The 144,179-nt window shown below is 39.5% G+C and overlaps 6 protein-coding genes and 1 long non-coding RNA gene across 13 annotated transcripts in view; 5 read left to right on the top strand and 2 right to left on the bottom strand.

Annotated features, from left to right (window-relative positions):
* The window catches only part of LOC109429880 (ras-related protein Rab-5B), a 47,272-nt gene extending 2,043 nt beyond the window's left edge, over nt 1-45,229 (bottom strand). The window contains exons 1-7 of one of the 5 annotated variants that reach the window (XR_002134833.3): nt 45,053-45,229; nt 8,671-9,209; nt 8,243-8,363; nt 8,002-8,170; nt 793-906; nt 606-674; nt 1-534 (exon numbers count right to left, since the gene is read on the bottom strand). The exon at nt 1-534 is cut by the window's left edge and continues 2,043 nt beyond it. Coding sequence is in view for 4 of the 5 variants with exons in the window: in XM_019705865.3 (XP_019561410.1) it covers nt 806-906; nt 8,002-8,170; nt 8,243-8,363; nt 8,671-8,924 (645 nt within the window). In the remaining variant the exon portion in view is untranslated. Of the gene's footprint in view, nt 675-792; nt 907-8,001; nt 8,171-8,242; nt 8,364-8,670; nt 9,210-29,074; nt 29,427-39,579; nt 39,769-45,052 lie in introns of those variants that run through there. The other 4 variants (XM_019705865.3, XM_019705868.3, XM_019705866.3 and 1 more) reach the window with 4 other exon arrangements.
* Nucleotides 23,737-28,342, top strand: LOC134287398 (uncharacterized). Of its 2 annotated transcripts, XM_062849182.1 has the most exons (3): nt 23,737-23,861; nt 23,938-24,302; nt 24,356-28,342. In XM_062849182.1, coding segments are annotated over exons 2-3 (1,815 nt in total). In that variant the 5' UTR covers nt 23,737-23,861; nt 23,938-24,300; the 3' UTR covers nt 26,169-28,342. The 2 variants fall into 2 exon arrangements, with proteins under 2 accessions (XP_062705166.1, XP_062705165.1); XM_062849181.1 differs by having other exon boundaries at nt 23,938-28,342.
* A 10,266-nt stretch (nt 45,230-55,495) lies between the features above and the next one.
* LOC134288838 (uncharacterized) lies at nt 55,496-56,289 on the top strand. Its single transcript, XR_009998143.1, has 2 exons — nt 55,496-55,823; nt 55,881-56,289. It is a non-coding gene; the product is annotated as an uncharacterized LOC134288838 (long non-coding RNA).
* Nucleotides 56,290-63,854: 7,565 nt separating this feature from the next.
* LOC109429879 (MKRN2 opposite strand protein) lies at nt 63,855-99,350 on the bottom strand. Of its 2 annotated transcripts, none has more exons than XM_062849184.1 (4): nt 99,154-99,350; nt 65,820-65,954; nt 64,071-64,463; nt 63,855-64,005 (listed from the first exon to the last, which is right to left on the bottom strand). In XM_062849184.1, exons 2-4 carry the CDS (start codon nt 65,951-65,953, stop codon nt 63,882-63,884), a joined length of 651 nt encoding a protein of 216 aa, XP_062705168.1. In that variant the 5' UTR covers nt 65,954; nt 99,154-99,350; the 3' UTR covers nt 63,855-63,881. The 2 variants fall into 2 exon arrangements, with proteins under 2 accessions (XP_062705168.1, XP_062705167.1); XM_062849183.1 differs by having other exon boundaries at nt 65,820-65,957; nt 99,157-99,350.
* Nucleotides 68,676-91,782, top strand: LOC109415447 (protein eyes shut). The gene is made up of 7 exons (XM_019689324.3): nt 68,676-69,681; nt 82,537-82,685; nt 83,264-85,376; nt 85,539-85,817; nt 85,874-86,385; nt 89,173-91,218; nt 91,282-91,782. The coding sequence occupies exons 1-7, from the start codon at nt 69,464-69,466 to the stop codon at nt 91,434-91,436; spliced, it is 5,472 nt and encodes a 1,823-aa protein (XP_019544869.3). The 5' UTR covers nt 68,676-69,463; the 3' UTR covers nt 91,437-91,782.
* A 551-nt stretch (nt 99,351-99,901) lies between the features above and the next one.
* On the top strand, nt 99,902-108,576 carry LOC109429878 (protein wntless). The gene is made up of 4 exons (XM_019705863.3): nt 99,902-100,171; nt 105,433-106,475; nt 107,617-108,001; nt 108,070-108,576. Exons 1-4 carry the CDS (start codon nt 100,066-100,068, stop codon nt 108,174-108,176), a joined length of 1,641 nt encoding a protein of 546 aa, XP_019561408.1. The 5' UTR covers nt 99,902-100,065; the 3' UTR covers nt 108,177-108,576.
* Nucleotides 108,577-112,319: 3,743 nt separating this feature from the next.
* Nucleotides 112,320-138,285, top strand: LOC109415451 (serine/arginine repetitive matrix protein 2). Its single transcript, XM_019689327.3, has 4 exons — nt 112,320-113,253; nt 113,316-113,433; nt 124,546-126,686; nt 135,782-138,285. Exons 1-4 carry the CDS (start codon nt 112,715-112,717, stop codon nt 138,027-138,029), a joined length of 5,046 nt encoding a protein of 1,681 aa, XP_019544872.3. The 5' UTR covers nt 112,320-112,714; the 3' UTR covers nt 138,030-138,285.
* The last annotated feature ends 5,894 nt before the right edge of the window (nt 138,286-144,179 follow it).

Raw genomic sequence — 144,179 nt, 5'->3', positions numbered from 1 at the left:
GGGAAGGGCTAGGGAGGGATGGTTGAGGGGACAAAAATAACAAACCCACCTCACTGTATGGACTTGCGAGGCGGAAAATAAAGAAGGATTCGTAAGAAAAACTATGCGGAAAAAGGGAGGTGGTTATCTGTCATAGTTTGTGTTTTTTAGTGTGTTGCTTTCTTTTTGAATGAGTTGCACTATTTTTGGTTTTTGTGTGTTTAATTCTCTTCAATAAAGTTATATTCATAAACTTTTGCCGGTCCTTCTGTTTGTTCAGGTCAACTAACAAATGGAATTACACAATCTGTCCGGTTTCCTGCTTCATCTGCGTTTCAACTTCATCAAACATTTTATGAAGATGCTTTTTATCTAGCTGTGTTGGTTGTGTGAGTTTGTGTGGATTTTACTGGTCTGGTTCTGTGTTGTTGTGTCCTTCCCACGATTCACAGTCATTTTTCCATATGTGTTAAGATCTGTTTGAATTGTTTGCTGATTTTACTTTCACTATGTGTTTTTGTTTTGTGTATATGTGTGTTAAGGTTGTAGGGTTTGCTGAAATATTTTTTTGTTTCATTTTCACTATTGTTCTTAGTATAGCATAACTAGTTTGGAATCGGTCTTACTTCCTACCATCATAATGACAAATTTCCTTAAACCATCCTCGGTATTTGTTACAATTAACAAAAAGCTTGCTGTAACGATAGAAGAGAGAGCCTCATAAATAACACAGCATATTGATATTGATAGTTGATATATTGTGTACACATGCGTCTAATAGTTACTTATGTGTTCGTAATACAACCAACTTACCAGCTGAATAACATCACTTGCTGCAGCAACCGCTATTCTGTCGACTTTGTTCGTTCTGAGTGGGTCTTATGTTTTGCTGCTGTCCAGCACCCTCGTTTTTAGGCAATTTTTTACCTGTAAAAAAGGGAAAAGCCAAACATTATTTCTGTCTCGCGAATGCTTAACTAATTCTACAAAGGATGGTTAAAGACGGGGTTTCGTGGTTTGGAAGGTTGCACTTTGGCATCACGAGTGGATGACCATGAGATCAAATCTAAGCCATCAGCAACTTTTTAGCAAGAAGACGTAAACCATCGATTACCACACCGTCCACAATATGCACTTTTTAGAATTCGGGATTTTATCAAGTCACCAGAAACACCTCCAGAAGTTGCTTTACAGATCCCTCCAAGAATTTCTTGAACAATTTCTCCTTAAATATCGCCAGGAATCCTACAATAAATTCCTCTGGGTATTACTCCAGGAATTTTGATGGAATTCCCCTTTCCGAGTTTCCTATCTCCCCTTATCCGAAAATTCCTCCTGAAATATCTCCATCTTCCAAGATTCTCTCAGAGACTTCTCTAGGAATGTGTTGAGTTGGTGGGTATCCATTAAGCATTCAACAAGCGAATCTTCCTGAGTGATCTTCAGGGCTTCTTTTATGAAGTCATCGAGAGATTCCTCCAGGAGTTCCTCTAGAGATTGGTTTATCAATATCTCAAGGGTTTTGTGTATGAATTACAATAATTGCTACAGGGATTGCATTCAAATATTTTTCTAGAGATTCCTCCATAAATTTCACAAAAAAACGTCCAAACAGTTATTCAGGGATGCCTCTAGGGACTCGTACAGGAGTTTCTCCAGTGATTTGTACAGGACACGCTCTACGGGTATCTGCATGGTTATTCCCAAAGATCCTCCAGTAATTACTCCAAGAATTCCCCTAGTCCTCCAGGGATTTCTGTAGAAATTGCTGCAGATTCTTCTTGAAATTTCTTTCGAGATTTCTCTAGGAATTTCACAATAAGATTCTTCCAAAGAATTCTTTAGAAATTCATCTATGGATTTCTTCATGAATTTATCCAACGATTGCTCTATGGATTTGTCCACGATTTTCCTCGGAGATTGATTTAGAAATTCAGCAACGGTTTTCTGAATGCATTCCTCTGGGTTTTTCTTGTTCCCGAATTCCTCCAGAGATTGTTTCCGTATTTCTTCCAGAGTATCCCGAGGGATTTTCTCGGGAGATTCTCCATGAGTTACTTCAAGTACGGGCTTGGTGGTCTAGTGGCTACCGCTTCTGATTCGTACGCAGAAGGTCATGGGTTCAATCCCTGGCCCGTCCCTTTCATCCTACTTTGCATTTCCTATCCACTTTATCTCTCTCTTCTCTACATAAGGTGGGGCGGGGCAAGATGGGTCACCTAAGGATGGATCACCATAACTTTGTAAATACAAATCGTATAGGTTTGTATTCGTCCGCTACTCTTTAATACACTAGTTAGCTATGCTAAAAGTCGATAAAAAGTTCATTAAACACAAAATATGATGTTAAACAAGCAGTTTTAAAAAGTGATCGATTTTGCGCCGTGAAAAAAGTGCGGGGCAAGATGGGTCACCTTTTAAATAATTCACATTTTCTCAACGAAAAACGTCAAAATATAAGATTTGTTCCGCATTCATATATGCTCCATATCCATACTGAGTAAACAAGAGCTACTAGTAAACATTTTATAAATCTATTTGGAATATAAAAAACTTCACGATTTGAGTGGTCCTAAGGCGACTTGAAAATCAATGTTTTCACTAAAAAATTATCATAATTTTATGCTATAATTTTGAGCGTTCATTCCGTTTGATTGAAGTCATTTATGAGATAGTCTTGTAATAAAAAATAAATAACTTTTGAATGCTTCAAAAATACGTTCAAAATTGAAAGTGACTCATCTTGCCCCGCGGCCGTTTATATGGAGATTATATGGAATGTATCGCATAAGAAAAATGGCTAAAACCATTTTATTTTTTATTTCCAATGAGAGTGAATAATGTTTCAATCAATGCCCCAAACTTTTGTATATTCACGCTGGTCATCTAACAAAATTATTAACATAATCAAAACATGAGTAATGCGCCCGAAAATGGCACTGACCCATCTTGCCCCGCCCCACCCTATACAGCTCATGTGTTCATATGTTCATAGCCATCGTTTCCCTTCCTTCCAACTTCCACAGCACAGTATATATAATGCCTACAAGTTATGCAACCAAAGCGAACTGTGTCGCTTGACCTTCATAGTATTCATCACACAATCTATCACCTTACGAAAGCTATAAATATCCCCTATCCATGGATCGCATCACCGACCCAACGGTGACTCCCAGATCTCCCATCCTTTCCGTCTAACAAATTCCCCAGTCCGTGCTGGTTGTGGGGATGCAGAGGTGCTATAGTAGCAACAACCAGCACACTCTAACATTCCTTTTCCTTTCCAACTGGCTATAAAGACGTGGCCGGCGCCGTTATTGATCAAAAATGTATGAGCTGCTTAAATTGCACTTTGAGAATAAGTGGAGTGTCCCAGCCTTTATTAATTTGGATCTCAGTGCAATTGGTACCAGCTCAGATCAATCACGGAGGAGCAACCATTGACATGTATAGTCAATGGAAATGATATAATCCCCAGAATAACCTCTCCCTGAAAGAATCCAGATAAAATCCCCGAAGGAATCCCACAATTAGTTTTGGAAGGGATACCTGCTGAAAGAATGATGGAAGTAATTCTGGGAGAAATTGAAAAAGGAATCCCGGAAGGAATGTTCGAAAGTATTTGTGAAAGAATCGTGGGAGTAATTCTCAAAGCAAATTCGGGAAGAATCAAGGAATTCCGGAGGGAATCCATAAACGCACCCCGGGAACCATCCCTACGGGAATCCCACGAAAAAAAGCAAGGAATAATCCCAAGCAACACACATGATTACAAAACAGTCACGGCAGCGCGTGTAAGAAGTCAGACTTACTGCGTAATCCTTACATGCGCTGCCGTGACTGTTTTGTAACCATGTGTGTTGCTTGGGATTCTAAGAAATTTCCGGAGAAAAAATGAAGTTATCCTTGAAATAATCTCAAAAGGAATCCCTTTAAATATCTTGAAAGAATGAAAGAAAACTGTTCCGACAGAAATTTCTGATAGAATCCCTATAGGACCCCCGAATGAGCCCCTGAAGGAATCCCTGGTAAAACCTTGAGGAATGTCTCAAGGAATCCAGGAACCCCTTAAAAAATAGCGGAAGGTATCTTTGAAGAAATGCCTGAAGGAATCCATGAAGGACTGTCGGAATCGATCATTAAAAGAATCCGAGAAGGAATCTTAAAGAAATACCGGTGTTAATTCGTAAAAAAAAACAAACTGAAAAGAATCAATGAGAAGGCATCACGGGGGAAAATTTTGAAGAAACCCCTGGATGAATTCAGAAGGAATCCCTAAAGGAAATTTTCAATGCAAATATCTCAAAAGGATTCCCGAGAAAAATCCCTACTCGGGTAGAATCCTTTAAAGAATCCCTGAATGAATCTCGCGAGGAATATCTAATGGAAATCTGGAAAAATCAATAAAGAAATCCCCAGAGGAATCAATGAATGAATCCTGGGAGAAATCTTAAAGGAATCTCGGAAGGAAACCCTTGAGAAATTCCTAATGGTATCCCGAGAGAAAACCCATAAAGAATACTGGATAAATCTATGATACAATATAGGGAATAATACATGAAGCAATCCCGGGAATAATCATTGAAAGAATCCCAGGAGGAATCTTTGATGGAATACCAGAAAGTATCCCTGACCGTATGAATAAATCCCGGGAAAAATCCCAAACGGAATTCTAGAACTCCTGAAGAAATCCTTGACAGAATGCTGGAACGATTCTTGAAGAAATCCTCAAAGAATACCAGCTAATATTTTCTGCGCTTTAAGCTTCAGTCATTTGCTTTCAGTTGTGTAACAATCGAGTTGAAGTAGTCAACGCTGAATAAAAGGGAAGCTTGTCAAATATAAACCATAAGCTATTACACGGCTGCAAAACAAGCACCATGCAGCTACCAACAGAGTTTGGTCAGAAATCAACCACTTGTCACTGGGTTTGCATTTACTGCACTCTTTTCCAACTCCGGGAGATTTCTCGGAAGATGTATAAACTTGAACAAATCGAATAGGAGTCCTCAGTTACAAAACAGCTGCTTCTATACAGTACAATTCATAATACTGACAAATCCACAAACCAGCAGCGCTTTGAAGGCCGTTTTGCGATATCGTTACAGCTAGAAGCTGTAATAAAGAATTTGTTGGTATACCAACACGGCTTGTCGGATGTAAACATTATTGTCTAAACAAACTTTAAGTCGGATATATAGCTACTACACAAATACTTTATTTTGCTGTGAAATTATTTCGGTTGCTTTTATTGCACTTTAATCCAACTCCGGAAGATTTACCGGAGGATGTGCAGATTGAATAAGAGTCCCAACCAATAAACCAGCTGCTTTTATACAGTACGTTTTGTAATGTTGCCAGATACACAGAATAGCAGCGCTTCGTAGATGTTTAAAGAACATTCTTTCAGCTAGAAGCTGCGATGAAGAACCTGTTGGCGCAACCACCCAGCTTGTTCAATGTAAACATTACTGAGCTTGACGTTTCACAAGCTTTTGCAGCAAGATGAAGTTGGGTAAGGTTTCTTGTGGCACAATTATAAAGCATTGTCTGGAGTAACGCAAAACGGGCTATTTTTTATGCTATTTATATATAGCAGTGTGGCAGCGAGGACATCATCGGGACAAGTGGATACGGAGATTAGGAGTTCGATTCCAAGTAGCGGCAAGTACTTTAATGATTCAATTTCCGCCGAAATGATCCCAGACCTACCTCCCGGGATTTTCCCACCAAATTTCTCGCTACATTCCTCCCGGAGATCGTTCCAAAACTTATCAAAATCCTTCCGATGTTTTTCTGGAATATTCTCGCAGCATTTCTTTTGAAGGTTTTTAGGGTTCCTTCTTGAAATTCCCTCACATTTCCTGCTGGGGTAACTCCCAGATTTTTTTTCTCCGAGATGTCTTAGTTATCCTCAGGATTTTTCCCAATCTACCTTTCGTGTTTATTTCAAAAGATCTTTGAGCGATATTTCACTTTCCGATGATTCTCCGGGAATTTCGCTCAAGGAGTTTGGCAAGTTATCCCAGGAGACATTCCGAGAAAAACTCCTGGAAAAATTTTTGCAAGAACTCCTGAAGCAACTATCTAAGGAATCCCAGAATTCCAGAATTTTGGAACGATTTCCTGTAGGGATGATGAGAAAATATCTGGGAATAATTCATATAAAATCTGTAAAAAAAGATAATCTCATGTGGATCACCGCAAGAAATATGGTAGCGGTAAACAACTACGAGGAAAAGCATGGGAAAAGCTCTGAAAGCAATCACGGGAAGAATCCCATTAGAAATATTATCAGGTTTCTCCTGCCGAAATTCTAAAAGGCACTCCGTAAAAAAAACTCTAGAAATAGTGCAGTTTAAACGCAGAAAAACTCGCGAGAGATATCCGAAAACCAACGCTGGGAAGGAATCTTCAGAGAGTTTACCGAGAGAAATCTCAGCACGAACCTTTAGGAAGTATTCCAGCTAAAACTTCAGTAGAAACAAGGGCGAAACTTCGAAGGAAGCTCACGGAAATTTCAGGATAAACTTCAAAAGAAATCCCGGCAGAAGCTCCTGCAGAAAATTCACGAGGAGCTTCTTAAGAAATCCTTGCAGGATTTCTAGTAGAAAGCCCATAAAGAACTCCTGCAACAACTCTGGAATAAATCTCGGAAAGATCTACTGGATAAGTCTCATTAGAAACACGGGAAAGAATCGCGATAAATCTTCAAGAAGAATCTGGAGAGAAACTTTAGGCGAAATAATTCTGTGAAAACACCTGCGATATAACTTTTGTTGAGGTCGTGGAATTAATCATGGAAGAAATGCCGCGAAAACTTCATTGGGCAAAACGCAGGAGGAACTTCGGGAAAATCCCACGTCAAAAATTACCCTAATGCAAAAAAAGGGAGTTAATGAAATCCTGGCAGAAATCTCTAAAGGAATCATGTGAGAAATCGTGAAATCATTGAAAGAATCCCCTATTCGGTAAACACTTATTAAGTGAAACTGACTTCAGAAACCTGAATCTTCAGCACATTCTGTTGTTCTTAACCCGCTGTGGTAAAGAGCTATAGGCTCTCTTTCGCTTTATGCGTTATTACAGTGCCCTTTTCAGGGCGCTGTTTGAACCCATTGTGGTACGCTTGTGCGTTAGTACCCTCTTCCAGGGTATTTTTCCTATTTCCCTACCTGTCCCTATCCCCATCCAAATCCTTTTTCCCTCAGGTAGATGATGAAATAGGCTGTTATTTTGGCGATGGCACAAATGTCCCAAATGGAGGATAACGTGCCTCTGGAGCCGGCCTTCTGATACCTGATACAAGTAAATTTCAGAAACATTCTGTATAATGATATAAAAATAGCCTGGAAAGTGTTATTACGAAAAAGGAGAAATAAACGTAAACACGTGACAATCGTAAATCCAACAACCTATAATTTCCCGAGCAGAAGTTCGCTAACATGAATGTCCTGTGATAGTAGCACCGAAATTCACACTATACGGAAACTACTCGTAAACAGAAGACATAGGAGAGCAGATAGCAACTAGTGGGGAGCGAGCGTTAAGTTTAGGAATGAAGGAAAGATAAAAACAATAATATTCATGCGCACGTTCAGAAATGCATTCCACCCGACTACAGGGGGTGACGCCAGCTCCCTCACCAATGCACAAAGCAAAAGAACGGACGACGATATAGCATTCGTTCTGCCATAGTATATTGATATGAAAATCGATCCATGCTAAAACCTTTCACGGGGTCAGCATTTATATTTGTCTTGGCCGACACGGAGCACCGTAGCAGCTCCAATAAACCAATTACTAGCCTGTTCCGTTGTCAGCTTTTCTCGTCAGCCGTGCGGCAACATGCATGCCGACTGACTGTGTATTAACTTCGCGTTGAACAACGGCGATTCATAGACACCCCCTCCTCTTGGGAGTAAGCAGCGCAAACAACAAGTGGAAAGGCCACACGGAAAACAGCTGTTTCACAACAGCGGTCGTTTATAGCTTTTACCCATCGGCAGCTCAGGTACTTACCTATTGCAAGAAAGATGTCATTAACATTCACAGCGGTTTTGGCCGACGTCTCCATGAACAGCAGTCCGTTTTCGTCCGCGTATTGCTTAGCCTCCTCGTAGTCAACCATGCGTTTGTTGGCGAGATCGGCTTTGTTACCGGCCAGCGCAATCACAATGTTCGGCGATGCCTAGAATGACGAGTATGGGGGGAGTAGGTGCGTGAGCCGCGAACATTTAGGCACGATTTAAGATTGAGTTACCTGTCGCTGAAGCTCTTTAACCCACGTTTTAGCACGTGCAAAACTATCTTGATTCTGAATATCGTAGACAACAATAGCTGCCTGAGCACCTCGGTAGTACATTGGGGCGAGACTGTGGTACCTGTGGAAGGAGAGAGTTGCGAAGTTTAATGAAGTTGTTTCGAATAATATGGTTGGTCACAGTTTTGGTTTAAGAGTGTGATAAATAGGATTTGTTATGATTTTTTTTTAAATCAAGCATATTGAATCAAACAAAAGTTCCAATTGTTCGCCATGTCCAAAACACATAATTTCGACGAAATTTGTCAGAGGGGAAGGATGATATTTATGGCAGTTTAAATACAAACTTGAACTTGTATGGAACGAGCTCACCAATGTTTTCGACCCTACCTATATAGAAGAACGCACAAAGAAAGCAAGACACCTACCTTTCCTGTCCAGCAGTGTCCCAGATCTCGAATTTGACCGTCGTGTCGTCGATGCAGACTGTTTGCGTGAGGAAGGCCGCACCGATCGTACTCTCCTGGTACTCGTGGAACTGACCTTTGACGAACCGTAACACTAGCGAGGACTTTCCGACGGCCGACTCACCCAGCAGGACCAGCTTGAACTGGCAGATTTTGTTCTGTGTGGCGCCATTTGGTCGCTGTGCACCGCCACCGGCCCGCGGACTGTTTGCCATTGTTGCTGGATGGTGTGGTGTGTTTCGTGTCGGAGGGGTTTGAGAGGCTATTGCCGGGGTACAGGCCGCTACTCGTTATGCGGGGTGGCTGGAGTGTCGCGTTGCGTTACACTGGCAAAAAGGATCCCAACCAACCCGAATCCACCCGTTGTCGTCGTCGGTTAGGCGTCGGAGGCAACGCAAAATAAAATAAACTAATAAAACAAAACCAAGAGACTAAACGAAAAACGTGATCGGATTCCACCGCCTATGATCGCTCCGTTTTGATATTCAATACTGCAACGACTGGAAATAGAAAAGAGTATGATACTGCCATTAGCACTATGCTTACTAGGAAACATTGTGAAGACGTTATCGAACTATTGGATCAGCACTAAAATCGATTCCGTAAATCACCGCACAGCCCAACTATAGTAACACAGAGCGTTCTTTGATGTCCAGCTCGAATTTGCACGTCGCCATCGCTGCCTTGCCACCACCGGATCTTTTTGCCTACGTAGCTCATACAAAAAAGCCCCAGAAGTGATAACGTATTTCCATTGCATCGAGACGGTTGTTCTTAGAATGTATGGCTAGCTGCTCCCCTGGTGGACACGCGCCCTCGATTGCGAATTTGCTTCTGTGTTGGTAAATAATGTTGCACAATCTATCGGTTTTAGAACTGAAGTGCATCTCATCACACTGGAAAGCAATGCTCGAGATGCAATCCACCACATTCATGTTAATTTGATATTATAAGGTCACTGGGTCGCTGCTCTCGTCTTGAGCTTTTCTATCTCGGTATAATTGCGACCAATGTCGATGAGTGCATGTAGTGAACTAGAAAGAACCTACATATGATATTTATTCCTTTCTTTGCTAACGCAACGTTCTAATGCGGCTGACTCATTAAAATACAAATGAACTTCCGGAGGGAGGAATTCCAGGATAATCTGTAGGAAACAGTTCCTGGAGGCACCCCAGATGGAATCTTCTGGAAGAATCAAGGGAGAAATTTTTTGAGGAATCCCGGAAGGAGTTCCCAGTAGAATCCTGAAAAAAAAATCAGGAGGAGTTCAGGAAGGAGTTTCTGGAGAAATCCTGGATACAGTTCCTGATAGAATCCCAGAGGAAGATTCCGCAAAGTGTTCCGCAAAGGAGTTCCGAAGGAATCCCGAAAAAACTTCTTGAAGAAATCCTGAAAGGAGTTCCCGGTGGGATTTCCACAGGAATTCCAGAAGGAGGTCTTGAAGGAATCCCGGAAGTTATGCCTGAAACAATCCCGGAAGGAGTTTCTGGTGGAATCAAGTGGTACAAGTATTTGGAGGAACACCGGAAGAAGGTTTTAGAGGATTCCTGGAAAAGGTTCTTTGATGAGTCTCAGAAATAGTTCCCGAAGAAATCTCAGAAGGAACTCCTGGAGGAACATCGCAAGGTATTCCTGGAGGAGAATCCCTGAAGTAATTTTGGAAGAAGTTCCTGAAGGAATTCATGAAGTGATCACGGAAAGAACTTTTGGAGGAATCCCGAAAGAAATCTCCATGTGAAATTGCTGGAAGGATCCCAGAAGAAATATACAGAAAAAAACTATGGAAGGATTCCGTAAAAGAACAGTCGAAAGAATTCTAGAACTAACTTCTGGAGGAAGCTCGGAATGAATCTCTGGAGGACTCCCTGGTGGAATCCCATAAGGGACCTGTTTAGAAGTTCTTGAAAGGATCCCAGAGGGAACTTCTCAAGAAATCCTAGATAACTCTAAAGAATCTCATAAAGAACTCCCTGGAAATCATAAAAGAAACTCTTGAAGGAGTCCTGTAAGAAATTTGTGGAGAAATCGCGAAGCATTTTCTGGGGAATCCCACCACAAGCAAGTCATAAACCAGCACCAAATGTACATTTGGCATATTTGTTTACTGTAGTAAAGCTCTGTCTCAATTGGAGTCTAAAAAAATAAATAATTTTGACAGTTTTAAAACTATTTCTAAGTTCGAAATCAGTTACTGTCAAATTCAGTTTTTTTTTTCTGACCCAATTCACACACATTGATGTTGGCTATGTTGCCTTATCAAAAATATTTTCGGTCAGGAACGAAAACTCCAATACAATATATCATTGGCTTAAGCCTTGACTTAACCCTAACTTAAGCCGGAATTTTTCTAAGTGTTATTATAGAGTTGTTTCTACGTATTTCTATGGTTTTGGTGCTCAACAGCATATAAAGGGTAGGATATGGCGCAGAACATTTTTTTTGGATATCCTAGGTCATCGAAAATGTTCTTGAGTTTAGATCCCAAAGTCTACGGGTGTAACGATAACTTCTTTTTAATTATAAAAAGCTACGATTTGTAATCCATTATGTCCAGTCAGTCTTCTGAAAGTTCAATTGACAGTTTCAGGTTAGTCGGGATATCCTGTTCTTGAGTTTAGATCCTAAAGTCTACGGATGCAACGGTTACTTCATCCATTATACAAAGCTACGATTTGTAGTCTATCCTGTCCAGTTAGTCTTCTGAAAGATCAAGATAGAATTAGGACAGTCAGGATATCCTAGGTCATCCAAACCATTCTTGAGTTTAGATCCTAAAGTTTCCGGGTGTAACAGTAAGTTTTGTCATTATACAAAGCTACGATGTGGCTACAGTCCTTATCCTCGGTCGCGTCACACATATGGAGATTCATAAAAGTTTGAGTAACCTTAAATGTTCCAAGGGTACAAAACAATGCCTACTAGTCTTTGAAGAATAATAGTAAATATGGTTCATTATGTATCATTCAATATAGCAGGCTAGCATTGCAAGTCTAGAACATTTGAAAAGGGCCTATCTGCTTTTTGTAAACAAACATGTTTCTATCTCTGCAGGGCCCATCTGCATCCACACACGCACATCAACACCCTTATCAGAAAGAGTGTTCTTTAAGCTATCTGTAAAGGGCGTTGATGTGCGTGGGTGGATGCAGATGGGCCCTGCAGAGACAGAAACATGTTTAATTACAAAAAAGTAGATAGGCCCTTTTCAAATGTTCGTCTAGAAGTGTAGATATAAAGTTGTGAAGTCCATGCAAGATTGGATGACTTAATTTATCACAAAACTATCATGAAATGACCTTTAAGAGTTAAGAGATTCATGGATCCAATTTGCTTGTGCAACTACAGTGTATCAAACAATTGTCCATACAGCAAATTTTTTGTCAAAATAATTTTTCATTCAAATGTTGATAACTTATTTATGCGTCAATCAAAAACGCTGAAATTTTGACCAATCATGAATCATATATTAAAGCTTCATTAGTAAAATTTTCAGCGAGATCGAATAAGCTTTCTGAAAGTTATAGAACTTTTAGTAAAACTTATAAGATTTTTGAACACATTTTTAAAACATTATATCTCAATATGTACTCGATGATTTTTTTTCATTTTTGTTTGTGTTACATCTTATACCTAAGGCTTTTATATGCAGCCATGTTTGGGGTTTTATATTCACTACTAAAAATATGAAAAATGTGCGTATGTAGTTGACGATGTTTTAAAATTTACCATATTTTGCACATATAATCTGCCAAGCATTTTCCACCAATAAAAGTGCATTAACTGAACGAAAAATCTATTGGACCTACTCTTCATTTGTAGTTTAGTAGGTCCTGTATAAAAATATATCATTAAGAGAGTTTAAAAAAGTTGAAAACACTTGGCACTTTTATTGATCAAAATATGATAAATTTCCAAATGACACTCTGATCATTATACAGATTTTTCATATTTTTTGTAGTGAATATAAAACCTTAAACGAAGCTGCATATGAAAGCCTTAGGTATAAGCTGTAACACGAAAAATATTGAAAAAGTTTCATCCAGTACATATTGAGATATAATGATTTAAAAATGAATTCAAAAATTTTAAAAGTTTTACTAAAAGTTCTATAACTTTCAGAAAACTTATTCGATCTCGTTCAAAATTTTACCAATGGAGCTTGAATACATGGGTTATAATTGGTCAAAATTTCAGCGTTTTTGATTGACGTATAAAAAAGTTGTAATTATTTAAATGAAAAATTATTTTGACCAAGAAATTGCTGTACGGACAATTGTTTGATACACTGTATCTAAAACGAAATCACCTCATGTTACAGTGATTGTGTTTATCAACTAACTCTATAATAGTAAGGATGGCCCATAATAACCCAAAAATATACAGGGTGTTAGGTTCCTGAGTGCAAACTTTTTAAAGGGTGATAGAGGACCATAAATGGTGAAAAAAATTGTTCTACGCAAATGGTCAAATCTTAACCGCTACGTAGTTATTGAACTTTCCATGTTTTTTACTCTTATTGCCTTAACTGTCTATAACTTGAAAATGGCCAAACTCATCGCCGTTTTTGGCCCTTATTCAAAAGATTATTGAATTTTCTATCAAATGGCATCTTTGAATCGATTGGTTTAGTTAAATAACTAAGTTTTCTAGAGCAAATAGCTCAAAAGTAGTGTGTTTTAATTTGTTTTTGTCAATTATCTTTGAAAAATGCGTAGTAAATTAAAATTCTTTCTCTGACAAAGTTGTGGACCTTATTCCACACTACAATTCGTTCTTTGACACCAAACTTCTATCTCTTATCGTTTTCTGGCAATTTCGATTTAAACATCGCATTTCAGATCATAAATTAGCAACTGTCATGGTAAGCACTTTTTTGCGGACTGTGCCGCACATTTAAATCAAAATTGCAAGAAAACGAAAAGAGTTAGAAGTTTGGTGTCAAAGAACAAATTGTAGAGTGTAATAGGGGCCACAACTTTGCCAAAGAAAGAATTTTAATTTATTACGCATTTTTCAAAGATAATTGACAAAAACAAATTAAAACACACTACTTTTGAGCTATTTGCTTTAGAAAACTTAGTTATTTAACTAAACCAATCGATTCAAAGATGCTATTTGATAGAAAATTCAATAATCTTTCGAATAAGGGCCAAAAACGGCAATTGGATTTACCATTTTCAAGTTATAACCAGTTAGGGCAATAAGAGTCAAAAACATGGGAAGTTCAATAACTACGTAACGGTTGAGATTTGACCATATGCGTAGAACATTTTTTTCACCATTTATGGTCCTCTATCACCCTTTAAAAAGTTTGCACTCAGGAACCTAACTGTATAACAACGCTTATTGTTCCTCGAACTACTTCGGTAAATACAGTGGATTAGGTAACACTACTTAACGTAGTTGCAAAAGCTGTTATGACAAGTGTAGATCTGAAGCTATGGTCTCCGAAGTAGTTTGGTTGATCTGGAATATCTCAAAATTATCTTGGAATGATTAATGAAATGTCAGGGGGATTGCAGATTACAGTCGGATGTGTCGGTTGATTGTGAGAATAACTACTGTTACTGTCAAGAGCTGAACTTCAGGACAGTTTGGACGACTCTGAATGTCCCAAAGGTTCACAATAATATATAATAGACTTTAGGTTGGTCCAGTAACCGCGATTCGTTATTCAGTATAGCAGATATGGCTACTGTTATGATTGTAGACCTGTAGACCAAAATAGTTTGACTAACCTTAAATATCCCCATAGTGTCTCTAAATGACATTTGAGATTTCAAGAGCATCTCGGATCCCAGCAGATTATGCAATGCTATTTATGGCGGAAACACAAAGTTATTCTTGTAGATTTGAAGGACTTCATTATAGGACAGTTTGGACGACCCTGATTGTCCTAAAGGTTAATGATAATAGCAAGTAGACTTCAGACTGGTTCAACAATTGCGGGTGATTATGCAACGTTTCTCAGTATGTATAAAAGATATGTGACCCCTCCGGCTCCAAAGGGTTAAGCTAATTCTGCTATGAGATTTCGATGATTTCCTCATTAATTTCTCCAGGTTGCTTCCCACGAGAAATTCTCATCGGTATAGGTATGGTTCTTCAGTAGTGCGATTTTAACAGTATGAGTCTCTGAGGAAGAAGTCCGGAAGTGCTCATGAACCACAGCTGAAAAACAGGCTTTGATCCAGTTGGGACGTTACGCCAAGAAGAAGAAGCAGAAGAAAAAGAAGAAGAAGAAAAGCAAGGACTTTAGCAGCAAAAGTTGAAGACTGAATAAAATTATTAGAGAAACGGCAACAGGAAGTTTACTGAATAAGTAAACATCACATGGCGACCGTGACAAAAGTGAAAATTCAAACATTTTTATTAGCTAAAAGTGAGAATATAGAAAAACCGCGAATATGATGTTTCTAAAAGTCATAGAATAGATATACGCCGAACGTATGCATGGCATTTATATGATAAAACCACACGATGTAGACATTTTATTCGATAACGCATGCAATATGCATGAACGTCAACACAAAATAATGCTATGAACTAACTCCGGCGATCGATGTAAAATGCTAACTCTTGAAAAGCCTGATTTGAGACGTTAATGTCATAAAGTAGAGAGTATGAGTTACAAAGCACTGCGGAAGTCTATGGAAGTTTCTTGGGAAAACAATATTTCAATTTGGGGCGTTACACCAAGATAAAAGTCGATGCTCGAAGAGAATTAGTAGCGAAAAAATAATTTTATTAACAGTATTATTAGCCAGACGATTCCAATTTGAAATGTAAACAAATAATGAGGCCTTTACCAATGTACTGACCACACAGTGTCTCGCTGCCTCCAACCACACACAGAGAAAAAAAAAACACCACCTTGCATACGGAAGTTTGCGTTTCCATCCATATTTATATCATTGCAATCACTTGTGTTTCAACCTTCACCACCGCATCATTACATGCGCTTTGTTTATTGGTTATTTTTCGCATTCCGTACCGTCCGTTAGGTAGCTTCTTCATTGATGAGTAAGAACCAAAACGGTTGGCGCGACGATGACGCTGATTCTCACGAACAACGCAACGTGAATAAAATGTTAGGGTGGGTCATCATACGGTCATATATATTTGATTCGATTTCCATCAGATATTGAACTTATTTAATGAGTAGGTAGTCAGATTAAGCAGAAGTTCAAAATGAATAATTTACACATTCAAATTTAAGGCGAAGCTGGAAGCATTGCCTCACTTTTTGGTTTTGGATTTTTTATTAAATAACGAAGCAATATTTTCAAAATCGGTTTTCGTACACATGTAGAGTATGGATTAAGGTATTTTCTGATTTTTTTTGTAGTGGAAAATGTTTTTCGTTTTTGCAGACACCATTTTTGAACGAAATTTCACAAAAAAAAAAGTTTTTTGCAAAAATAGAAAACATTTTCCACCTCAAAAAAATTCAGAAGACACCTTGATCCATACTCTACATGTGCACGAAAACCGATTTTGAAAATATTGCTTCGTTATTTTACAAAAAATCAAAAACCAAAAAAAAAATAGAAAATGCTTCCAGTTCCGCCTTAACCCTTTCCTTCCCACGACTTTGAACGACTATGTCTATGCCAAAAAAGCGTTTCCGAAAAAAGTACTAGAACAAAAGTTATTGCAAATTGGCTAAATTTTTCGAAATCAATAAAAAAAATTTTGGTTGTAAATCAATAGGTTTTTGATTGTTTATCAATAGTTCAACTATTGAAACAAGTTGGGTCAACCTTATGAGGTTATAACCATATTCTAAAAATGATTGCATCATATTCATCTAATTCCGTTTGTCCGGAGTTCGTCGAAAATCGATGGTGCTCTAGAGCATGGGAAGTAGAGGGTTAAATGCTAAGTTTGGCCATTTTTTATGAAATTAGAATATCACTAATAGAAAAACTGTTTCATTTGGTAAAAAATGTCATTCCAGTCATCAAATTAATAAAATTCAATAGATTAGATTTCTTCATGAAGTAATTATAGGAGTTTTCGTTACAATAACTATTGAATTTAATTTTCAAAGGAAGAAAAATACCAAGAAATAAAAAAATACTTGTCATCAAGTTGACTGTACATACATGAATCGCCAAAAACTTTTGAATATGTTAACTTGATTTGGCTTCATGAAACTACTAAGCATCTAGATCTGAAGTAGTAATAAATAATTGACATAAACTCAATGTTTTCAAAGTTCTTGAATCAATTCCATTTTGTTTAAAAACTGTATTATTGTTCAATTTCTTTGTACTTTTCATTAGTGTATTTTATGACATGACTGTCTGTTCTGATAATTAGCTTTCAAGATCCTCAAATGAAATGAAATAGCCATGATGACGAACCACCCTAATGTTTATATAAATGATACAAACGCATAGTGTCCTTAAACTTCTTCGCCGGTCAACGCTTGCTGCTTGCGACTTGGTAGACTGCGTGCGAGTAGAAACTGCCGATCCGGAACAAAGCGGCCAATCGGCTGCATTCATCATGAGTCATACATATAGATATAGTTACGTTACAACGATCATATTCGGCGGAAGTTGTCTAAAGATTGTCTCATGCAGTTTTTTGGCTATGATTGTGCATTCATCCTATTGTCTGAAGTCTAGTCTAGTCCGACTGTCCTATTGTCTCGACGTACGAAATGGAACTTGGCCTGCCTCTCTTCAACTAAGTGTTCTTAGAGCACTTCCACAGTTATTAATTGAAGGGCTTTCTTTGCATACCATTGCATGAATTTGTACGTTGTGTGGCAAGTACAATGATAGAGAAAATTTTCCCGACCGAAACGGGAATCGAACCTGCCGTCTCCGGATTGGCGATCCATAGCCTTAACCACTAGGCTAACTGGAGACCCCATTATCTGAAGCTATAGACACAGACAAACAGACGTATCACTTGGAACAAAATGCAATAAAAATCATCGTCACGAAAACATAATCGCCCAATGCTAATTACGCTGTGGTTCGCAAACCCACTGAGTAGATGGCGATAGTAAGCAAACGTCAAACAGGAGTAAAATCGATGCGAGCGCCATGAATTGAATAATCCCTTTTTAAGGAAACGATGGGAAGTGAGTAGAGTGATTCATTCAGGAGCTCTTTTCAAAATTCCCACCGAAATTCATCCAGGCATTCATCCGAGTTTATTTTTTTCCAAAAATTCCATCCCGAATGTCTCTAGAAGTTTCTTCTGGGATTTCTCCAATATCTAGTTCGTTCGGGGATTCTTCCAGTAGCTCTTTCCAGGGTTCCTCCAGAAATTCCTTCCGGGACTCCTTCCATAGCTCCTACCGAGATCCATCCAGGAGTTGCTTCCACGAGTCATACAAAAGTTTTTTTTAAGGATTCCTCGAAGAGATCTTTCTGAGACTCCGACAGGAGGTTATACCACCGACGAACCGACGTGACAGCTAGAACAAATAAATTCAAATTTGTTGTCCGAGACACCATGATGAAAAATAGCCGAACACTATACCGCCACCTCTATAACGGCTCGCGATGATTTGATAGCTCGACACAAAACCCTCGTGTGTTCATATAGGAAACGGTTCGCGTCTGTGCTGATTTGACAGAAGCGATCGCTCGCTTCGCTGGTCGACTGTTAAATTAGGGGGGGACAGTTTTGGATCGCCACTGTCACGTCGGTTCGTCGGTGGTTATACCGTATTTCTTTCAGAATGGCTTCAGGAGTTGCTTCCGGGATTTTTATAGAGGTTTTGTTTTCGAGCGGTTCTCACCAAGTTTCTTCCGGGATTCATCCAGTATTTATCCAGGAAATCCTTTCGAGATTCCCTGGAGTTTCTTTCGAGATGCCTCCAGAATTTCTATATCAGGGGCTGGCTACGGGTAAACGGGGGTTTCTTCCGCAGTTGCAAAAGATTTCCTTCCTGATTTTCTTGAACATAATTTCGGAATTTCTCCAGACATTCTAGGGTAAGAAATCAAAATGTGAACTAGTCAAATTGTAATCTTAATTTGAACTATTTTGAAATTCATTGAAATGACGTATTTTTTGGGCAAATGTTGTCCCGAAAAAGATGTTTAACAGCTTTCCGTAATATAATCTGATAACATGAACTTTAAAAGCATTGAAAAAAGCGTTTTTGCCATCGAAAATAACCAATTGAAAAACCACTGTGATTTCACCTATTTCCCCCCAGAGAAAGCTCATTTTCGGTGCTTCCATACAGCTCATGCATTGCATTACACGCAATAAGTGAATACGTCAAATGAAAGCTTATTTATCGTAGAATCGACCAACCGAATAATATTCCGCATTATTTGTCATAAAATTATCAAATTTAAGTGATTCTTACTTGGAGAATGTTATCTTAATTTGAACTAGTAAACGGGGGTGAGCTTCTAGTGTTGACCTGTAGATTGCGCTAGTGGTTCCTTTGTTTACTCTTGGGGGATGAAAAATTCCAAATCTAGTTTCCAAATTCCTAAAGAATTTCGAACATTCTGAGTTGAGATTCCATTGCCTAATGAAAAATAGGTATGAGAATTAGCAGATTCATGTGATTTTTAATTGTTTAGCATGGAATTGGCTGTTTTGTGAGTTGCTCGAGCTGCTGCCGCCAGTAGTTCAAATTAAGATTAAAATTGGTTCAAATTATGATTACGATGGTTCAAATTAAGATTAAAATCATTGTTGATGAAAAATCGAATATTTCAATGAAATTCGGTGCAAATACAAACTTTTTACCATTTAACAGAAAGCTTATACACGTGGCTTTCATGTACATACGATTTTGCCGTAGTAAATCATTTCCATGTGGGAGTAAAAATCACTTAAAATTTGCACTGCTTCAGAAAGCCGCAATTTGGTTCAAAGTTTGATTACCTACCCTATAAGCGTTCCTTCAAAGATTCCTGTCAGGGTAAATGTTGCAAAGATTCTTCTACAAATTTCTCCCACTATTCCTGCAGCAGCTCCTACCGTGATCGTCCAGCAAATGTTTCCCAGACTCCTCATGAGTTTCTTCAGAGATTTTTCCAGGAATACCTCACAAGATTGCTCCAGGAGCACCTTCGGAGAGTCCTAAGCAAAGTTCTTGCTAAGATTTGTACAGGAATTTCTCCAGGAAGTTTAGATTCACATTCACATAGATATACAGAAAGGAATTTCTAGAAGAATCCCGGATCGAACTCTTGGAGGAATTCTGATAGCAATTGCTGCAGAAATCCTGGGAACAATTTCGGAGGAAATTCCGAAATGAACTCCTGGAGGAATCCAGAAAAAAATCCTTCAGGAATCCCGGAAAGAATATCTGGAAGCATCTCAGAAGGAACTACTGGATAAATTTCGGCAGAAACTCTTGAATTACATTTGGAGTAATTCTAGAAAGACCTCCTGTAGGAATCTCAGTAGGATCTCGCGGAGGAATCTCTAGGATACCTACAGAAGTTCCTATCGTGTTTTTTTTTTTTGTAGGATGGTTTCAATTGATTCTTTCGGGATTCTTTTCATGATTTCTTCCTCTGTTTTTCTAGCAGTTCCCACCAAAATCATCCAAGAGTTTCTTCCAGGGTTTCTCCGTCAATTCCTTCCAGGATTTATACAAACTGGAATTTCTCCGGGAGTTTTTTCCAGGATTCCTTCAGAGTTTTTATTCCAAAATTTCTCCAGTGGTTGCTTCGGGGACTCCATCAAGAATTCCTTTCGGGATGTCTCAGGGTATCTTGAATGAGTTCCTTTCGGGGTACCTTTAAGAGTTCCTCACGCAATTCCTCGAAATGTCCTTCCGAAATTCCATCAAACATTTCAAGCAAGATTCCTCCATACATTCTTGTCATCATTCTTCTAGGAATGTCTTTCGGAATACGTCCAGCAGTTTTTTTCCGACATTTCTCCGGGAGTTACCACCGGGATGCTTCAAGCCTATATCCGAAGCTTCTGCTAAAATTCTTCTGAAAAAGTTTCCCCTTTTTCCTTCAGCAGTTCCTACCAATATCCTTCAGGAGTTTCTTCCAAATTCTTGCAGGAGTTTCTAGCTCCAGATGTTCCTTTAAACAAAGATTTTTGAATAAAGTTTTTGTAAGAACTCTTTCAGTACTTTTCTCTGGATTTTTCCCAACGTAGTTCTCTTTGGTTTTACATAGAGGAGTTTCGGATGGAACTGCTGGAGGAGTTCTAAAAGTAATTCCTGGAGGAGTCACGGATCAGTTGTTGGAGGAATCTCCGAGATAAACTTCTGGAGGAATCCTAGAATAAAATTCTATAGGAATCGTGTAGAAGTGACTCCAGGAGGAATTCCGACAGGAACTTCTAAATGAATTCTGCAAGAATTCCAGAAGACTTTCTGGAGGAGTTCTGGTAGGATGTCGCGGAGGAATCTCAGATGGTACTCCTAATGATATTTTACAAGAAAGATCTGGAGGAAGCTCTAAAGAAAAGCTTATAGAAATTCCAGAAGGAACTCCTGGTGGAATCTCTGAAGAAATTCCTGGAGATATCTCAGGAGAAGAAATTACTGGAAAATACATGAATCCAGTTCTGGAATTACGGGAGGAATTTCGTAAAGTATTCCAGGTCAGATCCCTGAAGCAATTTGTTTACAACCCCCTTATTAAATGTGTGTAGCGTTTTAGAATGAACTCCTGGAGAAATCCTAGAATGAACATCTAGAGGTATTACGAGTGGAACATCCAAAGAATTCCCATAGGAACTTTTGAAGGAATTCCAGATGGAACACTCTGGAGGATTTGTTGGAGAAAACCCGAATCAATTAACGGGAGAATATCAAAGGAAACTACTGAATGCGTCACGTTCCTGATGTTTTGCCAATCACATTATGTTCAATGATGCCAAATCTACTTTTAATATTGATTACAGCGTTTGCCAATGATTGGAGCCATGTACCAGTTATGATCACATTTTTAACGCATACAATGCATATTTGATAGGGTAGGTAATCAAAATTTGAACCAAATTGCGGCTTTCTGAAGCAGTGCAAATTTTAAGTGATTTTTTCTCCCACATGGAAATATTTTACTACAGCAAAATCTTATGTACATGAAAGCCACGGGTATAAGCTTTCTGTTAAATGATAAAAAGTTTGTATTTGCACCGAATTTCATTGAAATAATCGATTTTTCATCGAAAATGATTTTAATCTTAATTTGAACCATCGTAATCATAATTTGAACCAATTATAATCTTAATTTGAACTACTGGCGGCAGCAGCTCGAGCATCTCCCACAACAGCCAATTTCGTGCTGAACAATAGAAAAACACATGAATCTGCTAATTCTCATAACTATTTTTCATTAGGCAGTGGAATTTCAACTAAGAATGCTCTAAACTCTTCAGAAACTTGGAAACTAAATTTGGAATTTTTCATCCACCAAGAGTAAACAAAACAACCACTAGCGCAGTCTGCAGGCCAACACGGGAAGCTCGTCCCCGTTTACTAGTTCAAATTTAGATTACAAATGGTTCAACTTAAGATAACATTATCCAAGTAAGAATTACTTAAATTTGATAATTTTATGACAAATAATGCGTAATATTATTCGGTTTGATTATTCTACGATAAATAAGCTTCATTTGACGTGTTCACATATTGCGTGTGATACAATGTATGAGCTGTACGAGTGCACCGAAAATGTGCTTTCTCTGGGGGGAAATGGGTGAAATCACAGTGATTTTTCATTTGCCTGTTTTCCATGACAAAAACGCTTTTTTTCAATGATTTTAAAGTCTATGTTATCAGGTTATATTACGGAAAGCTGTTTAACATCTTTTTCGGGACAATATTTGCCTAAAAAGTACGCCGTTTTAATGAATTTCGAAATGGTTCAAATTAAGATTACAATTTGACTAGTTCAAAGTTTGATTTCTTACCCTATGTGAAATCAAGTTGAAGAAGTGTGAGCTACAAAAAGTGTGGAAATCATCTCTGGACAGAATATGGCAGAAACAAGCACATTCCTTTCCATTTTTGTCACAAATTCACGTGACGTTTTTTTTTTATATGAAAAGAGGGATGGATATGGGTTTAAATAAAATGAATGCGAAATATTGTCGGACCGGATAATCCAGTTCAACAAGTTCACGATGACATATATCGTCTTGAAACAATAACCGAATATTTAATATCTTATCAACACTTTCAACGACCAAAGTCTTCGTAGAATGAGTCACCATATCGGACAAATAAAAAAAACACTTATCTTCGGCACAAAGACTATCTCTCTTCCCTGGGCCACAAACAAACGTGATGCGCTGCGTGTTCACACCGAATTTTATTTAATCAAATTTACACCAACAACGCCCACATTCGACGGGATTTATCCCATTCTTGCGAGAAATCACGTTCCTAATCGCTGAACAACATGCTAATCTATACACACAACCAACAACTGTGACAATACCCGCATAATGAACGCGCTGCGCCGCTGCATTCCCCTCTTGGGATGGAGAATGTGTTGTGTAGGCATAGTTTTTTTCTTATTTCATATCTCGTATCAACCGACATTGAACTAGCGCGCGGGTACAGCAATCAGCAATGGGGAATATTTACTTATCTATTAGTAAACGTCACACTTCTAGGGCGGTTCAGTTTACGGATGGATATGAGACCTACTACAATAGTACTGTTCGGTACATACGTCTTGACTTCCCAGACACTAATTTGGCCTGTGGCAATCACAATCCGTCCGGATGGATGGTGTATGGTGACGACGACTCTGTGCAAACTCGCAACTGTATGTTCACATTAGGGTGGGCCAAAAACTGGAAAAAGGTGGAATTTCAAAAGTTTTAAGACGTAAATGAATGGTATGATCATTTGGTACATGGCATAAGCTGCCTCACAGATGTGTTTATTTGTTTGAAGAAAATTAACTAAACATAAGAAAACGTGTAAAGTTGACGTTTTTGTCTCTAGATGTCGCAACAGTTAATCTTTTTCCTTCGTTATAATAAAATCTGTACGTAAATAAAAAATGTCCTATAAAGGAATAAAGGATGTTAAACAAAGTATTCAATTGTAAACAATGTGTTATCTATTCTTGTAAATAGGAATACCACAAATTGGCGTACGAGTTGGGATTTTCTTTCGGCAAAGTGTTGTAAATTGATCCAGTTTTGTTATACTGTCGATTTGTGCACCGGTAAGTAGGGAACATTGCGTCGAAGGTGAGAACGGTGAGACTAATTAATGTGTGTGATTGTGTTTCTTTTGCATAGTACCCGGCCTGTGTGGTGTGAATTGCTTATTGTGAAGGAGCGGACATACTGCTGCCTGATTGCTACGCGACAAGGAAGCGGCTAAACAGTTTTTTGGATACGCGACTGGTTAGCGGTGAATGATAGTTTCCACAAAGGTGGTTGGATCAGATACGCGGCCAGGTGCGGGAAAAATAATACGCAGTATTCGTGCGGGAACTGATACGCAGCAAGGTAGCGGAAGATTGTACTACGCAGCAAGTGAGCGGAGATAAGCTACGCGGCACGTTAGCGGTTTGAAGCGATTGGTATTGGAAGCTACCGCGACAAGACAGCGGCATCTCGGTGAAACGTACTGGTTTTGAAGGACTTCAGTTTCGTTTCATGTAAATATGTAAAATTTAAAAATGACGTTTATGCTAATGATATTGTGTTGCAGGATGGATTTGAACTCGAGTTTGAACAGAGCATTCTCAAATGTTCCGGCATTTTCGCTGGGAGAGGTGCCATTCAACGAACGCAGGACCAAGTGGCGCACATGGAAACGAGGATTTGAAATATACTTGCAAGCTGTAGATATAACGCTGGCTTCGAAGAAAAAGCAGTTATTACTGGCTTGTGGTGGTTTCGAGCTACAAGAAATATTCTTTAACATTCCTGGAGCGGATATTACTGAAGACTGCGAGGCTGAAATTGATCCATACGTTGTGGCTATGCAGAAGCTCGATGAGTATTTCGATCCACAGCGTCATGAAGCCCATGAGCGTTATTTATTCTGGGACATGAAACCGGAAATGGGAGAAACTCTCGGAAAGTTTCTAATGCGTGCCCAAGTTTGTGCGAGCAAATGCAACTTTGGGGGCACTTCACTGGAAAGTTCGAACATCGCAGTGGTTGATAAAATACTCCAGTTTGTTCCCGGATCTTTGCGTGAGAAATTGTTACAAATTGAGAATTTGACGTTGCAGGAAGCGATTCGGCAAGTGAACGCGTACGAGATGACAAAAGCGGCTAGTGATCAAATTAGTGGCCAAAATATAAACCAGAAACCAAATTTGAGCTCCGAATCTGTTAGACAAGTTCAAGCTGGTTGTAAGTTCTGTGGTCGTCCCCATCGTTCGGGTGAGATGTGCCCAGCCTGGAACAAGACGTGTTCGGCTTGTGGGAAGCGTGGACATTTTCGATCGGTTTGCTTTAGTAGGCTCAGTCTTCGGCCGGCAAATCCAAAGGTTGTTCCCTCGGTTGTTCCTCAATCATTTACCAAGAGAGCTGTTGATCAATATTCCGATTCTCGTGCCGGTCCATCGAGAAAGATAACCAAGTTTTCTCGTCCTCAACAACCGCGTCGACTGCACGCGATTGAAGATTCGGAAAATCACGAATCGGAGACTGAACTAGTTGAAATGGTATCATCTGCTAGTGATTCGTGTGATTTGATTTGGGCGGAGATTGGCGGCGTATTGGTTGAAATGCAAATTGATTCCGGTGTCCAGTCAAATATAATTGATGATAAGACATGGTTCAATATGAATAGACATGGTGTGGAAATAATTGGAGCGACTCAAAGTCCTGACCGCAAGTTCAAAGCATATGCACAACGGGATTGCTTGAATGTTAGTGTGATGTTCGATGCGGAAATTATGTTGAATGATTGTGGAAAACAGCTTCGGACAATCTCACGCTTCTATGTGGTGGAAAATGGTCCACAGCCATTGTTGGGCAAAGTTACTGCAATACAGCTGGGAGTCTTGATCGTAGGTCTGCCAAGTCAACGGGAGGCTATTCGTTCTGTCAACGTAAGCCGGACATTTCCAAGTATTCGAGGAGTGAAGATTAGTATTCCAATTGATAAATCGGTCACTCCAGTCATGCAAAGATTACGTAGATTGCCCTTCGCAACCTTAGAACGAGTTGAACAGAAACTGAACGAACTTTTGGAGAAAGACATAATAGAGAGAGTAGAAGAACCATCCAAGTGGGTATCGCCAACGGTAGTTGTCGTTAAAGACAACGGAGACATCCGCCTTTGTATTGATATGAGGCAGGTGAATAAGGCTATCATTCGAGAAACGCATCCCCTTCCGACAATTGAGGACATTCGTTGGGCTTTAAATGGAGCACAATATTTTACAAGGCTGGACATTAAGGACGCTTTCCATCAACTGGAGTTGGACGATGAAAGTAAACCGTTAACAACTTTTATCACTCACAAAGGTAAATTATATTGTGTATTAGATTTGATTTCGATGTGAATGAGATGTTTCATATTTGGTTAAAGGTTTGTTTCGCTACAAAAGGCTACTGTTTGGAATATCCTGCGCTCCGGAGAAGTTTCAAAAGGTTATCGAACAGATTTTATCCGATTGCGAGTTTTCGATTAATTTCATCGACGACATTATTGTCTTTGGGAGAAATGAGCAAGAGCATGATGAAGCTCTAAGCAAAGTCCTGGCCAAACTTCGGGAGTATGGAGTCTTATTGAATCAGTCAAAATGTGCATTCAAATTGCAAGAGATAGACTTTCTTGGGCACCATTTCGATGGAAATGGGATGACTCCGGCTCAAAGCAAAATAGATGCAATCAAATATTTTCGACCACCAACAACTTGCGAGGAGGTTAGAAGTTTTCTTGGGTTAGTCAATTACGTTGGATCGTTCATTCCAAATCTGGCCACTATATCATGCCCATTGCGCGAACTCATCAAGACCGGTGTGGTGTTCAGGTGGACTAACGTAGAGCAAAAAGCATTTGATCAGTTGATTCAATTAGTTGGAGATGTTCATACTCTATATCACTTTGATCCCAAACTTAAAACAAGAGTGGTAGCTGATGCTTCTCCAGTTGGCTTAGGAGCTGTCCTACTTCAGTTTTTTGAAGGGGAAGTCCGAGTTATTTCATATGCCAGTAAAAGTCTCACCGACACTGAACGCCGATATGCTCAAACAGAGAAAGAGGCGTTGGCTCTAGTATGGGCTGTTGAACGATTCAAAATCTATCTCATCGGAATACGTTTTGAATTAGAAACGGATCATAAACCATTGCAAGCGATATTTTCTCCAGATTCTTCCCCCTGTCTACGAATCGAGCGTTGGGTGTTACGTCTACAGGCTTTCAGCTACGATGTTGTATATCGGAAAGGGAAATCAAATATCGCTGATCCGCTCTCGCGGCTGTCAAAGCAACCGAGTTGCGAGCTTTTTGATCCGGATTCGGATGTCTATATAAGAAATGTTATTGAATTGACTGCGATTGATATTGATGAATTGGAATCAGCGTCCGTTGACGATGTAGAGCTTTCTGAGTTGCGAGAGTGTTTGGATAGAGGGGTATGGAACTATGCATCGAGCCAAATTAAACCGTACCATGCTTTTCGAAATGAACTTGGAAAGGTCGGAGATTTAGTAGTTCGTGGATCAAGGTTGATTATTCCTCAAAATCTTCGACAAAGAATGCTTCAACTGGGACATGAAGGCCATCCGGGTCGAACAAAGATGCAGCAAAGACTGAGGCAGTCATGCTGGTGGCCTGGAATGGATGATGCGATAGCTAAAGTAGTAGACTCTTGCGAGGGCTGTCGAGTAGTGAGCAATCCAGAACGCCCTGAACCCATGGAAAGGCGTAAACTACCAGAAAGACCATGGATTGATATAGCAATTGATTTTCTTGGCCCACTACCATCAGGCGATTACTTGCTTGTAATAGTAGATTACTTCAGCCGTTATAAGGAGGTAGAAATCATGAGGAAAATAACAGCCTCCGAGACTATAGCCAGACTGGATAAGATATTTATACGGCTTGGTTATCCCAGGACTATAACATTAGACAATGGTCGTCAATTTGTAAGCATGGAATTCGAGGAGTATTGCAAGTGTCGTGGCATAATATTGAATAAAACTACCCCATATTGGCCACAGGAGAATGGTCTCGTTGAACGCCAAAATCGTTCACTGATTAAAAGGTTGAAGATAAGTCAAACGTTGAATCAGGATTGGAAACGTGATCTGTTGGTATACCTATCGATGTATTACTCAACTCCACACAGCACAACCGGGAAAACGCCGAGTGAGCTTATGTATGGCAGAAATATACGGACCAAGCTACCTTCGATTGCTGATTTAAGTACAACAGTTGCATGTACGGACTATAGGGACCGAGATCAAGTTATGAAGGAAAAAGGAAAGGAATATGAAGACTCTAGACGCAGAGCTAAACACTCAAATCTGGAAGTTGGTGACAAGGTTCTTATGAAGAATGTTCTTCCCGGAAATAAGCTCACTCCTACATTTGGTCCAGATGTGATGACAGTGACTGCAAAAACTGGACCAAGAGTTACTGTTCAAAATGATACAACAGGGAGAAACTATGATAGGAATTCCAGTCATTTGAAATTACTCTCGGCTGATCGTCACATCGGGAATGGTATGTACTAATCTTTTATCATTATGTTTTCTGATTTTATTCAATTGTAAAAAAAAAAAACAGTGCGGTGCCCTATTGTATTGTTTGGGTGTGGAATAAAGGATGTTAAACAAAGTATTCAATTGTAAACAATGTGTTATCTATTCTTGTAAATAGGAATACCACAGGTGGAATTTCAAAAGTTTTAAGACGTAAATGAATGGTATGATCATTTGGTACATGGCATAAGCTGCCTCACAGATGTGTTTATTTGTTTGAAGAAAATTAACTAAACATAAGAAAACGTGTAAAGTTGACGTTTTTGTCTCTAGATGTCGCAACAGTTAATCTTTTTCCTTCGTTATAATAAAATCTGTACGTAAATAAAAAATGTCCTATAAAGTTAACTCTAACTTAATTCGTTTGAAGACGGCTAAGTTATGTATACACGATCAAAATAGGATTTACTTTATAGGGTTCTAAAAGAGCTTGCAGGCATAATTGGAACCTTACAAATGCTTATGCAATTATCGTGAGATTTGCTGAATAACTCAGAATCCTGTGCGTTTAAAAGATGCGCATCTACAGCCAACTTGTTCAACAGATCAAGATATTCCGGATAGTTTTCATGTTTGTCTTGGAGTTCCCAAATGATACTTAGCTGGTATTTCAACAGTTTTGTTTTCATAAGCCTATTCACAGTTATTCCACTTTTGCCATACAAACTTGCCCCACTCTAATGGTAGTTGCTCTCATTACCAAACTGCTGTTGTTGCTGCTGGAGCTGTGTGGTGGTGTATGTCTTCTTGTTCTTCTTCTTCTTGTTTTTTTTTGCTTTCTTCCACTTGCAACAACACGGGAGATTTCACTTGTAACTCACAGTGCCTCTGTTTTTATTGGCTTTGCTTCTTAGACGAACGTCGACGGCGACTAAGGCGTGTTCCAAGGGCAGATCCGGCACTACTGAACGCGAACTATTGAGGGCATTTGCTCCTCCGCTGGAAACAAAGAGGAATTCTTTTGCCCGTGTCCCGTTGCGATAATTTAATAATAATTTTGAAGTGCGCACTTCGTCGTCCGTCGTCCATTCATGAAAATGTCACTTTTCTTTCGTTTTATTTTGCTATATGCTTTACGTGTGCATGCACCACCACCATACAGTTAGACTGCGACGACGATACGATAATACGCGCTACTAAACTGCTGGACGATGGCTGTGTGTGTGTATGTGTTTTGGTACGGCTATCTCGTTTTGTTCAGCGGAATCACAAGCACTTCACTTTGCCGTATCAGAGAAAACGAGCTCTCGTTCAGCAGCCTGCTACACGCGGAACAGAGGCAGTCTACTAAAGACTCCGAGTATAGACAAGTGTGATCACACTACTGTACACTTGTATGCACTGCACGGTGGGTTGGTTAATGACATTGAAAACTTGATTTTACGAAACAACGGCGAACTCTTTGATTAGAATATCGAGAACCTGTTTAGAAATTCCATTTTATAATTCCGACAGTGGCTTGAATGTTTGCAAACTATCAATTTCTTTTTCTTGAACATTCTTCTTACCATGGACTGGAAAAAAAATCCCCAGAAGGAACGTGAGAAATCCCAGAAGGAATAACTTTAGCTATGTGTGGTGCTTCTCCAGTTGACGTCTCGACTAGTAATGATAATTCAAAGAGCTCGGCCTACTGATTGATCTGCTAAACTACCACATCTCCTTTTCTTTCGAAACTGGCCATTGTCCGTTAAACACAATCACTTCCCGGTTACATCGAGAAATGGGTTTTTAGACTACAACCGCTCAAATTTAGGGTTGTATAGTATAGCAAACAAAACGTTGCAAATCCACTAAGGCTTGGCTCTCAAATATTGTTACGTTAACTTTTTTCACGTTTAATTTAATCACTATTTGGAGATTCTGCTACAAATTTGACGTTCTTTGATGATCTTCCCAACGTAGTGTACCCTCCTATTGACTCCCGTGTGTTGACTTGCCAGATAAGAGTACGTCCTGTCCTACGCTTCCGTAAGTTCAACACTTTCGCACATCACATGCCTATCGTTACCCTAGGCTACATTATTACCGACTGCTCCCGTGTCTGTTGATTTATCCACGAGCTAAACGGAAAACTTCGTTCCTGGATCAGGCCACCTTTGAATGTCACTATACAATCATGTCGCCTAACTCAACAGATAGAAGCCGTTCCTGAGGCAGTCCACCTTTGGGTGAACTTCATCATTTTATCGCCTAACTCAACGGACACAAGCCGTTCCTGAGGCAGTTCACCTTTGGGGCTGAACTTGGTAATTTTGTCGCCTAACTCAACGGAATGGAATCCGCTCCTGAGGCAGTTCATCTTTGGGGTTGAACTTGGAAATTGTTTCGCCCAACTCAACGGATGGAATCCGTTTCTGGGGCAGTTCCTTGCAAAGGAACTTTTTTTTTTCCAATTCAGAGAACCGAAGTTCGTTGCCAAGGTAATCTTGTTTGTTTGGCTTGATTTTTTTTCACGTATGATGTCCCATGTTGTTGCTGCTTGACCTCGGCAAAGCAGGAGAGGGTTTCTTCTTGACGGTCAGCTTTATTTCCAGCACGTCCTTGCACGGACAACGGATCTTGATTTTTTTCATGGTCTTGATCTCCACAATTCCTGAGGCGTTTTTCCAAACGCTCTGACAATCGTTTCGAAGGCTTTGCTACTCATCCAAAGCAAACGGGGTTCGTTCGTCGCCAATGTGGTGCTTCTCCAGTTGACGTCTCGACTAGTAATGATAATTCAAAGAGCTCGGCCTACTGATTGATCTGCTAAACTACCACACTATGGAATTCCGACCCTGAAACAATCCCGAGATAATTCTCCAATGGAATTCCGAAAGGAATCCCTGGAAAGAGACCCGAAGAAATCCTTGGAGAACAACAGAATGTGTAGTAGGGGATCCATGAATCTCCTGCAAATTTCCTGGGAAAGAGGAGACACATCTCGGAAGATATCATCATGGAAGAATTCCTGGAAAGTGTTTCAAGAGCATTCTCGGTTGAAACTCCACGAAGCACCGCTGAAGAAATACAAGGATTAATAGTTCATCAAAATTTCAAGAGGAGTCCGGATACAATAACTGGGTATTCTAGAGGAATCTCGAGAAAGGGTTCTAGAGAAATCCTGTGTAGAATTTTTGGCGAATTCTTTTGGGAACCCTGAAGTCCTGAGAAATCTTCAAAATAATCTTGGGGAACCTCCGGATGGAATTCTTAAAACAGTCTCAATTCCTAGACGTATCCGAATTTAATTCCTCAAGAAATCCACGTAAGAATAGGAGGCAATCAGTGAAGTACTAGATTGAAAGTAGTGAGCTGGATTTTTGTATGGTGAGATGTTCAATTCTCCATTTTTGCAATGAATTGGTGCAAACAGCGTGGGTTATATGATTTCTTGGCTAATTTGATGCTGTTTGAGCAAAAGTTTGGGTAACTTTGTTATTGTATTATTTATTTCATGCAACTTCAACAACACAGTTACCAAACTTTTGCTCAAACAGCATCAAATTAGTCAAGAAATCATAATACCCACGCTGTTTGCACCAATTCATTGCAGAAATGGAGAATTGAACATCTCACCATACAAAAATCCAGCTCACTACTTTCAATCTAGTACTTCACTGATTGCCTCCTATTGGAGGAGAATCTTTGGAAAGATCGCTGGAAGAATTTCTTGGGAAATCCCGGTTAGAGTTCTTGGAAGAATCACAGAAGAGGATATTTCTGACTCTCTCTGAATTCCTGAAGGAAACATTGAGGGATTTCCTGGACATTGAGGGATTTCCTGCGAACTTAATGACCGGGCGCACCGTGCAGCAATTAATTTTCAACAAATACAAGTTGAAATGTTTGGAACCCCTTCCGTATAGGATCCCTGCAGCACTTCCTGAACGAATCTCGGGTGAAATCCCTGGGAAAGGAGGAGAGGAATCACGGAAGCAATCAGGAAATAGTTTCTGACGGAATTTCGAAGACATTTCTGGAGGCAACCGTAGACAAATCCAGTGTTGAATTCCTGGGCAAACCTCGAGCAATCCCGGCTAGAATTATTGGGGGAATGCCACAAAAGTTCAGCTTATTGGACGCAGTGGCTTAATTTCCCCAACAGGGGAGGGAAAAAAATGGGGGAATCCGTTAAGGTATCTTCGAAAATGTTTTTGAAGTAACCGCTGGTAGAATATCTGGCGGAATTCCATGGAAAACTTTTGAAGAATCCCTGCAGAAAATTATTGAAGGAGCCCCTTTTGGATTGCCCTAAATTGCCCGCAAATAAGGCCCGTTGAGAAATAGTTAACTTTGATGAAAGGGTTGTCCAAAACCTTTTGAAGGACATCAAGAAGAAAGTGTGAGAGGTGGCAAGATCCACGAAAAATTAAAAAAACAATGATGTTATGGTCAATAAACAATGTAATTGAATTTAATTTACAAAATAAATAAAACAATTTCAAATACAGCAATTTTCAAGTGTACTCAAAATTAATACAGTCCCTATTTTATCATTCGTATCTAAATGCTCAAACGTGAGAATAAAAAGGAGCATTTGTAGAGTTCCAATAAGCAGATCAACTACCAAGCGAGCTTCTAAAATACGGTAGAGAAGCACTGGTGAGACCACTACACTGGGTCATTACCAAGATTTGGGAGGAGGAAGTATTACCGGAGGAATGAAAGGAAGGTATCGTGTGTCCCATCTACAAAAATGGCGACAAGTTGGATTGCGGGAACTACCGCGCGATCACACTACTGAGCGCTGCCTACAAGATACTCTCTCAAATTTTATGCCGCCGTCTATCACCGATTGCAAGAGAGTTCGTGGGGCAATATCAGGCTGGATTTATGGGTGAACGCGCTACAACGGACCAGGTGTTCGCCATCCGCCAGGTGTTGCAGAAATGCCGCGAATACAACGTGCCCACACATCACTTGTTCATCGATTTCAAATCGGCGTATGATACAATCGATCGAGAACAGCTCTGGCAGATTATGCACGAATACGGATTCCCGGATAAACCGACACGGTTGATCAAGGCGACGATGGATCGAGTGATGTGCGTAGTTCGAGTATCAGGAACACTCTCGAGTTCCTTCGAATCTCGCAGAGGGTTACGGCAAGGTGATGGTCTTTCGTGTTTGCTGTTCAACATTGCTTTAGAGGGTGTAATTAGGAGAGCGGGGATAAACACGAGTGGAACGATTTTCACGAAATCCGTTCAGCTGCTTGGTTTCTCTGATGATATTGATATTATTGCTCGTAACTTTGAGACGATGGCGGAAACGTACATCCGACTAAAGAGTGAAGCCAGACGAATCGGATTAGTCATTAATGTGTCGAAGACAAAGTACATGATGGCAAAGGGCTCCAGGGAGGAATCACCGCGCCCGCCACCCCGAATTTATATCGACGGTGATGAAATCGAGGCGGTTGAAGAATTCGTGTACTTAGGCTCACTGGTGACCGCCGACAACGACACCAGCAGAGAAATTCAGAGGCGCATTGTGGCAGGAAATCGTGCTTACTTTGGACTCCGCAGAACTCTACGATCGAATAAAGTTCGCCGTAACACGAAGTTAACCATCTACAAAACGCTGATTAGACCTGTCGTCTTCTATGGACACAAAACATGGACCCTACGTGCAGAGGACCAACGCGCCCTTGGAGTTTTCGAACGGAAGGTGTTGCGTACCATCTACGGCGAAGTTCAGATGGAAGACGGGACTTGGAGAAGGCGAATGAACCACGAGCTGCATCAGCTGCTGAGAGAACCAACCATCGTCCATACCGCGAAAATCGGGAGGCTACGGTGGGCGGGTCACGTCATCAGGATGTCGGATAGCAACCCGACTAAAATGGTTCTCGAGAGTCATCCGACCGGTACAAGAAGACGTGGAGCGCAGCGAGCTAGATGGGTCGACCAAGTGGAGGACGATCTGCGGACCCTACGCAGAGTGCGGAACTGGAGACAAACAGCCATGGACCGAGTGGAATGGAGGCGGCTACTATGTACAGCAGAGGCCACCCCGGCCTTAGCCTGACCGGTAAGGTAAGTACTGTTTTATTAGAAAATCAAGAAAATGTGTCAGAATTGTGCCATTTAAGCTTGTTCATGTTGAATAGGACGCAATCAGTGAAGTACTAGATTGAAAGTAGTGAGCTGAATTTTTGTATGGTGAGATGATCAGTTCTCAATGTCTGCAATGAAATGGTGCAAACAGCGTGGGTTATATGTTTTATTGCCTAATTTAATGCTGCTTGAGCAAAAGTTTGGGTAACTGTGTTGTTGTATTATTTATTTCTTGCAACTTCAACAACACAGTTATCCAAACTTTTGCTCAAACAGCATCAAATTTGTCAAGAAATCATTTAACCCTCGCTGTTTGCACCATTTCTTTGCAGAAATGCAGATCTGATCATCTCACCATACAAAAATCCAGCTCACTACTTTCAATCTAGTACTTCACTGATTGCGTCCTATTCCTCTGAATAGGAGGCAATCAGTGAAGTACTAGATTGAAAGTAGTGAGCTGGATTTTTGTATGGTGAGATGATCAATTCTCCATTTTTGCAATGAAATGGTGCAAACAGCGTAGGTTATATGATTTATTGGCTAATTTGATGCTATTTGAGCAAAAGTTTGAATAACTGTGTTGTTGTATTATTTTTTCCTGCAACTTCAACAACACAGTTATCCAAACTTTTGCTCAAACAGCATCAAATAAGTCAATAAATCATATAACCCACGCTGTTTGCACCATTTCATTGCAGAAATGGAGAATTGATCATCTCGCCATACAAAAATCCAGCTCACTACTTTCAATCTAGTACTTCACTGATTGCCCCCTATTACCCCTAAATAGGAATTGAAATTGTGTCAGCCAAATTCGGTTGTTGTTTTCGCAATGGTATTGCTTTGTCAGTTACGCCCTATTCGCGAATTACTCCGGAAATGTGATATGAGCCTGTGTTATTGCTAACTGTACATCAAGTTAAGCCTCTATTTGGTGTGTTTCATGCATGGGTTTGATTCACTTTTATCCCTTTATAAGGCAGTGGCAACTATATTGCCACCTAATAACAATATTTTTTTGCTCACTTAGAAAATCTTCACAACTTCTGTTTTAACTATTGAACACATTTGACCTTTGTCATCACTCATTACTTTTTGTTAGCCATAACAAACAAGAATTGATTATTTTAGAACAAAAAGTCTTTGACAAAACTGCCATTTTTGAGCCAGTGAAGGTATATAAGCTCCAAATTTGGTTGTGGCAAACAAATCACAAATCTATTGATGACGAATGGAAGGTCTATGTTCCTTCTACTCGTGAACAAAATTTCAGGTGGTTTGCTTTACTACTTAACCTTCCAGAACGCGCGCCATCAAGCAACCAAAACTGCACCGCGCTTGCGCTGTATACGAAAGGCGAGGTTTATTGGTAGTGTTGTACTTTTTACAACAGCGCGCGCGCTGAAGTGTTAAAAAACTCAACTTTTTTATGTACTAAAATGATAATATCTTTCAAAATAATCATCCAATCGTGTCTCAATCCAAACATGTAACTCATGAATCTTAGAGCAACTAGCATGATTAATTAACGCATTCCGAAGTTACAGAATTTTAAACTTTCTTGTCGAAAAACTGAAATTTAGACCATTTTTTTCATACAAAATCGATCGTTTTATCACACTACATGTGCTTTATATTCCAATGTAGTTTGAGTTGATTCAGTGCCTGGTTTTCTCGGCCTTATAAAGGGTTATATGTGATCACATCAGGTGGGACACCTGGAATCGATTACTATTTTCTTGCTGACCGTTTATTGCCACTGAAAAACTCACACATGACAACATTTCGTAGCAACTGTTGTAATTGAGGGTAAACGAAGGTACATATTACCATATATACACATTACCAAACATAGGACAAATAGCGATACAAATATTTACCCCCTGAGGAAGACACAAACCCCGTGTCGAAACGTCGTGAATTGTTCAGAACTGTAGAGTAACAACATACCATATGGTTTTCCACCATAGCATGTATTGTAAATGGCACTTTTACAATAGAAAATGGGGGTTGTTGTGTATCTTTTCCATAACAAAAAATCCAAATTTTCTGGAGCAAACTCAAGTCATTATCAATTAATGATGTTTTTATTATTGAAATCTGTAGTGTCATTGATTCCATTGTATTGTATTGTATTGTAGTTCCAATACAGCATTTTCAGCAGGAAAAGTACACAATATAATTTGTTCTTGAACAGTCAAATTTATCATTAATCAATGGTAGTTAATGGTGCTTTTATTGGAATTTTTTATCAAGGGATGGACTAGAGGTAATCTAGTGTTCCATGTATTTGACTTGAAAACCCCATATACAAAATTCAACTCATTTGTGCTAGCTTAGTCTTTACAAATTGAGCTGATTTTTTTTAAAGATTGCTCCTCTAATCCAAAGGCACAATTATAGTTGGTGCCTCATAGAACTTTTCGTCATTTTTACGTTTGTGCCAGTCTAATGACCATTCTCAACGGGAAAGATCGGCACACTAGTGGTAGTCAAAAATGTGATATGAGCTTCTTGCAAACCGATCATCAGGTTATCGAAAAAGCCGCGATTTGATAATTTGATTGCATGTTTTACCACTTTACCAGTAGTTTCAAATATGGTCCGAACCTGATTTCTTGCTAACTGATCATCAGGTTACTGAAAAAGCCGTGATTTGATTTGTCACAAGCATAGTTTTGGCTCATTTTCATGCTTAGCCACTTCCGGCGGGACACCTGGAATCGGTTCCGGAATATAACCGGTATTTTCAAGTATGGTTCGAACCTAACTTCTGGCTAACCGATTATTAGGTTATCGAAAAGCCCGCGATTTGATGTGTCACAAGCATAAGTTTGGCTCATTTTCGTGCTTGGCCACTTTCGGTGGGACACCTGGAACCGGTTTCGGAATATAACCGGTATTTTCAAGTTCATGTGGATGTCGGAGTGTTTATACAAGAGAGTTTAGAGAAAGTAGTTAGAAAGATACAAAGTAGGAAGGAAGGGATCAGCCAGGGATTAAACCCAGAACATTCTGAATAAGAAGCGAAAGTCACAAGACCACAAAGCTCGTAATTTGGCGGAATTTCATGGCAAACCTTTATAAATTCCTGCAGAAAATGTTTGAATATTCAGGAAAATTGCCTCATACTTAATAGCAAATATCCATGTGTCAAACCACACCCAAAGTATATGCAATCAATACCCGCTAACGCAGGCAAATTCGCGCATGAACAGTAAGTGCATGCTCTAAATTGTACGAGCCGCAGCTGTATGACGCGTCCTCAAAAATACATGTCCCAGTCACATAGAGGGAATGAAGGTTTTTTTCCCAGGGAAAGTATTTTGTGTAATTCCAGGAGAAATCTTTAAGATAATCCAGGGCAATCTATAGAAAATCCACGTTAGAATTCTTGAAGAAATCCTGAGTAACACGCGATGGAGTTCGGTGGGGAGTCGCAAGAGAAAATCCTATAACGAGGGTTTCAGTCCATGCACCGCGATGCAGTTTGTGATAGGCATCAACAGAAATTGAAAACGACACCTCATGCAAATCAACGGGGTTCATTTTTTATTTGAACTTCTAGTAACCCTGTGGGCATCGAAAAACACAAAAATTTGAAACAAAACAAACATCCTAAAAAACTCTGCGAGACTAGGTAGGAATATTTCTCTACGAATCTCCGAGAGAAATCACAAAAGGAATCCCGCGAGAACCTTCGGAAAATATACCACCAGCTGAAACTTCTGTAGAAATCCAAAGAGAAACTCTATAAGAAAGCTATCGGAAATTTCTTGAAGAAAAAGTAGAAGAAAAATCGTAGGATATGCTTCGGAAGAAATCCCGGAAGGAATTCCTGCAGAAAATTAGTTCTTAAAATCGTTGGAGGAGCTTTGATAGAAATTCCTTGAATAACTCATTTAAAAGAGGAATCCCGAGCAAAATCCGCGACAACATCTGCGGTATTTCCTGAGATTTTTTGTGGAGATCTCGAGATAAATCCTGGTAGAAACCCACGGGAACTCTGGGAGCAATACTGGAAAAATCTCTAGAGAAATTATATATCATCCCCGTGAAAATTAAAAAAAATCAATCGGAATTTCGGAATCTTGGAAGATTCTCAAGGAAGAATCCCGGGAAAAAAATGTTCTAATCTTGGAAAAGTGTTGGTAGGTATCCGGAAGAATCTCCGGAACGAATTCTAAAAGAAAAACCAAGACAACTGGCGTGAAAAAAACACGGAAGGATTCTTGTAAATAAACCGTGCGAGGAATTTCAATAGGTATTTCTAAAGAAATTCCACAGAGAAACCCCTAACAGATTTTTGGAAAAATTGTTGCAGCCGATTCTCTAGATGGATAGACCTCTCAAGTGATAAAATTCGTTACTTTTTATTAACACAACCCAAAGTTTTATTGTTTTTTCATCGGGGCAAAATTTTCCTGAGTATTCTAGGTCTTTCCCTGTTAAATAAAATTCCCTGAGGATTCCCGGGTTTCCTGGTTTTTTTTTTTCAGGTAGTAGGCACCCTGTAATTAAGTGTAACTTTTTGAAGGTGAGATGTTTTGGAGTTACGGTGAGAGCCAACGCATTTCGTCCCAAGGGTACCGACGACCTTGGCCTTCAAGAACGTTTTAATTTTAAACACATTGTGGACTTACCAATCCTATGTCTTATTTTAGTTAATTGCCTATCGCAATGCTCTGAGTTACACCAGTATTAAACTACATTATTCTTCACCATGTAGCACTTGCGATAGTTAATTATCAATTATCAGCTTATTCTCCTGCACTTTAAACAAATTATATAAAATCTAAGCCAATTCAACCCACCGTGCACTGCACTGTGATCTTTTTGTACAAGAGCCCGGTCTTCTCTTTCACTCGCACGTTCCGTCAATACTACGTTCCACACTCCTTCACAATCGTTCCAGAAGGTCTTCTTCTTTGTCTGCCCAGCTTTCGAGCTTATTTGTTCCTCCCGAATCAATTATCTCACCACTATTCCAGACCTTAATTTTGTTCCAGATTTTGCGTCCAAAACCCGATCCCTCTCGTCTAACGATCGATGACTAATTCCCAATGTTCAGGGATTGCCCCACACCGAGAAAGCACTAGTTTCGGACGACACTCTCTTCATTTTTGCCAAATCACTGCACAACACACTTCAGCTATACCTCTTCCTGTTTCTCGCCTTTGCTGAATCTCTTATCTGAAAAAAAAATTCCTCCTCCACGAACGGTTGGATATCACTATCTGCACAATCCGGATGGGTGTATATTATATTCTGTAGGAACTTCTGCGGAGTAGTAGAAGATCACGAGCTTCTTGTGCACGGTTTAGGACGACTGGAAAAATGTAAATCACTCGCGAAGCACTCTGTTGTGGCAGCACCTCATAATATATTATTCGCACTCACATACCTACCAACAATGCATCAACCTGAACCTGAACCAGCCAGAGAAATATATGGCGACGGACGGGATGACGGATTGACGGGAAATCCACATACACACACATCCGAGCGTAACATGTCAAAAGGGGTTACATTCTTACGACTAATCTTTGTTGAGTCTGTAAAAGGTTACTAAGCCGGACGCTGAATAGCTTCGAAATCTTAAAACTAGGCCCACGGTGTACATTTATGATATTTATGCCGTGACTAGGCCTTGGATAGAACAGTGCTTTAGTTTTGATAAATTTGGCCTATTCGGAATAATGTTTGGAATTACTTTATTTTAATATAAGTATGTAGTCGTTTAATATCGTGGAAATGAAAGGGAACAGTCATCTGGGAATTGCTTCAGAAGTTCCATCTGACAACTGCTCCAAAAAGACATTCTGAAGATTCCTACAAGAATCATATTTAGTAATAATTCCAGGAATTCTTTTTGGGTATAGGTATACAAAATACTTCTGCAAATTCATCATAAATTCCTTCTAGAGATTGCTCCTCAAATTACTTCTGAGGATTTCTCCAGGAACTCCAACTTTCGATTACTACAGGAATGCTAACTGAGGATTCCTTTAGGAATTCCTGCTGGTGATTCCTCCAGAAAGCCTTCTGTCTATTTTTCCAAGAAGTTCTTCTGTGGATTTTTCCACGAATGTCTTCTGTATATTCCTCCATACTCCTTCATGGCTTCCTTCTGGATGTTTGTCCAAGAAATGATTCAGAAGTACCTTTGGAGATAGCTACAAGATTAAAGAAAAGGAAATTGGTTCAAGGATTTAACAAAGAACCCCTGAAGGATTCCCACAAAGAATTCATGAAAGAAGCCTAAAAATTCCAAAAAATGAACTTGCGAAAGATTCCCATAAGGTGCTAGTGGAGAATTTTCAGAAGGAATTTCTGTAGGATTCTCAGAAAGAACTCCTGGGAGATTTCCAGAATGAAGGTACTTCTGGAAGTTTTTCAGAAAGAACTGATTGAGGATCTTCGAAAGGTTCTCAGAAGGAAGAACAAAAGGAGTTCCACAAGGACTCTTGAAAGAATACCAGAGAAGAATGATCTTAGGAGAATTTCAGAAGGGTCCTGGTGTAATCCCAGAAAAAACTCTTTGAGGAGTCCCAGGGGAATCAAAATGGTTTCAACTGAATCGGGTACGATTTAACTGTGGTTTGACTCCAACAGTTAACAAACTTGCGTCGATTACTTTTAAAACTTTGTTGATATATACTCAAAACCTTGTCATACTAAGAACTTCGAGTAGAAAACAGTGTCAAGAACAATAAAAAAATAATTACGGACTCTCTGAATGGTGCACTCTTGGACAAAAATGTCGGCAAAAATTTTACAGTACTCTATACAAGTTTGTTGTATAAGTCGAATGACACTTTATTGGAGGAATCTCAGGATTTTTTGGAGAATTTTAAGCAAAAACTAATTTAAGAAAAAATACGAACTTCTGAACTCGGAGCAATTTTAGAAGTAATATCTGGCAGAGTTGCGCAATATCAGTCTTATCAAGTGACTATTGATATTGCGCCATCGTCACTATCACTCCAGGCCGTTCAATATCAAAACGACAATGACAGGTAACGACCTGATATTGACCCGCATTGATAATCATTGTAACTGTTGTGATATTTAAGTGGATTTCGCCAAAACTCAAACTTTTTTGTAATCAACATGCAAAACTTGTTATTTTGTACCTTAGTATGTGGTCATCTTGGTAAATCTTTATTTGGATTTTTAAACGAATTTTAAAGATGGCCTATCTTTAATCATCATCACAGTCAGTCCAATTCTGATGGAACAAGGAAAGTGACGGTGACTCAAAAGAGCGCGCGCTGACTTGGATCGCAGTCGGCCTATCAAAATCAGTGATTTACTTACCATTGACAGTGACAGGGTGCAACTCTGATATCTGGGTGAATCTCAGTAGAAAACTGCTAAAGGAATTTCAAGGGAATGTCTTAGATACAACTCAGAAAGAATTTATTGAGTATTTCCTGGTTCCTGGCGGAACTCCTAAAAGAATGTCCGTAAAAACTCTATCAAGGGTTTGGAATGAAGAAATCTCAAGGTTCGGCAACACTTTCAGGTATCTACACAAAAACTGAACTCCAAGAGATAACCAAACGGATTCGTACGAAATCAGGGAACAGCCTTGGAGAAATCTCAGCTTAAGAAACCTGGGGAAACCTTAAGGTAATCGCGAAGAAACTCCTTAAAAATCCAGAAGAAAGTCATTATCTGTCATTACAAGTCCTGATGGAACTGCCAAGGGTCGTTTCAAAGGGACTCCCGGAGAATCCCCAAAGAATTTCTTGTCAATTATTCGTAGGAACTCCAGGAAGAATTTAAAGAGGAGTTTCTGCGACAAAGCCGGCACAAATGTTTCACTAGTAATTCCAGCACGGATTTATACGTATTTTAAAATATTTCCCTCTAAGGGGATTCACTTAACAGCGTAAACTGATTGAAACTGATTAAAAATCGTGATCACCTAGGCAATCTTTGATTATTCCATTCGCAAAATCATGAAATATTTCAAATAAGCAGAAAATCATGCAGCAATTTAATCTGTTTAGGGAGTACCCCTTCTGAATTTCTCTGAATAGATAACTCCGGGAATATAATTTTCTAATTCGCATACTGCCCATGATCGCATATCAGTCCCATCTTTGCTGGGTTTCCTATTCATATGGGACAATTATGCGATCATAGGCAGCATATCTCTAAAAATATTTTGTGAATCACTCAAAGAATTCCCGTGCCCTATTATTCACAACTTCTCGAATAATTTCTGTTTTACTTTAGGAATGCTTAAGAAAAATGTAGCGATTCTCAACAGAAATATTTGGAAGTTTCAACCAATTTATCGAGAACTTTTCTCGAGCGATTGACACAGCAATTTATCAAACTTTTAACAGAATTTTGACAGAAACTCTTTCGAGGATATTGCTGATTGTAACTTATTCTGATTGTCAGTTCATTTTGAATTACACTGCGGCTTGTACAGCTGCTCTTGAACTTTGTAGCGCTCAGGCCGTTTCGGGCATCGATCCAGTACCGTAAACCGGGGTCAAATTGATCAGCGGGGTGAAATTGATCATTCGGGTACTACATTGTAATTCCATACCAGGAACTCTTAGGCGTCGTAATGATCTTAATTTTTTCACGTCATCTGGTTCGTAGATGTCTAGAGATGAATGTATACTTTAAATATTTTAGAAAAAAGTTAGTTTTGCCTTATTTTTTAAGATATTTGCAATGTATTTCTCATTTAGCTGAAATCATTGCTATTAAACAATTGATCGCTAATAGGACTTCCCGTAAATTCTCTGTTTTGACATTTTTGTGGAGCCTTGGTTGGGAAGTTATGTAGCTAATCAGAACATGACATAGTTAAAAAAAAGTTCATTTTATGATGAAATAGTCACTTATTGTGATAGAAATCACTTATTTGAAATGAAATTGCCTACCTTTTGGCGTTTGAGGGGGAATTTTAAAATTTAATTTTGCATTTAAAGTATTAAATTCACTAGCTGTTAAATTTTAAACGCATTATTCGGTTTTAGAAGTGCAAAATTAAGCGGAGAAGGAAATTTTCCTTTGCAACCAATGCTTAATTGTATACTGATCAATTTCGTCCCAAAGTGGCATTTCTAATTTTTTGATATTTGGAGTTATTTAGCTTTAAGTTTAAATTTGTTGAACCAACTTCTGTCACATGGTTCCATGGAGATTCACAGGGTACTGGTTTTACAGAAATTCTTTTGGCAATACATATTTGAATTGGCACTGATGTTATCCGAAAAAGATGTTTTAAAATGATCAATTTGACCCCGGATTACGGTACAAAACACGCAAGCCTTCCCCTAACACCACGGACAACAAACGGCAGAGGGTCTTGTGAATAGGGTTACCATCCGTCCTGATTTAGCAGGACATGCCCTGATTTTGGCCTAAATTTGGCAAACATTTCTTAACAAATCCTGGGAGTTTTACTCATTTTCAAGAAAATACATGAAAAGTCCTGATTTTCTAGGCTGAATAGGTGGGCGCCCTACTTGTGAAACTCATAGATCAAACTCAAGCTATGAAAGCAACTAACGTTTGCGAACAACGTGGGCAATCTTCCAGAAAAATACGATTACAAGATTGACTGATGGACCAAGAACAATAATATAATGAAACCTCGTCATCCTGGGATTGGACTTCGTTATCCATTCAGATAACTAGGCACAAATTATGTTACAGTTGCATGTTGTGTTCAGTGCATTTGTAATGTTCCATTTTATTTTTCGTATCCAAATCTATCCAAATGCCCATACGTGTGACCTGATACGGAAACTAAAAATGAGTATTTGTAGGGGTCTGCTAACAGTTGTTCGTACTGTGTCGCCCAACGTGGGGTACGATTCATTTGTAGTGTTCGCAAAACCTTATTCATTATATTGGCACCTAACGTGGGGCACCTCATGTATTTGTAGTGTTCAGCATAATTTTAATCGTTATAATATTCTTTACCAATTTCTTACAATTTTTCTACGGAAATTGTTTACAAAATAATATGGAATTTTGAAACGGATTTCTTGAGAATATAGAGATTTTTGGGGAAATTTTGTTTAGGTTTATTTCATGAAAGCCTTGTAAGTGAAAATATTAAGTCCAAAAGGAACGTTTAGTTACGAAGAACCTAGGGTAGCAAACCACTTTGGCAGCGGCCTGTATTTTGGGCACTCTTCGCTTTTACTCAGGCAATTCCAAACCAAATGACTTGAAATTTTGTTCACGGCTAGTTACTATACGTATCTCATCGCGTTCTAAAAATTGTTTCAATAGGTTCAGAATAGGCTAAGTTATAACAGAAGTGCCCAAAATAGGACCCCTGCCGAGATGGTTCCACTTCCCTTTTTCGATACCCAGAAGTTATAAAAAAAAATCTCAGGAATTCAATGTTTAGGGAAAAGTTCAATAAAAATTTACCTTAAACACCATCATACAGACCCCTTTCGAAATGTTACGCTAGAGACAAGGGAGGAGAAAAATGTTTCAGGTAGCCCCCAATCACACATACACATGACCACACGCTTTTCAAGAAACTATTTTTCTGCCATCTTTCCTATAATTGCGTGCTCAGATTCGTGCTGATCCAATCAATTTCACCTGCACAACACTCTCCCGAAGCTGGTAATCACCTTTTCGATAATCCGGGGCGTAATACTTCACCGAAAACTGGAAATTTTCACGCGATAATATTCTTCGTTGCAAACGCGAACTTTTTCCTCGATACTATGATGATGACTCTTCTCTCTACAACACACCTCGTCCACCACTCCAGAGAGGCTTTTTGTGTTTCACACGATGACGACTGACTGACTAAACGAAAACGAGTGACGACGACGACGACGATGGCGACGGACACGGACCGACGACGACCAGTCAAAATGAGGGGAAACGAACAATCGACGCTTGCTGTACTGCTCACTCCAACAGCGAGTGCCGTTGCTAGCTGTCATTCTACGATTGCATCAAAATTGAAAAATGTTCGTGCTCTTTTTCTCCTTTGCGCAAAACCAACACAACATCACCAAACCGAAACTGACGGGCGTGAACGAAGAGTAATGAATAAATTTGGACGTGACGGCAGACAGACGTCTAGCCGAACTTTTGAAAACATCACCATCGATGCACCTCAAACCTTGCCTCAAACCAGGCCCCTGACACGGCCTATATCAATGCATTGGAATCATGGTAGACAGGATGTCCTGGGCGCTAATAAATAGCGCCCACTGTCAAATGCGAAAACATCAACATTTTTTTGTTTAACGTTTATTTTGGTTTGTTGATCAGTTTTTGGAATCATTTTTTCCACCTGTTATGATCACAAAACACTTCAAACTCACTTTAATATTATTGTACGGTAAGAGGAGCATGCGATTAGTTGAATAAAGCAACCCAACAAACACGCATTGTGAATGTGATTTCGTGTGTGGCTCACAACATCAAACAAAAACTGCGTTTGTTGATTACACGCTCGTTTCAATTTGCACGAATATGAGTATAAGGCAGTTAGATGTTGGCTACGATATATTTCATTGATGCCAGGGGCCTGCCTCAAACGAATCACTCAAAACTTTATTATTCATTAATTTATAATATTATCGTCGCACCACCAAATCGAAGTCGTCGCTTGAAGCACATGCGAAGTTGCAGCTGCGAAGTAAATTTGAATCTAGTTTTTCTGTTGCGCATCATTAAGCTAATTAAGAGCTACAATATGCACTAATCCAAATTTAGTTGCGACATTTCTATTATGCTTTTGGTCGAAATCCGAAGTGACCGAACGTGCGAAAATTGATTTTTAACATACTTAGAAATGTCGCAACTAAATTTGGATTAGTGCATATTGTAGCTCTTAATTAGCTTAATGATGCGCAACAGAAAAACTAGATTCAAATTTACTTCGCAGCTGCAACTTCGCATGTGCTTCAAGCGACGACTTCGATTTGGTGGTGCGACGATAATATGATTATTTATATCCATTTATCCGCGAGCGGTAATGGCGGCGGTGGGTACAACTAACCGATTCGGATTATGACGTTTCTTGGGGATCGCAATCGGTTGGCGCCAACGAACGGTGGGCGAAGGGGTGGAAAGGGGAATGAAATTGTTTTGACTTTCCCCCAAGAAACGTCAAAATCTGAACCGGTTAGTTGTACCCACCGCCGCCATTACCGCTCGTGGATAAGTGGATAGGGAATCGCGCCACTTGGGCGGTGGCTTCTATATTCGTCTGTTTTCCACTATAACTTACGTTGAGCACATAGTGGCTGAGGTGCGACGCAAAGAGAAAAGAGATCGGATAAGCGTCGAAGCACACTCTGCACGGAGAAATCAAACTATCCACTTATCCGCGAGCGGTAATGCGGCGGTGGGTACAACTAACCGATTCGGATTATGACGTTTCTTGGGGATCGCAATCGGTTGGCGCCAACGAACGGTGGGCGAAGGGGTGGAAAGGGGAATGAAATTGTTTTGACTTTCCCCCAAGAAACGTCAAAATCTGAACCGGTTAGTTGTACCCACCGCCGCCATTACCGCTCGTGGATAAGTGGATATGGAAACTACAGTCTGTTTATAACATATGTACAGTCTCTAAGGGAACGTCCATAAATTACGTCACGCAAAAATCGACCATTTTCAACCCCCCCCTCCCCCCAATGTCACACTTTTTGTATGGGACCTTTAAAATTTTTGTATGGGTTGTCACACTTTTCTGAACCCCCCCTCCCCCCTCAAAGCGTGACGTAATTTATGGACGTTCCCTAATGGAAACTATCCACTTATCCACGAGCGGTAATGGCGGCGGTGGGTACAACTAACCGGTTCAGATTTTGACGTTTCTTGGGGGAAAGTCAAAACAATTTCATTCCCCTTTCCACCCCTTCGCCCACCGTTCGTTGGCGCCAACCGATTGCGATCCCCAAGAAACGTCATAATCCGAATCGGTTAGTTGTACCCACCGCCGCCATTACCGCTCGCGGATAAATGGATATGCAGAACGCATGATGAGTAGATGAGTTGCGATGAGTGCGGAGATGCGATGGAGCTGCTTCGACGCATGTGATCGCAAGAGAACGCAAGAGAATGCTTGTCGGGTATGGATTTTATGATTGCGCTCGTTGTGTTTGTAAAGAAATGCGGATTTAATGTGTTGGGAATGCTAGTAGGTAATATAAAATGCGTTAATCCAGCTTTCCACGCTTGCCATAATGGCGGATGCTATAAAAACTTTGACAATACTTGTGCCCCACGCACTGAACTGAAATACTAGGAAACAATCTCAGCAAACTTTGATATCCAGAAAATAATTATTAGCTGTCAAAAGATCAAAATTGCTCCAAAAAAGTGGTTTCAAAGTTTGTTTTACGTTTTCCATTCAATAATTTCTTTCATATTTTAGGATCAGAATCGAAAAATAATCAATACGGAACATTCTTTGCATAGAAGCTTTTCGAAGTATTGGGCAAAATGTCCAACGCTACTCATGGAAACTCCACCACAGCAGCACAATTTTAAACCAATACACGCACTGCTCATGCAGAATAATCATTCCGGCTAGTAACTAACTGGTCACCGGACTTCTGCATCGTTCCATCGGCATGACGTGAATCTGGCTTACCACCTTTCCGCGGTACGATGTGACGTGTTGAGAAAAGAAGCACGTCATAATAAATATTGCGGCGCTTATAATAAATCCACATTAAGCGGCGGCGATATGGCCGCTAGGAGATTCCCGCGATACTGACGCAATGTCATAATCGAACAGAAACTGTCACCCACCTAGTAGCATTGCAGCAGCCTTCAGACCGTTCATATCAAAACAAAAGTTAGCACAATGGCATCTCAAGTGGCCAGAAATCGTAATAATATTTATCACGACATTGCTTCACTATACGCATACGCATCACCTCGTCGGCTTTGTATTTCGCCCCCTTAATGCTAGAACTAGGTAACTCGTTTTGGAAAATGCGGATAAAAATGGCTGGTAAAACTTATCCTGGTATAAAACATACTCTTTGTTGGTTTTAAAAGTTTCATTAATATGTGTTTTCGAGTTTTCAATTGACAAACTTGTGTTTATTGTGGTGTACGTTAAGATATAAACAAATTTCTAGCGATTTCGCAAAACTAGTTACCTAGTTCTAGCATTAAGGGGACGATTTAATAATCGGGATGTTGTTAAGTGATGCTGCAGGAGGATGCGGCTTCAATTTTTCCATTTCCACATTGCGTCTGTATCGCGTGCATCTCCTCGCGGCCATATCGCCGCAACCTCATGTGGATTTGATATGAGCGCCGCATGCAGAATTTCTGACCATCAGGTCGCTCATAGTGGTGCGGGCATATTTTGGCAACTTGATGGAAAAGAAGAAGACAAACGCGTTTCGCGGATTTATCTTGCAAGGCACAATATCTTGGAAAATACATAGATGTCCGGGATCCGGTCCGGTGGAACTTTGCTTGACGATGACCACGTGGCCAACGCAGGTGCTCTGGAGTGGGAGTAGATGCTATCTTTCATGCTGAACAGAATGATTTCAGTGTCATCTTTTACCAAGACTAGGGACTTGAACAGACATACACATACGTACTTGACGAGACTTGACCTTTCACCAATTGACGGATTGATCTTTGTACATTATCAAGTTGATGACCCGGAGTCCGAGGCAAATGGCATAGAACAGACCTTAGTGATGCTTGTGTCGAAGCTACCATCCTTGGTACGTACCGCGACAACATGAATATGCCCATCAGTATGAGGAAAGGCCCTTTTTCCCTGAGCTCCTGTAAAACAATTGATTCTTCGGGTTTTCAACTCTTATTTTGACATGATTCCTAGCATGTATCTGTGATGGCGTAATCATAGTGAGAAGCCTTAGCTTACTGTAGGATAAGAGATAGGATATTGAATAATATAAAAATAACGGTATTGAAATGTATAAGAATTGTAGGATTTAAATATTGGCACGGAAGAGAAAAATATACATCGATAAAAAATACATTAACACCCCTATTACGTACTAGCGAGATCGCCCATTGCTTCATAGTCTGAGCGACTGTCAGAATCGAGAAAAACGTGGCAACGTGTGTGCGTTCCTCACCCAAACTGTGCGCCGAGCTGTGCGCGAGTCAGTTGATAGACTAACGCAGTAGACGACGGACGAAATCAGGAGCAGCAGGATAAATTGGTTTGGTTGGTTCGGCGCTCTGCCAGTCGCAGCGTCGAAAGTAAGTAAAAGGAGCAGCTGATCGGTAATGAGGGAATTTGTAGAATCCTCACTGCCGGAACCTCAAGCTGCAGGCAAGTGACAGAGTTGGTAGCTCTGGTCACGACATTGGCGCAGTGTATTCTCCCAAGTGAGTAAAAAAAATGATGAAAGAAAAAAAAAAGCAAACAGGCGTGAAGAAGGACAGCTTGCTGATTTTGAATACAGTAGTCTGGCGTGAAAAAAGGACTGACTGACTGTAATTGCAAAATTAATTATCATTGACAAAGCTGGCGTTTGGAGGACTGCTTTGCGGAAGTGATAAAACAGCAATCTGGCGGAAAAAAAGGACAGATTAGCTTATAAGGGAATGGAAATCTGGCGAGATAAAGGACAGATTTTCTGTTGGATTGAAAAAAAAGCAAGCTGGCGTGTGAAAGGACTGCTTCGCTAAGAATAAACAAATTGGTTGAGGCTGAGAAACGCGCAGAATCGATTCGATTCTGTAGTGGTTAGAAATGCGGTCTGGCGTGAAAAAGGACAGACTTGCTGATAAATGAAAGCGAACTGGCGTGAGAAAGGACAGCTTCGCGGAAGTGAAGACGAGCTGGCGAGATAAAAGACAGCATCGTCAGTGCGAATGCATTCTGGCGTGTAAGACAGATTTTCAAATGTTGAAATAATAGAAAACTGGCGAGTGCAAGTGAATATGACATTGAAACTGTGAGCAAGTTTGACGGTATTAGCCTAGCGTGAAAAAGGACAGGCTTATTGGCCAGAATGAGGTACATAAAACTGGCGAGTATCAAGGACAGTTTTATGAGGCAAAAAAAGAATGGAAAATGCAAAAAAAAAAAAGAATTCGACAAAAGTTTAGTTATTAGTAAATTATTGATGCAAAGTAAAAAAAAATATGCAATATCTGGAGTTTTAAGAGATGTCAGTCATGATTTTTGTCTACAAGTCTTCTGAAAAAGGACAGATTTCGTTTTTTTTTTGTGCAGTCTGGCAAGAAAAGGACAGATCTGCCTTAAAACAAAAGCGAACTGGTGCGAGGACAAAAAAGGGGCAGTTGTTGAAGGAAAGACGAGCTGGCGTGAAAAAGAACATCTTCGTAAATGTGATTGAGATGTATTGTGGAGAAAGGGCAGATTGGCAGAAAAAAGGCAAACTGGTCAAGTTCTGCATACGGATATTGGATTTTGAGTAATCTATTCGAGGAACCGTATTATTTACACAGTTTTGAAGAAATGAAATGACACTCATTGTAGAAAGTTTCTGTCAAGAATCAGTTCGAGTGATTCTTTCTGAACAGGATACTATGCTTAAGGCTAGCTAGTGAAATGAATGGAAGGAAGCTTTGAAAAGGCAAATGTATCAAAGAAAAAAGTACAATAAAACAGAGTTGCAAGTGCATATTAACTGAAAATGAGCATGTGTGGCACGAGCAACTAGCGTAAAGGACGGACTAGTTGGTATAAACAACTAAGTATTTCAAATTTATCGGCTTCTGAAGAAAGCCAGGAGAAACGCAGATTATTGTTTTGTCTCTTGACCTAAAAAAAGGTCTAAATCCTATTAAATTACAAGAGTGTTGGTGATTGTCGCGCTTTTCTTTTCTCAGAGTCCGGCGGCGGTCGTACGCTCGCAAGGCATATCGTTGCAGTGACACTTGCATGGAAAAACGCAAAGTGACAGAAGTTTTGATTGTATTTGTGATTAACAGCAAAAGTAGCTCAGTAAGATGAGTGTGCTTGCTGTCAAATCCCATATAATGGGATCGAATTCCATTGAAATCTGGTGACGCTGTTATGGAAAGTAACTGTCGCGCTTATATCAGAAGTCGAAGGCAGATAATCGCCATATTCTGATTTTTCTTGAGAGGCATAATATTTAAAAAATATGTCACGTAGAGAGGTGGATACACAATTTGATTTTTGGAATGCGTATTCTTTGAAAGTAAATTTCAGAAAAGAGAGCAAAGAAAATGGCTTAGCAAAAGGAGTTCCAGTAGGCCCACCGGACGGCGGGTGGGCTGAGAATAGTTCGAGACTGAATAAAAAAAAACCGCAATAAAAGAAAATATTAGTTCTAGGAAGCTTACCAGGCAGTAAGCAGGCTTGGATTTTGATTTGGTTTGGAATAGATTTGGATTGGATAGAATTTGGATTAGGTTTGGATTTTTATTTGAATTGAATTTGGATTTAATTTTGATTGGATTTGGATAAGACTTGTACTGGATTTGGATTGCATTTGGATTGGATTTGGATTTCGATTGGATTTGGATTGGATTTGGGTTGAATTTGGATTGGATTTGGATTGGATTTGGATTGGATTTGGATTGGATTTGGATTGGATTTGGATTGAATTTGGATTGGATTTGGATTGGATTTGGTTTGGATTTGGATTGGATTTTGATTGGATTTGGATTGGATTTGGATTGGATTTGGATTGCATTTGGATTGGATTTGGATTGGATTTGGATTCGGGTTGGATTTGGATTGGATTTGGATTGAATTTGGATTGGAATTGGATTGGATTTGGATTGAATTTGGATTGGATTTGGATTGGATTTGGATTGGATTTGGATTGGATTTGGATTGGATTTGGATTGGATTTGGATTGGATTTGGTTTGGATTTGGATTGGATTTTGATTGGATTTGGATTGGATTTGGATTGCATTTGGATTGGATTTGGATTGGATTTGGATTGGATTTGGATTGCATTTGGATTGGATTTGGATTGGATTTGGATTGGATTCGGGTTGGATTTGGATTGGATTTGGATTGGATTTGGATTGGATTTGGATTGGATTTGGATTGGATTTGGATTGGATTTGGATTGGATTTGGATTGGATTTGGATTGGATTTGGTTTGGATTTGGATTGGATTTTGATTGGATTTGGATTGGATTCGGATTGGATTTGAATTTGATTTGGATTTGGATTTAATTTTGATTGGATATGGATAGAAATAAGATTTGATTTGGATTGGTTTTTGATTTGATTTGAATTGGATTTTGATTGGATTTGGATTAAATTTGGATTGGATTTGAATTGGATTGGATTCGGAATGGATTTGATTTGGATTTAATTTTGATTGAATATAGATTGAAATTGGAGTTGTTTTGGATTGAATTTGGATTTGCCGATCTATTGGTGAAGATTTTGTTTGGCAATTGCAGTGTTTACGATGCTCAATAACACCATTTAGAAAATGTAGCGATTGTCTTCGAGTAAAACAAAACAAATATTAAGGTACTTTCAAATCTTTTTTTATTATTATTTTTGACTTAGACTTCATGATTATGGAAGGCTCAGATTGAAGGGCTTCCGGTGAATGTTAGTTATTTACAACAATTTTTTGTCAAGTGTAATAAAGTCATCAAGTCATCAAAACAATTTGGCGGTGCGCAGACACTGTGATTTTGCTAGTTTATAACGTAGTAAGCTCATTTTCTAGGACAAAATCGTAGTTCCTATAACTAAGATATAGATTAGGTGTTGACATGGAATACGATATTTTTAAACATTTAAGAAATACAGTTCATCAAATGACCTGCTGATGTGATGACTGCATGCCTACATGTCTTGAAATAAAGTTGCCATAATTGTGTTTTTCATACAAACATAATTTTAATTTCATAAAATGGTGTTCAAGCTTAATAGTTTTTTGGAACCTGTCAGACTGTATCCTAGAAAAGCATGATTGGTAGACGTTGTTTTTAAGAAGAACGTGTAGATTGTGAAATGTACTGAAAGTTGAAAAACATTAAGCGAGGAATGTTTTGTTATGTTGTATTTTTTCTACTTTCGAATGAATTTGTATTGCAGCAAAACGTAAAACTTTTAATACAAGAGAGTAGGGGAGAGGGGGATTGTAGGATAAGAGATAGGATATTGAATAATATAAAAATAACGGTATTGAAATGTATAAGAATTGTAGGATTTAAATATTGGCACGGAAGAGAAAAATATACATCGATAAAAAATACATTAACACCCCTATTACGTACTAGCGAGATCGCCCATTGCTTCATAGTCTGAGCGACTGTCAGAATCGAGAAAAACGTGGCAACGTGTGTGCGTTCCTCACCCAAACTGTGCGCCGAGCTGTGCGCGAGTCAGTTGATAGACTAACGCAGTAGACGACGGACGAAATCAGGAGCAGCAGGATAAATTGGTTTGGTTGGTTCGGCGCTCTGCCAGTCGCAGCGTCGAAAGTAAGTAAAAGGAGCAGCTGATCGGTAATGAGGGAATTTGTAGAATCCTCACTGCCGGAACCTCAAGCTGCAGGCAAGTGACAGAGTTGGTAGCTCTGGTCACGACACTTACGACTGTGGTTTTGGAGTCATTGACTCTGGAGATTTTTTGCTGTCTGCAACTGAATAGCCAGAAATTGAAAATTACGTCAGTCTAAGCTAGATATTTAACATTTTATTCACAACGAGGAATGGAAGTCTTCCGCACCGCATTTGGTAATTTAGCAACTGCGACCCTGACCATAGAAATTTAAAAACCTTTACGAAGTGACCGATAAATGGGTACAGGATTTAAATAGGCTTTGCGTGGCAGGTCTGAAGTATTCCATTAGTTTAAAGAAACTTGGAACTTCTCCCTCTGGAACTCGGAACATGGAAAGAGAATTCAGTTCCACTCATAATGGTACTGCCTGCAAAATCAACTGCCAGTGCCGAACAAAACAGGGGAAATCAGGGGACTCCAAAGGTGCGCTCCAAAATATTAGTTCGATTTTCCGATGAGAATTTCATGTATTTCTTAACCTAAAATAGAAAACAAATTATCAGAAAAAAAATCAACATACCTACAATATATAGTTTTGGCAAGACTGATTGAAAAAAATTGTACGAGAGAGGCAAAAAGTGGATGACAGCCAAATCAACAAAGCTAATTTCAGATGCCCAAGGCTTGCTGAGAATTTTTTCTTAAATTTCAGTTCAGTGTGGGCACAGATCTTGTCAAAATTTTTATAGCTGCCGCCATTATGGCGAGCGTGGAAAGCTGGATATGTTGTTGTTCTCAAACATAACTCAATGCTTTTTCGCATGACATGCATTTTGATGGACCAGACGTAATAAAAATTTATCATACTGTCTATCGATCACCATGCAAAATAACATATTTCATTCCATCAAATCGTTAAAGTTTTTTATAGCATAATTTTGTTATTATATGTCATAGAAAACATTTTATTTTCTCTGTTCGGGATTTGAATCAAGTGATCAATGTTTGATATGGTCGTTTGTTCAGTGCATGTTATTCATGTGCAAGTTAGAAAGTTTAAGGTTTTATCGAAGACGGCTAATAACAAGACAGACAGCTCCCACCCTGTCGCAGGCGACATGGTTGAAGCGCCCTCAACGATTCACAGGAACATTAGGACATGATTGTGTGCGTGTACAAGCTAATACGTACACGGAACTTGTAGCATCGCACGCACACTTATTCATGATGTTGTTCCCTGAAGTCGTTCGCGGCGCTAGTGTGCTTGTAGCTCCCAAAGTATATGGAGCAAGAGGATAGATGTCTGTCTTGTTATTAGCCGTCTTCGGTTTTATGGTATTAAACTTAATTGCTAAAAGGATTCTGATTGAAAAGTTCTGCTTTTTTCTATGTCAGGCAAAACTAGATCCCTTAACGAAAAGAGTGTTACATCAATTTCGATTGATACTCTTTTAACTAATATAAGGACTGTATCGTTAATTATGAGTACACCTGAAAATTGCTATATCTGAAAATGTTTTATTTGTTTTGTAAATTAAATTTAATTACATTGTTTATTGACCATCAGAAAAGCCGGTATCATTTTATATTCAATTTTTCGTGGATCTTGCCAGCTCTCGCACACTGACAAAATTTCAAAGTTAAAGTTTATAAAGGTTTAGATTATACTTCTTATAAGACATTGCAATCGTTATTTCTATTTGTACTAACATACACATTATAGCACCCCATTTCGGTTTTATAAAGTGCCCTATTAAACATATGTACGCACCTCATTTCATTTATGTGAGAGCAAACATCAAAATTAAAGATGGGATGTTATAGTTAAAAATTATATATTCTCACACATAATTTTAAAGTTTGGGAGACTCAGTCAGCAGACTTACAACGGCCATCTTGTGCATTGAACTTCGTCGAGTTTTACGGTGAAATTTGTATTCGTTTATTGGAGGTAATTATTAGTTTTATCATCTATTTTATGTACAATAATTAATTTTTATCGTTTTAGATATACTTCGCAGTTGCACGAAAGGAGATGGAGCGTTTTTCCGATGATTGAACGGGAGAAGCTTCATCCAGAAGGAAATAGCCACCGGGCGAAAATGGTACCTTCCCCGGGAACCAGAAGGAGGAAACTTCGGATAAGCTCGTGCTGGCAGGTGGAGGAGCACCGATTGCAGTGGCCGCAGCCCTCGCGAAGGCAACAGATGGTACATTAAATGAGAATCCGTCGCAATCCGATGAGGAACCAGGAACCGGAGGAGCCGTACCAGTTGGTGAAGGAGCGTTACTGCAGCTATTTCGTGTGAGGGCCAGAGCATCATGCTTTTTTATGCATAAATAGACGAGAATGTTTAAAAATGTATAATTTGATGACATTTCAATAAAACCAAACGAAATAAAAACACGTGAATGAACTTATTGTTATTATAATGATTTTTATAAATCTCCGACATATAATTATCAAAAATCGCCAAACATAAACGTTATAAACCTCACACATAAATTTTATTTATAGAGATACATAAAATGTATGTAAGTCTGTATATAGATGTTATTTGTAGAGATTCTTCTACTTTTTATGTTCACCTTATATATTTTGTAAAGGTGACGACAAATTGCAAAAATCTATGTAGTCTCACACATAATAGGTATACGGAAAATCGTCTCAGTGCACCTTCTTCTTGGTGTTCTTCATAAGGTTTTGGACAACCGTTCTGTCGATGGTTTTGCTTGGATTGGCCCAGTTTTTCTTGGATTTGATGACGTCCTCTGCTCCTCTATCCTTTTGCCGTAGTTTCCCTTTCATCAAAGCCAAATACTTCTTAATGTGCCTAATTTGCGGGCAATTTGAAGGGTTCATTGCCTTCTCCACAAATTGGACATTGTTTTCTTCATACCAGTCAAAGGTGTCACACGCATAGTGGCAGGATGCCAAATCCGATCAAAATAATGTAGGACCTTTGTGCTTTCAGATGAGTGGCAGATTTGGTTTCTGGAGACATTCCTTCCGGTATATTTCGACGTTCATACTTGGGACGGTGAAGAAAGGCGACGATTTCATACCACTTTGACAAATTGCTTGCCAAACTAATAAATTTTCCCAAATTTTGCAAAAAAATCCATGTCTCCGAATTCGGAACATCAGTGCCACGCTTCACAGTGAAAAATTGTGCCCCTGGAAGTGCCTTGTTGTCCAATATGACCTACGTTTCATCATCCATGATTATGCACATGTAATTTTTGCTCAAACATCGTCGTACAGCTTCCGAGCCCGAGTTTTCACATAATCCGCCAGAATTTGACTGTTTTCTGGACATTTCCGTTTTGGGTTAGTCTTCAGGGAATTACGCTCCTTGGCGCGCTGAACCATACCAATAATCGTTCCACACTTTTTTGCGCAATCTACGATGAATACCTCCTTTTTTCTTTTGAAAATTTTGCAAATTTTGCTGTCCAAATTTGACTTGGACGCACCTGGTTTTCTGTTGCGTTCGGGTGAGTCTATCAGTGTGTTATGCATACCGAATCGTTTGACAACAGTTTGGACAGAAAAAAACGCTAACACCTCCAACTTTTGCTAATTTTCTTAGCGATAATCATTTTTAATAGCAGTACCTGGTCACAATCGATTTTCGCTTCTCATCCGTAAACACTCGCGTTGCTCCACTTGAGGAAAAATCTAAAATTTTAATAAGATTATCTTTTGTTTACAACGCTAGCAACATATAAACACACAGCAATTGTCAAAATAAGACTTAGTCTTTTTAATACAGGGACTCAAAGGTGTACGCATAATTAACGATACAGTCCTTATGACGAATATTGTGTACTTATTAGAGACATCTTTTCTCGTAGATATCGCAAACAATTTTGTAATAAAAAAAACCTATACACTTAATAATATATACTTGCCGAATTTTTGTTTCTTTTTACCGAGGTCAGCACAATCAAGTAATGTGTTAATGCCGAAAATCAGTATAACAGTCTCATATTGATTTAAATTGAAATCAACACTCAGATAGCCCAGTTCGGAAAATAAAAATATGTGTATACATAAAAACATCGCTCACGCGGATATAATTACATGTTATACATTCTTTTCTCAAATAATTAATTCAATAACCTCAATCTTGTACAGTTACACCAGATTTTTTTTGAACTGGTCGGTTTTTGCTATTACAACAGGATCAAAACTGACTAAGTTATAGCAAAAAAACGGCCCGCACAAAACAAAAAGTCGTTGATGCTCACGAAATAGGCGAAAAAGGATGTGAAAACAACATGCGCACCCTCATTGAAAACCTCATGCACTATGGCCTATCAAACATCCCTCTTCTCATCTCATAACTTATCGCATCCGATCGCATCTCACCTTACCCACTATGGTCACAGCCTCAGTCAAATTTGAACCAATTGACGCAACTGTAGGAATTAGGAAGAAAACATTAAACATTAACATTTCTTCCTAGTTCCTACAGTTAGCTGGATTTTTGTATGGTGAGATAATCAATAGGAGGCAATCAGTGAAGTACTAGATTGTAGTGATCTGTATTTTTGTATGGTGAGATGTTCAATTCTCCATTTCTGCAATGAAATGGTTCAAACAGCGTGGGTATTATGATTTCTTGACTAATTTGATGCTGTTTGAGCAAAAGTTTGGGTAACTGTGTTGTTGAAGTTGCATGAAATAAATAATACAACAACAAAGTTACCCAAACTTTTGCTCAAACAGCATCAAATTAGCCAAGAAATCATATAACCCACGCTGTTTGCACCAATTCATTGCAAAAATGGAGAATTGAACATCTCACCATACAAAAATCCAGCTCACTACTTTCAATCTAGTACTTCACTGATTGCCTCCTATTTTCCATTTCTGCAACAAAATGGTGCAAACAGCGTGGGTTAAATGATTTCTTGTCTAATTTGATGCTGTTTGAGCAAAAGTTTGGGTAACTGTGTTGTTGTATTATTTATTTCTTGCAACTTGAACAACACAGTTAGGGTAAGAAATCAAGCTTTGAACTAGTCAAATTGTAATCTTAATTTGAACCATTTCAAAATTCATTAAAACGACGTACTATTCAGGCAAATATTGTCCCGAAAAAGATGTTAAACAGCTTTCCGTAATATAACCTGATAACATGGGCTTTAAATGCATTGAAAAAGCGTTTTTGTCATGGAAAACAGGCAATTGAAAAATCACTGTGATTTCACCCATTTCCCCCAAGAGAAAGCACATTTTCGGTGCACTCGTACAGCTCATGCATTGTATCACACGCAATATGTGAACACGTCAAATGAAAGCTTATTTATCGTAGAATCGACCAACCGAATAATATTCCGCATTATTTGTCATAAAATTATCAAATTTAAGTGATTCTTACTAGGAGAATGTTATCTTAAATTGAACCATTTGTAATCTAAATTTGAACTAGTAAACGGGGGTGAGCTTCTAGTGTTGGCCTGTAGACTGCGCTAGTGGTTGCTTTGTTTACTCTTTGGGGATGAAAAAATCCAAATTTTGTTTCCAAATTCCTAAAGAATTTCGAACATTCTGAGTTGAGATTCTACTGCCTAATGAAAAATAGGTATGAGAATTAGCAGATTCATGTGATTTTTCATTGTTTAGCATGGAATTGGCTGTTTTGTGAGTTGCTCGAGCTGCTGCCGCCAGTAGTTCAAATTAAGATTAAAATTGGTTCAAATTATGATTACGATGGTTCAAATTAAGATTAAAATCATTGTTGATGAAAACTCAAATATTTGAATGAAATTCGTTGCAAATACAAACTTTTTACCATTTAACAGAAAGCTTATACCCGTGGCTTTCATGTACATACGACTTTGCCATAGTAAATTATTTCCATGTGGGAGAAAAAATCACTTAAAAATTGCACTGCTTCAGAAAGCCGCAATTTGGTTCAAATTTTGATTACCTACCCTACTCAAACTTTTGCTCAAACTCAAACATCATCAAATTAGGCAATAAATCGTATAACCCACGCTGTTTGCACCAGTTTATTACAGAAATGAAGAATTGATCATCTCACCATACAAAAATCTCACCATACAAAAAATCCAGCTCACTACTTTCAATCTAGTACTTCATTGATTGCTTCCTATTAGGAAAAGTGACCGGAAAGGCAAGAAAAACGGGAAAATCAGAAATTCCATTTTGAGGGGCATTTCTTCATGGAACCGGATGTCAAAAAACAGAGTAGGCAGGCAGTACGACGTTTGCCGGGACTGCTAGTTATCAATATTTCTGTTCAGAGTATTCTTTTAAATACCTTGGCCGGAAGGGTGAAAAAAATGCACAGGAAAATGCTACACTCTTGTTCTTGTCCATTCTTGAGCGATTCTTTGCCTGATTTTCCCAAGCATCGAGATAGACCAAGAAATTTATTGCCTTCTGCGTACTGGTACTACCCAGCCCATAAGGACACGTTCGGTGTAGTACTAGAAGATGACGCAATCAGTGAAGTATTAGATTGAATGTTTTGAGCTGGATTTTTGTATGGTGAGATGAACAATTCTCCATTTTTTCAATGAAATGGTGCAAACAGCGTGGGTAGGATGATTTCTTTCCTAATTTGATGCTTGTTTGAGCAAAAGTTTGGGTAACTGGATTGTTGGAGTTGCAAGAAATAAATTATACAACAACCCAAACTTTTGCTCAAACAGCATCAAATTAGGCAAGAAATCATCCTACCCACGCTGTTTGTACCATTTCATTGCAAAAATGGAAAATGGGGCACGTTCGGTGTAGTACTAGATTTGTAATGAGCTGAATTTCAGTATGGTGAGAAGGTCAATGTTCCGTTTCTGCAATGAAATGGTGCAAAAAGCGTGGGTATTATGATTCCTTGCCTAATTTGATGCTGTTTGTGCAAAACTTTGGATGACTATCTTGTATATGTTGCAAGAAATGGAGAAAACAATAACACCCCAAGTAACCAAAAGCTCAGATAAAAGGGTACTTTATAAGCTAAGCAGCTTGTTCGAGGTTGCTCATTAGCCTTCTAAGCAGCTTCATTTTTAAGTAATTTTGGAACTTGAAAGTTCACATAAGCACGCTGGATAGCCTTCTAAGCAGCTTCTGAAAGAACTTTGACAAAATTCATGCAAAAACAAAAATGTGTTTTCAGAATTACAACTCTGTTGGTGGGTTTGTGATTCATGTCTGGAAATTGCTTCTGATAATTTATATTTTCACACGTGTCGCTGCTATGTAGATTTCAACTGGATTCTCCTGCGTGATAGCCTGCCGTCTTACCGCTGCGCTGCTGAAGACACTTGATAAAGTCAAGCTAACTTCACTACTGTACAAATGTGCAAAACTAGCTGCCGACAGAAAATCGATTCAAGTCAGACTTTACCTACTGTTCATTCAATCGCAACTGTAGTACAGTGGTAGAGCGTAGGGTTCTCACGCAGCGACTATCGGTTCGAATCCGATAAGCGGCATTTTTTTTTGCTCAAGCCTAATATTCATTGATTTGATACATTCATATTTGTCTTTTATTCGTGTATGCTTAAATAGTTGTTTTCTGTAAAAGAAATAAATTTTATCTTCATTAAAACACAATGCTACTGAACTGAACTTCTATGAACTTGAAAGTTCCGACAAAGTTCCGAGTAGCATCTTAAGCAGCTTTAAAGTTTCACGAAGTTCAGATGAAGTTCCGAATGGAACTTTCTGGCTGCTTAAGAGGCTAACAATGAGCCTTGCCGGAACTTGCGACCGAAGTTCCCACAAGGCTCATCATTAGCCTCTTAAGCAGCCAGAAAGTTCCATTTGGAACTTTATCTGAACTTCGCGGAACTTGAAAGTGCATTTTGTCATGGGAAGCGGAACTTTTGGTTACTTGGGACTGTTGCCCAATGTTTTGCTCAATGAAGCATCAAATTAGGCAAGGAATCATAACACCCACGCTTTTTGCACCATTTCATTGCAGAAACGGAGAATTGACCTTCTCACCATACTAAAATTCAGCTCATTGCTACAAATCTAGTACTTCACCGATATGTTATATAGGACACAATCGGTGAAGTACTAGAATTGAAGTAATGAGCTGATTTTTTGTATGGTGAGAAGCTCAATTATCTGTTTCTGCAATTAAATGGTGCAAAACGCAAAGAAGAACCAGCCAAGGGCTGAAAGTCTCTGAAATAAAGACAAATCAATCAATCAATGGTGCAAAAAGCGTGGGCATTATAATTCCTTGCCTAGTTTGATGCTGCTTGAGTAAAACTTTGGATAACTATGTTGTTTATGTTGCAAAGAATGGAAAAAAAACAAGAACACTGTTGCCCAAAGTTTTACTCAAGCTGCATCATATAAGGTAGGGAATCATAATACCCGCGCTTTTTGCACCATTTCATTGCAGAAACGGAGAATAGTCTATTTTACGAAAAGACAACAGTGCTGATATTGATATTAACACTCACGGGCTTGGGCGCAACCTCCTGTCAAATTTTCATTCATGAAATGAGCGATCAGCTGATCCGAAACGTCTCGTTAAATGGCTCATAGGATGCAATCAGTGAAGTACTAGATTGAACGTAGTGAGCTGGATTTATGTATGGTGAGATGATCAGTTTTCCATTTCTGTAATGAAATGGTGAAAACAGCGTGGCTATTATGATTTATTGCCTAATGTAATGCTGTTTGAGCAAAACTTTGGGTAGCTATGTTGTTAAAGTGGCAAGAAATAAATAATACAACAAAACGGTTAACTAAACTTTTGCTCAAACAGCATCAAATTAGGCAATAAATCATAATACTTGCATAATACCCACGCTGTTCGTACCATTTCATTGCAGAAATAGAGAGCTGATCATCTCACCATACTAAAATCCAGCTTACTAGTTTCAATAGAGTACTTCACTGATTGTGTTCTATTCACCTTCTCACCACAGACAAACATTACTACAATTCTACTACTACACCGAGCGTGTCCTATTTCATCCATATTCGCATATTCATCTCGTAGAGGAACGTTCATAAAACACGTCACGTTTTATGGGAGAGCGGGGTTGAGCAAAGTATGACGATCCATCGACACACACAACTGTTCCAAAGCTCTCATACAAAATAGTGTGACGTGGTCAATTTTGCGTGACGTAATTTATAGACGTGATATATTAGTGAATCCTTTCATTAGGCTGCATATTCCTCAACAGGACACGACCAATGAAGTACTAGATTTGAAATAATGAACTAAATAGTACGCAATCAGTGAAGTACTAGATTGCAATTAGTGAGCTGGATTTGATCAATTCTCCATTTCTGCAAAGAAATGGTGCAAACAGCTTGGGTATTATGATTTCTTGACTAACACCATCAAAGTGTTTGAGGAAAACTTTGGATAACTGTGCTGTTTGTGTTGCAAGAAATGGAGAAAACAACATATCTAGTACTTCACTGATCGTGTCCAATAGGACAGATCGGTGAAGTACTAGATTTGTAGTAATGAGCTGAGAAGGTCAATTCTCCCCGTTTTTGCAGTGAAATGGTACAAAAAGCGTGGGTATTATGATTCCTTGCCAAATTTGATGCTGTTTGAGCAAAACTTTGGGCAACAGTGTTGTTGTTTTCTCCATTTCTTTCAACATAAACAACATAGTTATCCAAAGTTTTGCTCAAACAGCATCAAATTAGGCAAGGAATCATAATAACCACGCTATTTGTATCATTTCATTGCAAAAACAGAGAACTGACCTTCTCACCATATTAAAATTCAGCTCATTACTACCAATCTAGTACTACACCGAACGTGCCCCATTAGCACTAGTAGGACTACGAAGCAACTCAAATTAATCAAGAACTTAAGGAATATTCTAAATTACTGATTGAAATGTAGTTCCATAATTTTCATTCACAGACAATGTCTGAGGTAACATAAATTGAACCTTATCCTTTAATATACTAATCTGTAAATGACAAAAATTAAAAAGCTCACATTAGCAGCAATGCGTTTATCTTCAATCCATGTTTTATTCAACTACATTCACTATTCATTTCATCTGCCCAACAGCCACTTTCTTTTACTCTCCTAAAAATTGTTATATACTTGGCTGCGTATGTAGATTTTGGCACAATAAATTTTGTAGAAAATTTTTGTCTGAAAAGTACAAAAGAAAATCATTAATTTCCAATTAAATTATACAAGAAATATATATTGCCTACCTATCATTAACAAACAGTGAAAAATCTTCATATTTCAAATATCGAAGAAAATCCAAAACGAAACTATAGCAATTCAGGAGCTCCTCGTCGTACTGCCGTCGTTTCCAACCTTCTTCGTCTATCACCATGCGCAGCATTCGATCCCATTCGGAAAACCACGCTTCCGGTACTTGCATCACCAACAAGCACTGCCCCCATTGGGCTTTGTCTACTTCTCTAGCCGGAGTCCAGAGCAGGCCCGGACTGTCGAACTCCACTATCGAACCAATGGAGTCCGTGAGGGCAATGTGAAGGTTCACGCTGTTTCGAAAGTTGCTCAGAAAATCTCCACGGGACGAGCAAAGAATTACAGAACAAGGGGATTGGGTTGCGTTTATGAACGGGTAGGGTAACCTGGTGGAAAATATTTATACAACAAACTAAACTTTATTCTTTCATCTAATGCTGATTTATTTTAGCTTTTATCATCTTTATTGGCATTTTATCTTTCATTCGTGCTTCATATGAATGTGTTTGTGATAATCTAATGTTTTATAAATTCTGTATTATTTGGTATGTACAGACGAAATGATCAGGAAAGGCTGTAACTTTTTGAAAAGTGCATTAAAAATCTTAAATTTTTGTAAGTTGATCAATAGGAAGCAACCAGAGAAGTACTAGATTGAAAGTAGTGAGCTGGATTTTTCTATGGTGAGATGATCAATTCTCCATTTCTGCAATGAAATAGTGCAAACAGCGTAAGTTATATGATTTCTTGACTAATTTGATGATGTTTGAGCAAAAGTTTGGATAACTGCGTTGTTGTATTGTTTATTTCTGGCAACATAAACAACACAGTTACCCAAACTTTTGCCCAAGCAGCATCAAATTAGGCAACAAACTATATAACCCACGCTGTTGGCAGATTTGTAGTAATGAGCTGAATTTTTGTATGATGAGAAGGTCAATTCTCCGTTTCTGCAATGAAATGGTGCAAAAAGCGTGGGTATTATGATTCCTTGCCTAATTTGATGCTGTTTGAGCAAAACTTTGGATAACTATGTTGTTTATGTTGCAAGAAATGAAAAAAAAAACAATCAAATTAGGCAAGGAATCATAATACCCTATAATACCCACGCATTTCATTACAGAAACAGAGAATTGACCTTCTCACCATACTAAAATTCAGCTCATTACTACAATTTAGTACTTCACCGATCTGTCCTATTACAAAGCTAACTATATATAAGTAATAAAAGCTCAAAATTTCATTGCATTTGGAGATACCATTTCTTGTGTATCAAGTTGATAAACTTACAGTAAAAATTTGATTTTTTTTTATTCACTAACGCATTTTGCAAAAAATATAAACTACATAATAGTTTGGAAGCTATAACCACAGACAAACAGACGCGTCACTTGGAAGAAAATGCGATAAAAATCATCGTTACGCAAACATAATCGCCCAATGCTAATTATGCTGTGGTACGCAAATCTACTGAGTAGATGGCGGTAGTGAGCAAACGTCAAGCAGGAGCAAAAACGATGCGAGCGCCATGGGCGAGCGATTTGCGAACTACGAAATATTTGAATAATCCGTTAAAAAGTGAAACGATGGGAAGTGAGTAGAGTGAGATGTCTGTTTGTCTGTGCTATAACCTTAATGCACGAATCCCTAAATAGTTATTTTTCATTAAAATTGATGAATGACATTAGAGGGAAAATGAAACTATGAAAAGTAAATTTACTGAAAATGCATTAGGGACTTACGTGAAGGGAAGCACTTCATTGGATTGTGTCAAAGGCAAACCGCAAACCGGACAATAAGATGGAACAGCGAACACAAAAATTTTCCTGCCGCAATGTTTGAAACATACGACATCCGGATCCCTGTTGTGTGTCATTTCTGAAAAAAAAAATAATGCATTATTTTAAATAGTTTTAATTAAATAGTATTGTAATATTGGACCATTTGGCCAAAGCTGGGGCCATAGGGATATTTTTGAATAAGATTTTTTAACAAACATTCAAATTGAGTATCCAGTATTATTATTGGTAATATTTCATTTTTAATTATTGAATGGGAAACTTCTCGCGAATTTTATATAGACATTACTCCACAAAATTCTATACTTAGCAAAGTTACTTCCATAATAACTTTTTGCGGAATTCTAAGAAAAAAAAGTCTCTAAAAAAGCCTCTAAAAAATTTCCTTTGTTAAGTTTATGAAAGTTTTTTTAAAATTATTCTAAGAGCATCAAAGCTCCCAAGAAAATGACTTGAAGGAATTCCATCTTCAATTCGTTGGTTATTCTTTCAGTTGCACAGCGTGTCTACTACCTGGAAAAACCTGGCAACCCAGCAATCCTCAGTGAATTTTATTCAACTGGGAAAAACCGGGAATACTCAGGGAAGTTTTGCACCGATAAAAAATAAAAACATTGGGTCGTATATGTAAATAAAAAGTAGCGAATTTTATTACTTGTAGATCCACTCAAAAATAGGGTCCACAGAGTTTACCTCATCGTGGGTATGAATATGCGGATTTTTCCAAGATTCGAACATTTTTTTTCCGGGATTCTTTATTGAGAATCTTCCAGGATTCCAAATATCGATCGATTTCTTCTAGCATTTTTATGGAAATCATAAGAATTTCTCTAGAGGTTTTCCCAGCATTGCTCCCAGAGTTCCCGTGGGTTTCTACCAGGATTCTCCCGAGTTCTCCACAAGAGCTTCTCGCAGGATATACCGCAGATATTGTCGCGAAATTTCTGTTAGAGTTTCTCACGGGATTCCTCTTGAAGGACTTATTTCTGTGATTTCTACTGAAGGTCCTCCAACGATTTTAAGGAGTTTTTCACTAATTTTTTACAGGAATTGCTCCCGGGACTTCTCCTGTAATTTCTTCAAGAAATTTCCGTTAGCTTTCTTCTAGAGTTTCTACTTCTTGGATTTCTACAGAAGTTTCAGTTGGTATATTTTTTCCAGAGGTTCTCGCGGGGTATCTTTTGAGATTTCTCGCGGAGTTTCTTCCGGGATTTCTCTCAGAAGATTCCTTCCGATGTTGATCCTGAAATGTTTAGAATGTTAAGAATTTATGTTGGACTTTCTTAGATTTTTTGGATTTTTTGGAGAGTTTTCTGGGATTTCTACAGGAACTACTGTTGGTATTTCTCATGGAGTTCATCCCTTGATTTTTTCGGATATTTTTCAAGGCTTTTCCTTGTAGCAGTAGTTGATTATCTAATTTCTTGCAGTGAGAAATTAGAATTGAGAATATTTTCTTACAGAGCTCTTTCCATAATCTCTACCAGAAATTATCCCGAGATTCTGGATGCTTCTTTTTGGAATTTCTTGAAAAATTTCTCCAGAAGTTCTTGCATGATTTTCCAAAGAGTTTTTTCTCGGAATATCTCCTGGGATAGCTTACCAGAATTCTTATAGGAAATTTCTGGAAAAATATCTGAAGGAATACTGGTAACATTTTAACGAAAATCTCCACAAAGACTCATCGAAGAAATCTCGATAGGAAATTCGAATGAAGAAATTCTGCTAAAGAAAACCAACAGTTTGAAAACTATCCCAAAACCACTAAGAGAAATTCCTGGAAGAACTACTGAAAAATTTAGGAAAGGTTGGAAATTTGGAAAAAGGTCCGTGGGTATATATTCTAACAGAGCCTCGTTGGATAAATGTACGCCTCGTGCTGCAAAAATCATCATTTTGCAACTTGTTTTTGAGTTATATTTTTCAAAACACTCTCCTTTTTTAACTACATTAAAGCTATGTACAAGATTGTTTTAAACGTTAGGCTTCGTTTTCCTCTTTCCAATTTTTTGGTCTAAATGAAAAACAAACCATTAAAAAAAACAGCAGAAGTTTAAGCTGAACATTGATTACATCCATGTACCTAGCAGACCCAAAATACTAAAAAACATAACAGGAATACTAATGAATAGAAGACTAAATAAACATTCCACCGTGATTTAATAGGTGATATTTATGTTGAAATATACAAATGTCAAAAATCAAACATTTACTACTTCTACAAATGAAATACTTTGTTAAGCATGAGCACACCTACAAACACATTTGATAAAAATATGATGGCACTAACGTTGCATGTCAGGTCATTTCATCTACCCAACCCATGCATACGAGAACTGAACAACGTGAAACCACCAATGCCACACGCACTTGGTGCACGCTCGTGCACACGACTTTGTGTATCACCTCAAAATAGAGGAGAGGATTTATTACTTATCCATCCAAAGCACCCGAAAGTTCCGCTACACTTTAAAGTTACACAAAGTTCTGATATGGTTCCGAACAAAAGTTTCTAGCTGCTTAAGAGGCTAAAGTTGGCTTACGATGAACTTCAGGCTGTATAACATTCTGATAGTCGTCTTGCGTAGCTTCTAAGCTTCTTAAGCGTCTCACACCGCACTTGGTTAGAACTTTACATAAAAAACCTAGCACCACTCATAGTTAGCCTCGTACGCAGATTAAAAGCTACTTATTGAGATATTAGACGAGTGCAAAAACCCTTTCTCCAGTGAGACCTCCAATAGAGCGTAGATTAGATACCCATCTTAAAATCTTCACCTTCTCTCTCTCGCATACAATGAGTCAGGTTTTATTGTGGGTTATGGCAGTGGCTCATAACGGCTCCAACTGTACGTTTCAACATCGCCTTCACCCTATTTTACTTAAAGGACTGGACGTAACACGTGCTTAACACAATCCACATCGCGGTACATGCTTCACTTTCGTTCGGTAAAGGTACAGGATGATGAGCGACCGGCAAAATTCATTGCCGGTCACCGACGGATTTGTTGCATGCTCTACATCTATTAGGTATCCGTTTACTATTCCCCAATATCAACATCAACAAACCATAGGACGAATTCAATCCAATACAGGACTACTGCGATCAGCTGAAATTGGTTGTTATTTTGGTTACCAAGGGCAACCCGAATAGCCAGCCTACTACACCTACGAGCGTGAGTATGAGTCAGCAACATCAGAAAAGTCGATCACCCTTCGCCACCATCGCAGTATAGTGATTTCTACCGTATCACCCCAAGCCCCAAAACAGGACATGCATTGCTGGGGAACATGAACGACATGAACTAGGAATGTACGCATTCGTAGTCCGAAGGCGAAACCTAGCACACCGTTGTTGGCCACGAGTGTTTACGGGCGGTACATAGTTTCCTTCACCTAGTCCGTCAGGAAGGAAGATTTTGTTGGAAGTCGTCGATTTGAATGGGAGAATTTTGAATAAAAATGAAGTGAATCGTCGCGTATTTTACACCAAAAATGGATACATTAAGTACAATTATCGTGCAATACAGTTAAGGTGGGATCTGCACAAGTAACGAAAGAATACACAACCAAAATTGCGTAAAAATATGGGTCACGCGGAACTGAATCATAGCTCAACGAAGCAACCTAGCAATAGTTATTCCACATGGACCTGGAATCGCATTTCGATGGTCCGAATACGGACCAACCTGTTCCTGCTGCTGATCGGGATAGCCTCCTTTTCGGTTCTAAATCACACCGAAGCCGGATTTGCCTGTCTCAGCAACCCGTGCATCTACGGAGTGTGCACCGATGATTTGAATAGGTAGGAGGCCATGCAAAAACGGCACCAATTGGGCGGCCATTGTGGTTTTATATGTTTTTTTTCGGTTATGAAAGTACAATTTGGGTTATTCCACCAGGCTGGTGCCATTAAAACCCCATCAGTGAAAATGCTCGAACGGACGCCCACATCACTTCACCGCAACAATTTCGTTAACAAGAGTGTTATGTATAGTTTTGAGTGTGGTGCCTAAAAATGACTGTATAATCGATACTGGTAGTTTGTGGAAGTATCTAGCTAATAGCATAATTTACATCCGAGTTAAGGGGATATTCTGCATCATTGTGTATTTTTGAAACTGAATACAGTCAGGTTTTTTTTACGCGAGGGATACGTACCGCGTAAAAAAAACTCAGTTCAAAATCCAAAAAACCGCGTAAAAAAAATCTCACCATTTCTCGACGAATCATGCAACAATAAGACGATGAAATTTGTTTTTTTGTATGGACACACTAAGATCAGCTCGGTATTTTTCTAATGTTTTTGCTGAGTTCTCAACAGCAGATTTAACTCGGTAATTTTTTATTTTTTATTTTTTTTCACGGGTTGATTTTTTTTCAATGACTCAGACAATTTTTGACCAATTCACATGAAATTGTGTACAAATGGAAACACGGTGAGTACTATCCGTCTACGTAAAATCAGGTCAGTAGATTGAAAACTGCCTGAGTTATGACAAAAAATCGACCAGTGCAAAAAAAAAGAATCGGTTGTATGCAGGGGGTGGCCAAAATGTTTGGGATAGGCAACTTTTTTTTCTCTCACTAAAAAGTTCAACAACCTCTAACTTTTCATTGAGTGCATAGAAAAATTTTTCGACAGTCAAAATTTGAGAAATTTTGATGCAACTTTTTTGTGAGAACATTTTGGCCATCCCCTGTATTTATTTATGTATGAATGGCCATTCCATGAAAAAAAAGAATAGATTCGAAAATTAAAGTGCCCGGATATTGCTCAAATACGGTAGGAATGATGTTTACCTAAAATCGCGGAGATTAAAACAATAATAACATCTTCAAATGAGTGTAATCAGTTTCGTACCTTTTGATTCCGCCCTATGTTGCTTATCCTTTGACAGATACGCGTATTTCGACTACCACTTGTAATCTTCCTCAGTGTCAGTTATCCACTCAGTGGATAACTGACACTGAGGAAAATTACAAGTGGTAGTCGGAATACGCGTATCTGTCAAAGGATAAGCAACATAGGGCGGAATTAAAAGGTACGAAACTGATTACACTCATTCGAAGAGGGTATTCTGCTTAGAGGGTTCGAAAAGTCGGTACATGATAATAAGATCATCAAAAAATTAGAATCGAAATTTTTTGTTTCGCCCTATAGGATGGCCATTTTGATGAAAGAGTGGCCAAAAAACGATTTTTTTATAAATTTCAAACCGTCATAACTTTTGAGCCAATAGACCGATTTGAAATCTTTTTTTCGCGAATAAAAAGATTTTTAGTTCTATATTTTGGAAAAAAATATTGCAAAAAAATAGTAAACTCAATATGCAAAAATAATCAAAATATCAGTTTTTTTTATGATTTTCATAATGTTGGACCACAACGACTATATTTTTCAACGAAAGTTTAACTATTTTTACTAAACATATCAAAAAATTAGAAATGTTCTCCAAGCCGTTTTTGAGCTACATTTTTTTGAATATTTCAAGTATACATATGGAATAACCATGCATCTTAATCACTTGAAAATAGCCGTTTATTTATTTTTTATATATACAGCCATGGGGTTCTTTCCGAGATTCATTCAGAAGCTCCATCTGGAATTCCTCCAGAAGTGATTGATCTAAGAGTTCTTTCTAAGATTTCTCCAGAGGACCCGCAGGAGTTCCTACTAGAATTGCTCCAACAGTTTCTTCTGGTGTTCGTCCAGAAATTAATTCTGGGAATCCTTTCTTCTTGGATTCGTCAAGAAGTTTATTTTAGGATTTCCTTTTTTGAGAATTCTCCCAGCAGTTCGTTCTGAAGATTCTTCGAAAGATTCTTATGTGATTTTTTAAGGATTTCTTTCTGAGATTCCTCAAGAAGTTTCTTGGAGTCTTTCGTGAATTTCTCCTGGAGTTGCCTCTGGTATACCTCCATGATTTTTCAAGATTATCCAGGAGTTGGTTCTGGGATTTATCCAAGACTTCCTTCAAAGATTCCTCCTTCTGGGAATTCTAATCGTGATTTCTTCCGATATTCCTCCAGAAGTTCCTTCCGGGATACAATCCTACTTTTTACGATTTTTTCAAGAGCGTTCTGGGGTTTGCAAAGAGTTTTTTCGGAGATACCAGAGAAATTCCAGAGTGATTCTGGAAACCTTTAACGCGGTATTTAATGGGCGATTCAATTGATATTTTTCCAGGAGTCTATCCAGGATTCCTTCAAAAGTATCCTCTGTGATTCTTGCAGGAGTTTTTTTTTTATAAGATTGCTGAAAAAATAATCAGGACTGCATCAAGGAGTACCAAAATTCCTTGTAATTAGAAGGCAAGAAATGTTGCTAATTGACGAATTGAGAGGTGAAATTTGTGAAAAAAAATCGCGTTTTGGTGGCTCCGTATTCGCTAGACCGGCGCTTCTACCAACCAAGCTACAGAACAAGTAATAATTCTGAATATAGAATAGAAAGCCAAACTGACTCCGAAGCCACACCGTGAACATTCCTATTTCACAAACCCATCTCTCTTTTGGTTTAGATGTCAATCCACAACACACTCGCGTTTGTGCCCACTAACTACAAGTGAGAGCGAATTATTTTTATGAAGCCGAGACTTACTCTCGCACTCCACATACCTTGCCACCAAGCAGTTTATTTTGCTGGTGTCTAATCAGTATGCGTCGAGATCTTGTCGAGAACAGTATTTATATTATAATGTAGGATGTCATTTTATGATTTTCTCTCATTTGTTTTTGGAATTTGATAGTTAAGTAATCCTAAAAATGTAAAATACGGCTAAATGAAAGTCTAGGGGAAATTCCCATTTTTCATCTATTTAACAAATATAAATTGTTTAATATATTTTGAAGCAAATTACCTAGAAGATCCTCTCAAAACCATAACAGGATAAACTATTATACAAGCTAGAAAAATAATTAGGAGAAATAGGACTCGACAAAACAAATGTCCAAGGAGACAAAGATCTTACGCCCATCAAAAAACATTCTTGTCTTCAAAAACCTGCATATGCCAAATTTAGTTCCTTTTGATTAATTAGTTCTTCAGTTATGCAGCAAAAAGACTGCTTATTCCAAACAAATGCTGACGGATGCTTAAGCCTTAAGGCGAGTTTATGTTAAAACTCCCTGAAACGCCTTAAAACTCTAAAAATGTCCTTGAAAGCAGCATGAATCTCTCTGAAATCCTTTGAAACACAAAAATGTCTTGAACACCCTTTGATGTCCATTAAAACTTCCTTGTAACTCTCTTGACAGCCCCTGGCATACGCTGACATTCCCACAAATTACTGCAGAACCCTTTGCAATGCCCCAAAACACCTAAATGTTCTGTGAAGTCACTCTGAAACATCCCTGAAACTAAGGGGATGTTCTTTTACAATGTGGTCTTTTTTTGGCATATTCCGAATCCCCTCTCCCCTGAAATCCCCTAAAACCCCTTGAAACTTCTCTTAAACCGCCTTAAACTTCATTAAAAGCTTCCTGGAACCTTTTTAAAATTCCAAGAGTTCTTCTGAAACCTGTTCAAAAGCATCCAAAGATGCCAAAATCTAAAAATTGAAACTGATTATCCGACAGATTTGCCACAGATCATTAAAAATGCTGACCACCGGAATGAAATTTTGAACAATTAGCGAAAATCGGTCAACATTCCCGAATAGAAGTAAAAATCAAAACAATACCATCATTTGATATTCCAAAGTGAAGTACTCAAGATCATAATTAGCAATTGGTTTGTTTGATATAAGAGATAAAAGATCAAAAATTAGTATGGGGAAGAACATTATAATATCTCATTTTGATATTATAAGATCAGACTAATATCTGGGGAGATCTGGGCTGTAGCTCACCAAACCAATATCATAAAATAATCTGACAGATGGATTAGAGTAAAAAAAGTAAAAATGGCCGCGATCAGAATCGAACTTTTAACCTTGTGATTTATGAGCAGTGACATTACCACTGCACTACGACTCATATCTGAAAATAGGAGATAACAAGAGCATCAAGTTAGAAGTTTTTCAAGGTGTTTGCGACTCATGGTAGCTGTGTTGGTTTGGTCCCGCCATGTTGTAGATGAGTGTGTGTTATTGTTATTGTTTATTTTAACTTGAAATTTAGAAAGAGGGAAAAACCCCTTTGAGTGATTTCTCCCTTAAAACTAAAGGCTCACACGGCAATGAACCATAACGGAGCCGCTATCTTAAAAGAGGACAGCATGCCAAATCGTAAAACGAGTCTCCGGAAATCCAGAAATCCTAATGGGAGAGGGGGAGGGGTCAAAGGGTCATCAGAAACGAATCTTCAAGGCTGAAAATAAAGAATACCAAAAAAGGGGAACAGTATCAAACAAAATAGGCAATCTCATTTAGAAATTTGAACAAAAGTTTCAATATATGTTCATTTTTTAAGCCCAAAATATCCCGTATAGATACAGGAATTGAAAAACCTGCTGCAATTAGGCTATCAAATAATATCTTCCTCGGTGCAATAAACCGAGAACAATTAATTATAATGTGATCAATGTCTTCATACGATAAGTCACATTCGCATAAGTTTGAATCTACAATGTTGATACGATACAAATGACTATTACAAATATAGTGATTGGATATCAATCTCGAAAAAGCACAAATGAAATTTCTACTCCCAGATACATTTTTAAACCAAGGAAAATGATTCACCTTGGGACATATTGAATGACACCATCGCCCTTTATCACTAGAATCCCAATTTATTTGCCAAGCCAATGCCAATTTCTCAGATTGGGAAAATATTCAGAAGGAAATATATCACGATGATAAATTTGTCCACGCATAACCCCAAATTTTGCCAATAAATCCGCCTGTTCATTGCCATAAATATTACAATGAGCAGGAACCCAAACAAATTTAATAACATATCCTTCATAATGCAAATCAAACAATATTTTTTTCAACATCAACAAGATATGATGTGATTTGAAATTGAATTTGATAGTATTCAAAGCACTCAGACAACTGAAACTGTCAGAGCATATTATATAAAAATTGGGCGGACAATCTTTGATCATGTTACAAGTAAAATACAAAGCAATGAGTTCTGCTATGAAAACAGAACACGGAGATTGTAATTTATAAAAATGAGCTGAAAATAAGTTATATATTCCAAAACCTGCGGTGCCATCAATTAGAGAGCCATCTGTAAAATACATTTGTGTAGGGTTGAATCCATCAAATTTACGTTTAAATAGTAAATTTGCAAATTTCGAATGTTCAAGCTTTGGTATTTGTCGCAATTCATTAAATAAGGACAAGTCAATTAATGGTTCATATGTATGTATGTTTAATTTGAAATCATAGAACCCATTCGAATGCACATGTAAAAGATCTTGATTTGAACAATGAATAAAGGAATCCAATATTCTATTAGTAGGATTAATTTGGTATAACGACTCCAAAGTGCTTATGATTTGATGATTATTTGCAAAACAATTTATCAAAAATTTGCAATTTAGCTCCTGAAAACGAATTTTCAGTGGGATAATACCAGAAAGAACTTCAACAGACTGAGTATGAGTGGAATTCATTAGTTTTAAACAAATTCTCAAACAACGGTATTGTATTTTTTCAAGTTTGGAAAAATGAGTTTGCGCAGTACTTCCAAAAGTAATGCAACCATATTCCATTACTGAACGAATAGTGGTTTTATATAGTGTTATCAAATCAGAAGGATTTTCACCCCACCATGTACCTGTAATTGTACGAAGATAATTAATTCTTCTTGAACACACTTTTTGTATGTATATATATACACGGTGTGCCAAAAACCGCTATTAACAAATAAAAATGTCCACCCAAATGGCACCCGGCATTCGGAAGATATACTATTCTAGTATCTCCTCTGAAAATTTGAAAATGTTTCATCGAGGGAAACTAAAGTTTTTGTGATTTGAAGATTTTGAGCTATTTCTATAGGATTTTCTTATATGAGTAAATATGCTCGCACGGTGTGCCTGATACCACTATTTACCAATGAAAATGTACTCCAAACTAACACCCGGCATTCGAAAGATATACTATTCTAGTATCTCCTCCAAAAATTTGAAAATGTTTTATCGAGGAAAACCAAAGTTTTTACTGTTTGAAGATTTTCCTCTATTTTCATAGAATTACCTCATATATGGAAATATTGCTCTTCATATCATAAACAAATAATAACACTGCTCAACAATATTTTAAAAAAACTTCGTAATATGAGATGAGAAAAAAAGAACAGGGTTTTGTAACCCTATAAGTGTCATAGTGGAAGAATTTTCGAAAAATATTGGAATGGGACTTAACAGTTCAAGACCGAAGTTTGAATTGAGAACTTGGGGTGTTCAATTGATATACGCATTAGAGTTTCTAGGATCCCAAACCCCTATTATTTTTTCTTAACCCAAAACGTTAACTAGTTTTGAACGGTGTCATGAGTTTCACCTATTCTAAAAGTACAATAAATATTCAAGCAACTTCTCTGAAAATTTCAATTAACGTAGTTTGAGAATCTATTAATGTTTCATAGTTCTACCTGCTACTCGAATACAAATAAAAATGTTGCATGCCGTGAGCGTTGATTACATAAACTTTCTAAGAGTTTGACAGCCGGTTTTTATTTTGTTTTCAAACACGTTATAAATATGTTGGTATCTTTTCGGTGAATTTGAAAATGTTTCATGGTGAAACGAGAGTTAAAGTGAATTAACAGCCCAAGGTTTTAGTATTCCTAGGAAGCTTTGTAAATCGTTGGTATAATGTTTAAGATATTGAACCTTTGAAAGTAAACCTAAATGCTAATCATTTTACTTGCCAGCTTTTATACGCCATGTTACTAACGTGTTTTCCGTGAATTTAGAAATTTTACATTTGAATGATCATCAGTAACAACAATTTTAAGTTTTGATTTCAATTTCATTGGAGATATGAATACTATCTACTGAGCTTTGAAACAGTATCGCAAAAAATGTGCCGTTCACTCGTTGCAATGCTTTTTAGTTGCAAATCCGCTAATTGCAAAATATGACAAGTTTTTGCAATCAAAAAGCAATCAAGTTTCAAATTCGTGCTGTCAGTCATGCTGTCAGTGCATTTCAATGCACTTTAGTCACAGACGGACTGTGCTCGCATGTGTCATGGTGGCGCTGCTGTGCCTACATCACCTCTCAATTTTGGAGAGAAATGAACGCGACGCCGATCAATGTTTACAAAAAATGACTCCATCATGAACCTTCATTCATGTTTTATGAATGGATGACGCCACGGGGGAGTCGTCAGCTGCAAAATTGTTACATCGAGCCGAGGGAAACAACACCTGCAAATGAATGTTTTGGATTCAGCATTATAGAGGGTGCTAGTGAGATGCCAAACGATGTTTTTGAAGCAATTTTCTTCTAAGTAATATGTCTGTTTGTCTGTGCTTTAGTGTCAAAGTGACGTTGCAATTAGCGAATGGCATTCGCTCGTTGCAAAGTAAACATTTTGCAAAGAGCAAACGACCGCTGCATATAATCACAGTTTTAGATAAGGTAAAAAATATATATTCATAGCGAGGAATGATTAACATGAGAAATTGGAATAATATTCTATGAAGTTGCTATATTTTCAATATACTTTATCATATCTTATATTTTCAAACCACTGTAATTTGCGATTGTTTCAATGAAAGTTGTCAAATTTTCAGAGAAGTTGTTTGAATCTGAAGTGTTCGTGCAACTTATTAATATTTGTTTATGGTTTGAAGAGCCAATGAAACATCTTATGGCAATATTACCATATATGAGCTAATTCTATGAAAATAGAGGAAAATCTTCAAACAGTAAAATCTTTGGATTACCTCGATAAAACATTTTCAATTATTCGGAGGAGATACTAGAATAGTATATCTTTCGAATGCCGGGTGTTAGTTTGGAGTACATTTTTATTTGTTAATAGTGGTATCAGGCACACGGAGCGTATTAAATTTACTCATATAAGAAAATCCTATAGAAATGGCTCAAAATCTTCAAATCACAAAAACTTTAGTTTCCTTCGATGAAACATTTTCAAATTTTCAGAGGAGATACTAGAATAGTATATCTTTCGAATGCCGGGTGCCATTTGGGTGGACATTTTTATTTGCTAATAACGGTTTTTGGCACACCGTGTATATAATATGAGTGTTCCAATTTAATTTAGAATCAAACCAAATACCAAGATATTTATACTCATCAATTTGTTCTATTTCAAGTCCATTGAGAAATAAATTAATGCTTATGGGCGAATGTTTTCTAGAAAATAAAATAAATTTTGTTTTTTGAACTGAAAATGTAAATCCATTTTCATGAGCCCACATATCCAAATTATCCAAGGCACATTGCATAAAATGTTCAATAACATCTCTACTTTTTCCACGTATGGAAAGAACATTATCATCGGCGAATTGAAGCAAATAACAACCATTAGGAATAATGGATGCCATGTCACTAGTGAATAGATTGTATAAAAATGGACTCAAACATGATCCCTGTGGAAGGCCAAAGTAACTATAACGCATTATTTTTTGAGAATTATTATGGAAAAAATGCATTATTTTGAATGAGAATAAATTATACAAAAAATTTGAAATTATGTTTGGAATTTGCAAATTATTCATTTTACTGAACAACAAATCGATTAGAACAGAATCATAAGCTCCAGAGACATCCAGAAAAATAGAAACTACATCTTGTTTTTGGTTAAATGCAAGTTGAACTTGCGTAGCTAAAAGCGAAACACAGTCACGCGTACCACGACCCCGTCTAAATCCAAATTGAGAAGGAGAAAAAATGTTGTTTTCTTCAGCCCAAAATTCAAGGCGATTTAAGATCATTCGCTCCATTAGTTTGCGTAAACACGATAACAAACTGATAGGTCTTCTACTGTCAGCTGATGAAGGATCTCTACCAGGTTTAAGAATACTTATTACTTTGATGAAGCGCCATTCGCGAGGAATAATATTTTGAAGTAAGAAGCTGTTATAAATCGAAAGTAAATGAAGTTTTCCTTCATCAGGCAACATTTTTAAAACAATAAATTTTATGTTATCAATACCTGGAGCTGTATTTTTGGTAATAGATAAAGCCAAATTAAACTCAGCCAAAGAGAATGGATTACAAAGCTCAGGGAAATAATTAAATGATTTTGTTTTATAATTTTTGGAAGGAGCAACAAAGTCGGGACATATTTTTGAAGCAAAATTTTCAATCCATTCTTCTGAATATTCTAGAACAGTAGGAACACTAGAATTATAATTTCTTAAATTTCGTGCTACAGACCACAAAGTGGACAATGAAGTATCACTGTCCAGATTTTCTACAAAATTTTTCCAATAATTTCTCTTTTTGAATTTAGTAAGCCTGGTAAACTGAGCTTCAGCTTTACGATACAGTAAGTAACTATATCTGGAGCCTGATCTACGAAAATGTTTAAAAGCGTTGGACTTATTTTTCAATGCATTGGAACACTCATTATCCCACCAAAAAGAAGGATGCTGTCTTCTAAGAGTACTCGAAACATTTTTTTTAGTTTGAGATTTACGCAAACTATCAATTAATAATTTTGAAAAACTATTATAACTGTCTATTGGTGAATCCGAATCCACACTATTAATAACATAAATAGATATTAAATCAGAAAATTTTGTGCAGCTTACATTTTTGCACAAATCATAAACACATGTTTCGTTAATAAGTTTATTTCGAATGGGAATGTGCATTCGAATCAAAATAGGTAAATGATCACTGCCATTTGGATCATTGATAGTTGACCAAGAAGATTGCAAAGCCAAATTATTCGAGCAAAGTGATAAATCAATGCACGAATGATTACTAGGAGGCACAGCAACCCTAGTAAATGAACCATCATTGAGAATATTTAAGTTGAATTCATCAATCAAATCCATAATTAATGAACCTCTTCCATCAATTTTGTCACTACCTTGGGGTAGTTATGGGCATTGAAATCACCTAATATATAAAATGGAGTAGGAATTCGTTGCAATATATCTCTAATTTGATCCAAAGAAAAACTAACACTTGGAGGGATATATAAACAAACAATAGAAAAATTATATTTTCCTTTTTTAAACGAAACAGCAATAAATTCAATCTGTGATTGAACTTGCAATGTTAAATCCAAGTATTTAAATTCAATATCATTCCGAATCCCAATCAGAACCCCTCCAAATGCAATTTCCCTGTCTTTACGAATTATATTGTAATTTGGAATACGAAAAAATTTAGATGGCACTAACCATGTTTCATTTAAACAAAATATGTCTACATCATAATTTGCTAACAATGCTTTTAATCTATCAATTTTTGGAATAACACTACGGCAATTCCATTGTAGAATATGAAGCTCATTTCTGTTATTTTTGGAAGCCATTACGATGAGAAAAAGGAAGAAATAAGGGGTCCAAATGTATTCAATTTTTCCAAAAGAGAAGCCAAAAAGGGTAAAATCAATTTGATAATTTTTTTCCAAAATTCACTCATTCCCAAAAAGTCGACTAACTCCTCCAAAATTCCCAAAATAGAATTATTAGTGTTTTCATTAGATGTACTGTTCGAAGTTTGATCATAGATCTAATTTTGATCTTGAATAGTAGTTTTCAGATATTACCATTTTCGGATGTTATAGATGAATGTGTGAAAGAACTTATTTTGATCTTGAGCAGTAATTTTCAGATCTTTCGATTTCTGGATGTTGCAAATGGAAATGTGAAGAGCTAATTTTGATCTTAGGCTTCCCAATGATAAATATTCTATTGCATAAACATAAATACAGTTTCCACCCAAAACTTGCAAACTGAAGCGATAGTATGGAAAATAAAAATGAATGAAGACTCAATTAGGAATTGCATATTTTCCTAAACTAAGAGCACTTTTCTCTAGATGATTTCACCACATTTCACATTTTATGCCTATTCTCTGAATTGTTAACAAAGCTAGTGATAAAAATCATGATTCCTTGCCTACACACTTAAAAATTCTGAAATTTGCACGAGACAGAACCATTAAAGAACGTAATCATTTTCAAGACTGAATCACAAATTGGACTCAATTTTGCGCGCATTATGTAAGTACTGGTTGGTTGCGTTAGATGCCAACAAATTCACTTCACCAGAAACGTAGAATCAGTATCATATTCATCAACCACCTTCTAACTCGGTGAAATAGCCGAGAGGTGAGAGTCAATATTTTAGTTTTATACATGTATGAATGTTTTATCTATCAGATCTGTTCGCGATTGCTAGACGCTAAGAAAATATTAGTCCTGGAAGACGTAAATTTACATGTTTCCACCTCTAAATTTGCGTTTTTAAGACGCTAGTATATGTCAGGTTCAGGACACCTAAAATTACATGATTTTTTCTAGGTGTGTAATTTAATGCTGTTTGAGCAAAACTTTGGGTAACTATGTTATTGTTTTCTCCATTTCTCCATTTCTTGCAAAGTTTTCCAAAGTTTTGTTCCGACAGCATTAAATAAGGCAAGGAATCATAATACCCACGCTAGCAAATAATAATTTAGTAGAAATAATGTGTAAAGCATCCTTGTGTAAATGAAAATTTTGAGCATGAAGTAAACAATTGAAAAACTACTGTTTTTCAAAGCATCACAATGACAATTAAAATTAATTAGATTTATCAACTCAAGAAACACAGATAGCTGAATAACAGTTTCTTAAGTTGAAGTTTGCTTTAGAGTTGTTTGTTCAACTCTTATACAGCCAAGATATTTGTTGGGATAGCATTTGAGAAAATCAAATTTTCCGAATAACTGAGAATATCATTTATATTGGAGTGTTACGGAAACAATGTAAAACTGAATCAAGTCTGATGAATAAAGTGAAGCAATTAACATTTAACACAAATTTTGAAATGTGAAGTGTGAAAGTGAAAGTAACGATCTACAATTACAAAAATAAGCACATAGAGTGATTTTGAGTATTATCGGCAGGTTTGTTCTCTTCGTCATTGGGTGTTTTTGTAGGCCAAATTACCTGAAACTTGATCGAAGAGTTCAGTTTGGTTGGGAAAGATTTAACGCCAATTTGCAGCTCTTTTGGTTTCAAAAAATCCCCCATAACAAAGAGAACAAAACTGCCGAAAATACGGATAAATTTCAACAGTTTTTCCAAGTCAAAATCCTTTGTTTATTTAGAAGATCTTGGTTTTCTCTTTTCCGTCTTTTTTATCAACCATTTTCTAATGTCTTATGGAGTATTCCCTTAACGTAGCGCGTCGTACGGAATCACACTTCGTGTGGTTGCTTCACAGTTTACACATACCTCACAGGCGCGTCCGCACAAGGATAGTCGCATTCGTAAACCATTCAAAACTTTGGTGTCTCACTCCACACCGTCCGGCACACGGTGTCTACCAATCAACGAAAATTGTATCCAGGTGTGCGCAAGGATGTAAATTATTTACAAACAGACTACCACGCTATAGAGCTAGGTACCACCAAGTAGAATTATTTCGCGTGATTCGAAAGAATTCCGCCATACGAGAAGGAATGGAATGGTTGATTCGACGATGTGGAGGAGAGGAGTAAATAGGCAAATTAACCAATTCACGCAAAACTTTCTGTTCTCTGTACATATCTTTTCCTCAGTACGTATTCATGCTACTGCATCGATGGCTACACCGGAATACAGTGCCAAACCAACTGGGACGAGTGTTGGTCGAACCCCTGCCGAAACGGGGGCACGTGTATCGATGGGATTGCATCGTACAACTGCACGTGCCGCGATGGATTCGTAGGTAAGTGTGTGCTTCATATTGCTTCAATAATGGTCTTTTGAGGTTTTGTTCGATGGATGCATTATTGATGTGTTGCCCGTTAATGAACAATATTGATAATGATAAGTAGAGAGGAAGAAATTGAGAGCTTATTTCAAGCATATTGTTGGAATGGTTGAAGCACGTGCCTTCACACCAAGGACCTGGGATCTCCGACAAATACATACTATGTTAGTAATTTCTTCAGAAGATAATGTACTCTCCCAGTGCTAAAAATCTTCTCAGTAAAGATAAAATATGAATATTAAGAAAAATGTGTGTAATACCTGTATTTCACAAAAAAATGAAATCTGGTTCTTAACTAGAAACGTTAGTACGCTTCATGACAAATTAAAAAAAAAAACAGATAAGGAGAATGAAAACTTGAACACTAGAGTCCAGAATATTGGTACTTCATCTTAGAGAAATGTACCAACTAAGCTTCTAATTGTAGTATTCTATGAGCATGCCAAAAGGAAAAAATTGGAGGCTGAGATATCCAAGAACTTCCAGAAGTATGGGCTGAAGAATAAAGCTAAGCTATTGTTTCTCATCCACAGGTCTCAACTGCGAGGAGAACTTCAACGAGTGTCTCTCAAATCCGTGCCAAAACGGAGGAAGTTGCTACGACCAGGACAATGCGTTCGTCTGCAGCTGTGCACCTGGTTACATCGGGCTGTTCTGCGAAACGGACGTGGCCGTGTGCGAGACGGGCGATCGATGCCACAACGGCGGCGAATGTATCGAAGGAGCAGGTCTGGATTTTACCTGCCAGTGTATCGAAGGCTACGGCGGCAAGTTCTGCGACCAGGAAACCGACGAGTGCGAATCGTCTCCATGTCAGAACGGTGGAATCTGTATCGACAAGTTCGCTAGTTATATCTGTGCGTGTGCCAGGGGATTCAGCGGGGTTAACTGTGAAGAGGAGATCATGTACTGTGAGAGTTCTCCGTGTGCCAATCAGGCTTTGTGTTTGGTGGAAGAGAGCGAACCAATCTGCTACTGTGTGCCGGACTTCCATGGTGAACGCTGTGAGTTCCAATACGACGAGTGTCAGCTTGGGCCGTACCCCAAGTGCGTCAACGGAGGAACCTGTATAGATGGGGTAGACGAATATTCTTGCTCGTGTCCACCGTCTTTTACGGGTACGAACTGCGAGTGTTTGGTATTGGAGGATTCAGAAGTGGATTGTAACTATACGGCGCCAGAGATTACCACATTGGAGTATGCTACGACAACTGCTTGGTTCGACTCTACCTTCAGTACTGGATATTCTTTCAGTGGAGATATGGGTTCTGATCTGCCACCTGGAACTTGGCGCCCAACTAGTGGGACATGGCGCCCAACAAGTGGAACTGGGCGTCCAACAACTGGACCTTGGCACCCTACAAGTTCAACGGGATCAGCTGGTACGACTCTGTATTTGTCGAACGTATCTGTAACAACGCTTCAACCAGATTTGGTGACCTCTCCTTACACAAGTTCAGATGGACTACCTATTTCTATTGGATCTACGAGTTTAGAAACAGTGACCAAAATGGAAGACAGTAGCAAACGCACAACGGTTTATCCATATTCAACTCGTGTTACCTCCGATGGTGAAGTCACAGAAAGAGAATTTTCTGTCAGCCCAGAGATGCGAACTATCCCAGGTCAGGAATCAGAAGCATTCACAACACCAAAAATACAAGTAGACGGTAGTACATCCGATCAAAGGCTCCCCACAACCCTCTCAGTCGAAGATCAAAAAACATCTGGAGCACCTGGTGAAGGAGATTCAGTTACATCAGACATCAGAAATGGTTCTACAACACGCAGTGAAGACGTAGATATAGTTACTAAACCGAGGGATACCACTCTTCAAGGAGCATCCACAATACCAGTAGACTACACTGATTCAGTTGACAAAACCACTGAAAGTATACCGTCGGGTGTTACTATGCGACCAATTGAAGAGCCTAAAACATCTTCGCCTACGGATACTGACATAGAAAAACCATCTTCCACAGCACCAACTGATGTTCCTTCGGTAGACGTCACGATAACTCCGTTCTTCACGGAGTCACCAGGGAACGTTTCTACGGCTGTTCCATCAGTTGAACAACCAACCCAGTTTATTTCTTCCTCGACATCTTCGTACGATACAGCGTCCTACTTTCCATCAAGTCCCACTGATATTCCGTCTTCCTCTTCCAAAACCACAACTACGACCACCGTACCTCCCAGACCTACCGACACCGTGATCACCGAATGTGACGACAAAGTTTGTGCCAACGGTGGTACCTGTGCGATGACTCCCAGTGGAATCCGCTGCCACTGTGACTTCCGCTACATCGGAACGTACTGCGACATCCCCGTGAGCATTCAGAACGCCGCATTCTCGCGGGACTCATTCCTGCGGCACATCATCTACCGACGGAACGAGACCGAATTCCAGAACATGACCGCCGGCCAGCTGCTACCGATCAGTGTACGGTTCAAGGCGAAAATGACCTCCCGGGAAGGGTTGATCATGCTTGCGGCAGCCGAAGGAAACGATGGCAGTCACTACGTGGCACTTTTCCTGCACAAGGGGTTGCTACAGTTTCAGTTCTCGTGTGGACTTCAGACGATGCTGTTGAGTGAAATCGAAGGCCCGGTTAACAATGGCTACGAGCTGCACATCAAAGTGGGGTGAGTATTGTTTCGTCCGTTGCTGTTACCCCGAGGGGTAATTGTACCCCTGGGGGTAGTTTCGCTGTTCTAAAGACATCCACGACATAATTTTCTACTTTTTTGTCTTTTAGTTTTCTGCAAGAATCGTAAACTGAACGTTTTTTTTTATCTACTTTACAGGTTGAACTTCAATGATCGCCTAACGCACTGCAATGCATCGCTACACGTTAACGAAACGCTGGCCATGAGTGGTGAACAACCCACGTGGCTCAGGAACACGGATCCTTATGAAGATCCCACAGGTACAACCATGGTCCCGATCAAGCATAGTTGGTTGCACCTTGGTGGACGACCTATCAAAACCATGTACACGCTGAGTCACAACATCTCGCGCTATCAGGGATTCACCGGTTGCGTCTACGAGTTGGAAATCAATTGTAAGCCGGTCGCAGTTTTTGAGTAAGATTTTGAACCTTATCACTTTGATCTACACTATATATCTTGCTATATTTCAGGAACGCCGAGGATGCCTTCAAAATCTACGAGTGTACTTCACTGGCGTGTCTGTCCAGCCCTTGCCGAAATGGAGCAATCTGCGTCGAAGAGGAAGGTTACAACCAGGAAAGTCGCTACAAGCCCAACAGCCAGGCCAGTTGGAGCTGCAAGTGTGCCTTCGGCTATATGGGGCGGACCTGTGAACGGTCCATCTGCGACAACAATCCCTGCAAGCACGGAGGAACATGCGTAACGTTCCCGGAGAGTGGTTACCTGTGCCTGTGTCCGTACGGAAAGCATGGGCACCTGTGCGAACATGATCTGGACATTCTGCAGCCGTCGTTCTTCGGGAGCATCAAGGGCCTATCGTCGTACGTGGCATATCCACTGTCGTTCCCGTTGGAAGATCGCTTCGAGTTCAGTTTCAAAATCATCCCGACGACGGTATCGCAAATATCGCTGCTGGCATTCGTTGGGCAGTTGGATGATCATTCCGAGAAGAGTGATCATTTCTCGGTTAGCTTCATTCAAGGTGAGTCTAGTATAATATTCGAATCCCGGAAGCAATCCCTGAACGGATTCCTGTAGGAATCTCTGGAAGTATTCCTGGAGAAATCTCTGGAAGTATTCCTGGAGGAATCTCTGGAAGTATTCCTGGAGGAATCTCTGGAAGTATTCCCGGAGGAATCTCTGGAAGTATTCCTGGAGGAATCTCTGGAAGTATTCCTGGAGGAATCTCTGGAAGTATTCCTGGAGGAATCTCTGGAAGTATTCCTGGAGGAATCTCTGGAAGTATTCCTGGAGAAATCTCTGGAAGTATTCCTGGAGGAATCTCTGGAAGTATTCCTGGAGGAATCTCTGGAAGTATTCCTGGAGGAATCTCTGGAAGTATTCCTGGAGGAATCTCTGGAAGTATTCCTGGAGGAATCTCTGGAAGTATTCCTGGAGGAATCTCTGGAAGTATTCCTGGAAGAATCTCTGGAAGTATTCCTGGAGGAATCTCTGGAAGTATTCCTGGAGGAATCTCTGGACGTATTCCTGGAGGAATCTCTGGACGTATTCCTGGAGGAATCTCTGGAAGTATTCCTGGAGGAATCTCTGGAAGTATTCCTGGAGGAATCTCTGGAAGTATTCCTGGAGGAATCTCTGGAAGTATTCCTGGAGGAATCTCTGGAAGTATTCCTGGAGGAATCTCTGGAAGTATTCCTAGAGGAATCTCTGGAAGTATTCCTGGAGGAATCTCTGGAAGTATTCCTAGAGGAATCTCTGGAAGTATTCCTGGAGGAATCTCTGGAAGTATTCCTGGAGGAATCTCTGGAAGTATTCCTGGAGGAATCTCTGGAAGTATTCCTGGAGGAATCTCTGGAAGTATTCCTGGAGGAATCTCTGGAAGTATTCCTGGAGGAATCTCTGGAAGTATTCCTGGAGGAATCTCTGGAAGTATTCCTGGAGGAATCTCTGGAAGTATTCCTGGAGGAATCTCTGGAAGTATTCCTGGAGGAATCTCTGGAAGTATTCCTGGAGGAATCTCTGGAAGTATTCCTGGAGGAATCTCTGGAAGTATTCCTGGAGGAATCTCTGGAAGTATTCCTGGAGGAATCTCTGGAAGTATTCCTGGAGGAATCTCTGGAAGTATTCCTGGAGGAATCTCTGGAAGTATTCCTGGAGGAATCTCTGGAAGTATTCCTGGAGGAATCTCTGGAAGTATTCCTGGAGGAATCTCTGGAAGTATTCCTGGAGGAATCTCTGGAAGTATTCCTGGAGGAATCTCTGGAAGTATTCCTGGAGGAATCTCTGGAAGTATTCCTGGAGGAATCTCTGGAAGTATTCCTGGAGGAATCTCTGGAAGTATTCCTGGAGGAATCTCTGGAAGTATTCCTGGAGGAATCTCTGGAAGTATTCCTGGAGGAATCTCTGGAAGTATTCCTGGAGGAATCTCTGGAAGTATTCCTGGAGGAATCTCTGGAAGTATTCCTGGAGGAATCTCTGGAAGTATTCCTGGAGGAATCTCTGGAAGTATTCCTGGAGGAATCTCTGGAAGTATTCCTGGAGGAATCTCTGGAAGTATTCCTGGAGGAATCTCTGGAAGTATTCCTGGAGGAATCTCTGGAAGTATTCCTGGAGGAATCTCTGGAAGTATTCCTGGAGGAATCTCTGGAAGTATTCCTGGAGGAATCTCTGGAAGTATTCCTGGAGGAATCTCTGGAAGTATTCCTGGAGGAATCTCTGGAAGTATTCCTGGAGGAATCTCTGGAAGTATTCCTGGAGGAATCTCTGGAAGTATTCCTGGAGGAATCTCTGGAAGTATTCCTGGAGGAATCTCTGGAAGTATTCCTGGAGGAATCTCTGGAAGTATTCCTGGAGGAATCTCTGGAAGTATTCCTGGAGGAATCTCTGGGAGTATTCCTGGAGGAATCTCTGGAGGAACTTCTGGAAGAATCTCTGGAAGTATTCCTGGAGGAATCTCTGGAAGTATTCCTGGAGGAATCTCTGGAAGTATTCCTGGAGGAATCTCTGGAAGTATTCCTGGAGGAATCTCTGGAAGTATTCCTGGAGGAATCTCTGGAAGTATTCCTGGAGGAATCTCTGGAAGTATTCCTGGAGGAATCTCTGGAAGTATTCCTGGAGGAATCTCTGGAAGTATTCCTGGAGGAATCTCTGGAAGTATTCCTGGAGGAATCTCTGGAAGTATTCCTGGAGGAATCTCTGGAAGTATTCCTGGAGGAATCTCTGGAAGTATTCCTGGAGGAATCTCTGGAAGTATTCCTGGAGAAATCTCTGGAAGTATTCCTGGAGGAATCTCTGGAAGTATTCCTGGAGGAATCTCTGGAAGTATTCCTGGAGGAATCTCTGGAAGTATTCCTGGAGGAATCTCTGGAAGTATTCCTGGAGGAATCTCTGGAAGTATTCCTGGAGGAATCTCTGGAAGTATTCCTGGAAGAATCTCTGGAAGTATTCCTGGAGGAATCTCTGGAAGTATTCCTGGAGGAATCTCTGGAAGTATTCCTGGAGGAATCTCTGGAAGTATTCCTGGAGGAATCTCTGGAAGTATTCCTGGAGGAATCTCTGGAAGTATTCCTGGAGGAATCTCTGGAAGTATTCCTGGAGGAATCTCTGGAAGTATTCCTGGAGGAATCTCTGGAAGTATTCCTGGAGGAATCTCTGGAAGTACTCCTGGAGGAATCACTGGAAGTATTCCTGGAGGGATCTCTGGGAGTATTTTTGGCGGAAGCTCTGGAAGGATTCCTCAAATAATATCTGGAAGGATTCCTGGAGGAATCTCTGCATATTGCACGACTCACATTTCATCGCATTCCAGGGTTCATCCTAGTGACGTGGAACCTGGGCAGTGGCCCTCGACGGATCTTCACCCAACAGCCGGTGCACGTTCAACCCTCGCGACCTACCACCATCAATGTTGGCCGAAATGGACGTCTGGCGTGGCTATCGATCGACGGCCGGGTCAACATATCCGGAAATTCCCCAGGCAGCAGTAGCAAACTGAATGTCGCTCCGTATCTGTTCATCGGCGGCCACGAGCAGGCAAACTTTTCAAACCTTCCACACGATCTACCGCTGCACTCAGGATTTCAAGGATGTCTGTTTGATATCCATATCGTTGCCGGACCGGTTCATATTCCATTGCAGCATATCGGAGGAATGCGAGGACGAAGCGTTGGACAGTGCGGGACCAAAGAATGTCACCGGCATGCGTGTCAGAACAACGGAGCCTGTCTTCAGCATGGATCTACGTTCACGTGCATCTGCCAGGAAGATTGGAATGGTCTACTGTGTTCACAAAAAACCAATCCCTGTGATGAGAGTAACAAATGTTCCGTGGATTCGAGTTGCTTTCCGTTGATCTCCGGCTACGAGTGCGATTGTCCATTTGGAAAGATCGGGAAACGTTGTGAAGCGAATCTCAAATATCTCAGCGATGTCTCCTTTTCGGGAAGGAGATCCTATCTGGCCCTGAAGTGGCCTGCAGTCAACAGCGATTACTCCTACCTAGAGAACGAAGTTCGGTATGAGAAGATAGTTCAACCGTCGAGTTTGATGTCCCAGAATCATTCGATTCTGTTGAAGTCCATCCGAGAACTGGACAAAATCAACGACGTTCTGAAGGTCAATGCCAACGACACGGCGAACAGTCTGCTCTACAGTCACGTCTTGACGACTCGATCGCAGAACTATCATCAGCTGAAGATTCGTTACCTCTCGATTGAACTGCAGGTACGACCTCTTTCGGAAAAGGGATTGCTGATGTTCGTCAGGACGTACGATTCCAACGAACAGAAACAGGGATTCATCAGTCTGAGTCTACAAGGAGGAGTGATCGAGTACCGCGTATCTTCCGCTCAGATGCAGACTTCAGTCGTTCGAAGTAATCACGTTTTGGCAATCGGAGAGTGGCATAACATCAAGATCATCAAATATGGTAAGCGACTAACTCTTTGGGTAGAAGGCAAAAGCACATCGATGCTTGGCTCAGTTCGTGAAGAGTTCATAAACCCAAGTACGAGACTGTATTTTGGAGGTTTACCGGATATATCCCAGCTTCCTTTCGATGCCCTCTCCGGATTCCCTATTCCTTTCAGAGGCTGCATACGGAATGTTAATCTCAACGGTACTCGCATCACCTTAAACGAAAGCAGTATTGTAGAGTCGCGAAACGTTAACGACTGCGACGGTACACCATGTGGAGGCGACCTTTGTACCAAAGGAGGCCTCTGTTGGTTGGACGAACACTCGCAACCGCATTGCAAATGTCCTGAGTATTCCAAGGGAGTGAATTGTGAAATCCAGGAATCATGCGAGATAGTGAAGTGTCGCAACAACGGTCAATGTATGAAGAATGGTCACTGTAGTTGCGCAATAGGATGGACTGGATACTACTGTGAAATAGCCACCACAAAATTCTCGGCCTTGGGATTCAACGATCGCAGCTACATACTAATACCTTCGCAAAAGATCAAGATGAAGGACAAACGAAACGGCGTATCGATCAACCTCAGCCCTCGCCTGGAACTCCAAATTTCGTTCAACATATCCACCCTTGAAGATGGAGTCATCTTCTGGACCACCGATAAGAGCTCCAGGTACTTCGGAGTTGGTGTTCAGAATGGGTTCATCACCATCGCGAGCAACATGATACAGGAAGCGGAGAACTTGACAGCAGTTTCCAGTCCTTGGAAGGCTTACGTTGCCGATGGAGACTGGCACAACATTAGAATTGAAACGGAAAACGGAACCGTACAGGTTCTGGTAAACGGTCATCCTCTGTTCAGCGAGTTGAGAATACGTTCGGACGCAACTGATGCCGAACCGGGCTTGCGATATTCGTCCGATGAGGCCTCGTATTTGGGTAAGATTAGAGTGTTCGTTTCAGCACAAGATCACATGCAAATACTTGTCGAACCATTTCCAGGTGGATTTCCGGACGAAGATGTTCGCAATCGAACGTTCGGGAAGTTTTCCAGTGCTTTTAACGGATGCATCCAGGACATTTATCTGGGGAACAACGTAGACGAAGTGGACTACACCTCCTACCAGGGGGCGAACATTGACGAATGCGAAGTATAGCCGTTCGGAAGCCCATACTAGTTGACTAATAACGTATCCCTCCATATTTGAGTAGATGTTAGAAATTTTCCGATAGCAAATTATTCTATACGTACGAGAAATGATGTTCTGTAACTATATAGTTTTACACGCACAATGTGAGAAAACGAAACGGTGGAGTTCGAAATTGTCCTACATTTATACATAACCAATACCAGCATCGCATTTCATAATTCGGAGTATTAACCCATTTCGGAACGTAAATCATATAGGTCAACCTTATTTGTACTAGTGTACGAGCAACGAATCGTTTGTAAAATATATGACGAAATATGTAAGTAGTTGAGAATGTGATCAGCGTTTTATTCGAAAGTGATGACTTATTCCGGTATGTTTGTGCTAATACTAAAGCTAAAATTTTCGATTATCTGGCTTCATCAGCGGAATTTCTGACAAAGAGTGATAGTACAGACAAACAGATGTATCACTTGGAACAAAATGCGATAAAAATCATCGTCACGAAATAATCGCCCAATGCTAATTACGCTATGGTTCGCAAACCCACTGAGTACTGGCGGTAGTGAGCAAACGTCAAACAGGAGTAATCCCGATGCGAGCGCCATGAGTGAGCGATTAGCGAACTACAGAATATTTGAATAATCCGTTAAAAAGGGAAACGAGTGGAAGTGAGTAGACGTCTGTTTGTCTGACGTGATAGTTGGAGAACAAACAATTCGAAAATTGAAGAATAATGTTCACCTCATAAATGTGCTTTGAACTTTTCAGTAGGGAATCGCGCCACTTCCCGAGCAGGAACGAATAACTGATACATAACTGCAGCATACCAAAGTCAGGTATCATACCAAGACAAGGTATTGGTCGGTTACCCAGGTATTGAAAATAACTCACATTGGTATTTTGTAGGTATTGATAAAATACCTCAACGAATTATTCGTTTGATGTTGAGGACTGCTTGAGATATTATTCAATTATGGAAAAATCACTATTCGTATAGAAAAATCGCCGATTATTATTTAGGTATTGCAATACCTGATATCATTATTCACTTGTTATGCACAGAATACACTCCAGTTATTATTTGAGGTATTTTACCTCTTATGCAGGGCTAATTAATAACTCATTCAGGTTGTAGGTATTGGGTTTTCCATACCTGAGTTTGTTATTCTTCAGCTATTTTCTCCTGCTCGGGTTGGGCGGTAGCTTCTACATTCGTCTGTTTTCCACTATAACTCAGTCAATTTTGAACCAATTGACACAATTTTTGGAATGCAGTGAGATAGGTATAGTATCTACCCGTGAACATTTCAAGTCAATTGGTTCAAAATTGACTGAGTTATAGTGGAAAACAGACGAATATAGAAACCACCGCCCAAGTGGCGCGATACCCTACAATTTTCAAATCGTACACACTCAATCCTGAATTGCCTGTTCTGCACTTTTTTGAAGAAAATATTTAGAACATGGAATTTTTTTTTAATACCGTATGGGTTTGAGCCGAATGGTCTCAGATTTTCATGAAACTTTTTCCACAGGTAGGGCAGTGAACAAAAAAAAAATGAAAAAAAATTCTGGGTCGCCTATTTGCACGGAAAATTCAGGTGAATTTTTTTTTGTTCTTCCCTGACACTACTTACTTTGAAAAATCATAACCAAGAACGAAGCATCGTAGAAACAAAGTTTTTTTTAGAAAACAAAAGCAAATTGTCTCAGAAATTAAAAAAAAAATGAACTGGAAAAAGTTTTCCACAAATTTTCAAAAAAAATATTTTTGAGAAGGTTATGAAATAAACTTCAATCGCTGATTTTTTGGAATGCACTTTTTTTCGTTTTTGAGTTATGGCCAACTTTGTTGAAAAATGTCCAAATATGCCATATAAGCATTTTCTTTGAAAAATCATAACTCAAGAAAGAAGCATCGTAGATACAAAGTTTTTTAATGACAATGAAAGCAAATTTTCTTAGGAATCCAAAGAAATATGAAGTGGAAAAAGTATTCCACCGTGAGAGAAAATTTATAAACAACAGCCGAAAAAACTATGCCCGAACTCGCGGAAAATTTTCAAGAAAATATTTTTGAGAAGGTAATTACATTAGCTTTGATCGCTAAAATTTTTGGAATACACATTTTTTCGTTCCTGAGTTATGGCCAATTTTGTGAAAATTACCATATATGAAATGCGTACATGGTCATTTTTAACAAAATTGGCCAGAACTCAGGAAAGAAAAAAGTGCATTCCAAAAACTATATTGAAATACATTTTAAATATATTGCAAAATAGAAGTTAAAGTTATTAAAAATAAAATAATCAAAACAATCTTACTGCAAAGGAAATATAATACCTGCATTACTTTTTTTAAGATTAAAAGAAAGATTTTAGACTATCATAATTGTTTACTTTCAATGAATCATTTGGAGATTTCTTTAACCCTTCAGGACGCACGTCGTTGTAAAAAGTACAACACTACAACACTACAAAAAAAAACCTCGCTCGTCATATACAGCACAAGCGCGGTGCAGTTTCAGCTGCTTAATGGTGCGCGTCCTGAAAGGTTAAGTACTCCTTCAAGGATTTCTCTAAAGGTACAGGTATACCTCGATTTAGTGAACTCTCGATTTCATACTTCGATTGTATGCTTGTATTGGTGTAATCGGCATCAAAGACACCATTGGTTACGTAGACGTACTTAGCAACTTGTTGATGGTTACAAACTAAGAAAAAATTGTTCATTCCAATTCTCCTCAAGAACAGTTCATTAAACGTTATTTCTTTCAACTTCGACCACTGTGTTTTACTGCACATATCAAGAGGTCATGGGCGACTCACGGAAGGAAGCGGTTCACGCAATAATCCCGTTTTCCAGAACCGGATACGAAACCAATCTGCATCAGCATATCCTAGCAGGGTGTAAGAGTCTTTCTTCCTTGTGTATTCTAGCTTCAAGTTCGTTCGACGGTTCAAAACTCATGATTTTTCATCTGCATGTCAATAGACATAGTGCCGATGGCCAATAACTGATCTGGTCACTTCCGGATATTCCGGAACCGGTTCCGGTAGGGACTTAAAGGGCATATTTTCTGAATTTCACAGAATCACATCGTTCGACGGCTAAAAATTCATGATTTTTCATCTTGATGTCAATAGGTATGGTGCCGATGACAGACAATAGATCTGGGCACTTCAGAATATCCCGGGAACGGTTCCAATAGGGACCCAAAGAGGACACTATCAAAAATTCACGTATCCCCCTCGTCCGATGGCTCAACTTCATAATCTATCATGATCTATCTAGAAGCTAATAGTCGTAGAGCCAATGGTCAAAAATGGTTCTGGCCACTTCCGGATGTTGCGGAATCGATTCCGGTAGGGATCCAAGAAGGACACTTTCAGAATTTTACGTAACCTTATCGTTCAACAGTTCAAAATGCATGATTTTTCTTCTAGTCAATAGTCATCCTAAGCAGTACACATGTCACAGAAGAGCCACGTAGCGCAGTTTTTGAAATTGACTTATAGTTATAGGCATCATACTACTTTTAATTCCCCCGCTCCTCTCAAAGCGTGACGTAATTTAAGGGCGTTCCCTTAGAATATTGTATACAGTGGACCCCTGATTGTATTTTGGGCTGACTAAATCGACAAAGTTTTTTGTAACTTTTTGTGAATTTAAATAATTGGAGGCATTAATTGATTGATTTGTCTTTATTAAGGAGACTTTCAGCCCTTGGCTGATTCGTCTCTTGTAGAATAGTTTACCAGTCCAGTTTTGAGGATTCCTTAGAGGAGTCACTGGAAGGAGTTTGAAAGAAGTTTCTGAAACACTACCGAAATCACTGTGATTCATAGAAAATTTCTGTAAAAAAATCTTTAGAAATCCCCAGAGTAATCAATGGACAAAATCCTGAATATTAATATCTAAGAGTTCCTGGAGAAATCCCTAAAAATATCCTGAGGAATATCTGGTAGAAATTCTGAAGAAATCCAAGTAAGAGTACAATGACACATATTGCACATTTTACTGGCACTTTACCAGATTTGCTGGTATGTCTGAAACATACTGGAAAAACTTGTAATTAGAAGGCACGAAATGTTGCTAATTGGCAATTTGAGTGATGAAATTTGTGAATAAAATCGCGTTCTGGTGGGATTCGAACCCACGATTCCATATTCGCTAGACCGGCGCTTTAACCAACTAAACCACAGAACAAGTAATGATTCTGCGGAATAGATTGGCGGATTCGCATCTAAGCCGAAAGAGAGATGAGTTTGTGAAATAGGAGTGTTCACGGTGCGGCTCCGGAGTCAGTTTGGCTTTCTATTCCGCAGAATCACTACTTGTTCTGTGGCTTAGTTGGTTAAAGCGCCGGTCTAGCGAATACGGAGTCGTGGGTTCAAATCCCAGAACGCGATTTTTTTCACAAATTTCATCTCTCAATTTGCTAGTTAGCAACATTTCGTGCCTTCTAATTACAAGTTTTTCCACCAAGTAAGAGTATCTGCAGAAATTCAAGGAAAAGGAACTGCTGGATAAATTCCAGCAATACTTCTGTACCTCTCCCCTAAGGGACTTCTGGATGGAATTGTCAACATAAAATTCTGGAGGAAGCTTTAGAAAACTCCTTGGCGAAATCTTTCCAGGAATTGCAAAATTAATTCTTAGAAATTCCATAGAGTAATTTAAGGTAAAATTTAACGATACATCCTAGGAGAAATCCCTAGAGATTCCTCGGAGAAAAAACCGTGAAAGAATTCCAGTAAAAATTTCTGAAGGATTCCCAACAGCAATTCCCGGAGGATTTTTTTGTAAAAACCCCTCGGGAAGAATCTGCAGCAGAAATTCCTGAAGAAATCCCAAGTGGACTGAAGGAATCCCTTACGAGTTTTTTTGAGGAAAACCAATTAATACCAATACGAATCTTATTTGGATGCTTCCAACTTCTGGGAGTTCATCATTAAAAAAAATCGCAGGAGGATTTTTCCTAACCGTTCTCGTAAAACACTGTTTTTTAGAAAACTATTTTTTGATCTGTCAAATCTCGGAAACCAATCAACCAAATTTTGAACGTTTATCAACAATATATTAATGCTTGAAAATTATTTAAAATATGGGTAGTTTTTGAACGTTGAAAAAAGTTTTGATAAATTGACACTTTTAGGATCTTTCTCGTTTTGACCTATTTTCCTCTATATGGGTGAAAATGTCAAACCGGTATAACTGTATTCGTCGTGAGAAAATATAACATTTTATAACGTCATATTACAGTATGACCCATAAAAAAATGCGACAGTTTTCAAAGTCATCGTTCCCCTACTTCGAACTGATTAACCTCGCATGTATCTATTGGATAGTATAGTAGAGCCACTAATCTTATAATGGCAAAGGAACATAGACTGATTCCATGCAAATACCTTCGGAAATATAACGTTGAACATATGGATGTCGAAATCGTTCACGCGCCAGAGGCCGTTTTTTAAGGATATAAGTTTCTTTCAATTGCTTTCAATCACATTCAATCAAATTTTATTTTCAAAATAGTACTTTTATGGCTGGATAAGGTTTTCAGGAGTTGGTTGGTTCGTCGGACAAGCACGAAAAAAATATTAACTTATAAATTAAGAGACATTTTGTGAAAATTGAATTATTTGACAAATGATAATTTTTAGAAAATATTATGTTTTAAGCATGAAATTGTTTTTAAGTACATAGTATTTGTACCTATAATAAAGGTAGGTATATATGCCTACATCGACGAAAAAATGTTTTGAAAAATGTTCTAACAGTGTTAAGTTTTTTATTAATTTATCTTATATACGGTTTTTAATATGTAGCACCTTACATATTTCTTCATGGATTCCATGTGTTTAAAAGTTTTTATCTTAGTTCATTTTGCTATGAAAATTATAGGAAAACTTGATTTTATTTAGAAATTGTTAACAATTATAAGGTATCCCATATACGTAACCAATGAATATTTTGACAAAAATTTTAGAGATCCTGTATGACAATGACCTCCTTATTGTATCCTAATCCAAAAAAGTTTAATTCATTGGGATTATTTCATTAAAAATCATCAAATACTGCAAAAAAATGGAATGTCGCATTTTTTTATGGGTCATACTGTAAGTATCAATATATCTATATGAATAAAAATGGAATGGTGTTTGTATGTCACGAATAGGCTCGGGAACGGGCCACCGGATCTACACCATTCTTTCAGTGTTGCATTCGTACAGGGCTCCGAAGTGTTCGTACGGAAAAATAATTAGAAAAAGTGACCGGGAAGGCAAGAAAAAACGGGAAAATCTGAAATTCCATTTTGAGGGGCATTTCTTCATGAAACCGGATGTCAAAAAACAGAGTAGGCAGACAGGACGACGTTTGCCGGGACTGCTAGTTGTTGATAAATGTTCAAAATTTCATTCAATTCGGTTCACTGGTTCCTGAGACAGTTCAAAAATAGTTTGTATAAAAAAAGTATTTTACTAGAACGGTTCTAGCTTCGCAAAAAAATAACCATTCGAGCTCAGATCTGTACCAATAACGCAGATATAATAGGTTGACAAACAGTCAAAATTTGAAAATTTTTGTTGCACTCTATAAAAAGTTACAGCAAACATTTTGGCCTGCAATGCGCTGATCGTATACGATTCTTATTAGAATTTATTCCAGATAATTTCCAAAAAATTAAATTAAATTAAATTAATTAAATAACGATCAACGATCAACGATCAATTCTGACTATACATGTCAATGGTTGCTCCTCCGTGATTGATCTGAACTGGTACCAATTGCACTGAGATCCAACTGAATAAGGGGCTGGGACATTCAACTCATTCTCAAAGTGCAATTTTAGCAGCTCATGCATATTTGATCAATAACGGCGCCGGCCAAGTCCTTATAGTCAGCTGGGAAGGGAAAGGAATGTTAGAATGTACTGGTTGTTGCTACTAGAGACCGAGAGCACTCTGCGTCCCCACAACCCGCACGGACTGGGGTATTTGTTAGACGGAAAAGGATGGGAGATCTGGGAGTCACCGTTGGGTCGGTGATGCGATCCATGGATAGGGTTATTTATAGTGTTCGTGATAGATTGTGTGGTGAATAAGGTGAATAAGGTCAAGCGGCACAGCACGCTTTGGTTGCATAACTTATAGGCGTTATATATACACTGTGCTGTGAGTGGAAGTTGGAAGGAAGGGAAACTTTTTCAATTCGTTTCTGGTTCTAGCGATGGCTATGAACATATGAATATACATGAGTTGTATATGTAGAGAAGAGAGAGCGAGAGAAAGTGGATAGAAAGATACAAAGTAGGATGAAAAGGACGGGCCAGGGATTGAACCCATGACCTTCTGCATACGAATCAGAAGCGGTAGCCACTAGACCACCAAGCCCGTCTTTTAAATTAAATTAATTAAATAAAAAGAAAATCGGAAATTATTTCATAGATTTCCTTCTGGTATTTTTTGTACAAAATATAACAGAAGTTTGACTTAAATAAATCGTTTCGCGATTTCGTAAGAATTTCATCAAGTGATAATGTGGGAGTTCCTTCAACATTTACTATCCCTGAGTCCTGCAAAAAACATTTCCATTAGGAATGCTTGCCTAACGGAAATCGAAATACTTTACCCCTGTGCTCTCCTCAGGCCTGTGCTGAATTCAAATAGAAAATATTATGTTTTGTGCAAATTTACTCATGAGAAAGCATACGTACCCTTCCGGATGTCCGGCACTCTCTCACGGAACAACTTGATTGCATTCAACAACAATCACACTGATTCAAACCGATTCATACGCGAACTAACGGCACTTTGCGTGTAAACAAACTAACAAGGACACCACCGTCTTCTAACGGTAAATATTGTACGCGCAAAGAACTTTATCAATGAAAATTCACGCAAACAGCTGACATGCGCGAAGAAGCCCGAAGATTCCTGATGGTAAACAAAACACGACATACGGCACGCAGCCATTAAACAGTGACAAATGCGACCCGCGAAAAAAGTTTGCATGAAATATTTCACCACAGTTTTCCTGGTGGATAATGGGAAAATGGAGTTTGATTAGGTTTTTATTTGTTATTTGAATGCATCAATGAATTTTGAATAAGTTCAAAAATAATTAGGTACTTTGGAATCCTAAATCAGAATCAAACAACAGTTTGTTGTTATTCTTTTTAGTATTCTTTACTTTCCTCCTTTGGGAAAAATTTCAATCGCATATCACCAACACACACTTGATTTTCATTCATTTCTTTTGCAACTTCTCGGACTTCTCTGTCCCGCTGATAGCGGCATTCTTCAAAAGAAACCGCGTCTGGGTCTGTCTGATTCAGTATTCGTGGGTTTGTTTACCAGACTCTCATACCGTTGCTTGCTTGCGGTACAGGTGAGGGAGGCAGAACGGAAGAAAATCCAAAGAGGAATCTTTTGTGCATTTTTTGCTTCCATCAGTCGCAGCCGCACAGACAGTCGGAATCGGACGCAAAGTACCTTGCCGCGTATAGTTATTGATCGAACCGGTTGATTTTGGTCTGCTGGGTGGACATATCCTGAATTGGTGTGCAGTGGAAAGTGACCAGATCACAGATTCTGAAGGAGTAAAGTGCTAACCGGCCATCCGCGCCATGTCCGGTACGATTCTGGAGAATCTCAGCGGCAAGAAGCTGAGCATTCTGGTTTCGAGTCTGCTGTTTCTGCAATTTCTCTGCTTCCTGTTGGGTGGTCTCATAGGTAAGTACGAGTCTAGATATAGGTATTATTAATTTGAGTTAAGAGTTTTCAGTTAAGGCAAAATGGACTGTATCTGGTTTTGGAAAAATAAATTATCAGAGGAATCGATATGCATTTATCAGAATTCATAACCAATTTAGATGGAGATACCTGATGTAGAACTCCAAAAATAATAAGCTTTGAGCAGGCGTCGAAAAATGGCGTCTCGGCGCTCTTCCTTTGTTTACTTTATTACTGATAGGTATGGCTATTTATGAGTATTTTATGGAGTGGGTGTATTTGATTTAAAGCGGATTGCATTTGCACTAGTATTAAAAGATATACCTCGATTTTAGATTTCGAAATGTCTATTAGGGCCTGTCCATTAATTACGTAAGGGTTTTTCGGGGGAGGGGGGGTTTGGAAAATCTTACGCGCCATACAAAAATTGTTGGGTTCTCATACAAAAAATCTTACAAAGGGGGGAGGGGGTGTCGAAAAATCGCTAAAATTCCCTAAAAAATGGACAGCCCCTTAAATCAAATTTTACATAAATTCGAAGCATTTTTTTATTATTATTTATTTAAATTGTATACCAAAATGTACCAAAACATATTAAAATTACATGAAAACTGAGTCTTCGATACAAGGCTCGGCGTTTTTGGCATATGTTATTTAGCAATTATCTCCAAATATCGAATAAACCACTATCTCGCTAGCTTGTTACGATCGAAATCTTTTCTCAAAAAAATATGTATGGTTGATTCAAAAGCAAATACAGGACATACACAATAACATTATTTGCAAAAATGTTCCAAAAAATTCAAAAAAGTTCAAAAAACCATTCAGGGATTCCTTTGAAAATGTCTTCGAAGATTTGCCCTGGTACCTTTACGAATGGATTCAAAATGCTTCCTTTACGAATTGCTTCTGAAATTCCTCCAGAGATCCCTTCTGATATTCCTCAAGGGGTTTCTTCAGAAATTTAGAAATTTAAATACAGCACAATTTGCCGAACGATCTTTCTGTACGAGTAGTGTAGGCTTGTACCGCTATCTGCTCGGTCGCCTTTTGTTGTAATTCTGCAGTTTTTACTAAAAGAAAGCGAACCCAGAATGTTCAACTTTATTACGACGGTCTTTTGAGAGAACTTCCCGAACGAAATCATCATGTTACAGCGGGAGTTACAGATTATTTCAGAAAATTTTCCATGTGTTCCTCCAGAAGTGTCACAAAGAATTCTTTTACGAAATCTAGCATGAATGGCTTCTCCAATTCCTCCATGATTGTTTTACAAATCATTTCAGAGATTGTTTGAGGAATTACTTCAGAAATTTCTCTCGTTCAGAAAATCTACTGGACATTCCTTTAGAAAACCTTAAAAATCTGCAAATTTTACAAAGAATTCTTTCAAAGCATCTTGCATGAGTTTCTTCTGAACTTCTTTGATTTCATTCCAAAAAATATCCATGAACTTGAGCAGAAATTACTCCAGGCATTCTTTCAAAACTTTGTCTAGACATTTCTTTAGAAATTTCATCAAAAATGTATTCAGAAATTTCTCCACAGATTTTTTTAAAATAAAACTCAGCGATTTCTGCAGAAAATATTCCAGAGTTTTTCAGAAAGTGTTTCAAAAGTTCCTTCAAAAATTTGTACTGGAGTTACTTTGGGAATTCTTCCAAGAATTTCACCACAGTAACTTCAAATTTATCCAAAAATTTCAATAGGAATTCTCCCTGAAGTTTTACAAAGAGTTAGGTAAGAAAATTGTGTATGAGTTTCTGCAAAAAAAATCTCTAGGGATGCCTTTTAAAAAAAAATATTTCGGAGATTTACCCCATTTTTTTGGGGTTTTTCTAGATTTATGTTTCCGAAAATCCCTTCGGAAACTTGTTTAAGCATTCTCTCAAGCGATCTTCCATGGATTTATTTCAAAACTTTCTCCGGAGTTTGGTCTAGGGGCAAGAAACTGTGAAGCACTGGAGCAACTCTGAGCAATCCTGAGTAACTCGTTTTGTTCGAATCCCATTCAGAAACATCTCTACGAAGCGATAAAAAATGTAAGATCCATTTGGGAATTAGAAGGAATTCCTTCACAAATTTTTCGACAGATTCTTTCAGTAAATCTCCCATTGCTTGAATTAAAAATTCGACTAATAATTTCTTCTTTCTAATATCCAGATTTTCCTCCATAGATTTCTTTAAAAATTTCTCCAAGGATTACTTTGAGAAAAAATCGCAGACTTTTCAATGATTCTTTCACGGATCTTTGCTGAAATCCATCCTGGGATTCATTTAAAAAATCTTACACGAGTTCTTTGACGAGTTGTTTAAAAATCATCCAGGAAATCCTAAAAAAATCAGTCAGAAATTATTTTAAAAAATCTTCAAGGGATTCCTTTAGAACTATAGAATGTTCTCCAGATATTTCTCCAAGAACTCCTTAAGAAAGTCTTGCATGGATAGCTTCCAGAAACGTTGCATGGATTCCTTTAGAAAATACTTCAAGAATTCCTTTCAACAAATCTTGCACGGATTGTTCCAAAACTTCATCTACGAATTTCTTCAAATTTTTTTCCGTAGAGATTCTTTCAGATTTTTTCAAAGCGTTCATCTAGAAAACCTTCCATGGACTTTCTCAAAAAAAGAATAAACACTGCATTTTTTTAAATGATTCACGAAGAGATACATTAAAAAAGAATAGTTCAGAACTTCTTCAAAAAATTTCTCAAAAGTTTTCTAAAGAATTTTCTCCAATGATTGCTTTAGAAATTCTACAAGAGATTATAAATGAATTCCCAAGATTTCTGCACATTCCTTTAGATATGCCTTCAAAACATTTCTGTTTCAGAAATTGCTCCAAGGATTTCTTAAGAAAGTCTTAGAAAATCCTCCAAGGATTCCTTCAGAATTTTTTTCTACTGATTCAACTGATTCTTATGAGAAATCTTACGGAAAGGCTGGGAGGCATTCTTGCAGATATTCCTGCAGAAATTCACACAAAGATTTCATCTGAAATTCCACCGTAAAAGCTTCGATAACAAGTTCCTCTATGTCCAGAAACATTGACAAAATACATTCGAAAATAGTTGTCTTTTTTCGTCACACCATCTTCACAGTTCCATTTAATTTCATTGACCTCCATTAACTTTGAGGGTTTCGTACAATACTTGGCATCCGTGCAGGTAGCTTTTTCCTCATTCATTCTCCTTAAAAAACATACAACCCAAGAACAGGCAAGTGGCCTCGTCCATTTTTCTCTTTCTCATATTTGTTAAGGAGAGTGAATAAGAAAAACATAAAAAGCGGGTACCTGGATTTACTTTTAGGACCTAGGAAAACAATATAATAAAATAAAAAAAAATAGTTTGGTTGATCTTCATAAACGTTGTTGTTATTACGCTACAACGGAAGTTTTGAAAGAACTTCCTGTATTCTCATGTTAGGATAAACTTTCTAGAATTTCTAGTAGATTTCCTGTAGAAATTTGCGATGCCATGAATTCGTCTAAAGACTCTTCCTGGAAGGAAACCGTATAATATCTCAAATGCCTCCATGAAGTTCTCCGCCAGTTTGTTCCATGAGTTTCTTAGCAATTGGAAAAATGTTGGATGAATCACTTAGGAACATAGGAAACATTTTTTTGGATAAACTTCTGCAAGGAGCACTGAAGGAATTCCTGGCCCTTCTTGCAATTCTCAGTAATACTGCTTGACAAATTTCTAGAGAAATTAAAAAAATTGAAAAGGTTTAGAACAGATAATAATACAAGCTATAAAGAAAACTTCGTACAATAACTCCTAGCCGGATGTGGCAAGCGCACGTGCACAATAATCGTTGCCAGAGGAAGCTCTCAGTTAATAACTGTGGAAGTGCTCATAGAATATTAAGCTTAAGAATCAGCCTTTGTCTCTATGTTAGAAGAAACGATCCTTGATTAGGCCAAATTCATCGACGAGGGATTTCTTTATAAAATGTTAATAGAATTCTAGAGAAGCCTCTGTTGAAAGTTGTAAGTTTTATCAAATAAAAGCTCAAGAAGATATAATTTATGAACTGTTACAGTTTTTTAGGGATGAATACCTACTTGAAAAAATCCTCAAACGTATAGATTAGTGAAGTCATTATGTTAGTTTCATTTTTAAGTAAGTATACCCAACTAACAGAACTAGCTGAATAACAGTTTCTTAAGCTAAAGTTTGCTTAAGAACAGTTTGTTGAACTCTTGTACAGCAAAAATGTTTGTTGGTATTTTTTTTTCTGTTCGGGTGAGCCACTGCGACCAGTATTTAGATCTTTTGTGGCATTACCCGTATCCTTAGTATTTAGTGCACGTCGTACTACTCCATTGTCATTGAAAGGCAGTGAAGCATCGATTTCTGTACAGTTCCTGTTTTGTTATCCCAGAGGTGTAAGAAATCGATTGCGATGAAAAGGTCCCGTTATCATAAAGATTTAAATCCCAGTGAAAGAGCGCCCCTAATCAAACACAATCCATTCGAATTCTGAGAGAAACAAAACGGTGGTACTGATATTTATCCATGCATCGGAACTCTAGCCCCATCCATGTCTTGCTTCTAGTTTAGTCCCAGGACAACATAGAAAAACCCGGGACTTTAGGCTAGTTGCAAAACTCTGTCAAATTAGAGAATGTGTCCTGCAATAAGAATGCACGTGAGTCCTTGGATTACTAGAACTTAACAGTCCTTGATAGGTTAGTACGCAATTGGATACGTAAAGCATGTTTGTTTTCCTAACATCAAGTGTAGTCTCGGGTGGGCAAAGTCCGATTCTTTAACTATCAGCAAGGCAGAATAAATACAATTTTAGAAACTGTCACCAGTAACAAGGACTTTGTACCGTGAATCCTTATTACCAAAACACATTACCCCAACTTGACAAACCGGATGTCACTAGGGTTCGGTTTGGTAGATCTTGAACCGTAACGCAACACATAAAGGCGATCTACCTACGTTACGGGCTCCGTTGAAGATCGAACATATTTTAAACCCCCTCAACCATTCATCCATCAAGGGTCGCCTGACACCTTGGATTGGGGTTCCCTGTTTAGTGGATTTTTACCCCCGGAACAGGTGGTCCGTAGTGTTATTCTTAGCCAATTATAACAACCGCTACCGACACTACACAGCTATCTAGGCTGATCGGGTTTGTTGGGTTAATCTGTAAGAGGCGTTGCAAAACGTAATCCGATTGGATAATCATGCTACTATTGTGACCAAAAAATAGACACGTAACGAATTCATTTGCTAATCTTCCAGCTCCCGTTCCATCGAGCGTCCAGACGATTCTGGCCACCATCTGCAAGGACGTTCCTGGTTCGCACAATGACACCTCCATTTGGCTGTATTCCCGCGGTGACGATCACTGCCAAAGTCTGGAGCACCTGGACATCGAGAACCACGATCTGAAAATGGCCAACCAGATTGTGTTCGTGTTCCAGATGCCGCTTCCGCGGGAGGGCCGTCAGCTGGATTACTCCCGGTGGCAGCAGAACCTGATTGGGGTTTTGCAGACAGACATTGCCTATGACAAGAACATCTTGCTGAAGCCGCATTCTCAGATGACCATCGATGCACGGTTGGCCTACCGGAATAAGGGTGATGCGGATCACGATTGGAAGTATCTAGCTTCATCGCTGGAGCGACGAGATCTGGACTGCGTCGCTGACAACGTTACTGATGAATATCTGTACAATTGTAACGCCATTCCGTTGTTTGAACTGGGATCATTACATCATGACTACTATCTGCTGAATGTGCGACTTCCGGTTGATAGTGACCTGAAGATGAATTTAGACATTGGCCACATTCAAGACCTCCATCTGTCGGTGATCTACCAAAATGGTGGGTTTACCAAGGTTTGGGTCTCCCTGAAAACCATTTTCCTACCGTTCATTGTCGTCATCATGGCTTGGTTCTGGCAACGCGTTCACTTGCTCCAGCGGAAACCGGCATTACTGGAGTACATGCTGCTAGCTCTAGGCAGTGCCCTGACATTCCTGAATCTCCCACTGGAGTACCTCACGCTAGTCTTCGACATGCCCTTCATGCTACTGTTGAGCGACATCCGTCAAGGCATATTCTACGCCTGTCTTCTGTCGTTCTGGCTGGTATTCGCTGGGGAGCATATGTTGATCCAGGAAACTGGAGAAAAATCTTCGCTCAAGACGTACTGGAAGCATCTGGGTGCCGTGGCCGTTGGATGCGTGTCATTGTTCCTGTTCGACATGTGCGAGCGTGGAGTGCAGTTGCGGAATCCCTTCTACTCAATTTGGGTTTCGAAGGTTGGATCCAGCTTTGCGGTGAGTTTTGTATGATTGAATAAGCAATCATTTAGCTTTTTCTTATGTGATCATTTTAATTCATTCGTCAAATCGACAATATCAAAACTCAAGTGTGATCACCTGAGAAAGCACAAAGCTCCCAGGGATTTGTGTAACATCCTGTCAAAAATCGAGGAACTACAGGGGATGGCCAAAATGTTTGGGATAGGCAACTTTTTTTCTCTCACAAAAAAAAATGCAACATGCTGTAACTTTTCATGGAGTACATCAAAAAATCTCAAATTTTGACTGTTTGTCAACCTATTATATGTGCATCATTGGTACAAATTTGGGCTTGATTGAATAATTTTTCGCGAAGTTAGAACCGATCGGGTAAAACACTATTATTTAGATAACTAATTTTTGAACTGTCATATCTTGGAAACCAGTGAACCGAATTGAATGAATTTTTTAACGTTTATCAACAATATATTGATACTTAGTACGACGTTATAAAATGTAATATTTTCTCACGGCGAATTAAGTTATACCGGATTGAAGTTTTTACCCATATAGAGGAAAATAAGTCAAATTTACAATACCATACAAAAATTACTAAATGCGTTCTTCCTTCAATTTAAATAGGCTCTAATATATCTGATTAGAGATAACTTGAGAACAGAAGTGGAAAATCTTTGGATATCAACACTAAAATTTATTGGCATTGATGTAAAAAAATTACATTTTTTCGAGAAAAATCCAAAAAGTGTCAATCCATGATAACTTTTTTCAACGTTTGAAAAGTACCTATGTTTTAATCGTTTGTGAAGCATTTGCATATTGTTAGTGTAGGTTCAAAATTTCATTCAATTCGGTTCTCTGGTTTCCGAGATATGACACCTCAAAAATGAGTTGTCTGAAAAATAGTATTTTACGCGAACGGTTGTAACTTTGCGAAATATTAATCAATCGAGCCCAAATTTGTACCAATGATGCACACGTAATAGGTTGGCAAACAGTCAAAATTTGAGATTTTTTGATGCGCTTCATGAAAAGTTATAGCTTGTTGAACTTTTTTGTGAGAGAAAAGAAAGTTGCCTATCCCAAACATTTTGGCCATCCCCTGTAACTAACATTCCTCTCCTAATTTTCCAAATCTGAATCATTAAACCATCCTCAGCTTGGATTCATAATTCTGGCCGGTATCTCAGCGGGACTGTACTTCCTGTTCCTGTGCTACATGGTTTGGAGAGTGTTTTGCAACATTAATCTCAAGAGGACATCCCTCCCTTCGATGTCCTCCGCCCGTCGATTGCACTACGAAGGCATCATCTACCGCTTCCAGTTTCTCATGTTGGCAACCCTGCTGTGTGCGGCCCTGACCGTGATTGGTTTCATCATCGGCCAGGTATCGGAAGGTCGATGGAAGTGGGACGAGAACATCGATCTGGAGTTCACCTCGGCTTTCTTCACCGGAGTCTATGGAATGTGGAATATCTATATCTTTGCGCTGATTGTCCTGTACGCACCGAGTCACAAGAAATGGCCAGTCAACGAAACTACCGGTATGATAGACTATCATAGGCTGTGGAAACTGTTCTAAAAATTTAAATGTTCTATTCGACTTTTACAGAGCACATCATCAGCGAGGAAATCGAATTTAGCAATCTACCATCCGATTCAAACCCTAGTGAGATTTCTTCACTGACACAGTTTGCCCGTAAGGCTGCTTTGGATTAGGGTGATTTCAACGTGCAGGCGTCAGTAATCTCTGTCAATCAAATCTCATCGATACCTACTTGTATTAATGTATTACAACTAACAGAACGAATCAACGAAATATTCTTTTGTAACTTGTGAAATTTCTCGAAAATAGATGCAGACTTACAGTTTTCTTATTACCGTGATCATCTGCCCCTGTAATGGTAGATCCTAAGATTGCATTTCTCGAGTAATCAGAACGTCTAAGTAACAGTAATAAAACAATTCAGTATTATATTGGTGTCATAGTCAGTAAGTGCGCACTCATCTCATGCTGAGTTCTTTTTATTAGGAATAATACAATGTTAGATTTAAGTGCCAAATTGACATCTTCAATAATCTTTTGAAAACAATATTACGTCTTCTTCCGAAATAACAATCGCCAAAAATGTTCTTTATTTCAGAAAGAAACTATGTATATACATGGAAAAATCAAGAAAGTGGCATAACTATCCCTCAGAACTATCCTACCAAATCGATGTTGCCGTAATCAGCATAACAACGGTCCTAGGTGGTATTGCCACATCTTTATGTGTACCGGAGGCTCAAAAAATCTTTTTCTAAATCGGAAAAAATTGTTGATTTCTGCAAATTGGTATTGTTTTGGGATTCTTGAACGATTTCAATGTAATTTTTAAACGACTTACCTACCGATCAGGCTAAGGCCTGGGTGGCCTCTGCTGTACATAGTAGCCGTATCCATTCCACTCGGTCCATGGCTGTTTCATCTCCAGTAGGGTCCGCAGCTGATGCAGCTCGTGGTTCATACGCCTTCTCCAAGTCCCGTTTTCCATCTGCACTCCGCCGTAGATGGTACGGAACACCTTCCGTTCGTAAACTCCAAGGTCCTCTGCACGTAGGGTCCATGCTTCGTGCCCATAGAGGACCACCGGTCTAAACAGCGTTTAGTAGATAGTTAATTTCGTGGTACGGCGAACTTTATTCGATCGCAGAGTTCTGCGGAGTCCAAAGTAAGCACGATGTGTAAGTGTCTCTACAAGTATCATAACTGCTTACGAAATTTCATAATTATCCTTACAGAACTTTGAATTGTAGGGGAAAAGAACCACCTATTATGCAAATGAAAATTGGTCATGATTGTACAAACTCTTAAAAACGACGTCTGTTTGTTTCTCATCCACAGTTAAAAGTAATGCATCGATTTTTATGAAATTTTGCACAAATAATAAACCAAGGGGTTGGTCATTCAGCACACTTCATTTGTGCCGTGATTTTTGAGCGTGCGCCAATATGTGCCTAAACTGTGCCGGTTGTTTTTCAGTGTGTGCCGAAGTGTGCCGAACGTGCCGGAGGTGTGCCGAATGTGCCCAGTGGAATATTTTCTTAGAATGTTTTTGCGCTAATTATAATCCTGTCTATTTTTGGCGAATGTTATTGGTCTAGTCGGTGTTTACCGACAAAATTCCACCCAGAACACTTGTCTAGAATCTGTATGAAGGGATTTTTTGCAATCGTAAGTATAATGACAGTTTGATTCCATACCGCAAAGTTGGATTTCTATGTTGTGCCCATGTGTGCCGGATTGTGCCGGCATGTGTGCCGAGATGTGCCGGCATGTGTGCCGGGCACAATGTGCCGAGTGACCAACCCCTTGTAATAAACATAAATTCCCGAGATGAACTAGCCAAGGGCTAAAAATCTCGTTAATACAGATAAAAAAAAAAAAATAAACATAAATTTAAGAGTTCTCAGTTAAGTTTTGCCAATTTTTATCGATTCAGTACAGAGTTACTGCCGTTCTTCTGTGTCCCGATTATTGCGGATACAGGCTTTAGGCAGCGCTCAGTAGTGTGATCGCGCGATAGTTCCCGCAATCCAACTTATCGCCCTTTTTGTAGATGGGACACACGATACATTCCGTCCACTCCTCCGGTGATACTTCCTCCTCCCAAATCTTGGTAATGACCCAGTGTAGTGCTCTCACCAGTGCTTCTCCACCGTGTTTAAGTAACTCGCTTGATAGTTGATCTGCTTCAGCGGCTTTGTTGTTTTTCGACCGGCCAACCTCCTCCTCAATCTCTTGGAGGTCAGAGGCCGGAAATCTTTCGTCCTGTGCACATACTCCTAGATCTGTTACCGCGCCACCTTCGGTGCTTGCAACGTCGCCATTGAGGTGCTCATCGTAATGCTGCCGCCACCTCTCGACCACCTCCAGGGGACTGTTATGGTCTTCTTGTTTTCTTACCCAGCATTAAAACTATGCTGCTGTGTTAAAAGATAGGTTGTCAGCTTGAGCCGTACGCTTGAGCCGCAGTTATGTTGGCTACGAAAACATTGCATTGGTGGGATAGGGATGCCACTTCCTTGACCACCTCACGCTCGCTCGTGTGATTATTCCCGTGATTATCTCGGCACATGACGGCCTGTGGCACAAAGCCTCTGCGCGAGCCTACGTGGCCTTAGCGTGTTACAGCTCTTGCATCGCTTCGCGATCTCGTTCTTCCTGCTGACGCTTCTTCATCCGGAAGACTGAGTTCTGCCTGTTCCGCGCCTGTCTGTAACGTGCCTCATTCGCTCTCGTACGGTGTTGCAGCATTCTCGCCCGTGCTGCATGCTTCTCGTTTTTCAACTGTTCACATTCGCCCTCGTACCTGTCGTTTCTGTGACTCGGAGTCGCAAAGCCTAGTGCTGTAGCCGAGGTACTACCTATGGCGGATCAGATGTCCCTCCAGCCATCTTCAAGTGTAGCTGCGCCAAGCTGCTCTTCCGTTGGTAGAGCCTCTGTGAATCTTCACAGAGATCTGAGTAAAGACCCAACAAACATTTTTGCTGTACAAGAGTGGAACAAACAACTCTTAAGCAAAATTTAGCTTAAGAAACTGTTTTTCAGCTAGGTCTGTTACTTGAGGAGTATTTACTCAGCTTTATTTATACCGTCTACCCTCGTTGGTTTGACCGCATCTAATCTGAACACTTTTTAATTTGACCCCCGCTAGTCTGCACATCGTTCAAACTAAAAATGATTCAAACGTCATTCTGCTCATGGAACGGGGTGAAACGGAACGCAGAATCAAAACAAAACAGCAAATAGGGTTACCATCAGTGTGTTTTTCGATGCCCACAGAGTTACTAGAAGTTCAAATTAAAAATGAACCCCGTTGGTTTGCATGAGGTGTCGTTCAAACCAACGGGGGTAGACGGTATGACCTAATGTCAACGCATACCCCGCAGGAACGCTGCGGTGACGCAGCATGGCTTCACGCAGCGTGAATAGAGCTTGCTGACGTTTATTCACCTTTCTCTATCAAACATGCAGGCGGAATAGGAAGCAATCAGTGAAGTACTAGATTTAAAGTAGTGAGCTGGATTTTTGTATGGTGAGATGATCAATTCTCCATTTCTGCAATGAAATGGCGCAAACAGCGTGGGTTATATAATTTCTTGACTAATTTGATGCTGTTTGAGCAAAAGTTTGGGTAACTGCATTGTTGTATTATTTTTTTCTTGCAACTTCAACAACACAGTACCCAAACTTTTGCTCAAACAGCATCAAATTAGTCAATAAATCATATAACTCACACTGTTTGCGCCATTTCATTGCAGAAATGGAGAATTGATCATCTCACCATACAAAAATCCAGCTCACTACTTTCAATCTAGTACTTCACTGATTCCTATAGGATTTGTTGTCATCAGGAAAGGTTTCCCGATGAAAACAAATCCTATCCCGCCTGCTTGCTTGAAAGAGAGAGGTGAATAAACGTCAGCAAGCTCTATTAACGCTCGTGTACATCGGCTCTAAGACCTTTCAAATTGAACACCAGATTTGGCAAGTAAAAAAAACCTAAGGATTAACATCTGTTTGACACTAATGAAAATTTGATCGAGTCAAGTCGAAGGTCAAGTCAAACAACATGTTCGTGCATTAGTGACTTTTTGGACAAATATTTGACCCTGTGGAATCTTTAGATATCTATGGAGCCTTTCATGATATTTTCATCAGTTTAACCCTTCAGAACGCGCGCCGTTGTAAAAAGTACAACACTACCAAAAAATCTCGCCCGTCGTTCACAGCGTGAGTCCAAATCAAATGTGTCGCTCCCCTTAATTTTACTTTTTTACATCCCTCACCAGAGAAAAATCAGCGAACGTGCTCCGCAGCATGTCGCCTCGCATCACCATCAGCGCTTGACAGCTGTCGCTTTTTCGTCGTCGGGACGAAATTTCTCTCGAAAACGACAAACTACGCGAAAGAAATCTTACGGTGCAGTGCAAGCAAACCGAGGAAAAATATGTTTGGTGAAAATTCCCCCTAACTGCCTGTGAAAATCGTGAAAAATAGTGCGATTTGTTTGGGAACGGTGCAAACAAGTGGACGTGAGTGTTATTCGGTCGGTTTTGATTGGCGACAGTGAACAAATTACGGCGGAAATCTGCCCCTCTGAAAACAACATTACATTCACTCTCCTGGCGAGAAAGGCTGCTGCTGAATTTAGGGCGCCCTCTTGGCCTTGATCGCGCTGTGCGAATGGGACGAAGCTGGTGGTGGCGTAAGTATGAGCCATCGAAACAACGATAATAACGTTCCGTGGAACAATCGGAATCCACGCAACGGGGGTGGCGATGGGAACTACAAAGGGGGCGGTAACTGGGCAGGGAACAATCGGTACGGACCGGACAACCGATACAACAACAACAATAAGGATCGCCGGAACAACTATCGCGGTGGCGGTGGATATGGTGGGGGTGGAAGAAGGAATTACGACGACCGCCGTCCCTATCGGAACAATTCGTGGAACAATAATAACGGTGCACCGGATGGGAACTATCCGCGGTACCAGAACAACTGGCTCCAGAAGGGGCATCCGGATAAGGGAGGCAATAAGTACGGCATGCAACAGCTGCCGGAACCTGTCGACATGATGCAACAGCAGATTCCACCTTTGATGATTGATTTCGGTGAAAGCGTTCCGGAGGAACCGGAGCAAAGCCAGGGAAAGAAGGGGCCATCGGGAAGCGGCGATGCCGATGGACGAAAATCACGGAATGGAACGCCTGACAGTGCTGCTCGATCGGAGAGAAGCATGAATGAGAGGTAACGGGGGAATGGTGAAGTTTAGTAGTTTAATCGTTTTGATCGATTGATTTATGTTTCAGCAACGGGAACATGCCATGGCAGCAAGACGGGTTCGGCAGTCCTGGGGAAGGATTCCAAGGTTTTGCGGAAGATGATTTCGCGAAGACATCGAACGGGAACTCGAAAGTCGACGCTAAGGTAAGTAAACTAGGGTACTTATTTCATTTTGTATTTGTATGTAAGCCTGCAGTTCAACGTTAACCCTCTCTTACCCATGGTAGCACAGGTGATCCACTACTTTGCACTGTTCATTTAACTCTAAAACAAAAACGAGCAGAGAATTTTTGACCAAATCTGGCATAATAGTTCATCAAACATATACAAACATCTGACGAAAAAATGGGAATGATCTAACTTATCCTGTATTTGTATGAACAGTGCAAAGTAGTGGATTACCTGTGCTACCATGGGAAAGAGAGGGTTAAGTGTTACTGTCAGGTCAGAGAAACAAACCTATTACAAACAATTGACATTACGGCGCAAGCCTTCAACAAGCACATTTCCAAACATAATGCTTAAAGGCTGCCGCAGTATACTGTTGTTGCAAAGAGCACGAGGTTGATCATTGATGAACATTGAACGGTTATTCTCCTCATCATTTACCTGATGGAGAAGGGAACGAAAAAAGGATAGGACAGGGGAAAGGACAATTAAGGGAATAGGAACGCCATACACGCATAAGCGTACCACAATGGGTTCACATAGCGTCCCTGAAAAGAGCACTGTGATAACGCATAAAGCGTAAAAAGAGCCTATAGCTCTTTACCACAGCGGGTCAAGAACAACAGAACGTCCTGAAGATTCAGGTTAGCGCAAAAAAAAACTGGACAGTTACATATCAAATGATAAGAAAATCCATAATCGGATTCATAGCTATCACATGCAAATGAATCAGCTTGCTGAATATTCGCCATGTTATAGCTCAGCCGGCAGTGGCCTGTCAATGCTTTGACCAGAATGCTGCAATTCTGTTTTGACAGATTTGTAAGATACTTCGCCATCTCCAACTCAGTACAATACAATTTTGTTTGACGACATGACTCCAAACTATTCCGGTATTGTTTGTGCTGAGTGGCAGCCCAGGTGTGAATCTGAAGCTTTACCCAACACTTGGATACCGGAATAGCTGGCTCAGGGCCAATGAAGTCATGTGATGCTCCAGTTCGAGTTAACTCATCAGCCAATCCTTTTCAGCGATGGAAGAATGGCAAGGTACCCATACAAGGTGAACAGCGTTTGCTGAATTCAACTCATCGATTTGAGTTCGACAAGCGGTAGCTATCTTCGATCTGGAGTTGGCCGAAGCAAGTGCTTTAATAGCAGCCTGGCTATCTGAACAGAAGTATATTACTTTGCCCATTACGTGCTGCTGAAGTGCTGATTGCACTCCGCACATAAGAGCAAAGATTTCGGCCTGAAAAACGGTGCAGTGTCTACCAAGTGAGTAAGACTGATACAGCCTTAGCTCAAGAGAATAAACACCAGCACCTGCTCGACCTTCTAGAAGAGAGCCATCAGTGTAACATACGATGCCGTCTAAAATACTTCTTTCCAGATAACCAGATGTCCACTCTTCCCGGGAAGGGAATTTCGTGGAAAATGTCCTATATGGAAAATTACAAGCAATTGTAAGATCACTTGGAGCAAGGACAATTTTGTCCCAATTCACTAAAAGTGGAAACAACGAGGTGTGTGTTGATGTGCGGTTCACAGGAGTTTCCTCTAGCAGACCGAGTACCCGTAGACGGCAAGTGCAAGAAAGCGCTTCTTGTTTGAGATGAATGTGTAGTGAAGCAACGTTAAAGAGAACTTCAAGCGCTGCCGTGGGTGTTGAAGAGAACGCTCCAGACATCGCCATTAAGGCGAAACTGGAAGCATTTTCTCATTTTTTTGGTTTTTGATTTTTTATTAAGGCCGATGCAAATATTATTTTTCTTTTATGTCCGAGACCTCTCATTGGGTACGAGGGGGGGGGGACAAAAAATAATAAGGAACAAACGAAAAAAAAACTATTGAAAAATTTAAAATTATACACACTATTGAAAAAATATTTTTCGACTATTGAAAAAATGTTGCTTGTAAACAATTTATCTATTGAAAATGGAGTCATTGGCCGCCATGTTTTTTTTTCGCCCCTTCAATATTTTCGGATATTTGAAGGGGCGGGGGGTGACATAAAACAAATTAAATATTTGCATCGGCCTAAATAACGAAGCAATATTTTAAAAATCGGTTTTCGTGCACATGTAGAGTATGGATCAGGGTATCTTCTGAATTTTTTACGCTGAAGAAAATGTTTTTCGTTTTTGCAAAAACCATTTTTTAGTGAAATTTTGTTCAAAAATGGTTTCTGCAAAAACGAAAAACATTTTCTCTCGCGTAAAAAATTCAGAAGATACCCTGATCCATACTCTACATGTGTACGAAAACCGATTTTGAAAATATCGCTCCGTTATTTAATAAAAAATCAAAAACCAAAAAGTAAGGAAATGGATCCAGTTTCGCCTTAAGCACATCCTTTGGAGATGGCCTAACTTTGATTGGACCGTTCTCCTTTCGCCCTTTTGCCACCACACAAGACATCCATAAGCCAATATTGGCCGAACAACAGTTGTGTAGATCCATTTGATATACTTGGATTTTAGACCCCAAGTTGTACCAAAGGTTTGCCGGCATTGCCCTAAGGCCATACAAGCTTTCTTGATTCTGAACTCAATGTGAGGTATCCAGAGAAGCTTGGAATCAAGAATAACTCCAACGTTCTTTACCTGTACAGTCACATCGATTTCAGAATCAGAGAGACGCAAAGGTCGAACGCCATTACGGTTTCGCCTTTCCGTAAAAAGAACAATAGATGTTTTACTCGGAACCGAAAGGCCATAATGGCGACACCAACCCTCAACTACCTGAAGGGCACTTTGCATCAGGTCAAAAAGGGTGGTGACTGGGGATACACATACCAACTAACAATGTTAGATAGTCGTCCGCAAAACCATAAGTAGGAAAACCGATATTATTAAATTGCCTCAATAGCGTATCTGCTACGAGATTCCACAAAAGCGGTGACAAGACTCCCCCTTGGGGGCATCCACAATCACTCAATTTCCTAATCCCTGCTAAACGCAATGTCTAGAAGAGATATCGGTTTTTGAGCATTTGGTGAATCCAATTGGAAATCATTGGAGATATACCAAGACTCCGTGCGGCTTCCAATATGGCATCGAGAGGCACGTTGTCAAAGGCACCCTCGATATCTAAGAAAACACCCAAACAAGATTGCTTTTGAGCGAATGCTTTCTCGATATCGTAAACAACCTTGTGTAAAAGAGTCACAGTGGACTTACCAGATTGGTAGGCATGTTGGTTCACATGAAGAGGTACGTTAACATGTTTGAAATAATCAAATCTTTTCTGAAGCAAAATAGGATGAATTTCATCTTCCCCAGGAGATTTGAAAGGAACAAAGCTATTAAGTTCCCACTTAATCGATTCTATAGCCGAAGCCAGGGATACATAACTTCAAGAAAAGACATCAGGTTCATCGAATATTCAATATGTAATATCCATACATCCGGGAAAGTGTGTGCTGAATGAGTATTCCAGAACTTCCTCATCAGAGGAAGTCAGATCGCCATTTGTCAAACGAAGCTCGTTCACTCGGAAATCCTTAGATTTCGCAAGGATTTTGTTCAACAGACTGACTTCACTGATACTGAAAACATTTGTACAAAGATTTTTCCAGCCGGATCGTTCAGCAGACCGGAGAGCTTTCCTGTAGGCCTTGCGAGCCGACCTGAAAGCCTCCGAATCAGCCAAACGTCGTCTGTTCCAACTCTTCTACATTGTTTCCTGAGTTTCACCAGATCAGAGTTCCACCAAGGGGATCCTCTTGTGATCCTCACAGATCGTAGAGGGCATGCTTCTTCAAAAGCTTCCATGATGAAGGTCGTTGTGGTATCAACGGCATCGTCTAAATCATTTGGAGTGTCAATGGATGGTGAGTGTCCATGAAATTTGGCTGCAACCAAATCGGTAAAGAAATGCCAGTTGGTTGACCGGGGTTTCCTGAAACGCAAAGTTTGCGAAGTAACATTCACATGTTCAAAAAAGATGTAGCGATGATAAACATTCTTCATCTGACACATGCCAATTGGTCAGCTCGTGACTAATTCTGCTAGAGCAAAGCGTTATATCTAACACTTCATCATTAGCTGATACCATGATGGTTGGTGTTTGCCTAATGCCTATGTTAAGTAATCCAAGGTTTGTACTACTTAAGTATTTCATCAAACTTGAGCCTCTCAAATTGTTGTCTGAGGTGCCCCAGATTATATGGTGAGCATTAGCATCACTGCCAACAATTAGCGAAAGGCCTTTTGAAGTTCAGTATGCGATGACTTGCTTGAAAGCATCCGTAGGGGATGGTTCATCATGCGGTAAATAAACCGAACAATAAAACTATTTCCTATTGAGGTTTCCAACAGATACATCGATTGTGATAGCACATACATCTTTAGTAGTTGGTTCAGAGATGAGTGTAGCAACGATTGCGTTGTTGACAAGCACACATGCTCGAGACATGACACTTGAGTTTGCCATTTCATTTTTACTGAAAGTAGCAAACACCGGATTCACAAGGTTTCCTAGATAGAAATTCCCCTCACGAAAGTAAGTTTCTTGAACTAACGCCACTTGGGCTGTACCATTTTGCATAAGTCTGCAAAGATTGATTGTTGCTGTTCTTTTATGCTGGAGATTGATCTGAGCTATCCTAACCGTAGCCACTACCTAAACTAGGCAAGATTAAACTCTTCGCAACAACAGCACAACAAAGAACAGCAGCAACAAATCCAGATCGGTATCGATTGGAAAACGCCAAAGGCGAGGATACACAGAATACACTGTATAAATCGCATAATGCGAAACCATATAGGTGAAAATTTAAACTAATCAACAACATCTTCATAATCCCGCCCTTATTTAGCCTCAAGTGAGACTCAAGAAGGGCAGCCGATTGTCTCGGAGAAACACAAGGTCCACTGCACCATTGCTCCGGTTAGCGCAGTAAGGGCAACATACTGTGGAGGGCGCCCTAGTACTCCACAGGCTCCGTTTGCGGTTAGGTTTTTATTAGACCCCCCTAGCCATTCATTCCTAGGCACGGTAAGCATGAAGCCGCATCACACCATGAATTAGGGGTCACCTGTTGGTGGACTCTTACCACCGGAACAGGCGGTCCGTAGTGTTATTCTTAGCCAATTGAGACAATCGCTACCGACACTACACAGCTATCTAGGCTGATCGAGAAAAGAAGTTAATATTGAAGATCAACTTCATACGGGCCCGAACAGCCGGCAATCCAAGATGGGTATTGTAGAAGCTTTGGAGGGTTTGAGAAAATCAGCAGAAATGATGACGTGCACATCAACTCAATTTTAATGAGTTTCGAACATTAAACTATTAAACTATTAGTCTATGATTAAACCGATGGATAGGGGTAGGCGGGGCAATATGGACACCCGGGGCAGAATGGACACCCTCAATATTTCGAAATATGCGAACTTTTTTGAACTTTTAATGAATGCAGAATATAGTGCATTTGTCTAAAACTTAGTTTCAGGAAAGAAACATTCGAAATTAAAATTATACTTGATTTACACGAAAAAGTTGCGTCCTCCGTTTTTTGTGCATGGAAATTATAATTTTCACACCATCTAAAATAAGATTTAGTGATTAATTTATTGCAGGTCGATTAAAACCTGATATTTCTAGAGCACATGCAAGTAGTTTTGCTGCATCTACATGTTTAACATGTTAATATTTTCTTCTTTATTATATCAAAAATCAAGTTTGGAAACATCTTCTGCTGCCGGGGCAAAATGGACACTCACCTTTTTGAAAGAAGCGGCAAGGGAAAAATATAACCTAAATCACAAACCATCCAAATTCTTCGACTTCAGTATATTTTCGGTTAAATGTTCACTATAGTAGACATAGGGTGAAACAAATTGGTCAAAAAACGACAGCAGTGGAAAATAGTTGTTCTAGGCATCACGGCGTGTGTATGGGAAATGTTTATAACAAAAAAATAGGCATCGTCAAATTTTACGCTATTCAAAAATAGAGGCTTTCAGCTTTCATTTGCAGGGTCCCTCAAAAAAATCCACCGAGGGATCCCGAACAACTTTTTCAGAATACTGTTTTTCCCCATACAAAATGCACGGTTCCAAATTATTCCCTATTTCTACTTAACAAACATACCCAATTTTTGTATGAAAAAGTTCCCCCGATGGAATATTTCGATGTTGGGCTTGAATGAAAGCTGGTAGCGTCAACTTTTACGTAGCGTAAAAATTAACGATGCCCATTTTTTTGTAATAAATTTGTTCTACTAGACACACCGTGGGCATAGCTGTACATGCCGACAAAAACGAAGCTTTATCCAAAACAGCCTGAATTTAAATTAACTGAACAAAAATGAACTACTTCGGCGTATTATTCATCCATAATAGTTGTTTTGTATGGGGCCCATATAGCCGAGGCGGTAAACGCACGGGTATTCAGCATGACCATGCTGAGGGTGACGGGTTCGATTCCCGGTCGGTCCAGGATCTTTTCGTAAAGGAAATTTCCTTGACTTCCTTGGGCATAGACTATCTTCGTGCCTGCCACACGATATACGCATGCAAAATGGTCATTGGCAGAGGAAGCTCTCAGTTAATAACAGTGGAAGTGCTCATAGAACACTGAGCTGAGAACTGTCCCAATGAGGACGTTACGCCAAGAAGAGAGAGTTGTTTTGTAATGAAATGGCTTTATAGATGTAAATAATGTACGAAATTCGTAAAAATCTCATGGTGTTCATATTGCCCCATGGGGGTGTCCATTCTGCCCCGTATGCTTGAAGACGGTCATGAAAAACTAACATTTTTCAGAACATTTTTTGAAGTGGATAAATCATTTTTCTTCGTGAGCATTCTTATGCAATAGATGCTAAATAGACTTTAAAAGGATAAATGTATCAAAAAACTAAACTTTTTTGACATCTTGCCAGGTAAAGTTGGCAAAAACCATAGGGTGTCCATATTGCCCCGCCTACCCCTACATATTGCTAAACTTAATCGTCGAAAACTGGAATTAAGGTGGAAATGTTAGATAAATAATATCTTTTGAGTTCATCAAAATAGTGAATTGATATATCTAAAACTAAATATGACTTCTGCAATAATTAAAATTAACTTCCCTAATAAACCAACACCATACACGGACCGTAATGTAGATGGTTCAACAATACCGCATGCTGTTCGAATTTTATCCCGAATAGGTGGTTAAGCACGTCTTATGGTTATCGTTTATGCGGGTAGTAAATTATTTTACAAGACCTTTGAGACTTGTAATCAAAAGTACAAGTCAAAGCTAATATTTTATACTTGTAGTTTGTTTATGCAACAGATACTTGTAATTTCTACTAATAATATTAGCCCAACCGACTTGTAATATTAGACTTGTAACTTGTACTTGTATGATTTTTATGCAACAGGAAATTACAAGTTACAAGCTACAAGACTAATGGGTATTGTACCATTTGGGCAGGTGTACCTATTTTGGGCACTTGCCGCTACACGCAGAAAAATGACGCTTGTTTGAAACAATAAAACGCTTGATTGATTTTCAAACCGAGAATTTACTTATGCCAAAGTTATATTTCTCTGTTCTTACTTAGAGTTTATCGATTAAAACAACCAATCACCATTATTTCATACAACGTTAGAAACTTCATTTTTTTCTACAAAATGGGGACCACAAACATGGCCTGGAAGCACTCATACATCTTTTAAAAACTTACCCCAACTTCGCCACAACGAAGAAGGTGTAGCAAATCCATCACTGCAACTTCCAAGTGCAGTTTTGGCCGTGATGGATAACGCGCAGGTACTAAAGACAGCATTCGCAAAAAGTTGGTCGGTTTCGCCTTTTTGTCTCTTTTTATTCGATCTCCTTCCCATCCGCTTGCCGAGCTCTAAAAATAGATTTCCGAGCTGCCGCAGGAGCTGCCGTCACCAACACAATCACATTCCGGCTTTGTTAATAGCAAAAGTGCAGTCGTTTGAAACAAACCGTTATTTTATATTGAATCTACCAAATCTCTGTTTGTTTTAACAAACTGTCAAAAATTTCGACAAATGAAAATATTTGTATTATCAAACAATGGAACAGTTCAGTTTAAACTTGAAATTAGTTTGTCGCTATAGTAAACTGAAAAATTGGTTGATTTGAACTAGATTTTAATTGTGTTTACAATTTATTTCTCTGCGTGTATAACTAAGTCAATTTCAAACCGATTGATTTGAATTTTTGTACAGAGTCAGATACTGTACTTGCCCAACTCTATACAAAATTCCAAATCAATCGGTTTGAAATTGACTTAGTTATAGCGACAAGTGCCCAAAATAGGTACACCTGCCCAAATGGTACAAGACCCTATTATTAGTAAAATTTTCATTATGCTACAGGCCCCTGTTATCTTCCTTTCTTCGCGTTGTTATTTGCTGTTCCTTCTGCAGCTTGATCACAGCAGAATCCGTCTCTAGGATCTTCCAGAAATCTTCCTCGATAGCTTCCTTCTCGATACAGTGTACAACCTAGGTACAACCTTATAACTGCTCCAGAACGCCAGAAGTATGTACCGCCAGTTATTGAAGTTCGTACCTTCGAAAGGCTTGATCCGCAGGAATTTTTCTTCATCTCCACTCTTACGATCGCTTACGTACTGCTGCCGGAACGAAAAACGACTTGAAATCATCTGGGTCCAAAACCTATTAGCAGAGCTATTAGTGAAATATCTGCAGTAGTTGAAGGTTGATAATAGAATGAATGACTTTTAATAACTGCTAGGATGGCATAAGTTTCTTAAGACTAGGGCAATGCATACACCGTGTCCAATAAGTTCTCATACAAAATCAAATTCAATTTATTTCACATCTGTAATTAGGATTTTCAAAGTACATTTATTTATTGAAAGGCCAACTAACACACACCAAATACAGCATATGTTTTGGAACTAACTGTCCTTTATCCTTCTCTGCTGATCGCTCATGTGTCGTAAGTCCATTTCAGCTGGCACGCACGCCATTTCATTGGTATTTCGTCGTATTTTAACGAGTAATGGTTTTAAGTTGAAACAAATTAGGTCCCTGTCCTCTTCATTGCTAGTAGCAACTATGACCAGAAGAGAAAAAATATGAGATCCTTTATTGGTAAAGTACGAAGCCGTTTTATTTTGAACAAAGTAAAACGTAAATTAAACAAAAATATCCATTTACCTTGTTTTAATGAGATTTGTTGTGTTAAAAAAGCATGTGTGCATCTTATCTGGTTGATTCACATCATTTTCACTTTTAAAACATGCTTGTATTCCTATTGTGGTAAATTTTGTCCAAAATTTAGGTTTTATGATGTTCATCTTTGATATAATGGGTATTTTCATGAAAATCAGCCCAAGTTGAGCTTAATTGCCAATATCTACCATATCATCACTAAAACTGTATTGTTTAAGCCTTAGTATATCCATTTGGTACGTAACTTGAGATTCAAACTCAAAATTTATCCTTATGGGCTCTATTTCGCTTCCGTAGAATGAAAAACTTATCGAACATTTTTCATGCGTGACGGAGAAAACGGATTTCAGAAAACGGAAGCGTACTTCTAGGCTTATAAAAACAAATAGAAAATAAAGTTATTCTAAACCGTATGCTTTATTTAATCAGTATTGTGTGACCTTTCAATACATGTATTCACTTTGAAAATATGAATCACATATGTGAAATAAAATGATATTTTCTAAATTTGTATTTTGTATGAGAACTTATTGGACACGGTGTACTACGATTAATTGTTTCTCAACATAGTTTAGTATGCCAGCATATTTGACAAAATGCGAGCGGCAGCCTCGATGCCTTGATATTTAGGAAATTGTCACGATCAAGACAAAATAACAGTTGAGTGATGTCACAATGATCAGCCTGGGAGAAATAATAGAAAACGGTCATCGATGAAATGACAAATTCAACAAACAACTTAGCTTGATAATTAGTAGCAACTTTGTGTACGGAAATAGTGCCTTTATACATATTTGAGTCTGAAGAGTCTATAGACTCTATAGGTAAACGATTTAAGGACAAACGTTTTGAAATCCTGCTTCAACAGTGCATCAGACGCACAAATCTCAAGAAGCAAACTTCAAACAACAGTGCATGTGATTTCAGAGAAATTGAAATCACCCATTCCGACTAAAAAAAAACAATCCTGGAAGAATTTACTTGGAGAAATCCTTGAAAGAAGGAATCCAATCACCTAGATGAATTCCTGAAATATTGCAGCAATTCCAGCAAGAATTCCTAATAAATCCCAAGAGTATTTCTGGAAACATCCCCAGAGAATTCTTGAAGGAAGAACTGGAGAAACATACATTGAGAAATACTTGAAACGAAATCACGGCAGGAATTGTTTGTGGTAACTCTTTCGAGAATTCCTGGAGAAAACCTTAGAAAAAATCTGGAAGAATCCTTAAAGGAATTCCAGTAGAAATCCCTGGAAGAATGGCAGGTGGAATCTATGAAGGATTCCCAACAAGGGTGTGTATTCTTGGAAGAATTGCAAGATGAATTCCTGAAGCAATCCTCAGATAAATCCCTAGAGGATATGCTGAAAAAATCCACGTACCTAGTTCTCCCTGTTTGAGGAATCAATAACAAGAAGAACTTATGAAGGAATCGTAACAAGAATCTCAGGAGCAATTTCGGGAGGAATTCCTGAAAGAATCAGCATGCATTACAGAGACAAAACCACGAATAATTTATTTAGGAATCCTAGGAGGAATTCTTGAGGAAATACTTCACAGGAGTAACCCATGAATGAATTTCGGCTGAATTTCCTTGAGAAATCCTAACAGAACCTATTGAAGGAGTCCCAGTAGACATGACTGGGAGAATCCCAAGAAGAATTTGTGAAAGAGTCCTTGGAGAAATTAGTGGAGGAATTACAGCACGCTTTTTGGGGAAATCTCAGCTGTAACTACTGGAGAAACAATGCTCAATTGTTGGAGGTATAAGTTTCTATAGAAATAGAGTATTTTTTATTGCGAATCATAAAGAAAAATACGATATGTACTTAGCAAAACAGCACTTTTTCATAAGAATCTGACTCTATTAACCTCATGTTTTTATCAACTGTCTTTTTTTTTATTTTCAGTCATCAACCGCCCGAGAGGACAAAGGCGACGTGTCCCTGCCGGAGAACGAGCTCAGAACACTCATCGTTGACGAAGCGCTGAAAATAATTTCAGACGCCGAGCAGCCATCCTGTTCCAGCGCCACGCAAAGAGATTCCTCCGAAGCGGCCCCGACTGCGACGGCTCCCTCAGCTTCTTCCAGCATCGCCAACACAACCACCAACCCGGAACGCCGTGCTTCGATTGAGCGAAGTGCCGAGCAGGTGACGCGCAAGCTCATCAACCAGCTCACTTCGATGAACAAGCACAGTCTGAAGCAGGTGATCAACAACCCGGACAGCAAATACGAGACGGCCTTGAAGACCCACGCCCGGCAGAAGCTCCGTGCGGAAGTCCGACGACAGTTGAGGAACTTCAATTTGAACGACAGCACGGCGCAAACGAAGACTTCCTGCGGTATGTTGGAGCCGGACGAGTGCGTTGATTCGGACAAGATTCCGGAAGCGCTGCTGGAGCAAATCGGGAAGGTACTGGATCTGAATTTGTTGGATTTGAATGTGACAGAGGAATCAGTTCGAGAGGCGACCCCAGCAGGTGAAGTAGAAGATAGCGTGATTAGCTCAAACGAAGCGGATTACTCTGCGACGGAAGTGCTGGACAAGAACCTTCGACTGACGGACGAAGATGAGCAGCTTGATACGGTTGATCTGTTTGAACGTGCTGAGCTGCTGCTGATGAAGGGAAGTGAATCCGTCAGGCAAGGTAGCTCTTCGGGTCCTAGCTCTCCTACGGATGAAATGTTTCCCAATGAGCAAATAGATTCGATTGTTAGTGAGGATAATGGAGAGGACATGGGGGATCTTGATGGCGATCCCGACCAGGAGCAGATTGAGAAGATGTTGGATGAGCGCTTGGCTCCTAATTTCCCTTGCTTTTTGAGAGTCAGTACGGTGGAAGAGCTTAACAAAAAGGTGGACGATTTGCCTGTTCCGATAGATTCATCAGCGGACGATACCGTTCCTATTGTATTACCGACGGTCGAGTCGGAGAATAGCTCGTCCAATCCGGAGATTCCTTCGGAAGTCGTTGATACTCCTTCGGTTGCCGTGGAGCAACCTGAACCTCCTCAAATTGCACCAGTTGAGATATCTGTCGTCAACATGACCGATCAACCAGATTCGATTGAAAATCCTCTGCAACCATCCAAGGAGGAGGTCGTTGAGCCCTCATTGCCTCCTAAAGAAGAGGTCGTAGAGCACTCATTGACTCCCAAGGAAAATGATGTTGGACAACCTCCAGAACCAGTGACCCTATCCACGGAACCGGTAGTAGAGACACCTCCAATAGTAGATACACCCGTTGAAGAAGCGCCAACACAAGCCGAGATACCACCCACTATAAGTTCGCCTGAGAAAGCATCTCCTCCTGAACAACAGCCCAGTTCCGGAATAATCAGAGCTCCAACACATCCGGAACTGGCCGCACGCAAGCCCAAGGGCTCCAAAACCTACAAACCAAATCTCGTCCAGCACGAACACTCCAAACGCAGCGACAGTGCCAAGTCATCCACATCGTCACCGTCGCGACCTTCATCCTCTTCATCCAGCAATGCAACGTCTTCTTCCTTAAATTCCAAAGCAACCACCAAATCCGGAAGCTCTTCGAATCTCACCACCTCAAGCAAACAGAATCAGAAACCCCAGAATAACAACAATAGTAACACCACCGACAAGAATGAATCCACCGGAAGTAGCAACCGGGGACGAAGTAGAAGCAGGCGGGACAATGCCACCGCTCAAAGCCTCAAGGACAATTCCTCACATGCGGCCAGCTCCAGTGATCCATCTCACCCCAGTGCAACACCCCCATCTGCTCCGCCGTCAACATCCGCTGGAAGTTCTCCAGCCCCGCAGCAGCAGCAACAACAACAATCCGTACAGCAGCAACCGCCCCCCACACGGTCCGGGAGGGCCAAAACACCAGGACCTTCGCTAGCCGGTGGACCCCAAGATCACTCGTCTCCCCTCGGGGTGAAGAAGAAAAAAAAGCGCAACAAGCGGAAAGATCGATCGCCACCGCCCGACCTGGCCATGGAGCTTGAATGCGATCTGCGGATTTCGCGCCCGGCGGTAACGCCCACTCCACCTCCGGTGCAACAACGGTAAGTACCTATACACACATTTCTTCATGTATTTAGTCTCATCAACCACTTGTGTCGCGATCGCAACTCTCCAATGTCGACTACGCCCAACACGCATGGGCGTAACGAATTCCTCACACGTTTGATTCTTCAGAAAGTTTTACATTTTGCAGACAACGATGCAATTTCTTCGAGGAATTTTCCCATAGTTTCCTGCAGTTCCTCCAGTGATTCTTTCAAGAACTCCTTCAAGAATTTCACCACACATTTCTCCGGGATTTTTTCCTGGAATATCCTAAGAGGTTCCTCCAGTGATTATTCCAGTGCTTTCTTTCGAGGATTTCTTCAGGATTTTCTCAAGGAATTCCTTCTGCACTTCTGCAAGGAATTCCTTCAGGAATTTTTTGTACAATTTCCTTGCACAAACGGAGAATTTACCTTCTCACCATACAAAAATTCAGCTCATTACTACAAATCTAGTACTTCGCCGTTTGCGTCCTTTTCGTCCAGAAATTAGAAATTAGATTCCTACTGAAATTCTTCCAGGGTTTGTATAGAAAAGCTCTTCCGGGGTTTCCCAAGAAATTCCTCATGGGATTGCTTCTGGGATTCTTCCTGGAAGTTTCTTCAGGTATTTTTCCAAGATGGCTTCCTCTAGGGATTCCCTTCAGAATCTCTCCTCCCTCAGGATTTCCTCTAAGTATTCACTCGGATAATTCTGCTGAGATTCTTCCAGGAACAACTCCAGGGATTATAAAAAAAAATCCTCCAAGGATTCGTCCAGGAACTCTTCTTGAGATTCATCCTGGAATTCATTCAGGAATTTTTCCAGAAACTCATCCAGGAATTCCTACAAGAACCGTTAAGGAATCCCCTTAAGAATACCTGGATGTATCCTGGGGCTTCTCTAGGAATTCCTTCAGGGAGTCTTTCAGGAACTGCTCTGCTACACCATTATTCCAAGAATTCCATCTGTGATTTCTTCAGTTCCTCCTCCTGGGATTTCTTCCGAAAATCCTCCTGATTTACCTCCTAGGATTCCTCCAGGAATTTCTGCAGGGATTTCTCTAAGAAATCCAAAAATTCGTCCAGAAATTCTTGCAGGGATACTTCCAGGAATTCCTCTAAATATATCTCCAGGAGTTCCTCTAAATAATCTTCCAAGATTCTTTTTTCTAAACAATCCTCCAGAAATTCCTCCAGGATTCCTGGGATTCCTACTGAAATTCTTCCAGGGTTTGTATAGAACAGCTCTTCCGAGGTTTCCCAAGAAATTCCTCATGGGATTGCTTCTGGGATTCTTCCTGGAAGATTCTTCAGGTATTTTCCCAAGATGACTTCCTCCAGCGATTCCCTTCAGAATCTCTCCTCCCTTAGGATTTCCTCCAAGTATTCACTCGGATAATTCTGCTGAGATTCTTCCAGGAACAGCTCCAGGGATTATTAAAAAAAAAAATCCTCCAAGGATTCTTCCAGGAACTCTTCTTGAGATTCATCCTGGAATTCATTCAGGAATTTTTCCAGAAACTCATCCAGGAATTCCTACAAGAATCGTTAAGGAATCCCCTTAAGAATACCTGGATGCATCCTGGGGTTTCTCTAGGAATTCCTTCAGGGAGTCTTTCAGGAACTGCTACACCATTTTTCCAAGAATTCCATTTGTGATTTCTTCAGTTCCTCCTCCTGGGATTTCTTCCGAAAATCCCCCTGATTTACCTCCTAGGATTCCTCCGGGAATTTCTGCAGGAGTTTCCCTAAGAAATCCAAAAATTCGTCCAGTAATTCTTGCAGGGATACTTCCAGGAATTCCTCTAAATATATCTCCAGGAATTCCTCTAAATAATCTTCCAGGATTCTTTTTTCTAAACAATCCTCCATAAATCCCTCCAGGAATTCCTCCTGGGATTCCTCCACAAATTCTTCCAGGGATTCCTCCAAGAATTCTTCCAGGAATTCCTCCAAGGATTCCCCCAAGAGTTCCTCCAGGGATTCCCCCAGGAATTTCTCCAGGGATTAATCCAAGAATTCTTCCAGGGATTCCTCAGAGAGTTCTTCTGGGATTCCCCCAAAAATTTCTCCAGGGATTCCATCAGTAATTTCTCCAGGAATACATCCATTCCTCCAAGAATTCCTCTGCAAATACCTCCAGGAATTGCTACAGGGATTTCCTCAGGAATTCCTACAGGAGTCGAGTCAAGTACAAGACACTGAAGACGACCTTACAGTTGAGGTCGAAATACGTATCTGTCAAAGGATGCAAATTCTTAGTGGAATTCAAAGGAACCGTACTTAACCCGATTTTCTTTTATTTACAGATATTCCCCTAACAAGCCCAGGTTAATCATCACCTACAGGAGTTCGTTCAGTAGTCCCCCCTGGAATTTCTCCAGGAATTCCTTAAAGGATTCCTCCAGGATTTCTTCCAGAGATCCCTCCAGGAATTGCCTCAGTAATTACTGTAGGATTTACTTCAGGCATTCCTCCAGGAATTTCACCAGAGATTCTTCAAGGGATTGTGTCAGGGAGTCCTCCAGGGATTCCCCCAGAGATTTTTCTAGGATTTATTCCAGTGTTTTATTGTTTTCAGAATTTCTTCAGGGATTCGTCCAGAAATTTCTACAGAAATTCCTCCAAGTATTTATCTAGGCATTGCTCCAGGTATTCCTCCAAGACTTCCACTAGGAAGTCCTCCAGGAATTCCTCAAGGGATTTCTTAAGGAATTCCTCCAGAAATTCAATCAAAGATTCCACCAGAAATTCTTTCAGAGATTGCTTCAAGAATTCATCCTGTTATATCTCCAGAGATTCCTTCATCAATTCTTTCACGAAAATTCAGGAAATTCCTCAAGGGACTCTTTCAGGATTTCATCTAGGGATTCTTTCAGGAATTCCTCTAGTGATTCCTTCAGAATTTTCTATAGGAATTCCTCCAGGAATTTCTCTAGGGCTTCCTCCAGGAATTCCTCCAGAAGTTCCTTCTAGGGATTCCTCCAGTGGTTCCTCCACTGGATTGGTCCAGGGATTTGTCAAGATATTTATCCAGGGTTTCCTCCAGGCATTCCTTCAAAAATTCCTCTAGTGATTTCTCTAGAAATTTTCTCAGAAATTCGTCCAGGCATTCCCCTAGGGATTCCTTCAAAATTTTTCCAGGAATTCCAAGGATTCTTCCAGAAATTCATCCAAGATTTTTTCTCTAGCGATTCCTCTAGTAATCTCTCTAAGGATTCCTCTATGAATTCCTTCAGGAAATCCTCTAGGCATTTCTCCAGGAATTCTTGCAGGCATTTCTCCGGTAATTCCTCCAGGAATTCCGCCAGAAATTGTGTCAGGGATTCCTCCAGGATGTCCCCCAGGAATTTCTCCAGGGGTTTCTTCAGTTATTCTTCCAGATATTGCTTCAGGGATTCCTCCAGGAAATTTTACAACAATTCCTCCTGAAATTCTGCCAAGATTCCTCCAGGGGTTTCTCCGGTTATCTTCCAGAGATTGCTTCAGGGATTCCTCCAGATAATTCTACATCAATTCCTCCAAGAATTTATCCAGGTATTCCTCCAGGGATTCCTACATGAATTCCACTAGGAATTCCCTCAGGAATTCCTCGTAGGATTCCTTCAGAAATTTCTCTGAGCATTCCACTTAGGATTCCTTCAGGAATTCCTCCGGGAATTCAATCAGAGATTTTTTTCAGGAATTCTTCCAGGAATTTATCCAGGTATTTCTGTAGAGATTCATCCAGGAATTCTTTTAGGAAAAATCAGGAAGTCCTCCAGATATTCATTCAGAAATTTTGGCAGGGATTCCGCCTGGAATTGCTCCAAGGATTTGTCCAGACATTTCTTAAGGGATTGCTGCGGGAACTCTTCCAGGGATTGCTCCAGGAATTCCTCTAGTGGTTCTTTTAGTAATTCTTCTTAGGATATCTTAAAAAACGTATTCGGCGATTAGTTCAGGAATTTCAAAAATCGTTCCATCATTACGCAAGAATTTGTCCACTGAATACCTGAATACTTGGAGAATTTTTCAATTACTTGGAGGATTTCTAGAAAAAAAAAATCTCCAGCGATAAGTATAGGAATTCTTTATGATAATTTCAGAGAAATGCATACGGGAGCCAGGAAATGCCCTAAGAAGTCATCCAGGGATTCTTTTACAATTTTCTGCAAGAAATCCCTTAGAAGTTTATCCACGGATTTGTTCAGGCAACCATCCACGAATTCCTTCAAGAATACCCCCTGCAGCTCCTGAATTCGTCCTTCGATTCTTTCAGGGATATATATTGAGATTCTTGTTTTCTCATCCATGGATTTCGTCAGAAACTCCTCCAGAGATTCCTCTAGGAGTTTTTTTTAGGGATGTCTTGAGATTGTTCCATTAGAAAGTCATTCAGGGATTCTTCCAAAAAATTGTCAAGGAATTCCTTCAAAAATTCCCCTGAAATGCCGCAAGGGTTTTCTCCAACGATTGTTTTAGCCTAGGATTCCTCACATTATTCTACCACAGATCTCCTTCTGAAACTTGTGTAGGGATTTCTCCAGAAATTTCTTTTGGAATTTCTCTAAGAAGTTGCCTAAAAATTTCCCGGGGATTCTTTCGGGATTCCCTCCTGCAGTTTCTTTTAGAGTTTACACATTCTTACTATAATTACTCCAGGGATGTTTAAGACATTCATCCAGGGAAGACTCTTTCGGAATTCTCCCAGGGATTCCTCCTTGATTTTTTTTTGGAATGCACTCCTCTAGGAATTCATTTTTAAATTCTTCTAGACATTTCTTTTTGAATATTTTCAAGCTATTCGTCCCAGAATTCCTTCAGGTAACTTCAATAATTTTCCAAGGATCCCCTTATGTGAGAGTTCTCCGAAAATACCTGCAGGAAATTCTTCAAAAATTTCTTTAGGGATTCCCTTCAGGAATTCTTAAAGGGATACCTCGAAGGTTTTCTCCAAAGATAGTTTCAAGGCTTTAACGAGATCGCCTTCAAGAATTCTTTCAAGAATCCTTCCGGGAATAGTATATGAGTATATAAAACTATCTTTAGTGAAGTTCCGGCAAAGCTGCTCTCGGAACAATTATTATGCATGGATGTCATTAACCGTTATGTGTCCTACAAACGTTTGTACTTTTCTCTACACCGTGCTTTTTAAATGGGCGCTGGGTATCCGGGTACCCTGTCGGCCACATAAGGGTTAAGTATTTCTCTAAGCACTCCTTCAGGAATTCTGACAGTGTTGTCTCCGAGGATGTTTTCAAAAGTACTTCGCTGTACTTCGAAAGATTTTTGCACAGCTTCATCGAGTTTTTCTCGGAACATTTGCTGAAGAAGTCCACCAGAGATTCTATCAATTGTATCTCTGAGGATTCATCTAGAAAATCATCCATAGAATTCTTAAGAAATTCCAGAAAAAAATATTACAAAAAAATCTCCAATGATTCCTGCTAGAATATCTTCAAACATTCCTCCACGGTTTCTTTCAGGAGATCCTCCATATTTCTTTGATGATTTTCTCGCAGAAGTTAAGCATTTCTCCATAGATTTTTCAAGGATTGCTCAATTAAAACTTCAAGGATTGCTCACATAAAACGTTCACTTTTCAGAGATTTCTCCAAGAATTTATCTTGGCGTTTGCTCAAGCATTAATCACTCATACTCCAAGGATTCCTTCAAAAATTACTGCAACGCTTTTTTCGAAAAATTTCGGCAAGGAATCTTCAAAGAGTTTTTCTAAGGTTTCACTAAGAAATTCATTCTAGAATTCCTCCAGGAAATTTCCAGAGAATCCATTGCATTTTTTTTTCAATATCCCAGGATTTCAACACAAGTTTCTCTTAGACAATTCTCAGAGGAACTTCTGCAGGAGTTCTGGAGGAATTCTTTCAAAAAAAATCTGAATATTAGGGAATTGCTCCAACGAATTCCCTAATATTCAGCAACTCTAGGAGTTTTCAAAAGGATTCCTTCATGATTTTCGCCCACATTTCTCTGGGAACTCTTCTTAAAATGTCTATTGCGATATTTACAAGGATTTTTCAAATATTTGTTCAAAAAAATCTGGAAAATTATCAAAAGATTCTTCCAGAACTTCTTCAAAGATTTTGGTAGTAACTCCTGCTAAGGTTTCATCAATCGGATAAAGCTTCCTTGTTTAATTTATTTAATAGTTTCTCCAATGATTCTATCGAGAATTACTTTTGGATTTTTTCAGGGATCGCTTTTATTCAAAATTCTAAAAGAATTCTTTAAAAGATGCCTTTAATAAATTCTTCCCAAATTTTCTTCAGGATTTTTTCCAATGGTTTTTTCAGTAGTTCATTCAATAAATCCTCTTACGGGTTTTCCAAAGAATCGTTCAGAATTTATTTAAGTATTCTTTTAGAATTCACTACATTGATTCCATTCGCACCTGTTCGAGCCTAAAATACTTTTAGGAATGGCTTTGTGATTTTTTTTTTTGGAAATTGTTTGTGAATTTCTCTGTTATATACCTTATTTTTTGGTAATTCCTTAGCTAATTCTTCTGAGATTTTCTTCGGCCGTTCCGTTGTAAATTCTTGGATTTTTTTTTTCAATTCGCAAGAATTGAATTCCTAAGAAAATTGCTGAAAGAATTGGGAAATTCCTTTACGAATTGCTGCACAGATTACCAAAGTAATGACTGAAAAAAATCCAAAAGAAATTTCCGAAGAAATATTTCAGAAAATCTAATAAAAAATGTGAAAATTCCTTTCAGAATTCTCTTAGAAATTCCTCCAAGAAATTATACTGGGATTCTTTTAATGAAACTTTTAGGTATTTTTTCCATCTGGAATTTTTCTATTGATAGCTTTAAATATGTCTTCTAGCGATTACACCAGTTTCGTCCGGATTCGCTTCACGAAACTTCTAAAAATGTTTTTTTTTTTTATGATTTCATCAAGAATTTGTTCCAAGTGAGGAACTCCAAGAACTCTTTCTTGGATATCTTTTACGATTTATCTAGGAATAACTTCGAGGACTTCTTTACAAATTCCTCCAATATTTCCTTCTAAAGTTGGTACAGCGATTGCTTTGGCAACTCCTCCACGCGTTTCTGAAGGAATTTCTTCAGAATATGTATTCCCAAATATTCCATAAAAAACTTTCTTAAAGATTCCTTTGGGGCTACCAGCTACCCCACATAATCACTTCAGTAATTTTCCAGAGAAATCCTTCATAAATCCCTTCAAGATTTATTTTTAGAAATTTCTTCAAGAAAACCTTTTGCAATCCCTCAAACGGTTTTTCTTGAAGTCCTTTCAAGGATTTCTTACGAATTTGCTCAAGCATTTCTTTAGTTATACCTAAAGGGATTTCTTCAGAAATTCCTCCGGCAATTGCTGTATGTAGTACATCGTCCAAAGATTCCTTAGGCAGTTTTTTTCAAGTCCTCTTTCACAATTCATTCAAGAATCCTTTAAGAAAGTCCAGTGAAGATTAAATCTTTTTCTTTAAGATTTTTTTCCAGCAACGTTCGTTCAGGGATTTCTCAATGTTTGCCTTCAGATAATCCTACAAGGATAAACACATTCATTCCCAAGGGATTGCAACAGAAATACCCCCAAGGACACCTGCAGAATTTCTTCCAAGGGAATATATAGGAATTCTTTTGAAGGTTTTTTTATTTGCTACTCAAAATTTGAGAGGAATTCTTTAATGATTGCGCCATTGATGTCTTTGAAAAATAATCTAGGCATACCATCATTTGTTCTTCCAAAATCCTTTTGCTTTCAAAATTTCTACTTCTGCTTCTATTTTTTTTTTTGCACTTCTAGTACTGTAGTTTTGTAGTAATCCTTCCAGAATGTCATCAAAGATACCTCCAAAATCAACCCAATAATTCTTTTCGAATACATCTTGGAATTCATCGATTCTTCATAGATTCCTTTAGAAATTCCTCCAAAAAATCCTCTAAAAATTCCTGAAAGCATTTCCACAAGGATTCTTTCGGGAATTCTTCCAAAATTTCATTAGAAAATCTCCCAAGGATCCATTCAGGTATGGCTCCAATCATGATCTCAGAAATCCATGAAATATATTTTCCATGAGGAACTCCTGCAAGATTCCTTCTTGGAGAAATCTGTAAAAATATCCTTTGAGAAATTCCTTAAGGTTCATCTGAAAGATTCCTTGAAAAACTACATGACATAATCCATGAAGGACTCTATGAAGAAATCAGAAGAGGTATTACTGAACGAATGCTTTTAGGAATACCTAAAAAAAACCTTGAAGGAATTCCTAAAAAGATTTCTTGGAAAGTTCCTGAAGGAATCATCGTAAGTATTCCTAAATCAATGCTCAGAAGAATTTCTGAACCAATCCCTGAAAAATGTTCTGAAGATAATCTTTGAGGAATTTTTGTAGAAGTCTTTTAAGTAACTGCAAGATAGATCGTAGAAGATATCCCCGAAGCCAAGGTATGTATTTACCTTGCCCGAAGGAGTTCCCGCCGAAACCCTTCATGGAAAATTTGATAAGAAATACTTTATGAAATCGTTATTTACATTCCTTTGCCTCTAACTCCCTCAATTGTTAATAACAGCCATCTGTGTGCCCTGTTCCAAAAACTTGATAATCACGAAGGGGCCCCTACATACTTATCAGCAGATCTGCAAGTGTTGAACTTCTACTCTACCACCCCCTTGTTACGCCACTGCCAAGAGAAGCACACTCTACGTGAAATATGACTTCGGGTGTGCCTGATTTAACCCTAGTAATATATTGGGGTCAATATGATCCAAACAGGCACGTTGAACGTGATCTACGCAAGCTTGATTCGTCAAACCCAACATGCTAGAAGGGTTAATTCATGAAGAAGGAGAAACATTGGACACCACTTGGCACTTACTTTATCTTTGCTTGATTGCCTGTCTAGAATTCAGCTTAATTTTATCCAGCAGTGTTGCCAGGAATACTGTGCTACACAGACGTCTTTAAAGAACTTTCTAAATTCACTAAATGTCTGCGTTCAGTAGAATTGCAAGTTACATATTAAACTTCGTTTGAGCAGTGTTGTCAATCAATCAGTGTTGCCATCTGACGATGGAATTCCGAAACGTGCATGGTACAAGTTAACCATATATTTTTATCGTTTTTTTTTTCAGTGACTCAACGCCAGTCAAGAAGAGTGCGGAAGCTGAGCGTAGTGCTAACAGCAATAGCAGCAGTAGTACCAGCAGCAAACCTTCTCGAGAAACCCGAGCCAAGTCGGCCGATCCGAAGCTCTACTATGAGTCGAAGAAGGAGCGCAATAAGGACAAGCAACGGAGCCGCGATGATGACGGGAGGAAAAGTAGAACCAGGGACGACCGGACGAAGGATCATGATAAAAATAGGGACAAGGTGGACAACCGAGACAGGGAAACTAGGAAAGAAAAAGAACAGGAAAAGGACCCAGGAGATGGACTCACGAAGGTGGAAGTGGTCGAAGTGGGGAAACCATCGGATCGGAGCGAACGGAAAGAGTCACCGGTGCCTAAATCATCGGGCAAATCGGAACGGCTTGCCAATAAAGAGGAACCCAAGGATACGGCCAAGGAAGCTGCCGCCGTAGAGAAGGAAAAGGAAACATTGAAAGAGAGCGTTAAGGATGGGAGAGATTTAAGGGCGAAGGACATTTTGAAGGAGAAAGAAATTTTATCCAAAGATAAGCAAGAGAAGGACGTTCCGGATGATAAAGAATCTAAGGGATCAGATGAACCGATGGCAGTAAAAGATGCAGCTGAAATTCCTACTGAGCAGACTAAGCCATCAAAGCCGGAGAAGAAGAAAAAGAAGAAGAGTTTGTTGAAGGGTCCCAACTTGGTAAAAGGTCGGCGAGAGGTGATAGAAGAACCGGAACCTGTTATTGCTGACGAACAAAAGGCGGAAAATGTTGAAGTGGTGGTGGTCATTGAGGATACGCCTCCACCGTCAGTCAGTCAATCAAGCGATCCGGAGACACAAACACAAACAAAGAACAAGCAGAATGACGTTGCAATAAACTCAAAGTTTACTACAGCACCTGCTGAACATCCTACGGTCATAGCGACTTCGACAGCTTCAATCATTCACAGAACGGCATCACCACGGCCATGGAAATCACCAGGCGAAAAGAAACTGATTCCACCAGCAATTAGTTCCATGATTACTCATCACCCCATGTCTCCACCGGACCGATCTAGATCAATTCCCACGCCCACTCCGCCGTCGCCAGTGATGTCACCAGAACCACCACCACATCATCATCATCATCAGCATCACCATCATCAGCAACGTATCCACCTAGCTGCCTCACCCGTGGTCATGCCACAACCGGATGTGCTCACCCGGATGCCCCTGCAGTCTAGTATCACTCCGCTAGTGGCCACCACGGTAGCACCACCGGTGAATACCTTCGCACCGGTGATGAACCTGCTGAACCAGATGCAAGAGATTGACAACAAGATGAGCGAATTTCAGCGCCGGAAGATGCAAATCGATAGCGAAATGATGCGCCTGAATTCGGAGAAGTTCCAGATCGATCAAAATTCCATGCAGCTCCAGAACGAAAGATTTATGTTGTTGAACACTCTGCGGGCTGCTCTGGTAGAATGTGAGCTGACGACTCTGGCATCCAGGCAGAGCGTCGCACACATGCCAGCGGCCGCCAGCAGTCCGGTTACGTTGGGCAATCGACGCCGGAATGCTGATTCGGAACCGGAATCTGCTCCTCGAAATAAGCGAAGGAAAGATACCCAGCAGGATCTGATGGTATCTGCTCTGCCTCAATCGCCCTATCAACAAGTGCCAACAACTTCATCGGCCACGGAACTCTCGGAACCGGAAGAAACGGTCAACCCCGGGTGTGTCACGCCCGGAACTGGTGAGCGAACCATTCGTCGAATAACTAAAATCAGTGGAAACACTGAAATCTTGAAGCTGTTCCAAAGAAGGCGTCTCATCTCGGATCGGTCCACCGAGGAGAGCCAACCGGAAGATAATGTGGCCAGCACAGCGCCAACGGAGACTGTGACGACGGTAGTTGACAAACCCACTGCACCTAAACGGCGAAGAACTCGCACTTATGGGGGCGGCGGCGCCAGTGGAAACGTCGATCCGAGCGAAGGCCCCGGAGCCGTCATTCGGTTACGAAGCGATTCCACCAGATCCGTTGAATCCGGAAAATCAATTGAAATTATTGACCATCCGGTGGCACCGGTGGTGGCGGTTCCTCCGCCGGTGGTCGCTACAGCAACCAGCCGACTGAAGAAGGACGAAGAGATTCCCCTGGGCAAGCATCGGGATGTTTTGCCTCGGCAGGTCAAAGTGGTGGTCAATAGGATCAACGTGCCGACCAGAAGCAAGCGAGCAGGTGCGAGCGAGGTCCTTTGATTGGTGCATCGAAGGACGCTGCGATCGGCTCGTCCCGAGAAGCAAGTCAATGACGAATTTCATTAATAAGTAGGTTTTTCAAATACTTATAGCCATTTCCTCCTTTCTTTGTGTTCGCCTGGAGAATCGAATGCGAACACGTTATCAAACCACAACATTATACATATACTTTTCCTCTGTCATCATGAACTATATATCTAGGAACAAACAAAAATGCCTTGAAAAAACATTGAAAATGCAATTCTTTTCAACCGAACTTACTTTCATCTAGTGTTAGTTTTAAGCTATTTTCTACAGCCCTCATAAACTGATTGGCAAGAACATTAAAATGGCTGTTGTAACCTTATCAATATTTGGAGTATACGTAACTTAATTAGAACAGACGAGCCTGATTGACTGCCCGCTGTTTCCACTACAATTCCTCAATATGTAAGTACTGTGTGGTATTTGCTTTCTCCGCAGTCACATGGCACTCTGCTCTCACCCTCTTCCCAATCAACGGTCAAACGTCTCCGATGGCACTGGCCTCCTATTGAGCATAACCAATTCTTTACTAAAGTCTCAGATAGGCTCATTCTACGAGTGGAGTGACGTGACGCGCAGCCAGCTCGACTCGTGTATCGTGGTGAGAAATCTCAACTCAAATTAAGTGACTTTCCATTTAATTCCCGCGGGAAGCCTTGTCATTCGAGTTGAGATTTCTCACCTCGATATACGAGGTAGGTATCTACGTTACCTCACTCCACTCGTAGAATGAGTGTTGGCGCGAGCATGAATTTCTATCCATATTAGCATCCAAAACAACTGCGCAACAATTTGGTGCGATTGATTACGCCCTGCAATCTGCAGCTGATGTCTGTTGATTTCAGATCCCTGTGCATCATATTTATAAGAGAATTTATGGTATTTTTGTGCCTCATATTTTGGTCAGTAGGGGGATTAGGGGCATAATGGACACCGTAAGCAAATGAGTACGTTAGGCCTGTATAACAGAGTAAAACTTAACATATTATCAGTTGACTTACAACTTTAACTTGTTTCCTACGTCTTCCAATCATTTACAGCAGGTAGAAGACATATGTCTTTACTGTGAAGAAATAATTAATTGTAAAGCGTGTGTTTTTCAAGGCTGGCAGGAATTAGGAACAGAGACACACTTTACAATTTTCATGATTTTACATATAAATTGTGTGTTTTGTATTGCGGATTTTTAGAAAAATTTCCACTCTGCGGTAGCCGCCGAGTTCTACCGCAGCTGTCAAAGTCCTACCGCAGGCTTGAAAATCATCCTATCATTGAAACTGAAGGCCAAATCAAAGCATGCTTGCAAGGTGAATTGAACTGAAAACCAACAACAAACAATGATCATCGGCGTCGTATCCAAGGCTATCCAAAGCATCGCTACGGCTCGCTATAGGGTAGATCGATGATATTGCTAATTTAGAGAAAATTTTCCACTTTACGGAAGACTGAAAAGCTACCGCAGCTGTCAGACTGATGATTTTCACCAATGTATCATCAATCAGTCCAAGGATACCTTGGATCGAGCCTTGGATACGACGCCGATGATCATTGTTTGTTGTTGTTTTTCAGAACATTTCACTTTGCAAGCATGCTTTGATTCGACCAAACTTTTCAATGATACGATCATTTTCATGGCTGCGGTAGGACTTTGACAGCTGCGGTAGAACTCGGCGGCTACCGCAGAGTGGAAAAATTTCTAAAAATCCGCAATACCTCAGTGAAAATCAGTAGTCTGACAGCTGCGGTAGCTTTTCGTTCTACCGTAAAACGGAAAGTTTTCTCTAAATTAGCAATATAAGAATTATATTTTTCCCTCATTCACAAAGCTAATAACTATGTGCAGTCAAAAATTCAACCAAATCGGTTCGATTTGGAATTTGTTACAGCTGTTTGAAATAGAAAAAGTCTTAGATGCGCAGAATATGGGCCCTCCACGGCACTTCATCCATCGCTACATAAATCTTCGTATATGTCTACATAAGGTAACAATTAACTTGTTTTTATGGTGGACAAACTCCAAAACTTGTAATACCTTATTTGGTGCTGCTTCGAAATTATAAGAATTTCACCATATGAAAAACATATTTAAATTTCAAAGATATTTTGGTTATTTTGGAGCAATATATAAATGGTACTTTTGAAAAATAAAACCATGACTTGTTCCTTTACACTTATAAAAGTTTTACATAGAAGTTTTACATAGAAGTCAACGGTTTCGGTAAAAACAGAGGTGTCCATTTCGCGCCGGGTGTCCATTATGCCCCTAATCCTCCTACTACTCCAGCGTCCACGGCATCCACCGATAACTGCAAATACCTAGTCGCTTGATTGATGCCTTAGTAGGCCCAACTTCCACTGATAATGCACCTTCGTAGGTATTCCGCGGCTATCGTTGTTGTCTGCCGTTAATAAGGACCCGAGGTAGACGAAGTCTTCCACCACCTCGAAAGGGTCCCCGTCTATCGTAACACTGCTACCTTGGCTTGCCCTGCCGTTCGTGGTTCCGCATGCCAGCATGTACCTACTTCGTTTTCGACGCATTCACCGTGAGTCCGACCTTTGCTGCTTCACGTTTAAGGCAGGTGTACAGTACTGCCACCGTTCCAAATGTTCTAGCAATAACATCCATGTCACCCACAAAACAGACAAATTGGCCGGATTTCGTGAAAATCGTGCCTCGACTGTTAAGCCCGGCTCGGCGCATAACACCTTCCAGGACGTTGTTGAACAGCAGACATGAGAGTCCAACACCTTGTCCCCGGCGATATTCAAACGAACTAGTCGTAGATCGCCTGAAATCCTTATGCAACTTCTTACACTGTCAATTGTCGCTTTCGATCAATCTAATGAGCTTACCAGATAAGCCGTTCTTGTGCATGATTTCCTCTAGCTCTCTGCGGTTATTACTGTTGAACGCCTTGAAGTCGATTTCAAACATCTATGCAGTTCGTCATATTTTATACACGCATTTCCCAAGAAACAGAACTAGCTGAATAACAGTTTGTTAAGCTACAGTTAGCTTAAGAGTGGTCTTTTCCACTCTTGTAGAGCAAACATGTTTGTTGAGAGGCGAATAGAAAAATGGGAAATGCTTCGAAAGTTTTCTGTGAAAAACTGACTTGCATTCAAAGTTCATAAGGTTACAACCAGTTTAAATTCTAATTGCCAGCCGGTATTGTGAAAGTGAATCCTTTTTTCTGTTTCTGTAAATAATTTACGTTTGGGAATACACAAAACCCCTCTAGAAATGGAATCATTACAAGGGACGAGTCTCAAACTAAATAAACAGAAAAAACAACTCTAATGTACGTAACAGCAATCGAGCACCGAAATTACTGTGGAAATATTTAATAACTACGTTTAAGAAACGTGAAACGCGTGCTCTGCCACCAGTTGTGTTTATTACGCAGAGACACTGATGGCCACCTTACACAATAAGAAATGTATTCAAAGTGTCTGTCCGGTCCCACCCCTCCATTAACTACCTACATCATCTGGTCATCATCATCACACAACCCTTGTTCGGAAGTTTAGCAATAAAAGAAAGAAGAGACAAAACAAATCAACGTATAGCTATAGCACCAAGGAATTCAGAACAGAAAGCAAGCATCCGCGCAGAAACATTATAGGTATATATATACATATTCATACTTAGTAGAATTTATACAGGCAAATGGGCAGAAGTAGGTATAAAAACTTCAAACTGTCTATGTAAAATCAATGTGTTCTTTTGTGCCGTGGTGTGAAACTATCACACATGTCCATTGCGAATAGCTAGGCCTCTTAGTCGAGGATAGAAATTGGCGCTGTCAGATAACGGAATGAATTTCGAGCAGAACTCAATATCGGACTGTGGTGTTACTGTTCCGTCCCTACAGAAAACAATCGCTTGGGGCTTTTTTCTAGTTAGGGAAAAGAGAATTATCCTAAGCTTGCATAGTTCAACGTTACACGTGATTTAGGTCTGCATTCACCATTGCTACGAGCCTTTCGATGTTCGCCCATAATAGAAGACAAGTTAGAAACTCTAGTGGACTTCGCCGTCAATGTGGAGAACATTTGCGCGACCATCGACGCCTGCGGCCTTGACAAATACTTGTACAATACCACCCTCCTACACCAGCTTGTGAGCAAATTACCTTCAACGATCAAGCTGAGTATCAAGATATCCTTGACAGGAGTCAATTTAGCTGCGTTCAGAACCTGGATGTATTCTCTCGCCGAAGCGGCCAGTGCTATAACCATGCCGAACATCACGAATACAAGACAACTTCGGAACGAGAGTCGTAGTGCGAAGAAAGGAAATGCTTTCGTAAACGCACATTCTGAGAGTTCTTCGGCAACACCTCGTCGTTCCCCTCTAGTGGAGAACAACACAGTGTAGGTAGAGAGTGAATGCATCGTTTGCAAGGGAACTTGCAAAACGGTTGATAAGTCCAAGCGCTTCCTCGAATTTTCTCGAAATTTACGTTGGGGTGTAGTACGAGAGTTTGCGCTTTGCCGCCACAATGGACTGTGCGAAGCCAAGTCCTGCGGTAAGAATGGATGCCAGTGCTGCACGGTAAACGCAGATCAATCCGTATACACGCATTCTTCGACGATGGCTCCGATCTTACTCTATTGGATGAAGAACTAGCCGACGAGATAGAGCTGGATGGAGAAATACGATCACTTTGTCTACACTGGACAAGGTGGCGATCAACGGCAGGAAGTGAAGTCCAAGATCGTTGAACTGGAGATACAGAGTGTACAGAGTGGGGCTAGAAGTTTCGCCATCAGCGGTGCACGCACAGTGAACGAGCTTCTTCTGCCGTACCAGACCCTGAACACCGATGCGCTGTCAACATTATATCCACACCTGCAAAGACTTCCAATCGAATCGTACCGCGATGTCCGACCACGGATTCTGATTGGACTTAAGAACCAACATCTAAGTCTCGCACTGAAGTGCCTTGAAGGAAAGCCGAACTATCCTGTCCTGTCCTAGAATGGACAGTATGTGACGGAGAAGCATCAGAGTCTACAACCAGCCCAGTGCACTCTGTCTACCACATCGGATCCTGCGAGGACCACTACAAGGCATACGAGGATTTACACCAAGTTATCAAAGCATACTTCGCGCTAGATAGGTTGGGGATCGTGAAACCGAAAAAAACGCTTCTTTCGGTTGATGATCAGCGCGCACAGTCTCTTCCCCAGTCGCTGACCAAATTCACGGGTGAAGGCTACGAAACCGGTCTGCTCTGGCGTCATGAAACCATTCGTCTGCCGGATAGTCAAGGAATGGCTCAACGACGTTTCCAGTGCCTCGAAAAACGCATGAACAAGGACGAAAGGCTTGCCAAAACGTTGAAAGAAAAGATGGCGGATCATCTGTTCAAAGGCTACATACGAAAGCTATCCGATGACGAGCTGCAACAAGAATTTCAACGCATTTGGTATCTTCCAGTGTTCCCGGTAACCAACCCAAACAAACCAGGGAAGGTCAGAATAGTCTGGGATTCAGCGGCCAAAGCATTCGGAGTATCATTGAACTCCGCACTGTTGAAAGGTCCTGATAATCTCTCCTCATTCTTATCCTTATTCTACTATATCGAACTGGTTGCCTTTGAGCGCTGCTGTCAGTTTTCTAACCTGTCCATGGTAGAATGATGAGCACGAGGATGTTGATGTTTTCCAGTCAGACTGGGGGTCCATTATTGTGATGTTTACGGAAATAATTTAATTAAACGTGATTTCGAATGATTACAACTTTATTAGAATTTAGGATTACGCTGTTATTCTCGCGCCCGTCCGTTCAAGTAATGACGCGCTCTTCTCTCTGTTTGACATTCGTGTTCTTTCGTGTGGTTTTTCGTACTGCTGATCGACAGACCTACACTCAACTCAACCAAATCTCACACCCTCACACTAAGCTTATTTAATTACTTTGTGTAAGAAACAGGATCTAATAAATCGCATCTGCAATAAATGTCAGGAAATAGTTACTTTTTAAAAACTCGTCCGGCTTCATCTCTTAATCTCCAGTTTCCTCTCTCGAACCCTGCTACCTCTAAACCCTCCATGCTATCATCCGATACTACAATTTCAGTTTGATGGAATGATTCGTTCGGGGCTTTGTGTGCT

This window comes from Aedes albopictus, chromosome 2, assembly GCF_035046485.1.
Source record: "Aedes albopictus strain Foshan chromosome 2, AalbF5, whole genome shotgun sequence".
Classification (NCBI taxonomy): domain Eukaryota; kingdom Metazoa; phylum Arthropoda; class Insecta; order Diptera; family Culicidae; genus Aedes; species Aedes albopictus.
This window is presented reverse-complemented; position numbering and strand designations above follow the sequence as displayed.

Bases quoted from the DNA above. Each gene is read 5' to 3' on its own strand.
- LOC134287398 (XM_062849181.1), top strand. From the start codon at position 24,324: ATGACGTTTATGCTAATGATATTGTGTTGCAGGATGGATTTGAACTCG.
- LOC109429879 (XM_062849184.1), bottom strand. From the start codon at position 65,953: ATGACACACAACAGGGATCCGGATGTCGTATGTTTCAAACATTGCGGC. The intron at 64,464-65,819 runs GTAAGTCCCTAA...ATTTTCCACCAG, and splicing joins AATGAAGTGCTTCCCTTCAC to GTTACCCTACCCGTTCATAA. The intron at 64,006-64,070 runs GTAGGCAATATA...TGTACTTTTCAG, and splicing joins TCACTGTTTGTTAATGATAG to ACAAAAATTTTCTACAAAAT.
- LOC109415447 (XM_019689324.3), top strand. From the start codon at position 69,464: ATGGGTCACGCGGAACTGAATCATAGCTCAACGAAGCAACCTAGCAAT. The intron at 85,818-85,873 runs GTAAGATTTTGA...GCTATATTTCAG, and splicing joins AAGCCGGTCGCAGTTTTTGA to GAACGCCGAGGATGCCTTCA. The intron at 86,386-89,172 runs GTGAGTCTAGTA...ATCGCATTCCAG, and splicing joins CTCGGTTAGCTTCATTCAAG to GGTTCATCCTAGTGACGTGG.
- LOC109429878 (XM_019705863.3), top strand. From the start codon at position 100,066: ATGTCCGGTACGATTCTGGAGAATCTCAGCGGCAAGAAGCTGAGCATT. The intron at 100,172-105,432 runs GTAAGTACGAGT...CTAATCTTCCAG, and splicing joins CCTGTTGGGTGGTCTCATAG to CTCCCGTTCCATCGAGCGTC. The intron at 106,476-107,616 runs GTGAGTTTTGTA...AACCATCCTCAG, and splicing joins AGGTTGGATCCAGCTTTGCG to CTTGGATTCATAATTCTGGC.
- LOC109415451 (XM_019689327.3), top strand. From the start codon at position 112,715: ATGAGCCATCGAAACAACGATAATAACGTTCCGTGGAACAATCGGAAT. The intron at 113,434-124,545 runs GTAAGTAAACTA...TTTTATTTTCAG, and splicing joins ACTCGAAAGTCGACGCTAAG to TCATCAACCGCCCGAGAGGA. The intron at 126,687-135,781 runs GTAAGTACCTAT...TTTTTTTTTCAG, and splicing joins CCACCTCCGGTGCAACAACG to TGACTCAACGCCAGTCAAGA.